Source organism: Chiloscyllium punctatum, chromosome 11 (assembly GCF_047496795.1).
Source record: "Chiloscyllium punctatum isolate Juve2018m chromosome 11, sChiPun1.3, whole genome shotgun sequence".
NCBI classification, from domain to species: domain Eukaryota; kingdom Metazoa; phylum Chordata; class Chondrichthyes; order Orectolobiformes; family Hemiscylliidae; genus Chiloscyllium; species Chiloscyllium punctatum.
The window spans coordinates 2,377,210-2,507,083 of record NC_092749.1 but is presented as its reverse complement, the minus strand read 5'-3'; the positions used below and the strand labels follow the sequence as shown (position 1 = coordinate 2,507,083).

The 129,874-nt window shown below is 46.1% G+C and overlaps 1 protein-coding gene across 1 annotated transcript; it reads right to left on the bottom strand.

The window, feature by feature from the left end:
- Positions 1 to 18,414: 18,414 nt before the first annotated feature.
- On the bottom strand, positions 18,415 to 121,158 carry ncoa1 (nuclear receptor coactivator 1). The gene is made up of 19 exons (XM_072580187.1): positions 121,049 to 121,158; positions 106,206 to 106,326; positions 102,547 to 102,713; positions 98,499 to 98,599; positions 97,890 to 98,067; positions 96,860 to 97,039; positions 94,221 to 94,316; positions 82,968 to 83,108; positions 59,448 to 59,595; positions 55,481 to 56,633; positions 43,669 to 43,840; positions 41,698 to 41,806; positions 37,134 to 37,302; positions 23,160 to 23,453; positions 21,677 to 21,772; positions 20,924 to 21,299; positions 20,463 to 20,637; positions 20,193 to 20,370; positions 18,415 to 20,108 (listed from the first exon to the last, which is right to left on the bottom strand). The coding sequence occupies exons 2-19, from the start codon at positions 106,307 to 106,309 to the stop codon at positions 19,944 to 19,946; spliced, it is 4,002 nt and encodes a 1,333-aa protein (XP_072436288.1). The 5' UTR covers positions 106,310 to 106,326; positions 121,049 to 121,158; the 3' UTR covers positions 18,415 to 19,943.
- Between the last annotated feature and the right edge of the window lie 8,716 nt (positions 121,159 to 129,874).

The following is a 129,874-nucleotide window of genomic DNA, read 5'->3' as shown; positions in this document are numbered from 1 at the left end:
GGAGGAGGGGTGGGTTTGGGAGGGTGGGTGTGGGAGGAGGGGTGGGTTTGTGAGGATGGGTGGGGGGAAGGGATGGGTGTGGGAGGAGGGGTGTGTTTGGAAAGGGTGTGTGTGGGGGGGTGGGGTGGTGGGAGGAGTGGTGTGTGTGGGGGCGGAGGGTGGTGGGAGGAGGTGTGTGTGTGTTGTGGGGGTGGGTGGTGGGAGGAGGGGTATGTGTGGGGGGTGTGGGCGGTGGGAGGCGGTGTGTGTGGGGGGGTTGAGTGGTGGGAGCAGAGGTGTGGGGGGCGGCGGGAGGAGAGATGTGGGGGGGGGTGGCAGGAGGAGAGGTTTGGGGGGGTGGCAGGAGGAGAGGTGTGGGGGGGGTGGCAGGAGCAGAGGTGTGGGGGGGCGGCGGGAGGAGAGGTGTGGGGGGGGCGGCAGGAGGAGAGGTGTGGGGGGGGCGGCAGGAGGAGAGGTGTGGGGGGGGGCGGCAGGAGGAGAGGTGTGGGGGGGGTGGCAGGAGGAGAGGTGTGGGGGGGGTGGCAGGAGCAGAGGTGTGGGGGGGGCGGCAGGAGGAGAGGTGTGGGGGGGGGGCGGCAGGAGGAGAGGTGTGGGGGGGGGCGGCAGGAGGAGAGGTGTGGGGGGGGGCGGCAGGAGGAGAGGTGTGGGGGGGGGCGGCAGGAGGAGAGGTGTGGGGGGGGGGCGGCAGGAGGAGAGGTTGGGAGGAGAGGTGTGGGGGGGGTGGGAGGCAGGTGTGGGTGTTGGGAGGAGGCTTGTGTGTGGAGGTGGGGGGTGGAGGGGTCGGTGTGGGAGGAGGAGTGTGTGTTGAGGGGGTGGGTTGTGTGAGGAGGGGGTGTGTGTGGGTGATGGGAGGAGGGGGGTGTCAGGGGGTGTGTGGGGGTTGGGAGTGGGAGGAAGTGGGTGTGTGTGGGGAGGGGGTGGGGGTAGGAGGAAGTGGGTGGGTGGGGAGGGGGTGGGGGTAGGAGGAAGTGGGTGGGTGGGGGAGGGGGTGGGGGGTAGGAGGAAGTGGGTGGGTGGGGAGGGGGTGGGGGTAGGAGGAAGTGGGTGGGTGTGTGTGGGGGTGGGTGTGGGGGTAGGAGGAAGGGTGTGTGTGGGGGAGGGGGTGGGGGGTAGGAGGAAGGGTGTGTGTGGGGAGGGGGGTGGGGGTAGGAGGAAGGGTGTGTGTGGGGAGGGGGTGGGGGTAGGAGGAAGGGTGTGTGTGGGGAGGGGGGTGGGGGGTAGGAGGAAGGGTGTGTGTGGGGAGGGGGTGGGGGTAGGAGGAAGGGTGTGTGTGGGGAGGGGGGTGGGGGTAGGAGGAAGGGTGTGTGTGGGGAGGGGGGTGGGGGTAGGAGGAAGGGTGTGTGTGGGGAGGGGGTGGGGGTAGGAGGAAGGGTGTGTGTGGGGAGGGGGTGGGGGTAGGAGGAAGGGGTGTGTGTGGGGAGGGGGTGGGGGGTAGGAGGAAGGGTGTGTGTGGGGAGGGGGTCGGGGTAGGAGGAAGGGTGTGTGTGGGGAGGGGGTGGGGGGTAGGAGGAAGGGTGTGTGTGGGGAGGGGGTGGGGGTAGGAGGAAGGGTGTGTGTGGGGGGCGGGAGGGGGTGTGTGTGTGGGGGTTGGGAGTGGGAGGAAGTGGGTGTGTGTGGGGAGGGGGTGGGGGTAGGAGGAAGGGTGTGTGTGGGGAGGGGGTGGGGGTAGGAGGAAGGGTGTGTGTGGGGGGCGGGAGGGGGTGTGTGTGTGGGGGGCGGGAGGGGGAGTGTGTGTGGGAGGGTGGGTGGGGGGGGTGGGGGGCGGGGAGTCGGAGGAGGGATGTGTGGGGGGGTCGAAGGAGGGGTGTGTGTGGGAGTGTGTGTGGGGGGAGGTGGGGGGGCGGGGGTCGGAGGAGGGGGTGTGTGGGGGGGTGGGGCGGGGGTCGGAGGAGGGGGTGTGTGTGGGGGTGTGTGTGTGGAGGGGGTGGGGGTCGGGAGGTCGGAGGTGGGGTGTGTGTGGGGGGGCGGGGGGTCGGGGGGTCAGAGGAGGGGTGTGTGAGGGGGGCGGGGGGTCGGAGGAGGGGTGTGTGTGGGGGGGCGGGGGGTCAGAGGAGGGGTGTGTGTGTGGGGGGGGGTGGGGGGGCGGTGGGTCGGAGGAGGGGTGTGTGTGGGGGGGGCGGTGGGTCGGAGGAGGGGGTGTGTGTGAGGGGGCGGGGGGTTGGAGGAGGGGTGTGTGTGGGGGCGGGGGGTCGGAGGAGGGGTGTCTGGGGGGGGGCGGGGGGTCGGAGGAGGGGAGTGTGTGGGGCGGGCGGGGGGTCGGAGGAGGGGAGTGTGTGTGGGTGTGTGTGTGGGGTGGCGGGGGGTCGGAGGAGGGGTGTGTGTGGGGGCGGGGGGTCGGAGGAGGGGTGTCTGGGGGGGGGCGGGGGGGGTCGGAGGAGGGGAGTGTGTGGGGCGGGCGGGGGGTCGGAGGAGGGGAGTGTGTGGGGCGGGCGGGGGGTCGGAGGAGGGGTGTGTGTGGGGGGAGCGGGGGGGCGGAGGAGGGGTGTGTGTGGGGGGGGGCGGAGGAGGGGTGTGTGTGGGGGGGCGGGGGTCGGAGGAGGGGTGTGTGGGGGGTGGGGTCGGAGGAGGGGTGTGTGTGGGGGGGCGGGGGGTCATGGGGGGGGTGGGGGGGTCGTGGGGCGGGGGCGCGTGGGGGTGGGTGGGGGGGGCGGGGCGTCGTGGGGGGGGTGTCGGAGGAGGGGTGTGTGGGGGGGGTCGGAGGGGCGGGGGGTCGGAGGAGGGGTGTGGGGGGGTCCGAGGAGGGGTGTGTGTGGGGGGGCGGGGGGTCGGAGGTGGGGTGTGGGGGGGGGTCGGAGGGGCGGGGGGTCAGAAGAGGGGTGTGCGGGGGGGCGGAGGAGGGTTGTGTGGGGGGGGCGGGGGGTCGGAGGAGGGGTGTGGGGGGGCGGGGGGGCGGAGGAGGGGTGTGTGGGGGGGCGGGGGGGCGGAGGAGGGGTGTGTGGGGGGGGCGGGGAGTCGGAGGAGGGGTGTGTGGGGGGGGCGTGGGATCAGAGGAGGGGTGTGTGTGGGGGGGCGGGGGGTCGGAGGAGGGGTGTGTGTGGGGGTGTGTGTGTGGGGTGGCGGGGGGTCGGAGGAGGGGTGTGTGTGGGTGTGTGTGTGTGGAGGGGGTCGGGGGGCGGGGGGTCGGAGGAGGGGTGTGTGTGTGGGGGGTGGGGGGCTGGGGGTTGGAGGAGGGGTGTGTGTGGGGGAAAGATTGGGTGTAGGAGGAGGGATGTGTGTGAGAGGGTGGATGTGGGAGGAGGGGTGGGTTTGGGAGGGTGGGTGTGGGAGGAGGGGTGGGTTTGGGAGGGTGGGAGTGGGAGGAGGGGTGGGTTTGGGAGGGTGGGAGTGGGAGGAGGGGTGGGTTTGGGAAGGTGGGTGTGGGAGGAGGGGTGGGTTTGGGAGGGTGGGAGTGGGAGGAGGGGTGGGTGTGGGAGGAGGGGTGGGTTTGGGAGGGTGGGAGTGGGAGGAGGGGTGGGTTTGGGAGGGTGGGAGTGGGAGGAGGGGTGGGTTTGGGAAGGTGGGTGTGGGAGGAGGGGTTGGTTTGGGTGGGTAGGTGTGGGAGGAGGGGTGGGTTTGGGTGGGTGGGTGTGGGAGGAGGGGTGGGTGGGGGGGAAGGGGTGGGTGTGGGAGGAGGGGTGGGTGTTGGAGGTGGGGTGTGTTTGGAAAGGGTAGGTGTGGGAGGAGGGGTGGGTTTGGGATGGTGCGTGTGGGAGGAGGGGTGGTTTTGGGAGGGTGGGTGGGCTGGGGGGGGAGAGGTGGGTGTGGGAGGAGGGGTGTGTGGGAGGAGGGGTGTGTGGGAGGAGGAGTGTGTGTGGGGGGGGTGGGTGGTGGGAGGAGTGGTGTGTGTGGGGGCGGTGGGTGGTGGGAGGAGGTGTGTGTGTGTGGGGGTGTGTGTGTATGGGGGGGTGGGTAGTGGGAGGTGGGAGGAGGGGTATGTGTGGGGGGTGTGGGTGGTGGGAGGCGGTGTGTGTGGGGGGTGTGGGTGGTGGGAGGCGGTGTGTGTGGGGGGTGTGGGTGGTGGGAGGCGGTGTGTGTGGGGGGGTTGGGTGGTGGGAGGAGAGGTGTGGGGGGCGGCAGGAGGAGAGGTGTGGGGGGCGGCAGGAGGAGAGGTGTGGGGGGCGGCAGGAGGAGAGGTGTGGGGGGGTGGCAGGAGAAGAGGTGTGGGGGGGTGGCAGGAGAAGAGGTGTGGGGGGGTGGCAGGAGGAGAGGTGTGGGGGGGTGGCAGGAGGAGAGGTGTGGGGGGGTGGCAGGAAGAGAGGTGTGGGGGGTGCGACAGGAGGAGAGTTGTGGGGGGGCGGCAGGAGGAGAGGTTGGGAGGAGAGGCGTGGGGGGTGGGAGGAGGGTGTGGGTGGAGGGAGGAGGCGTGTGTGTGTGGAGGGGGTGGGTGGGGGTGGAGGGGTTGGTGTGGGAGGAGGAGTGTGTGTGGAGGGGGTGGGTTGTGTGAGGAGTGGGTGTGTGTGGGTGATGGGAGGAGGGGGGTGTGTGGGGGTTGGGGGTGGGAGGAGGGGGGTGTGTGGGGGTTGGGGGTGGGAGGAAGTGGGTGTGTGTGGGGGGGGGCGGGGGTGGGAGGAAAGGTGGGTGTGGGAGGAGGAGTGTGTGTGGGAGGGTGGGTGGGGGAGGAGGAGTGGGGGTGGAGGGGATAGTTGTGGGAGGAGGGGTGGGGGGAGGGGTGTGTGTAGGGGAAGGGGTGGGCGTAGGAGGAGGGATGTGTGTGGGAGGGTGGGTGTGGGAGGAGGGGTGGGTTTGGGAAGGAGGGTGTGGGAGGAGGGGTGGGTTTGGGAGGGTGGGTGTAGGAGGGGGGTGGGTTTGGGAGGGAAGGTGTGGGAGGAGGGGTGGGTATTGGAGGAGGAGTGTGTGTGGAAAGGGTGGGTGTGGGAGGATGGGTGTGTGTGGAGGGGGTGGGAGGAGTGGGGTGTGGGAGGAGGTGTGTGTGTGGGGGGTGGTGTGGGTGGTGGGAGGAGGGATGTGTGGGTGGGGGGTGTGGGTGGTGGGAGGAGGGATGTGTGGGTGGGGGGTGTGGGTGGTGGGAGGAGGGGTGGGGGTGTGGGTGGTGGGAGGAGGGATGGGGGTGTGGGTGGTGGGAGGAGGGGTGTGTGTGGGTGTTGGGGTGGGAGGAAGGGTGTATGTGGGGGGGATGGTGGGTGTGGGAGGAGTGGTGTGTGTGGGTGGGTGCGTGTGGGGGAATGGGAGGTGGTGTGGGAGGGGAGTGAAGAGGGGGTGTGCAGATGTGGAGGGTTGGTAGGGGGGCTTTCAGGTGAGGGGGTGGAGAGGTCATCCAGGTGGTGGGGATGGAGTTGCGTTTGCGGGTGGGGGTGAAAGGAGGAGGGAGTGTTCAGGTCAGGAGAGGGGGTTGTGCAGGTAGGGTGGAGAAAATGGTGAGTGTGCCGGTATGAGGAAGGGTGGATGCAGGTAACGGGGAGGGAAGGGAATGAGCGGGTGGGGGTAGGAGGTGAGGGGGGTGGGTGCTGTGTGGATGAGGCAGAGAGCTTGGAGTGAGATGAGGAGGAACATTGTACTTGGATCGTTGTAAGGATTTGGATTGCACTGCCTACGAGAGTGTTGGAGACTGGGTTTGGAAACTGGGATTGAAGGGTGACAATTTCCCAAGGTGGATAATGTACATCCCAGAGTACTTAAGAAAATGGCCCTAGAAATAACAGATACAACGATAGTCATGTTTCAAGATTCTATAGACTCATGACACATCAACTAGATTTTTTCAAGGATGTAACTAGTAGAGATGTTGACCCAGCATCATAAAAGAAATGTTGACATATTTCCAAGTCAGGCTTGGAGAGGAACTTGCAGATGGTCATACTTCAGCGTAACTGCTGTCCTTATCCATACAAATGACAGCAGTCTTGAATTTAGAAGTTTTGATCAATGGAACCTTGTTGAATTTTGCTATGCATCTATAGATACAATACACAGCTACCCCCAGGATTTTGATCATGGGGATTCAGTGATAGTTTTTCTACAAGTTCCTCTCTTGAAAGTGGTCATTGCCTGTGTCAGCCCAAACATAGATGTTGGCTGGATCTTTCTGCATTTAACGTGGACGTTTCGGTGTGTGAAGAATTGCAAATGGTGCTTAATATTGTGCAATAATCAGAAAGCATCCCCACTTCTGATCTTATAACGGAGGGAACTCATGCAGGGACGTTCTGGAGCTGAGATTACTGACCTCCAACAATGACATCACTCCTGGCATGACTCTAACCAGCAGAGGGTTACCCAAACACACACATATATACTTGGTCCCCACTCACAGCCCACACCACATCTGATTTCCATGGGTTTTAACAGTCCTCGATGCCACCGTTTGTCCAATGTGGAGGACTGTCATGATCAATTCACGTCTTGAGTCAACTCTTTGGTCTGTGTTTGAACTAAGGCTTTAATGAGTTAAGGAGTTGAGTGCCCCTGGCAGAACCTAACTGATTTTCAGACAGCAGGTAATAGCCAAACAAGTGCTGCTTGATAGCACTGATGATGATACTTTACTGATGATCAAAAGTAGACTAATGGGTTTAAAGGCTGAGAGTTCAACAGGGCCTGATAATCTATATTTCAGAATACTAAAAGAAGTGGACCTAGAAATATTTGATGCACTGGTCATCTTCCAAAGTTCTATCAAATCTGGAGCAGTACCTACAGATTGCAGTGTGGCAAAGATAACCTCACCACTTACAAAGGGAGGGAGAGAGAAAAGACTGAGAATTACAGACCAGTTAGCCTAACATCAGTTGTGGGGAAAATGCTAGAGTCTCTTATAAAAGATGCAATTACTAAACATTTACTTGACCAAATCTATCAAGTTTTTTTAAAGGATGTAACCAGTAGCACACAAGGGAGACCTAGTAGATATGATGTATTTGGGTTTTCAGAAGATTTTTGATAAGGTCCCTTTTAAGCGGTTAGTGGGAAAACTTAAAGCACAGAGAGAAGGTGTAATATATCAAGATTTGTATGCAAGTTAGCTCGCTGAGCTAGGAGGTTTGTTTTCAGACATTTCATCACCATACTATGTAACATCATCGGTGAGAGTCTCTGGTGAAGCACTGGTGGTATGTCCTGCCTCTCTCTTTATAGGTCTTGGTTTCTTCAGGTGAGTGATGTCTTTTCCAGTTTTTTTTCAAGGGAAGTTAGATAGGATGTAAATCGATGTGTTTATTGATGGAGTTCTGGTTAGAATGCGTGTCTTTGTTTTGCCTGTCCTAGGATGTGTGTTGTCCCAGTCAAAGTGGTGTCCTTCTTTGTCTGTATGTATAGAAACTAGTGTTAGTGGGTCGTGGCTTCTGGTGGCCAGTTGGCATTCATACATCCTGGTGGCAAGTTTCCTGATAATTTGTTTGATGTAGTGTTTTTCACGGTTCTTGCATGGTATCTTATAAATGACCTTAGTTCTGCTGGTTGTTTCTATTGGATTCTTTAGGTTTATTAGTCGCTGTTTAAGTGAGTTGGTAGGTTTGTGAGCTACCATGATGCCAAGGGGTCTGAGCAGTCTGGAAGTCATTTTTGATATGTCTTTGATGTAAGGTAATGTGACTATAGTTTTTGGTTGTGTTGTGTCTGCTTGTTTGGGTTTGTTTCTGAGGAATCAATGGATTGTGTTTATTGGATACCTGTTTTTCTTGAAAACATATATTGTTCCACTTTTTGTAGTTCTTGGGTGCTGCAGTGTGATGTAGCTCGTTGTAACAATGTCTTGATTGCTTCTGAAGTTAAGGGTTTGGTCCGTGTGTATTGTTTTTCTGTAGACGCCGGTTTCAAGCTCTCCATTAACTGTACATTCAACTGTCACATCTAGGAATGGGAGTGTTTTGTTGTTCTCCTCCTCTTTTGCGAATTGTATGCCTGTCAGGATCACCAGTATCAGGGCTCTTGGTGGAAGGAGACTTGAACAAGCTGCCCTCCCATCTCTCCAACTTTGGGTCCGCTAGGTAGATGACACCTTTGTCATCACAAAACAGAACAAATTAGAGGAAGCATACAACACAATCAACAATATCCTGACAGGCATAAAATTCACAAAAGAGGAGGGGAATGACGACAGACTCCCGTTCCTAGTCGTGACAGTTGAACGTACCGTTAACGGAGAGCTTCAACGAGCATCTACAGAAAAATAACACAATGGACCAAATTCTTCAGAAGCAATCATCCCAACACCCACAAACAGAGCTACAATAAGCTGTGATATAATATCTTGAGCTAACTCACATATTTACCATCATCCTGAGCTCCAAATCTTCTCAAAAATTGCTAATATCAAGATTTGCTTGACAGACAGGAAACAGTGTGGCTTTCAATATGACCTTTTTCCATTGGCAGGCAGTGACTAGTAGGGTATCACAAGGATCAGTGCTTGGGTCCCAGCTGTTCATGACATATGTACATTGTCTGGATGAGGAAAGTTAATGTATGATTTCCAAGTCTACTAGCAACACAAAACTGACAGAGCTGAGAGGAGGCTTCAAAGTGATTTAGACAAGTTGAGTGAATGGCCAAACATCTGGCAAATGCAGTACAATTTGGCAGAAGTTCCTCATAGTAGTCGTTTAGGCCCAGCCATCAGCTGCTTCATCACTGACCTTCCTTCAATCATAAAATCAGAAGTAAGATGTTCACTGATGATTGCACAATGTTCAGCACCATATACAACTCGATTGATAGTGAAGCAGTCCGCGTTCACATGCAATAAGACATGGACAGCAACCAGACTTGGGCTGAAAAGTGGCAAGTGAAGTTCATGCCCCAAATGCCAGGCAATGACCATCTTAGGAGAGGATCTGACCACTGTCCTTTGACATTCAACAGCATTACTGTCACTAAATCCAGTAACAACATCCTAAGAGTTACCATTGACCAGAAACTTAATTGGAATCATGATATAAGTATATTCTGGGTCATCCAAGATGGAAGACAGGAAACAATTGTGGGTGTAAGAGTTGCTCCTTTTTTTGAGGTATTTTATGTGTTGGAGGTGATTTCCTTGAATTCCAGAAGCAGCAATTACTGTTTTATATGATGTTGCATTGTTTTGGAACTTTGGGGGATAAAGGTCAAAACAATGGCACTTTAGGAAGGAAGAAACAGACAAAGGAAGTGACCACATGGTCAGAGAAAGAAACCTACACTACTGTCTGACACAGCAGTGAATCTGTACAGTTTGAGTCCATTTATATCTGGCCATTGGATGGTATCTAGGAAAAATTAACAAACAGCGAAATTCACAGCCGACCTTGGAGGAACCTGAGGGCGAGAGCTCACAGCACAAACAGATAAGTGCATAGTTTTTAAGTGTGACCTTGCTGTCAGTCTCCAATAGTGAGTAGAATGGGTTCTTTCTTGATTATATGTTTTATTGAAATCTGTCTCTTTATTAAATTTTAAAAATATAAACCATCAATACTAAGTTAGCCTGGAGCTGTGATTTTTTTTAACATAAGATGGGCTATTTTCCGGGTCTGAAGATTGTGAAGGAGCAAAGATAGCCTTTAGTAGAGTGATGTGCTCTACCTGTCCATTGAGAGAGTTCCCATATTATTGATAATTATGTCTGTAGGAAGTGTCTTTCGTTGCGAATCCTATCAAATTACATGGATCAGTAGGAACAGCAGTTAGAGACAATAAGGAATTAACAGGAACTAGGGAGTGTAATGGATGGTAGTTATAGAAGGGGAGAAAAGACACAGATACAGTTAGGTAGATGGGTTAACTCCAGGGAGGGTATGAGAGGTAGGCAGGTAATGCAGGAGTCTCCTGTGGCTATTCCCATTTCTAACAAGTATGCTGTTTTGGAAACGTAGGGAGTGTTGGAGTCTCAGGGGAATATAGCACGAACTGCCAAGTTTTTGGTAATGAGATTGGCTGTAATGTAACAAGGAGTCCGTCAGGTTCCAAGTGATCGATTATGATAGGAGACTCTCCAGTCAGAGGCACAGACAGATGTTTCTGTAGCCGACAGTGAGAAATCAGATTGGTGTGTTGCCTCCCTGGTGCCAGGATCAAGGATTTCTCTGAGGTGATGCAGAATGTTCTCAAAGGGGAGAGGGACCAGGTCATTGTACACATTGGAACAAATAAAATAGGAAGGGAAAGGGATGAGATTCTAAAGGGAGAATATAGAAGGTTAGGCAGGAATTTTCAAAAAAAAGGTTCTCCAGCGTAGTAATATCTGTATTACTCCTGGTGTCATGAGCTAGTGAGGATGGAGCAGATGAATGCATGGCTGAGGAGCTGGTGCAGGGGGGAAGTGTTCACATTTTTTAGATAATTGAAGTCTCTTCTGGGGTGGAAGTGACTTGTACAATTAGGCCGGATTGCACCTGAATTGGAAGGGGACTCGTATACTGGCAGAAAGATTTGCCAGAGTCATAGAGACGTACAGCATGGAAACAGACCCTTCGGTCCAACCCGTCCATGCCGACCAGATATCCCAACCCAATCTAGTCCCACCTGCCAGTACCCAGCCCATATCCCTCCAAACCCTTCCTATTCATATACCCATCCAAATGCCTCTAAAATGTTGCAATTGTACCAGCCTCCACCACATCCTCTGGCAGCTCATTCCATACACGTACCGGTCTCTGTGTGAAAAAGTTGCCCCTTAGGTCTCTCTTATATCTTTCCTCTCTCACCCTAAACCGATGCCCTCTAGTTGTGGACTCCACGACCCCAGGGAAAAGACTTTGCCTATTTATCCTATCCATGCCCCTCATAATTTTGTAAGCCTCTAAAAGGTCACCCCTCAGCCTCTGACACTCCAGGGAAAACAGCCCCAGCCTGTTCAGCCTCTCCTTATAGCTCAAAACCTCTAACCCTGGCAACATCCTTGTAAATCTTTTCTGAACCCTTTCAAGTTTCACAACATCTTTCTGATAGGAAGGAGACTAGAATTGCACGCAATATTCCAACGGTGGCCTAACCAATGTCCTGTACAGCCGCAACATGGCCTCCCAACTCCTGTAATCAATACTCTGATCAATAAAGGAAAGCATACCAAACACCACTTTTACTATCCTATCTACCTGCGACTCCACTTTCAAGGAGCTATGAACCTTCACTCCAAGCTCTCTTTGTTCAGCAACACTCCCTAGGACCTTACCATTAAGTGTATAAGTCCTGCTAAGATTTGCTTTTCCAAAATGCAGCACCTTGCATTTATCTGAATTAATCTCCATCTGCCACTTCTCAGTCCATTGGCCCATCTGGTCCAGATCCTGTTGTAATCTGAGGTAACCCTCTTCGCTGTCCACTACACCTCCAACTTTGGTGTCATCTGCAAACTTACTAACTTGTATCTTTTATGCTCACATCCAAATCATTTACGTAAATAACAAAAAGTAGAGGACTCAGCACTGATCCTTGTGGCACTCCACTGGTCACAGGCCTCCAGTTTAAAAAACCCTCCACCATCACCCTCTGTCTTCTACCTCTTAGCCAGTTCTGTATTCAAATGGCTAGTTCTCCCTGTATTCCGTGAGATCTAACCTTGCTAATCAGTCTCCCATGGGGAACCTTGTCGAACGCCTTACTGAAGTCCATATAGATCACATCTACTGCTCTGCCCTCATCAATCTTCTTTGTTACTTCCTCAAAAAACTCAATCAAGTTTGTGAGACATGATTTCCCACGCACAAAGCCATGTTGACTATCCCTAATCAGTCCTTGCCTTTCCAAATACATATACATCCTGTCCCTCAGGATTCCCTCCAACAACTTGCCCACCACCAAGGTCAGGCTCACCGGTCTATAGTTCCCTGGTTTGTCTTTACCACCCTTCTTAAACAGTGGCACCATGTTAGCCAACCTCCAGTCTTCCGGCACCTCACCTGTGACTATCGATGATACAAATATCTCAGCAAGAGGCCCAGCAATCACTTCTCTAGCTTCCCATAGAGTTTAGTGTACACCTGATCAGGTCCTGAGGATTTATCCACCTTTACCCGTTTCAAGACATCCAGCACTACCTCCTCTGTAATATGGACATTTTGCAAGATGTCACCATCTATTTCCCTACAGTCGATATCTTCCATATCCTTTTCCACAGTAAATACTGATGGAAAATACTCGTTTAGTATCTCCCCCCATTTTCTGCAGCTCCACACAAAGGCTGCCTTGCTGATCTTTGAGGGCCCTATTCTCTCCCTAGTTACTTTTTTGTCCTTAATGTATTTATAAAAACTCTTTGGATTCTCCTTAATTCTATTTGCCAACGCTGTCTCATGTCCCTGTTTTGCCCTCCTGATTTCCTGATTTTGAATCTAATAGAATTATGGTCGCTGGCCCCAAAGTGCTCCCCCACTGACACCTCAGTCACCTGCCCTGCCTTATTTCCCAAGAGTAGGTCAAGTTTTGCACCTTCTCTAGTCGGTACATCCACATGTTGAATCAAAAAATTGTCTTGCACACACTTAACAAATTCCTCTCCATCTAAGCCCTTCACATGATGGCAGTCCCAGTCTGTGTGTGGAAAGTTAAAACCCCCTACCATAACCACCCTATTATTCTTACAGATCGCTGAGATCTCCTTACAAGTTGGTTTCTCAATTTCCCTCTGACTATTCAGGGGTCTATAATACAATCCCAATAAGGTGATCATCCCTTTTTTATTTCTCAGTTCCACCCAAATAACTTCCCTGGATGTATTTCCGGGAATATCCTCCATCAGCACAGCTGTAATGCTATCCCTTATCAAAAGTGCCACTCCCCCTCCTCTCTTGCCTCCCTTTCTATCCTTCCTGTAGCATTTGTATCCTGGAATGTTAAGCTGCCAGTCTTGCCCATCCCTGAGCCATGTTTCTGTAATTGCTATGATATCCCAGTCCCATGTTCCTAACCATGCCCTGAGTTCATCTGCCTTCCCTGTTAGGCTAATTGCATTGAAATAAATGCAGTTTAATTTATTATTCCTACCTTGTCCCTGCCTGCCCGGACTGTTTGACTCGCTTCTGTTCTCAACTGTACCAGTCTCAGATTGATCTCTTTCCTCACTATCTCCCTGGGTCCCACCTCCCCCCCCTCCCCCACCTTACTACTTTAAATCCTCCTGAGCAGTTCTCACAAATTTCCCTACCAGTATATTAGTCGCCTTCCAATTTAGGTGCAATCCATCCTTCTTGTACAGGTCACTTCTACCCTAAAAGAGATTCCAATGATCCAAAAATGTGAATCCTTCTCCCATACACCAGCTCCTCAGCCATGCATTCATCTGCTCTATCCTCCTATTCCTGCCCTCACTAGCTTGTAGCACTGGGAGTAATCCAGATATTACTACTCTCGAGGACCTCCTTTTTTAAATTTCTACCTAACTGTCTGTAATTTCCGTTCAGAATCTCAACCTTTTTGTCTTCCTATGTTGTTGGTTCCAATATGGACAATGACCTCTTGCTGGCCCCTCCCCCGTGAGAGTATTCTGCACCCTCTCTGAGACATCCTTGATCCTGGCACCAGGGAACCAACACACCATTCTGCTTTTTTGTTGCCAGCCACAGAAAAGTCTGTCTGTACCTCGAACTGGATAATCCCCTAACACAATTGATCTCTTGGAACCCGACATACTCCTCGTTGCATTAGAGCCAGTCTCCATAGTAGAAACTTGGCTGTTCGTGCTACGTTCCCCTGAGAATCCATTACCCCCTACATTTTCCGAAACAGCATACCTGTTTGAAATGGGTATAGCCACAAAAGACTCCTGCACTTGCTGCCTACCCCTCTCTTGCCTTTCCTGGAGTTAACCCATCTATGTGACTGTATCTGAGACTTTCCTCCCCTTCCTATCACTGCCATCCATCACATACTGTTGCTGTTGTAATTTCCTCATTACTTCTAACCGTCTCTCCAACCGGTTCATTCGATCTGTTAAGATTCGCAGCCAACAGTATTTATGGCAGATATAATCTGCAGTAACCCTTAACTCTCTTTAAACTACCACATCTGACAAGAAGTACATATCTCTCTATTAAAGGCCATTTTGGCTCCTTCACAATCTACAGAGTCCGATTCCACAAAAACATATTCTTCTACAAACACTGCCCCAGGTTAAATTAATAGTTATTGCTTATATTTTAAATTTAATCAAGAGACATATCTCCAAAAACATACAATCGAGAAAGAACCCACTCTACTCACTACTGCAGATTCTCTGTAGGCCCCACTTAAAACAACGATTAACTAATCTGATTCTGTCCTGTGAACCTCACCCAACAGTTCCTCCAAGATCAATTGTGAATTTCACTGTTTGTTAATTTTCCCAGACGCACTCTGATGTCCAGCGATACGTGAATTCAAGCAGCAAAGGCAGTAACTGTGCAGGTTTTCTCTCTCTCTCTCTCTCTCTCCTGCAATGACTTCACCATGTGCTTCCTTTGTCTGTTCTTCTCCTTTTTAAAGCTGCTGTTGTTTTGATTTTTTTTCCAAAGTTCCAAAACAATGCAACAGCATATAAAACAGTAGTTGCTACTCCTTGAATTCAAAGAACTCACAGGAGAATTTAAACTAGTAAGGTGGTGGGGTGGGACCCAGGGCAATTGTGAGGAAAGAGATCAATCTGAGACTGGTACAATTGGGAAAAGGAGTGAGTCAAACAGTCAGGACAGGCAGGAACAAAGCAGAGAACAAGATAGGACTGACAAATTAAACTGCATTTCTATCAATGCAGGAGGTCTAAACAAGGAACAAAGAACAAAGAAAATTTACAACCCAGGAACAGGCTCTTCGGGCCTCCAAGCCTGAGCCAAACTAAATCCACTGTCCAAACCTATCGCCCAATTCCTAAGCATCTGTATCCCTCTGCTCCCCACCTACTCGTGCATCTGTCCAGATGCACCTTAAATGAATCTACTGTGATTGCCTCTACCACCTCTGCTGGCAACGTGTTCCAGGCACCTGGCACCCTCTGTGTAAAGTACTTTACGTGTGTAAACCTTTCACCTCTCGCCTTGAAAGCGTGACATCTCGTTATTGAATCCTTCACCCTGTGAAAACGCTTATTTCTATCCGCCCCTCCTATACCCTTCATGATTTTGTAGGTTCCCCCCTCAATCTCCTTTTTTCGAATGAAAACAATCCTAACCTACTCAACCTCACTTCATAGCTAGCACCTTCCATACCAGGCAACATCCTCGTAAACCTTCTGCAGCCTCTCCAAAGCATCCACATCCTTTTGGTAATGTGGCGACCAGACCTGTACACAGTATTCTAAATGCAGCTGAACCAAAGTCTTGTATGGTTTTAACATGACATGCCAGCTCTTGTACTCAATACCCTGTCTGATGAAGGCAAGCATACCATATGCCTTCTTGACCACTCTATCCACCTGTGCAGCCACCTTCAGGGTGCAATGGATCTGAACTCCCAATCTCTCTGCTCATCAACTTTTCCCAAGGCTCTTCTGTTTACGGTATAGTTTGCTCTAGAATTAGATTTTCCAAAATGCATCACCTCACATTTGTCTGGATTGAACTCTGTCTGCCACTTCTCTGCCCAACTCTCCAGTCTATCTATATTCTTCTGTATTCTTTGACAGTCTGCTATGCTTTCTGCTACACCTCCAATCTTCGTGTTATCTGCAAACTTACTAATCAGACCACCAATGCCCTCCTCCAGATCATTTATGTATATTACAAACAACAGTGGCTCCAGCACTGATCACTGGAAACCACGTAAATGCGTTCTCACTTACCTATGCCCTCTAGTTCTGGAGTGGTTAGTGTGTGGAATGAGGAATTGGTAAATGTAGGTACACTTACAAGATTTAAGACATTTGGCTAGGTATATGAAAAGGAAAGGTTTAGAGGGGTATAGGTCAAATGCAGTCAAGTTGGACGGATTTAGTTTGGGGAAACTGGGTCAGCATGAACAAGTTGCACAGAAGGGTCTGTTTGATGTGGTATTACTCAATATAGATTACAATTGATTTCATGTTTCAATGCAGGCAGCAGATGAACAGGCGCTGATCAAACTTGCTGAGACACTGAGAAATGCCAACATTGATCACAAGTTATGGATTGAACAACCAGAGAATATTGCCACTTGCTTGGCCCTGAAGCCCTATCCCAAGGACAAGGTGCAAAACATTATGAAAAAACTGAAGCTGTTGAAGTGACTGGCTATTAAAAGAGTCATCTTCATCGAACTGCACATTGTCACAGGGAACCATGTCAGTGTTTCTGCATCCATTACATCAAACTAATTTATCCTGACTGATCTGGGACTATTGCCCTGAAATCTAAACTCGTCCAAAACAAGCTGAAATATGTTATAAAACTTGGATCATGTAAGTTGCAGTGTTGTGTGTCTGTTCCTTTCATGCGATCAGTTCTGTCTAAATATCATGCTTGTCCCCACACATACCAAATTTCACTCCTGACTTTGGGCCTGGAGCATTCATTTAGGACTCACAGGAGGAGGATTAACACACTTCTCCACCAGGGGTCAAATTCGAGGGTTAGCACAACTTCCTGTGTACTCTAGTCCCTACAGAACAGAAACAGGCTATTTGGCCCATCAACTCTGCACCAACGCATCATCTTATCCCTGTAACTCTGCATTTCCCATGGCTAATCTATCTAACATGGACAATTTAGCAACCACTAAACCACCTGAACTGTACATCTTTGGATTGTGGGAGGAAACTGGTGCACCCAACCAAAACTCATGCAGACACAGAGAGAACATGCAAATTCCACACACTCTCTTCCAAGGCTGGAATCAAACTTTGGTCCCTGATGCTGACGCCTAACAGTACTAACCACTGTGCCACCATAATCTCAACCTTTATAAGGATAGACCAGATCTAAAAGTTGAAGTTCTAAATTGGAGGAAGGCCAATTTTGATGGTATTAGGCAAGAACTTTCAAAAGCTAACTAGGTGCAGATGTTTGCAGGTAAAGGGACAGATGGAAAATGGGAAGCCTTCAGAAGTGAGATAATGAGGGTTCAGAGAAAGTATATTCCTGTTAGGGTGAAAGCAAGGGCTGGTAGGTATAGGGATTGCTGGATGACATAAGAAATTGAAGTTTTGGTTAAGAAAAAGAAGGTATCATATGTCAGGTATAGACAGGATAGATCGATAGAGTGTAAAAGCAGTAGGAGTATCCTTAAGAGAGAAATCAGGAGAGCAAAAGGGGGACATGAGATAGCTTTGGCAAATAAAGTTAAGGAGAATCCAAAGGGCTTTTACAAATACACTAAGGACAAAAGGGTAACTAGGGGGAGAATAGGGCCCCCCAAGGATCAGCAAGGTTGCCTTTGTGTGGAGCCGCAGGAGATGGGGGATATACTAAACGAGCATTTTGCATCAGTATTTAATGTGGGATAGGATATGGAAGATATAGACTGTAGGGAAATAGATGGTGACATCTTGAAAAATGTCCATATTACAGAGGAGGAAGTGCTGGATGTCTTGAAACTCACTCAAAGATGGATAACTCCCCAGGACCTGATCAGGTGTACCCTATAACTTTGTGGGAAGCTAGAGAAGTCATTGCTGGGCCTCTTATTGAGATATTTGTATCATCAATAGTCACAGGTGAGGTGCCGGAAGACTGGAGGTTGGTTAACGTGGTGCTGCTGTTTAAGAAGGGTGGTTAAGACAAGCCAGGGAACAATGGACTAGTGAGCCTGACGTTGGTGGTGGGCAAGTTGTTGGAGGGAATCCTGAGGGACAGGATGTACATGTATTTGGAAAGGCAAGGACTGGTTAGGGACAGTCAACATGGCTTTGTGCGTGGGAAATCAGTCTCACAAACTTGATTGAGTTTTTTGAGGAAGTAACAAAGAGGATTGATGAGGGCAGAGGGGTGGACATGATCTGTATGGACTTCAGTAAGGCATTTGACAAGGTTTCCCATGGGAGACTAGTTAGCAAGGTTAGATCTCATGGAATACAAAGAGAACTAGTCATTTGGATACAGGAATGAGCTGGAGGAAGTGGTGGAGGCTGGTACAATTGCAACATTTAAAAGGCATCTGGATGGGTATATGAATAGGAAGAGTTTGGAGGGATATGGGCTGGGTGCTCGCAGGTGGGACTAGATTGGGTTGGGATATCTGGTCAGCATGTACGGTTTGGACCGAAGGGTCTGTTTCCATGCTGTACATCTCTATGACTCTATTTATAAATTCTGACACTACATTTTATTAAATCCTTTCTTGACTCTCCTCCTACCTTCCAATATTTGGGACGTCGATTCCATTAGCTATATAAAATGTTAGTATATCCAGTAAGGGTGTTTCAACTGAGTTTAGGTGTACTTGGCAAATTCACTGGCAAAAGGTTGATGAAACGTTCATTGTCTTGGTTTATATATTGCCTCACGTTGAGAAAAAGTGTGATCTAATAAAGCTGTTTAGATGTTGAAAGGAATGGATTGTGCTGATCTTTCTCTTTCTCCTCTACTGAGGATCAATAAATAGATGCAAATCCACAAAAAGACTTATTCTGAGATTTTATTCACAGCTTGGTAATTAAATGTTTGATAAACAGTAATACAAGAGAAGCAAATGTTAGTTAAATGCCTCTGGTTAGTGTTTTCAGAGGATTCATCTTAAATACAGCAAAATACTTTGTATTAAACTCTCATAATTTGAAGACATCTGGGCAGAGAAGCAGATTTCTTGCACCATTGATATATATATATATATATATAAAAAATTAATTTTACCCACTAATAATCCTGGTTCTGCTCTCTCTATACACTGAGCGAAGTGCCTTATTTAAAAGACCTTTTAATTAGTTATAGATTAGTGAACAGGGAAAAATCCCAAACCAGGAATCTTGGAGGAAATAAAACTGAAAGAACCAATCAGGTGGGACTTACTGCAAGTATCATGCTATCCAAACTGGATTTATTAATTCACAGGAATTAGATGTCACAGATGAGACCATTCCTAATTCTCCTTGTGAAGGTGCTGAGGAGTTACCATGTTGACCACCATGATTTGCAGGTACACCCACAGTGCTGTTAGCGAGCCAGTTCCAAAAACAATAATACATTTATGGGTCAGGGTGATATCAACCTCTGACCAATTGGGAAGGGTCTTAAGAGGAAGGTTGACCCAGTAGTGGCATTCAAGAACACTAATAACAGCTTTAATAACAAGTCATATGATAATAGGACTGTCCAGGGCACTGCTTCACTAATGGGCAACAACATTTCCTCAAAGGCCAGTGCAGTCAATTGAAACACTACTTGCTAATAGAGTCAGTCCTCGCCTCCTCCCCCCTTTCCCCGACCCCAAACACCCAAGTTACCCAAAGATCCCAAACTGTCTGCACGCAAGAAAGGAAGGTCAGTGTGTTAGCTGCCTGAGGACCACGAATGAAACTGACTGTTTCCACAACAGAGAAACATCCCAGAAATATTTACAGTGAGAACTCATCTCTGGACCATAGATTCTTAAATACAATGCTGTGCTTTACACAGCTGGGAATATTCTAAGCATTTGCAAGATTAAGAATGTTCACCTACAAATACTTAAAACCCCACCCGCTAATTATTGCTTTCTCATTTTTGTCTTTCTCGCCGATGAACTATACGAAGCCAGGTCTGTATTACTGAAGAGGTTGGATGTAAACCGCAGCCAGATGCAATATCAGATGGTTGGTTTTATGCTGAAGCTGCATTTGTTTAAGTGCAGTGTTGTGGACCTGTCCTGCACGCACAGTCTACTCTGATATGAGAACCTCTCTCCTTCCCTGTGTCACAGCCAACGCTCGCCGCCATCCTGGTGGTCTGATGTTGCTTAGCTAGATTCTTCATCTCATCCTCTGCCTGAGAGTTGCTGAGCAACTGGTGAGGGCTTCTGTACAGATCTGAGACCGTCTATGTCCCAACAAGAGGCAGACAGGAAATGTGAACCAGTTTTCAATAGGTGTCTGACACTACTGCAGAACCTGTTTACTGTATGAATCAGTGAGATGTGCAGTTTGATTTTTCCTCCTCACCACCATCCATCACTCACTCTGTCAGTAGTTGTTGGAGAAGGCTTTTCTGCTGGCTCTGTGGTGCCTGCCCACCAGGTTGGCCTTTCTGGGATGCCATACCTGACTGGTTCAAATAACTGTCTCCACCAACCACATTCACCGTACACTGAACATCAGCAAACACCTGGACTTGTTGCACCTGTTAGAGAAGGAAATCCAGTAAGGACTTGAACATCACTGTCCAAATGAAACCTGATGTGACAAAACTTGCTGAACTGCTTACCTGTTCTGGGCATATTGAACGGATTGAAGGTAGTTGCATGGTCCCCATGTGCATCTGTCCTGACACTTGATTGAGGTTACTGACAGAGGCAGGCCCATTGTCCATAGAGACAGTGATACTCACGTTGTTGTACATCCCCAGACTGCCTGGCTGCTGCTGTCCGGCCTGTGTGTACACGCTAGAAAATAAGAGTATGTCACACACACATACAAAAACATAGAGGCACAACATGGATAGCGATGTTAATTGATCACTGGGTGAGTGCAATACCTGTTGTTTTCTGGGGGTTCGTGCTGCCACACCTTTCCTTCTGGTGTCTCAAATCCAGGTGTTGCTGCAGTCTGTTGCATCATGGAACTCTGAGATGGCTGCACCAGTGTAGACAATGTTGGGCTGTCACGACTTGGATTTGGAGCCACAGGTGGGTCTCCCTGTTGGGGTAAAGCTGGAAAATAACCAGCATCTGTTATACATGAGCACTGGGAAGGCAAGATATCTTGCAGAGAAATCACAGAATAGGAGCCCTGACTGATATCCACTGATTCACACCAAGAGATCACGGGCATCAATATCTGATGTATTATTGCAATCTAGGGAAAATGATAGAGATACAATATGCCTTGGTTTATAGGAATGAATTGTCCAAATCTGTTAATTCAGAGCAAACACCATCATATAGCACAGGAAGCCATCCCCTCAGACCCTTGGATTTCACAGCAGCTATTTCTTACCTGAGGTGAGATACTGTGAAATATTCTGCTGAATCTGAGGCATCAGACCTGCTCTGGGCTCTGACCCTGTCTGGCCCAATATCCCTGTGCTCAAAGTCCCTGATCCATGGAGAGAGCTGAATGGGTTTGGCTGTGGGTCAGCACTGGACACCAGTGATGGGAAGGGGCTGGCAGATGAAGACGTGTTTCCTGATGTGCTGTAACTGGGTGAGAAGTGGATTTGTGAAGGAGGAGGGCGTGTAAGATGGGATCCAGTGCTGGCTGGGATATGCTGTCTTGTCAGCAAGGCGTGCTGTTGCATCATCTGCCACTGTCTGTGCTGCTGGCTAATGTATTCACGTTGTCGCTGAGCAACCATCTGAGCATTGAGGGGGCCCTGGAGAGAGAAGGGAGAGATATGAGAGACTGAACCATCACTGCTGCTAAACTTCTTCCAAGTCTTTACTTCCAGCATCTGTGCTTTGGCATAAATGTGGAAAGATCACTTTGGATGTCCAGCATGGAGAAGGACTATTTAAGTGTCAGGTGCTTACATTAAGATCTCCATGTGTGCCACAGCATACTTTAGGCGTAATCAAAACCTATAACATCTTCAAGCATGCTGCAGTTACTACAGTTTCCCAGTCATCAGCTCTCCCTTGCTCAGCACCCGAGTCTTCAAGCATGTGGTTACAAAGTGACCTACATCATCTTCCCCCAAGCCTCCAACCTGTTAAGTAACCATGAAAACAGAGATCTCCACTGGATTCATACCTGGGCAGTGATTTGCTGCATGCCAGCACGCAGTCCAATTCCCATCAAGCCTGCTGCACCCAAATGACTCATCGTAGCCTGTCGATTCTGGTGCATCTGCAGAGAGACAGCAGAATGATCTGTGTCATCGCTCTGTATACAATTCGAGAAGGCATTTGCAAAGGTGCTGCACAAAAGGTGAATATACAAGGTAAGATCACATGTTGTTGGGGTAATTTTATTAGTTGGGTCGAGGTTTGGCTAACCAACAGAAGGCAGAGGGGATAATCTTTTTTCCAGTTGGCATATTTAACTAGTGAGGTGCCACCGAACTTGGTCCTCAGGCCCCTGCTATTTACAATCAGTATTAATGACATTGATGCAGGGAAAGAAAGTACTATAGACACACTTGTAGATGACACTAAAATAGATAAAGTATTTTGCAATGAATAAATTAGAAATTTACAAATGGATGTGGATAGGTTAGGTGAATAAGCCAAAATTTGGCAGATGGAGTTTAATGTGGTAAGTGGGAGATTATCCATTTTGGTCAGAGGAATAAAAAGGCAACATCACCTAAATGGAGCGAAACCAGAGGAATATGGGGAATCTTGTGCATGAATCAGGGAAAACTAGTACGCTGGTACAGCAGGTAATAAGGCAAGTGGAATGTTGCTAAAGGGATAGTTTATGAAAGTAGCGTACAAGGCATCTGGAGTACTGTATACAGTTTTGGTCCCCTTCTTTGAGGAGGGATTTAGTTGTATTGGAGGCAGTTCACTAGATTGATTCCAGAAATAAGGTGTTTGTCTTATGAAGAGAGATTGAGCAGTTCTAAACACTCTCTGTCGTGTTTAGAAGAATGAGGGATCCAATTAAGGTATACAAGATGCTAAAGGGTATTGACAAAGTAGAGTCTGAAAGGATGCATCCCCATGTCAGGCCATCTAGAACGAGAGGTTATAATTTTCAGATAAAAGGGAGCAGGTTTAAAATAGAGATGAGGAAAACATACTTCTCAAAGGATTGCAAATCTGTGGAATTCACTACCCCAAAGTACGGTGAATGCTGGGACAATGAGTAAATCTAAGGAGACTGTGGGTTGAAGGGTTATTGAGGGGGCAGAAAAGTGGAGGGGAGCCAAGATGAGATCAGCCATGGTCATATCAAAAGGTGGAGCAGACTCCAAAGGCTGATTATACCTGTTCCTACTCCGAGTCGTTATGTACTGATCACCTCAAGCTGTTCCCATTGCTATGTACAGACTGAGTACACTCCTCACACATACTCTGCACACATGTTATATACCACAGCTCACCATACCCTCTCCTCCACCCTCTGATTTAATTCTGGGCAGGTGGACAGGTGCATTTCTGAGAAGGAGGATTTCTCTAGGAGATTGTGATTAGCCATGGGTGTGGTGATTTCCCCACATAGGACAGTTATACAGGGTGGCAGGAGGTATGTACACTAGGTACAAGGTGAGTGAATAGAATGCACTGACCTGTTGTCCCTGTAGCCTCTGCTGTAGCTGTAGTCGGAGCTGGTTGGTCACAGTGGGTAATCGAACCAAGCCCTGCCGTGGATGATGCCCCATGCTGCTGGGGTAAGCTCCTCGGGCTGCTAGTTCAATGGAGACTGGACTACAAGTATACTGCTGCTGAGCCAGGCCAGATGATTGGTTCGGTATGTTGCAGCCAGGAGAGCCAGAAACTTGCTGGCATATGGCAGACTTTGGCTCCATTAAATCACAGGGCTGTGACATGGCTCGATTCTGCAGTCGGTCAAGTTCCCCACTCTATATTAGAGGGTGTGAAAAGCAATGAACAACACATGCAAGAAGTCTGTAAAAGCTCTCACATTTATATTGCTGACTGGAGTAATCTGCATTCAATATTCCTAAAGCAAATTAAAGAAAATTAGCTACAGAGAAAAACTTTTAAAACACTCCCAAGACAAAAACAGCACAAGTTTAGATATAAAGTACCTTCTCCAGCAATGATTTTCAACCAGTGTGATGCGATAAAGTGAGGGTGGCGAATCTATGGAACTGATTACGACTTGTGCATTTACAATTAATGGGGGTGCCTGTTGTCAGCACGTTCTGTCTTCACTAATAGACATTGGGAGCACAGATACGGCCTTGAAGTTCAGATAAAACAGCACTGCTTGTAGATTTGCCCTATCCCTTCCCCTCATGATTTTACAAACCTCTATAAGACCACCCCTTAGCTGCCAACGCTCCAGGGAAAACAGCCCCAGCCTATTCAGCCACTCCTTACAGCTCAAATCCTCCAACCCTGGCAACATCCTTGTAAATCTTTTCTGAACCCCTTCAAGTTTTACAACATCCTTCCTATAGCAGGGACACCAGAATTGCACACAATATTCCGAAAGTGGCCTAACCAATGTCCTGTTTAGCTGCAATGTGACCTCCCAACTCATAGACCATCGAACATTACAGCTCAGTACAGGCCCTTCGGCCCTCGATGTTGTGCCGACCTCTCATACCAATCTGTAGCCCATCTAACCTACACTATTCCATGTACGTCCATATGCTTGTCCAATGACGACTTAAATGTACTTAAAAGTTGGCGAATCTACTACCATTGCAGGCAAAGCATTCCACACCCTTACTACTCTCTGAGTAAAGAAACTACCTCTGACATCTGTCCTATATCTATCACCCCTCAATTTAAAGCTATGCCCCCTCGTGCTCGCCGTCACCACACTTGGAAAAAGGCTCTCCCTGTCCACCCTATCTAACCCTCTGATTATCTTATATGTCTCTATTAAGTCACCTCTCAACCTTCTTCTCTCTAACAAAAACAGCCTCAAGTCCCTCAGCCTTTCCTCATAAGACCTTCCCTCCAGACCAGGCAACATCCTAGTAAATCACCTCTGCACCCTTTCCAAAGCTTCCACATCCTTCTTATAATGCAGTGACCACAACTGTACACAATACTCCAAGTGCGGCCGCATAAAAGTTTTGTACAGATGTAGCATAACCTCATGGTTCTGGAACCCGATCCGTCTATTAATAAAAGCTAAAACACTGTATGCCTTCTTAACAACCCTGTCAACCTGGGTGGCAACTTTCAAGGATCTGTGTACCTGGACACCGAGATCTCTCTGCTCATCTGCACTACCAAGAATCTTACCATCAGCCCAGTATTTTGCATTCTGGTTACTCCGACCAAAGTGAATCACCTCACACTTGTCTGCATTAAACTCCATTTGCCACCTCTCAGTCCAGCTCTGCAGCTTACCTATGTCTCTCTGTAACCTACAACATCCTTTGTCACTGTCCACCACTCCACCGACCTTAGTGTCGTCTGCAAATTTACTAACCCACCCTTCTATGCCCTCATCCAGGTCGTTTATAAAGATGACGAACAGCAGTGGACCCAACACTGATCCTTGAGGTACACCACTGGTAACTGGACTCCAGGATGAACATTTCCCATCAACCACCACCCTCTGTCTTCTTTCAGCAAGCCAATTACTGATCCAAACTGCTATATCTCCCACAATCCCATTCCTCCACATTTTGTACAATAGCCTACTGTGGGGAACCTTATCGAATGCCTTGCTGAAATCCATATACACCACATCAACCAGTTTACTCTCATCTACCTGTTTTGGTCACCTTCTCAAAGAACTCTTACACTCAATGCTCTAACCAATAAAGGAAAGTTACCAAACACTTCCTTCACAATCCTGTCTACCTGCAACTCCTTTTCAAGGAACTATGAACCTGCACTCCAGTAACACTTCCAGGACCTTAACATTAAGTGTATAAGTCCTGCCCTGATTTACCTTTCCAAAATGCAGCAACTCACAGTTATCTATATTAAGCTCCATCTCCCATTCCTCAGCCCACTGGCCCATCTGATTAAGGTCCCGGTGTACTCTGAGGTAACCTTCTTCAATGTCCACTGCAGTTTCAATTTTGTTTAATCTGCAAACTTACTAACCATACCTCCCATGTTCACACCCAAATCATTTATATAAATGACAAAAAGCAGTGGACCCACACCGATTCTTGTGGCACTCCACTGGTCACTAGTCACAGGCCTCCAGTCTTCGAGCCAGTTCTGTATCCAAATGCCTTGTTCTCCCTGTATTCCATGTGAACTAATCTTGCCAAACACGCTCCCATGCAGACCCTTGTCAAACGCCTTACTAAAGTCTGTATAGTTCAGGTCCACCGCTTTGACATCATTAATCCCCTTCATTACTTCTTCAAAAAAACTCAAGTTAGTGAGACATGATTTCCCACGCGTAATTACATTTTTGTGGAAACGGACTCAGATGTTTTTTATCAGATTGTAAATTTTAACTGTGCTTATTTAGGACAAGAAGGCAATTCCAGAAAAATGTGTCAGAATTATATAAAATATATTTTTGGAATTCAGCTGGTAAAATTAAAACAATCCAGAAATTCCACGTTTGATCCTCAGTCTCCACAAAACTAGGTAAAATTGGTCAGAAAGGCAGCAGGGACATTTCAGTGACAATGGTCCAGAGGAAGAAATCAGTCTGTGTCACAGGAAGGGACATTGACACAGATGAGAATTTAAAATGTAAGGTGTTTCTGGCCAAGAAACCAGTGCAGATTAGTGAGAGCAGGGATGAAATGAGAATGGGGATTTGAGATGAGTTAGAATGTTCGACATTAGATACCAACAAGAATGGAAGAGAGAAAACAGAGGAGGAGGGTCATGAGAGACATCTACTGCACTTATGGGAAAAGTGGGTATTTTATGTCGGACAAAGAATATAATAAGAAGACCAATTAATGGTCTCATGCTGGAGTGAAAAGACTTTATCCACTGCTAGCTGGTCCAGCTGTTTCTATTTGTAAGTAAACAGCAGCTACTGACGATTCCGTGATTACAGTATACACATTCAAGGTTTGTGTAAAGATTTGTAGCTCAGGTGCACACAGATGACAGGCACCACAAATTCGACTGGGCCAACACAACGATCATAGGAGAAGCTAAACAGAGGACAGCCAGAGAATTCCTAGAAGCATGGCACTCATCCATGGACTCCATCAACAAGCACATTGACCTGGACCCAATATACTGGCCGCTACAGTAAACAACCAGAACCAAGCAACTGAAGCAGCAGCAACAGAATCAAATAAATTCCAGCAGACACAGTACAGCAGCACTTCACAGGAGGCTTCACTACTGAAGATGTTGCCTAGACAGGGGACAAAGCATCTGCAAATCAACTTCCCAACTCAGCGGACATACCCACACCATGAATGAATTTTTTTTTTCTCTATAAAAGCGCACAGGCGAGGAACCCGAGGCACTACAGGGGTAGAGCCTCCCACCCGCCCTCCTCCTCTAACCTAATAATAAGACCCGTTGTGGTAAGCAGGTAAGTGCTGCATTTTGCTTGTTTGTTTCTTTAGATCCAGTTTTCTTTTTAAAGTTTCTCTTTTAGAGGGATGGCAGCGAAGGCAGTGCAATGTTCCTCTTGCAAGATGTTTGAGGTGAGGGAAGCCATTAGCGTCCCTCCTGATTACACTTGCAAGAAGTGCACCCATCTGCAGCTCCTCCAAGACCGTGTTAGGGAACTGGAGCTGGAGTTGGATGAACTGCGGATCATTCGGGAGGCAGAGGGGGTCATAGGTCGGAGCTTTAGGGAAGTAGTTACTCCGAAAGTTGCAGACAGATGGGTGACAGTGAGGGGGACTGGGAGGAAGCAGCCAGTGCAGGGACCCCCTGCGGTCGTTCCCCTCAATAACAAGTATACCGTTTTGGATACTTGTGGGGGGGGGATGACTGACCAGGGGTAAGCAACGAGGTTCAGGCCGCTGGCACGGAGCCTGTCCCCGTTGCTCAGAAGGGAAGGGTGGAGAAAGGTAGAGCGATTGTTATTGGGGACTCAATAGTGAGGGGCACAGATAGGCGGTTTTGCGGGGGCGACAGAGACTCACGTTTGGTATGTTGCCTCCCAGGTGCAAGGGTACGTGATGTCTCTGATCGTGTTCTCCGGGTCCTTAAGGGGGAGGGGGAGCAGCCCCAGGTCGTGGTCCACGTTGGCACCAATGACATAGGTAGGAAGAGGGGTGAGGATGTTAGGCAGGCTTTCAGGGAGCTAGGTTGGAAGCTCAGAGCTAGAACGAAAAGAGTTGTTGTCTCTGGTTTGTTACCCGTGCCACGTGATAGAGAGTCGAGGAATAGGGAGAGAGAACAGTTAAATGCGTGGCTACAGGGATGGTGCAGGAGGGAGGGATTCCGGTTTCTGGATAACTGGGGTTCTTTCTGGGGAAGGTGGGACCTCTATAAACAGGATGGTCTCCACCTGAACCTGAGGGGCACCAGCATCCTTGGGGGGAGGTTTGTTAGTGCTCTTTGGGAGGGTTTAAACTAACTCTGCAGGGGCATGGGAACCTGGACTGTAGCTTTAGGGTACAGGACCTTGAGTGGAGGGAGGTTAGGAACATGGCATCGATCTCGAAGGAGGGTGCCTGTAAACAGGAAGGTGGCTTGAAGTGTGTATACTTCAATGCCAGAAGTATAAGAAATAAGGTAGGTGAACTTGCAGCATGGGTTGGTACCTGGGATTTCGATGTTGTGGCCATTACAGAGACTTGGGTAGAACAGGGACAGGAATGGCTATTGCAGGTTCCAGGGTTTAAATGTTTTAGTAGGGTCAGAGGTGGAGGTAAAAGAGGGGGAGATGTGGCATTGCTTGTCAAGGATAGTATTACAGTGGTGGAAAAGACGATGGAGGAAGACTTGCCAACTGAGGTAGTTTGGGCTGAGGTTAGAAATAGGAAAGGTGAGGTCACCCTGTTAGGAGTTTTCTACAGGCCTCCTAATAGTCCGAGAAACGTTGAGGAAAGTATTGCGAGGATGATTCAGGAGAAGAGTGAAAGTAATAGGGTGGTTGTTATGGGGGACTTTAACTTCCCAGATATTGACTGGGAAAGCTATAGCTCGAATTCGTTAAATGGGTCGGTGTTTGTCCAATGTGTGCAGGAGGGTTTCCTGACACAATATGTAGACAGGCCAACAAGAGGTGAAGCCATACTGGATTTGGTTCTAGGTAATGAACCAGGCCAGGTGTTAGACTTGGAGGGAGGTGAGCACTTCGGGGACAGTGACCACAACTCGGTGACTTTTACTCTAGTGATGGAGAGGGATAAGTGTGCACTGCAGGGCAACAGTTATAGCTGGGGGCAGGGAAATTATGATGCAGTGAGGCATGACTTAGGATGCGTGGATTGGAAAAATAGGCTTCAAGGGAAGAACACAAATGATATGTGGAGATTGTTCAAGGAACAGCTAATAGGTGTCCTTGATAAGTATGTACCAGTCAGGCAGGGAGTAAAGGGTCTTGTGAGGGAGCCGTGGTTTAACAAGGTATTGGAATCCCTTGTGAAAGGGAAGAGGGCGGCCTATGTAAAGATGAGGCATGAAGGTTCAATTGGGGCGATTGAGAGTTATAAGGTAGCCAGGAAGGATCTGAAGAGAGAGCTAAGAGCAGCGAGAAGGGGACATGAAAAGTCCTTAGTTGGTAGGATTAGGGAAAACCCTAAGGCTTTCTATAGGTATGTCAGGAATAAAAGGATGACTAGGGTAGGTATCGGTCCAGTCAAGGATAGTAGTGGGAAGTTGTGCGTGGAGGCAGAGGAGATTGGGGAGACACTGAATGAATACTTTTCGTCAGTATTCACGCAGGAACAGGATGTTGTTGCTGATGTGAATATTGAGTCACAAGTGCTTAGAATGGATGGCTTTGAGGTATGTAGGGAAGAGGTCCGGGGAATACTGGAAAGGGTGAAAATAGATAAGTCTCCTCGGCCTGATGGCATTTATCCTAGGATTCTCTGGGAAGCTAGGGAGGAGATAGCGGAGCCATTGGCCTTGATTTTTATGTCGTCGTTGTCTACAGGGATAGTGCCAGAAGACTGGAGGATAGCGAATGTGGTCCCCTTATTCAAGAAGGGGAGTAGGGACAGCCCTAGTAACTATAGGCCAGTGAGTCTCACTTCTGTTGTGGGCAAAGTCTTAGAGAGAATTGTAAGGGATAGGATTTATGAACATCTGGATAGGAATAATGTGATCAAGGATAGTCAGCATGGTTTTGTGAAGGGCAGGTCGTGCCTCACAAACCTTATTGAGTTCTTTGAGAAGGTGACCAAGGAAGTGGACGAGGGTAAAGCAGTAGATGTGGTGTATATGGATTTTAGTAAGGCGTTCGATAAGGTACCCCATGGCAGGCTAATGCAAAAACTACAGAGGTATGGCATTGAGGGTGCATTAGAGGTTTGGATTAGGAATTGGCTGGCTGGAAGGAGACAGAGGGTAGTAGCTGATGGTAAAGGTTCATCTTGGAGTGCAGTTACTAGCGGCGTTCCACAAGGATCTGTTTTGGGACCATTGCTGTTTGTCACTTTTATAAATGACCTGGAGGAGGGGCTTGAAGGCTGGGTGAGCAAGTTTGTGGATGATACAAAAGTCGGTGAAGGATGTGGCAGGTTACAGCGGGATATAGATAAGCTGCAGAGCTGGGCAGAAAGGTGGCAAATGGACTTCAATGTAGCTAAGTGTGAAGTCATTCACTTTGGTATGAGTAACAAGAAGATGGATTACTGGGCTAATGGTAGGCTACTTGGTAGTGTGGATGAGCAGAGGGATCTTGGTGTCCATGTACACAGATCTCTGAAAGTTGCCACCCAGGTAAATAGTGCTGTGAAGAAGGCATATGGTATACTGGGCTTTATTGGTAGAGGAATTGAGTTCCGGAGTCCTGAGGTCATGTTGCAGTTGTATAAGACTCTGGTGCGGCCTCATCTGGAGTATTGTGTGCAGTTTTGGTCGCCATACTATAGGAAGGATGTGGAGGCACTGGAACGGGTGCAGAGGAGGTTTACCAGGATGTTGCCTGGTATGGTAGGAAGATCGTATGAGGAAAGGCTGAGGCACTTGGGGCTGTTCTCATTGGAGAAAAGAAGGTTTAGGGGAGATTTATTAGAGGTGTACAAGATGATTAGGGGTTTAGATAGGGTTGACAGTGAGAACCTTTTTCCGCGTATGGAGTCAGCTATTACGAGGGGGCATAGCTTTAAATTAAGGGGTGGTAGGTATAGGACAGATGTTAGGGGTAGATTCTTTACTCAGCGGGTTGTGAGTTCATGGAATGCCCTGCCAGTAGCAGTGGTGGACTCTCCCTCTTTATGGTCATTCAAGCGGGCATTGGATAAGCATATGGAGGTTATTGGGCTAGTGTAGGTTAGGTAGGCTTCGGTTGGCGCAACATCGAGGGCCGAAGGGCCTGTACTGCGCTGTATTTTTCTATGTTCTATGACAGTACACAGATTTCATACAGAATCCTCCAGACATTACAGCAGCCCTAAATCATTATATATATATATTTTAAAAAACAGGTTCTACTACATAAAAACTGGTCTATCTGCCACATTCTAACAAGTGACCCAAAATAAACCACATCATACATGGTTACTGCATCACTCTGCGCAGCCTGGAAATGGAAAAGCAATCTCAATTGCATTTCTCTTCTGGCAAAGTCGTCTTAATTTTCACATATTCAAAACTTCAAATTCAGATACAGACAGATTGTGCCTTCAAGTACAAACTCCCTTTATGGATTCGTAGCTTCCACTTGTTCTGAGGAAGGGTCACTGGACCCAAAACATTAACTCTTGATTTCTCTTCACAGATGCTGCCAAGATCTGCTGAGATCTTCCATTAATTTCTGTTTTAGTTTCTGATTTACAGCACCTGCAATTCTTTTCTTTTTTATGAAGCTTCCAACTGCTCATCTAAGGTTTTTGAACAAGGGTGGGAGGGAGAAGTTCCCCTTCATCTGTGACTGTCCCACTTAAGTGACTTTTCCAGCTTCAATAGCAGAAGGCAAATTGATCCCCAAGTTGTGAATGACCAACTCATGGGCTTTCACCCACCAACCTGGTCAATGTTGGGGGGGTAGCTGGCAGAGTTCTGCAGTTGGCACAATCCTTACAGAATCAATGGGGTCACAACTCAGTCATTTCTGTATGCCTGGAGATTATCATCTCTCAGAGAAATTAGAGATTTACTTTAAAGAAAAGGAAGAATAATTAGATCGGTTTCCAATACAGGGTTCAAATGGCACCAACAGGATTTTTCTTAAAGTCTACTGAAACTTAACCTGTCAAATAAATAAGAACTGCACCAAGTTGCACAGGGAGCAATGCTTGCTCTGCCGAATAAGCAACAATGCCACACAGTTACATAGTGCAAGACCCCTTAGTCTGCTGGATAAATTCCATGCCAAATCTGACCTTTTCAATATTCTCCATGGTCATTCAGGAGTTCAATTGCTGGAATGTCTTTTCTCATTTGGATTCTATTCCCATCTCTTCAACATTACCTGGAAACTCCACCTATTTTTGTGTCATCTGCAAACTAAAAACTGAAAGTAATGCTCCTTCTCTGTTCCATTTAAACACTCCCAGGACAGGAACAGCACAGGGTTAGATACAGAATAAAGCTTCCTGTAGTCTTTTAAGCTGAAGTCAAAGCTCCCTCCACAATGTCCCCATCATACACTCCCAGGGCATAGATTGCACAGGGTTAGATACAGACTAAACTACAATCTATTCTTAAATTGAACATAAAACTCCCTGTACACTGTCCCCCATTAAACACACCCACAACAGGGACAGCACAGCATTAGATAGAGTGTAATGGTTCCATTATTCTTTTACACTGAAAGTGAAGTACACTTAATACTGTCCCCATCAAACACTCCCAGGACTGTAACAGCACAGAGTTAGATACAGAGTACAGCTATCTCTCCTCTTTTAAACTGAAAGTAAAGATCCCTCTACACGACCTCCATCAAACACTCCTACGATCCTTGAGAGCATTGAGATCTTAGGGTCCAAGTCCATAGCTCTCTGAAAGTGCAATGACAAGTGGAAAAGGCAGGAAATGTGGCATTCAGCATGCTTACCTTCACTGGTAGGGGCACTGAGTATCAAAGCTCACAAGTCATTTACAGCTGAATAACACTTTGGTTAGGCCACATTTGAAATACTGTGTGCAGCTCTGGTCATCAGAAGGTTATGGAGGTTTTGGAAAGGACACAGATGAGGTTTACCAGGATGTTGCCTGGACTGAAAGTGTATTACCTACAAGGAGAGGTTGGACAAAGCTGAATTGTTTTCAACCGAAGAGAAGTATATAAAGTTATGAAAAGAATGGATACGGTGGGTAGTCAGAAGCTTTCTCCCAGGGTGGAAACATTAAACATAGGGGGCAGAGGTTTAAGACGAAAGGGTCAAGAGTGTAGTGCTGGAAAAGCACAAAAGGTCAGGTTGCATCTGAGGAGCAGGAGAATCGAAATTTCAGGCATAAACCCTTCATCAGGAATGAGAGATTCCTAATGAAAGTCTTATATCCGAAACATTCATTCTCCTGCTCCTCAGATGCTGCCTGACCAGCACACACTCTCAAATCCCTCACCCTCCCACCCCCCACAAAGAGTGGTAGATGCCTGGAACGTGCTGCCAAGAGAAGTGGCAGACAAACAGGAGGCTGGGGGAACACAGCAAGGCAGGCAGCATCAGGAGGGAGGGGGAACACAGCAAGGCAGGCAGCATCAGGAGGGAGGGGAACACAGCAAGGCAGGCAGCATCAGGAGGGAGAGGTACACAGCAAGGCAGGCAGTATCAGGAGGGAGAGGGACACAGCAAGGCAGGCAGTATCAGGAGGGAGGGGGACACAGCAAGGCAGGCAGCATCAGGAGGGAGAGGGACACAGCAAGGCAGGCAGTATCAGGAGGGAGAGGGAACACAGCAAGGCAGGCAGTATCAGGAGGGAGAGGGAACACAGCAAGGCAGGCAGTATCAGGAGGGAGAGGGACACAGCAAGGCAGGCAGCATCAGGACGGAGGGGGAACACAGCAAGGCAGGCAGCATCAGGAGGGAGGGGGAACACAGCAACGCAGGCAGTATCAGGAGGGAGAGGGAACACAGCAAGGCAGGCAGCATCAGGGGGGAGAGGGAACACAGCAAGGCAGGCAGCATCAGGAGGGAGGGGAACACAGCAAGGCAGGCAGTATCAGGAGGGAGAGGGAACACAGCAAGGCAGGCAGCATCAGGGGGGAGAGGGAACACAGCAAGGCAGGCAGCATCAGGAGGGAGAGGGACACAGCAAGGCAGGCAGTATCAGGAGGGAGGGGGAACACAGCAAGGCAGGAGGCATCACGAGGGAGGGGAACACAGCAAGGCAGGCAGCATCAGGAGGGAGGGGTACACAGCAAGGCAGGCAGTATCAGGAGGGAGAGGGACACAGCAAGGCAGGCAGTATCAGGAGGGAGGGGGACACAGCAAGGCAGGCAGCATCAGGAGGGAGAGGGACACAGCAAGGCAGGCAGTATCAGGAGGGAGAGGGACACAGCAAGGCAGGCAGTATCAGGAGGGAGGGGGAACACAGCAAGGCAGGAGGCATCAGGAGGGAGGGGAACACAGCAAGGCAGGCAGCATCAGGAGGGAGGGGAACACAGCAAGGCAGGCAGTATCAGGAGGGAGAGGGACACAGCAAGGCAGGCAGTATCAGGAGGGAGGGGGACACAGCAAGGCAGGCAGCATCAGGAGGGAGAGGGACACAGCAAGGCAGGCAGTATCAGGAGGGAGAGGGAACACAGCAAGGCAGGCAGTATCAGGAGGGAGAGGGAACACAGCAAGGCAGGCAGTATCAGGAGGGAGAGGGACACAGCAAGGCAGGCAGCATCAGGAGGGAGGGGGAACACAGCAAGGCAGGCAGCATCAGGAGGGAGGGGGAACACAGCAATGCAGGCAGTATCAGGAGGGAGAGGGAACACAGCAAGGCAGGCAGTATCAGGAGGGAGAGGGACACAGCAAGGCAGGCAGCATCAGGAGGGAGAGGGACACAGCAAGGCAGGCAGTATCAGGAGGGAGGGGAACACAGCAAGGCAGGCAGTATCAGGAGGGAGAGGGAACACAGCAAGGCAGGCAGTATCAGGAGGGAGAGGGACACAGCAAGGCAGGCAGTATCAGGAGGGAGAGGGACACAGCAAGGCAGGCAGTATCAGGAGGGAGAGGGACACAGCAAGGCAGGCAGTATCAGGAGGGAGAGGGAACACAGCAAGGCAGGCAGTATCAGGAGGGAGAGGGAACACAGCAAGGCAGGCAGCATCAGGAGGGAGAGGGACACAGCAAGGCAAGCAGTATCAGGAGGGAGGGGGACCACAGCAAGGCAGGAGGCATCAGGAGGGAGAGGGAACACAGCAAGGCAGGCAGTATCAGGAGGGAGGGGGACACAGCAAGGCAGGCAGTATCAGGAGGGAGGGGGACACAGCAAGGCAGGCAGTATCAGGAGGGAGGGGGACACAGCAAGGCAGGCAGCATCAGGAGGGAGAGGGACACAGCAAGGCAGGCAGTATCAGGAGGGAGAGGGAACACAGCAAGGCAGGCAGCGTCAGGAGGGAGGGGGAACACAGCAAGGCAGGCAGCATCAGGAGGGAGGGGAACACAGCAAGGCAGGCAGCGTCAGAGAGAGGGGGAACACAGCAAGGCAGGCAGCATCAGGAGGGAGAGGGAACACAGCAAGGCAGGCAGCATCAGGAGGGAGAGGGGACACAGCAATGCAGGCAGCATCAGGAGGGAGAGGGATCACAGCAAGGCAGGCAGCATCAGGAGGGAGAGGAACACAGCAAGGCAGGCAGCATCAGGAGGGAGAGGGATCACAGCAATGCAGGCAGCATCAGGAGGGAGAGGAACACAGCAAGGCAGGCAGTATCAGGAGGGAGGGGAACACAGCAAGGAAGGCAGTATCAGGAGGGAGGGGGAACACAGCAATGCAGGCAGCATCAGGAGGGAGAGGGATCACAGCAAGGCAGGCAGCATCAGGAGGGAGAGGAACACAGCAAGGCAGGCAGCATCAGGAGGGAAAGGGAACACAGTAAGGCAGGCAGCATCAGGAGGGAGAGGGATCACAGCAAGGCAGGCAGTATCAGGAGGGAGGGGGGACACAGCAATGCAGGCAGCATCAGGAGGGAGAGGGATCACAGCAAGGCAGGCAGCATCAGGAGGGAGAGGAACACAGCAAGGCAGGCAGCATCAGGAGGGAGAGGAACACAGCAAGGCAGGCAGTATCAGGAGGGAGGGGAACACAGCAAGGCAGGCAGTATCAGGAGGTGGAGAAGTCAACGTTTTGTATGTAACCCTTCTTCAGGACTGGGGGTGGGTGTGGGGGGGAGCTGCAGATAAAGGGGGAGGCGGGGGCAGGGTGGTGAGGTGGGGATACGTAGTGGCAAGTAGAGGGTTGCCACTGGTTGGTCAATGGAAGATTGGATCCAGTAGGTGGCAGGGTGGAATGGAAGGGAGGGGGAGGGGCTGGGAAGGGAGTCGGGGAAGGGAAGGGAGTTTATTTGAAATGGGAGAACTCAAATGTTGAGTCCTCTGGCCTGTAGGCTGCACAGACAAAAGATGAAGTGTTGTTCCTCAATTTGCAGTTTGGTTCGTTGTGGCAGTGGAGGAGGCCAAGGATGGTCATATCGGAAAGGGAGTGGGAAAGGGAATTGAAATGGGTGGTGACTGGGAGATCCGGTTGGCCCCTGCAGGTTTGGCTGTGACGCTCGATGGACCTTTCCCTAAGTTTACGTTCGGTCGTCCCGTTGTAGAGAAGACCACCTTGGGAGCACCTGATATAATAAACTCGGTTGGAGGAGAGGCAGGTGAACCTCTGTCTCACCTGGAAGGACTCTTTGGGGCCCTGATGGAGGTGAGGGGATGGTGTGCCACCATGTTTTGCATCTTTTCCGGTCGCAGAGGAAGGTACCTGGGGGTTCAGGGGTGTTGGTGGGGAGGATCGTGCAAACCGAGGATTGTCGAAGGGAATGATCTTTGCGGAAGGCAGAAAAGGCTGGAGAGGGGAAGATGATCTTTGTGGTAGGGTCTAGTTGGAGTTGGCGGAAGTGTTTAAGGATGATGTGTTGAATGTGGAGACTGGTGGGGTGGTAGTGGAGGACTTTATTGCATTTGTTGTGGGTGAGGGTTTAGAGCAGTGGAACGGGGAATGGAGGTGGTGTGGTGGATGATAGGTGTCAGAAGCAGACAGGAGAGCAACATTTAAGAGGCTTTTTAACACGAACAGTCAGGGAATAGAGGGATATGAACCATATACAGGCAGATGGGATTAGTTTAGAAATAGCATCACTTTTGGCGTAGTCATGGTGGGCTGAAAGGCCTGTTTCATGTTCTTGTTCTAAGACAGGAATAGCATGCAGTTGGATACAGAGTAAGCCTCCCTCTACGCTGTTTCCCATCGAACACTCCCAGGACAGGTCATACACAGGATTAGATACAGGATAATGCTTCCTCACTTCTAAAGAAATGTTAATTCCGTTTCTCTTTCTACAGATGCTGCCAGACCAGCTGAGTTTCTCCAGCACTTTGATTTTACTTGAGAGATTGACTTGCCTGAACGAGTTTGTCAATTCCAAGAGCCTTGTCAATTTCCACGAGCTCCACTTCATCTTTGGCGCTGAGGAATGACACAAGTTGGTCAAGGAGTGCTTTCTCATCATTCCGTCCTTCAGTACTTGTTGGAGGAGACAGCAGCTCGTCCATTTGGGAGCTGAAGCCAAAGCTGAGAAAGCAGCAGGAGTGCCTATTAGTGCCATTACACTGCAACATGCAGCACTACTTGACAAAAGGGGTCAACAAGGTCACATCACAGCCAGGTATTGCCAGGTTCTCACTATCACCGGTCACATCACAGCCAGGTATTGCCAGGTTCTCACTATCACCGGTCACATCACAGCCAGGTATTGCCAGGTTCTCACTATCACAGGTCACATCACAGCCAGGTATTGCCAGGTTCTCACTATCACAGGTCACATCACAGCCAGGTATTGCCAGGTTCTCACTATCACCGGTCACATCACAGCCAGGTATTGCCAGGTTCTCACTATCACCGGTCACATCACAGCCAGGTATTGCCAGGTTCTCACTATCACCGGTCACATCACAGCCAGGTATTGCCAGGTTCTCACTATCACCGGTCACATCACAGCCAGGTATTGCCAGGTTCTCACTATCACCGGTCACATCACAGCCAGGTATTGCCAGGTTCTCACTATCACAGGTCACATCACAGCCAGGTATTGCCAGGTTCTCACTATCACAGGTCACATCACGGCCAGGTATTGCCAGGTTCTCACTATCACCGGTCACATCACAGCCAGGTATTGCCAGGTTCTCACTATCACAGGTCACATCACGGCCAGGTATTGCCAGGTTCTCACTATCACCGGTCACATCACAGCCAGGTATTGCCAGGTTCTCACTATCACCGGTCACATCACAGCCAGGTATTGCCAGGTTCTCACTATCACAGGTCACATCACAGCCAGGTATTGCCAGGTTCTCACTATCACCGGTCACATCACAGCCAGGTATTGCCAGGTTCTCACTATCACAGGTCACATCACAGCCAGGTATTGCCAGGTTCTCACTATCACAGGTCACATCACAGCCAGGTATTGCCAGGTTCTCACTATCACAGGTCACATCACAGCCAGGTATTGCCAGGTTCTCACTATCACCGGTCACATCACAGCCAGGTATTGCCAGGTTCTCACTATCACAGGTCACATCACAGCCAGGTATTGCCAGGTTCTCACTATCACCGGTCACATCACAGCCAGGTATTGCCAGGTTCTCACTATCACAGGTCACATCACAGCCAGGTATTGCCAGGTTCTCACTATCACCGGTCACATCACAGCCAGGTATTGCCAGGTTCTCACTATCACCGGTCACATCACAGCCAGGTATTGCCAGGTTCTCACTATCACCGGTCACATCACAGCCAGGTATTGCCAGGTTCTCACTATCACAGGTCACATCACAGCCAGGTATTGCCAGGTTCTCACTATCACCGGTCACATCACAGCCAGGTATTGCCAGGTTCTCACTATCACCGGTCACATCACAGCCAGGTATTGCCAGGTTCTCACTATCACCGGTCACATCACAGCCAGGTATTGCCAGGTTCTCACTATCACAGGTCACATCACAGCCAGGTATTGCCAGGTTCTCACTATCACCGGTCACATCACAGCCAGGTATTGCCAGGTTCTCACTATCACCGGTCACATCACAGCCAGGTATTGCCAGGTTCTCACTATCACAGGTCACATCACAGCCAGGTATTGCCAGGTTCTCACTATCACAGGTCACATCACAGCCAGGTATTGCCAGGTTCTCACTATCACAGGTCACATCACAGCCAGGTATTGCCAGGTTCTCACTATCACCGGTCACATCACAGCCAGGTATTGCCAGGTTCTCACTATCACCGGTCACATCACAGCCAGGTATTGCCAGGTTCTCACTATCACCGGTCACATCACAGCCAGGTATTGCCAGGTTCTCACTGTCACCGGTCACATCACAGCCAGGTATTGCCAGGTTCTCACTATCACAGGTCACATCACAGCCAGGTATTGCCAGGTTCTCACTATCACAGGTCACATCACAGCCAGGTATTGCCAGGTTCTCACTATCACCGGTCACATCACAGCCAGGTATTGCCAGGTTCTCACTATCACAGGTCACATCACAGCCAGGTATTGCCAGGTTCTCACTATCACAGGTCACATCACAGCCAGGTATTGCCAGGTTCTCACTATCGCAGCCAGGTATTGCCAGGTTCTCACTATCACAGCCAGGTATTGCCAGGTTCTCACTATCACAGCCAGGTATTGCCAGGTTCTCACTATCACAGGTCACATCACAGCCAGGTATTGCCAGGTTCTCACTATCACAGCCAGGTATTGCCAGGTTCTCACTATCACAGCCAGGTATTGCCAGGTTCTCACTATCAAAGCCAGGTATTGCCAGGTTCTCACTATCACAGCCAGGTATTCCAGGTTCTCACTATCACAGCCAGGTATTGCCAGGTTCTCACTATCACAGCCAGGTATTGCCAGGTTCTCACTATCACAGCCAGGTATTCCAGGTTCTCACTATCACAGCCAGGTATTGCCAGGTTCTCACTATCACAGCCAGGTATTGCCAGGTTCTCACTATCACAGCCAGGTATTCCAGGTTCTCACTATCACAGCCAGGTATTCCAGGTTCTCACTATCACAGCCAGGTATTCCAGGTTCTCACTATCACGGCCAGGTATTCCAGGTTCTCACTATCACGGCCAGGTATTGCCAGGTTCTCACTATCACGGCCAGGTATTCCAGGTTCTCACCATCACAGCCAGGTATTCCAGGTTCTCACTATCACAGCCAGGTATTCCAGGTTCTCACCATCACAGCCAGGTATTCCAGGTTCTCACTATCACAGCCAGGTATTCCAGGTTCTCACTATCACAGCCAGGTATTCCAGGTTCTCACTATCACAGGTATTGCCAGGTTCTCACTATCACAGCCAGGTATTGCCAGGTTCTCACTATCACAGCCAGGTATTCCAGGTTCTCACTATCACAGGTATTGCCAGGTTCTCACTATCACAGCCAGGTATTGCCAGGTTCTCACTATCACAGCCAGGTATTCCAGGTTCTCACTATCACAGCCAGGTATTCCAGGTTCTCACCATAACAGCCAGGTATTCCAGGTTCTCACTATCACAGCCAGGTATTCCAGGTTCTCACTATCACAGGTATTGCCAGGTTCTCACTATCACAGCCAGGTATTGCCAGGTTCTCACTATCACAGCCAGGTATTCCAGGTTCTCACTATCACAGCCAGGTATTCCAGTTCTCACCATAACAGCCAGGTATTCCAGGTTCTCACCATCACAGCCAGGTATTCCAGGTTCTCACTATCACAGCCAGGTATTCCAGGTTCTCACTATCACAGCCAGGTATTCCAGTTCTCACTATCACAGCCAGGTATTGCCAGGTTCTCACCATCACAGCCAGGTATTCCAGGTTCTCACTATCACAGCCAGGTATTCCAGTTCTCACTATCACAGCCAGGTATTCCAGGTTCTCACCATCACAGCCAGGTATTCCAGGTTCTCACTATCACAGCCAGGTATTCCAGGTTCTCACTATCACAGCCAGGTCTTGCCAGGTTCTCACTATCACAGCCAGGTATTCCAGGTTCTCACCATCACAGCCAGGTATTCCAGGTTCTCACTATCACAGCCAGGTATTCCAGGTTCTCACCATCACAGCCAGGTATTCCAGGTTCTCACTATCACAGCCAGGTATTCCAGGTTCTCACTATCACCGGAGCTGAAGAGCCTTAAAATGGTCAAGGTCAGGAATCCCAACAAGTCAATCACAATAAACCACAGTCAGTTTTCTTTTGCCATTCACCAGATTTGGGTATTGTTGGCAGTGACCATCTCAAAGAAGAGTCACCCGACTCAGTACACTAACTGTTTTCCCTCCAGAGATGCTGCAGGAACTTCTGTGTTTCTCCAGCAATTTCTGCTTTTGCTCCCAAGAACCTTATCTGGATGAATGATCTAGTGATAATACCACTAGGCCATTGTCTGCCCCACTTGCTTGGACACTCAGTGAGAACCTGACACACTGTCACAGCAATAAGTACCCACAAACTCCATTAGCAGGAGTGTGTGTATAGGGAGCTTTACAGCAGATGATCAAACATCTCTGAAGAATAGTCAGGAGATTTTTCTATTTGTTTGTGGAAATGCTGACATCACTAGCTAAGCCAACATTTCTTACCAGAGTCCCCAGTTAATTTATCTCTCCTCAGCTCAGGGACTTCAAGTTTAGCTTCCACTGCTACAGTTATCCAAGTTCAAATCAGTAATCAGACAGAGCAAGGAAAGAGCTCAGGGCCATTCAGTCTCTGGGAAATTCAACAACTCTCAATTAAAGTACTTTCTTATCATCCAAAAAGCACATGAAATATTCAAAGTCATTTACTTTTGCCAAAACTACAGCACTACAAATCATCCTATCCCTCAGTTCACCATTTCAGCTTCCCTGCTATAACCGTCACAATTGGTGCTCCCTGAACATAGTTCCAGGTTGACAATCTCTGCTTACCCCTCCTCATTGCTGCCTGTCCTGCCTGTGTTGCTCCAGGATTGCTGGTCTTCTGTCCTCGGCACGGAGAACTGCTGGCCCCTGAGTCCCGAGTCCAGCTCTGGTATACCTTCCAACAAGGAGAGAAACTGAGTTTAACAAAGGAGCAAATCGATCATAGACAACACTTGTTTTTAGACACAGAAATATAAAAACAGAGGCAATTAAAACAAGCCACATTTGTCTCCAGTAAGACTAATCCAAAATATTTCCCCCATAAAGACAGAGATTTGAAATGCAAGGGAGGGGATTGAGAAAGTTATGATGGTGCCAGGAGTGTGGGGATCAAATGCAGCTACACTGGCACCACCCCCCCACCTTTTCCTCCACTACATCGATGACTGTATCGGTGCTGCCTCGTGCTCCCACGAGGAGGGTGAACAGTTCATCCACTTTACCAACACCTTCCACCCTGACCTCAAATTTACCTGGACCGTCTCAGACTCCTCCCTCCCCTTCCTAGACCTCTCCATTTCTATCTCGGGCGACCGATTCAACACGGACATTTACTATAAACCGACAGACTCCCACAGCTACCTAGACTACACCTCCTCCCACCCTGCCCCCTGTAAAAACGCCATCCCATATTCCTAATTCCTTCGTGTCCGCTGCATCTGCTCCCAGGAGGACCAGTTCCAATACCGAACAACCCAGGTGGCCTCCTTCTTCAAAGACCGCAATTTCCCCCCAGACGTGATCGACGATACTCTCACCACATCTCCTCCACTTCCCGCTCCTCCGCCCTTGAGCCCCACCCCTCCAACCACCACCAGGACAAAACCCCACTGGTCCTCACCTACCACCCCACCAACCTCCAGATACATCGTATCATCCGTCGTCATTTCCGCCACCTCCAAACAGACCCCACCAGGGATATATTTTCCTTCCCTCCCCTATCAGCGTTCCGAAAAGACCACTCCCTCCGCGACTCCCTCGTCAGGTCCACAGCCCCCACCAACCCAACCTCCACTCCCAGCACCTTCCCCTGCAACCGCAAGAAATGCAAAACTTGCGCCCGCACCTCCCCCCTTACTTCCCTCCAAGGCCCCAAGGGATCCTTCCATATCCACCACAAATTCACCTGCACCTCCACACACATCATTTATTGCATCCGCTGCACCTGATGTGGCCTCCTCTATATTGGGGAGACAGGCCGCCTACTTGCGGAACGTTTCAGAGAACACCTCTGGGACACCCGGACCAACCAACCCAACCACCCCGTGGCTCAACACTTCAACTCCCCCTCCCACTCCACCAAGGACATGCAGGTCCTTGGACTCCTCCATCGCCAGACCATAGCATCATGACGGTTGGAGGAAGAACGCCTCATCTTCCGCCTGGGAACCCTCCAACCACAAGGGATGAACTCAGATTTCTCCAGTTTCCTCATTTCCCCTCCCCCCACCTTGTCTCAGTCAAATCCCTCGGACTCAGCACCACCTTCCTAACCTGCAATCTTCTTTCTGACTCCTCCGCCCCCACCCCCACTCTGGCCTATCACCCTCACCTTGACCTCCTTCCACCTATCGCATTTCCAACGCCCCTCCCCCAAGTCCCTCCTCCCTACCTTTTATCTTAGCCTGCTGGACACACCTTCCTCATTCCTGAAGAAGGGCTTATGCCCAAAACGTCGATTCTCCTGCTCCTTGGATGCTGCCTGACCTGCTACGCTTTTCCAGCAACACATTTTCAGCTGATCTCTGAAAGTAAGTGGACTCTCCCTCTTTATGGGTATTTAAGCGGGCATTGGATAGGTATATGGAGGATAGTGGGTTAGTGTAGGTTAGGTGGGCTTTGATCGGCGCAACATCGAGGGCTGAAGGGCCTGTACTGCGCTGTATTCTTCTATGTTCTATGTTCTATCTGCAGTCCTCACTTTCTCATCAAACTTACAGGATTTGAGTTAGCAGGAGAACAGCATTAGTGACATACCCTTGAGGCGCTGAAGTGTCCTGGTGACGCTGTTGGAGTGAAGTGGGTCCAAAAGCTGCTCCCTCTTCCCACCTCGTGACGCCAGGCCGTTATTAGCTGCACTGGACTGGCAGTTGCTTTGTAACTGGGCTGCTTCCTCCAAAGTGGGTAACAGGTGATCAAGCTCTGTGAACTGAAGAAGGTGGCAGGGGTTTAAAGAGCATCTCATTCCATGAGATCAGCCAGCAAATCCCTCAGGGTTTTGTACACTTCTAAAGACTGTACCTTCAGCAAGCAAAAAGCTCTTACAAACTATTTGATTTCATTATGCCTCTACGATGAAGGAGAAAGGAATATAAGCCTTTGCTGATAGGTTTAATGAGGTTACCATGAAGGACCTTCCTTCTCAACCTCTCCTCTCTTGGGGCATGGTGATCCTCAGGTTAAACCACCTCCAGATCCCCCCTCTCTCTCGAATGAGAAGACTATGGCAACTTAACCTTTAATGAAATAAGGTGGGACATGGCTCATGAGGAGTACAACAGAAGCACTGATATGTTGGCCCAGAAGGCCTGTTTCTGAGCTGTAGAAAGTTTGTAAGGTACTCCTTGAAGTCAATCTCTACTGAAGGAAATGTAGCTTTTCATGCTTCACTCAGCTCATTCCTCCAGCAATTAAAAGGACAGGAGTCAATACTTCAAATTTGGGAAATGAAAACAAAGTGCTGGAAAAACTTAGCAGGTCTGACAGCACCATTGCAGCTAGGTTAGAAAAGGAGAAAACAGGTCAGCTCTGCTGAGAGCAAAGTCAACAAGTCACAAATTAAATCATGTCAGGGATGGCTGGGTGGGGATGTAATCAATTGTTGGACAGAGGTCATGCTCTGAAATTGTTTAATGTTGAGTCCTAGAAGCTGTAAAATGCTGAAGGAGAAAATGAGGTGGTATTTCTACAGTTTACATTCAGCTTCCTTGGAACAACTGTAGCTGGCTCAGCTTGGATTTATTACCATGGCAGCAAGACAATTTACTGAAATGGCAAGCAATGGGAAGCTCAGGATCATTCTTGTGCGCAGAGTGGAGGTGTTCCACAAAACAGCTGTTACCAGGACTGTCACTGACCTCATCTACCTCATCTACCTTTCACAATCTTCCCTTCACAGCTTCCCACCTCAGTTACCCCAGGCCTGCACACCCCACTACCTTGTTCCCAAAATCCAAAACCAGGACAGCTCTGGCAGACCCATTGTTTCAACCTGTCCATGCCCCAGTGATTTTATTTCTCTGCATCTTGACTCTTCCTTTTTCCCCACTCTTGTTCAGTCTCTTCCCACTTTCACAACAATCTTCAGTCAGAAGTGCCAAGTGGATGATTGGTGTCAGCCTCCTCCAGTGGTCCCCAGCATTACAGACACCAGTCTTCAGCCAATTCGATTCACTCCCCGTAAGATCAAGAAACAGTTGGAAGCTCTGGGATACTGCAAAGGCAATGGGCTCTGAAAATTATCTGGCAATAGTACTGAAGACTTGTGCTCCAGAACTTGCCACTCCCCTACTAAGCTGTTGCAGTACAGCTACAACACTGGCATCTACCCAACAATGTGGAAAATTGCCCAGGTATGGCCAGTATATAAAAAGCAGGACAAATCCAACCTGGCCAATTACTGCCCCATAAGTCTATTCACGTCATCAATAAAGTGATGGAAGGTGTCACCAACAGTAGCATCAAGCAGCACCTGCTCAGCAATAACCTGCTCAGTGATGCCCAGTTTGGGTTCCCCCAGGGTCACTCAGCTCCTGACCTCATTACAGCATTGGGTCAAACATGGACAAAAGGAGCTGAATTCCAGAGGGGAGGGGAGGGGAGAGGGACAGCCCTTGACATCAAGACTGCATTCGACTGAGGAGCCCTAGTTAAACTGGAATCAATGGGTATCAGGGGGCAAACTCTCCACTGGTTAGAGTCATACCTGACACATCAGAAGATGGCTGTGGTTGTTGAAGGTCAGTCATCTCAGCTCCAGGACATCTCTGCAGGAGCTCCTCAGGGGAGTGTCCTAGGCCCAACCATCTTCAGCTGTTTCATCAGTGACCTTCCCTCCATCATCAGGTCAAAAATGGGATTGTTCACCGATGGTTGCATGATGTTCAGTACCATTCACAACTTCTCAGATACTGAGGCAGTCCATGTTCAAATGCAACAAGAACTGGGTAATATCCAGGCTTGGGCTGACAAGTGGCAAGTAACATTTGTGCCATACAAATGCCAGGCTATGACTATCACCAATAAAAGAGAATCTAACCACTGTCCCTTGACATTCAATGGTATTATCATCACTCAATCCCCTACTATCAACACCCTGGGAGTTATCATTGATCAGAAACTGAACTGGACTCACCATATAAACACAGTGGCTCCTAAAGCAAGTCAGAGACTAGGGATACTGCAATGAGTAACTGACCTCCTGAAAGCCTGTCCACCATCTAAAGGCACAAGTCAGGAGTGTGATGGAATAGTCCCCACTTGCCTGGATAGGTGCAGCTCCAACAACACTCAGGAAGCTTGACACCATGCAGGACAAAGCAACCACTTGAATAGCACTGCATCCACAAACATCCACTCCTTCTATGACTGACTGTCAATAACAGCAGTGTGTACTATCTACAAGATACACTGCAGAAATTCAAAGATCCTCAGACAGCACCTTCCAAACCCACAACCACTTCCATCTAGAAGGACAAGGGCAGCAGGTACATGGGAACACCACCCACTGCAAGTTCCCTCCAAGCCACTCACCATCCTGACTTGGAAATATATTGTCGTTCCTTCACTGTCACTGTGTCAAAATTCTGGAATTCCCTCCCTAATGGCATTGTGGGTCAACCCACAGCACATGGACTGCAGTGGTTTAATACGGCAGCTCACCCTCAACTTCTCAAGGGCAACTAGGGACAGGTAATAAATGCTGACCAGCCAGCAATGCCCACATCTCACAAAAATGAATAAATAAAAATAAACTTACATTAGTGTTTCTTTCTGATGCTTTTTTCCAATTATCTGGCTGTAGCTGCCTCACCTTCATCATGGATAAGCAATCCTCCTCCATATCCACCCCCGAGCAGCATTGTCTGAAGGCTTTCTGCTTCTTCCTTGAAAAGAGGGCTGAACAAGCCCCTTCCACCACCCTCCTTCACTTGACTGAACTCATTCTCACTTCAGCAGACTCTCCTTTAACTCACGTCACTTTGTGTAGATCAAAGCTGTAGCTGTGGCCAACCACACGGGTCTGAACTATGATGGGTTTGCAAAATACTCCTTGTTCCAATCCTACTTGGGCACCCACCAATAATTCCTACTCCAATACATTCATGATCTCTTCAGTGTTTCTTCCCACTCTCATCTGGAATTGGGAAAACTTCACGTTTCGCTTCCTACCTTTTCTCACTATCGCCTGGTCCATGTCTGACCCTTCCCTTCCTTTCCATGATTCCACTGCTTCCATTTCTGAGGATAGGCTGTCCACCAATATCTATCACAAGCCCACTGACTCCCAAAGTTATCTCACACCCCGTTTTCTGTTGGGACTCCATTCCAATCTCCTAGTTTCTCTGTCAATAGACAATAGGTGCAGAAGTAGGCCATTCTGCCCTTCGAGCCTGCACCACCATTCAATATGATCATGGCTGATCATCCTTAATCAGTATCCTGTTCCTGCCTTATCTCCATAACCCTTGATTCCACTATCCTTGAGAGCTCTATCCAACTCTTTCTTAAATGAATCCAGAGACTGGGCCTCCACTGCCCTCTGGGGAAGAGCATTCCACATACCCACCACTCTCTGGGTGAAGAAGTTTCTCCTCATCTCTGTCCTAAATGGTCTACCCCGTATTTTTAAGCTGTGTCCTCTGGTTCGTCACTCACCCATCAGCGGAAACATGTTTCCTGCCTCCAGAGTGTCCAATCCTTTAATAATCTTATATGTCTCAATCAGATCCTCTCTCAGTCTTCTAAACTCAAGAGTATACAAGCCCAGTCACTTCAGTCTTTCAGCATAAGGTAATCCCGCCATTCCAGGAATTGACCTCGTGAACCTACGCTGCACTCCCTCAATAGCCAGAATGTCTTTCCTCAAATTTGGAGACCAGAACTGTACACAGTACTCCAGGTGTGGTCTCACCGAAGCCCTGTACAGCTGCAGAAGAACCTCTTTGCTTCTATACTCAATCCCTCTTGTTATGAAGGCCAGCATGCTATTAGCCTTCTTCACTACCTGCTGTACCTGCATGCTTACCTTCATTGACTGGTGCACAAGAACACCCAGATCTCTTTGTACTGTCCCCATCACATCTGTTCCAATGATGCCAACTATCATTGGGCTGTCTCCAATATGTCCTGCCTTTTCCTCAACCAAGGGCTTCCACCTCCCCCCATCAGGTTTGACACGTGTCTTAGCTATGTATCACCCCAATCCTGCACTAAGAGTCATAGAGTTGTCTCACACTGAAAGAGACCTTTTGTTCCAACTCTTCCATGCCGACCAAATATCCTCTCTGTTCATGTACCCATCCAGACGCCTTTTAAATGTTGTATTTCTACCAGCCTCCACCACCTCCTCTGGCAGCTCATTCCATACACACACCATCTTCTACGTGAAAACGTTGCCCCTTACCTCCCTTTTATATCTTTCCCCTCTCACCTTAAACCTATAGCCCCTAGTTTTGAACTTCCCTACCCTGGGAAAAAGACCTTGTCTGTTTATACTATCCATGCCCCTCATGATTTTATAAACCTCTAAGGTCAGCCCTCAACCTCCAACACTCTAGGGAGAACAGCCCCAGCCTCTTCAGCCTCTGCCTATAGCTCAAACCCTCCAACTGTGACAACATCCTTGTAAACCTTTTCTAAACCCTTTCAAGTTGGATAACTCCTTTCCTGTAGCAGGGAGACCAGAACTGAATGCAGTACTCCAAAGGTGGCCGAACCAATGTCTCGTCCAGCTGCAACATGATATCCAAACTCTTACTCAATGCACTGACCAATAAAGGCAAGTGTACCAAACACTTTCTTTACTATCCTGTCCAACTCTTACTCCACCTTCGAGGAAATATGAACCTGTACCCCTAGGTGTCTTTGTTGGGCAACACACCCCAGGTCCCTGCCATTAACTGCATACATCCTGATTTGCCTTACCAAAATGTGATATCTCATATCTATCTAAATTAAACTCTATCCACCACTCCTCAGCCCATTTAGACCATAAGACCATAAGACATAGGAGTGGAAGAAAGGCCATTCGGCCCATCGAGTCCACTCCGCCATTCAATCATGGCTGATGGGCATTTCAATTCCACTTACCCCCATTCTCCCCGTAGCCTTTAATTCCTCGAGACAACAAGAATTTATCAATCTCTGCCTTGAAGACATTTAGCGTCCCGGCCTCCAGTGCACTCTGCGGCAATGAATTCCACAGGCCCACCACTCTCTGGCTGAAGAAATGTCTCCGCATTTCTGTTCTGAATTTACCCCCTCTAATTCTAAGGCTGTGGCTACGGGTCCTAGTCTCCTCGCCTAACGGAAACAATTTCCTAGCGTCCACCCTTTCCAAGCCATGTATTATCTTGTACGTCGCTGTTAAGTGTCCCCTTAATCTTCTAAACTCCAATTAATACAATCCCAGGATCCTCAGCCGTTCCTCATATGTTAGACCAACCATTCCAGGGATCATCCGTGTGAATCTCCGCTGGACACGTTCCAGTGCCAGTATGTCCTTCCTGAGGTGTGGGGACCAAAACTGGACACAGTACTCCAAATGGGGCCTAACCAGAGCTTTATAAAGTCTCAGTAGCACAATGGTGCTTTTATATTCCAACCCTCTTGAGATAAATGACAACATTGCATTCGCTTTCTTAATCACGGACTCAACCTGCATGTTGACCTTTAGAGAATCCTCGACTAGCACTCCCAGATCCCTCTGTACTTTGGCTTTACGAATTTTCTCACCGTTTAGAAAGTAGTCTGTGCTTTTATTCTTTTTGCCAAAGTGCAAGACCTCGCATTTGTTCATGTTGAATTCCATCAGCCATTTCCTGGACCATTCTCCCAAACTGTCTAGATCCTTCTGTAGCCTCCCCACTTCCTCAGTACTACCTGCCTGTCCACCTATCTTCGTATCATCTGCAAACTTCGCTAGAATGCCCCCAGTCCCTTCATCCAGATCATTACTATATAACGTGAACAGCTGTGGCCCCAACACTGAATCCTGCGGGACACCGCTCGTCACCGGCTGCCATTCCGAAAAAGAACCTTTTATCCCAACTCTCTGCCTTCTGTCAGACAGCCAATCCTCAATCCATCCTGGTAGCTCACCTCGAACACCATGGGCCCTCACTTTGCTCAGCAGCCTCCCATGTGGCACCTTATCAAAGGCCTTTTGGAAGATCAAGGTCCCTCTGTACTCTTAGATAACCTTCTTCACTGTCCACTATACCACCAATTTTGATGTCATCTATAAACTTACTAACCATATTTCCTATATTCGCATCCAAATCATTTATATAAATGACAAAAAGCAGTGAACCCAAAGCAAAACCTTGCAGCACACTGCTAGTCATAGGCATCCAGTCGGGAAAAAAACCCCTCCATTTCCATCTAGTCTCCTATTTCAAGCCAAATCTCTACCCAAAAATGGCTACCTCTCCCTGGATTCCACATGATCTCACCTTGCTAACTATTCTATCATGCAGAACCTTACTGAACATCTTACTGAAGTCCACACAGATAATGTCCACTCCTGCCTTCATCAATCTTTACTGTCACTTGTTCAAAAACATTAATCAAGTTAGTGAGACATGTTTTCTCACTCATGAAGCCGTGTTGACAATCCTAATTACTCCTTGTCTTTCCAAATACATGTAGACCCTGTCCCTTAGAATCCCCTCCAACAACTTGCCCACCACTGATGTCAGGCTCATCGGTCTATAGTTCCCTGGCTTTTCCATACCACCTGTCTTAAATAATGGCATCACATTAGCCATCTCTAGTCTTCTGGCACCTCACTAACAGCTATCAATGATAAAAATAACTCAACAAGGGTCCCAGAAATCACTTCCCTAGCTTGCCATAGAGTTCTAGGATATGCCTGATCAGATCCTGGGCATTTGTCCACCTTTGTGTTTTAAGACATTGAGCTGCTCCTCCTCTGTAATATGGACAAGATATCACTATTTCTTTCTCCAAATTCTCTACCTTCCATATCCTTCTCCACACCAAATACCAATGCAAAATACTCATTTAGTATCTCATCTATCTCCTGTGGTTCTACACACAGACAGCCTTGTTGATCTTTAAGGGGCCGTATTCTCTCCCTAGTTACTCTCTCGTCCTGGATGTACTTGTATAATCTCTTTGGATTCTCCTTAACCCTATTTTCCAAAGCTCTTTCATGTTCCCTTTTTGTCGTCCTGATTTCCCTCGAGTATATTCCTACAGCACGTATACTCCTCAATCCTCTGCCCTCACTCCTTCCAAGATCAGTTATATGATTACCTTTGTCCTCAATTTCCACCCCATTAGACTCTGCATTGAAAGGATCATCTTCTGCCTTTTCCTCCACTTCCGGCAAGATGGTACTTCCAAACGCATCATCTCCTCACTCCAACGTCAGTTTCCTTTGGTGACATCTGGTTCACTCTGGCATCACTTCTAACACTTCCTCACCCTGTCATGGCATCTTCCCATGCAATTGCAGATGATGTAACACTTGTCCATTTACATGCTCCCTCTTCAATGTCACATCTTCCAGGTGAAGCAGCATTGTACTTGTATTTCTTTCAATCTGGTCTCCTGCATTCACCACTCAAATGCAGTCTGCTTTACATTGGCGAGATCAGATACAGACTAGGTGACCACTTTGCAGAATACATCTGCAATATCTGCAAGAACTACCCTGACTTTCCAGTTGTTTGACATTTCAATACACCACTTCATTGGAATACTGTAGCAGGCCCAATGTAGGAGTGTTAGGCGGGGACTGAAGTTTGATGCAAGCTATTGGAATAGCACCTCATTTTCCACTTACGCATTCTTGAAATTCATTTTGATGACAAAGCCCCAATCCATCCCCACCCAAATGTGTCAGGTTTATCTCTTGTTGACTTTGCTTTCAACAGGGTGAGACCATTTTTTCCCTTTTCATATCCATTGCTGAGCACCCCCCATCTTTTTCACATTCCCCACTTCTCTCCTTCTGATAACAGATTTAAAAACCAGTTCTGATGAAAGGTCACTTGATCCAAAACATTAACTTTGCTTTCCCTCCTCAAATGCTGGAAAACCTGTTGAGTTTTTCCAGCAATTTCTGATTTTTTTTTCCAGCATCCACAGTTCTTTGGTTTTCTGTTTTGACTGAAACCACAATCTTCACTTCCCATTCAGTGACAGTCATCATCTGATTTGAAATGTAAACTCTGTTTTTCTCTCTCCACAGATGGTGCCAGACCTGATAAGTTTCTCTAGCATTCTCTATTTTTGTTTCAGATTTCAAGCAGCTGCAATATTTTGTTTTCCTTTAAAATCTGTGTGTCTGGTTATCAACCTTTTGCCCATTGGAAACAGTTTCTTTTCATTATTCTAAATCCTCCATGATTTGAAACACCTCTCTCAAATATTCTTAGTTTTCACCACCTGTGGAGAATATTGCAATTTTTCCACTCCAACTGTGCAGCTGTAATCCTTCATACTGGAACTATTCTAGTAAAACCTCCTCTACGCCCTATGCAAAGCCTTTCCATCCTTCCAAAAATCTAGTGCCCAAAATAGATTATTGCAGCCAGGGCCTATCTATTGCTTTATAAAGGTTTAGCAGGTACTCTAATTCCTCCATATACAAATCCCAGGATCCATCTGCTTGATTAACTTATCCTGATATCTTGACAGATTAGTTCATTGCCGAGTCCCCCTCTTCTTGCATTCTCTTTTCAAATAATGTCATTTAACTATACTCACTCCCCTCCTCTTCTTACTGAAATGTACCTCTTATTCTTCATGGGAAAAGCTATCGACTGCACAGGGACTGCAGCGGTTCAAAAAAGCAACTCACCATCACCTTCTCCAAGGCAACTAGGGATGGGCAATAAATCATCCAGCCAGCAAGACCCACATCCCATGACTGAATTAACAAAACAGCAAGTTTCTGACATCACCCTGAAAGGTGCTGGCTACAATTTTAAGATTCTATGCTCCCAGAATTTGACTCCTTCAAAAGGAATAATTTCTTGCTGTCAATGCGATAGATTTCCTTTATCACCTTGAACAAAGCAATTCAATCAACTTTCAAAACTTAAGTTTTAGGATCACTAGTTCAGCAGTCTCTTCCCCAGAAAGTAAGAGTTAGATTTTCAACAGATATAAGACTCAAGAGTTTTGAGGGTACACGAAATTGGAATTGTGTCCTAAACCAGATTCTGCTGTGATCTTATCAAATGGAGAATAAGGGTCAAACCACTGAAGAGCCACTCTTATTCCTAATCCTAATTTTGAATTGCAGTCGCAATAAGCCTTACTCATGATTTAACACTTTTCGTCCTGGCATCACTAGCATTCAACTGGGTGAATGCATGTTGCACTTCTTCCAAGGCCAAAAGATTCCTAGATGTCACTAAACCTCATGGACAGCATAATTAATGAGACCATTGTGATAAAGGAGCTGAAGTTCAGAGGAAATGGAAGTTCGGTTTTGGCTCTTGAGAATTCTAGTTGGACGTATGAGATACTGCACTGAATTCTGGGTATTGTCCCTTTGGATGGAGAAAGTGAAAATGCAGAACTCCTTCCCCAAAGGTGATGTGGAGGCTGGGCATCAATCCAGATTTCAAAGCTTTTCGTGCACAAATATTACAAATATAAAGAAATAAGCTGAGAGATGAGGCTAAGTTGCCATGTATACTCAAACTGAATGTAGTCTTCACATAGGGTATCATCAGACTTGCGAAGAAACATAAGGTTCCCCATGGTAGGCTAATTCAGAAGGTAAGGAGGCATGGGATACAGGGAAATCTGACTGTCTGCATACAGAATTGGCTGATCCATAGAAGAGGGTGGTGGTAGATGGTAAGTATTCAGCCTGGAGTTCAGTGACCAGTGGTGTTCCATAGGGATCCATTCTGGAACCTCTGCTCTTTATGATTTTTATAAATGACTTGGGTGAGGAAGTGGAAGGATGGGTTAGTTTGCCAATGACACAAAGGTTGGAGGAGTGGTGGATAGTGTGGAGGCTGTTGTAGGTTGCAATGGGACATTAAAAGGATGCAGAAGAACTGTGTGGAAGGTCGAATTTGAATGCAGATTACAGGGTTAAAAGCAGGATTCTTGGCAATGTGGAGGAACAGAGGGTACTTGGGGTCCATGTCCATAGATTCAAAGTTGCTACCCAAGCTGACAGGGTTATTAAGAAAGCATATGGGGTACTGGCTTCATTAGCAGGGGAATTGAATTTAAGAGCTGTGAGGTTATACTGCAGCTCTATAAAGACCTGGTTCGACAACAATTGGAACATTGAGTCTAATTCTGGTTGCCTCATCATACCAAGGATGTGGAAGCTTCAGAGAAGGTGCAGAGAAGATTTACCAGGATGCTGTCTGGACTGGAGGGCATGTCTTATGAAGAAAGGTTGAGGGAGCTAAGGCTTTTCTCACTAGAGAGAAGAAGGATGAAAAGTGACTGAACAGAGGTGTACAAGATGATGAGAGGCATAGTGGATGATGAGTGGATAGCCAGAGATGTTTTCCCAGGGCAGAAATGGCTATCACAAGGGGACATAATATTAAGGTAATTGGAGGAAGGTTTAGGAGAGATGTCAGACATAGATTCTTTCCACAGAGAATGATGGATGCATGGAATACACTGCAGCAGTGGTAGTAGAGTCAGATCCATTCAGGACATCTAAGCAACTCTTGGATAGGCACATAGATGATAGTAAAATGTGGGGTGTGTAGGTTAGTTTGATCTTAGAGTAGGATAAAAGGTCAGCATAACATGAGGACTGAAGGCCTGCACTGTGCTGTACTGTTCTATGTTCTAACTCCTTTCTCTATGTCTTCCAGGCCACCTGAGATCAAGGCCAGCATTCTATTAGCCTTACCCTGGAATCAAATAGCTCACCGGGTAGTCATTTAATCATTGCTCCTATGATACCTCTTGAAGGTCCAGTCTATGTTCCTGGGTCTTGAAAAGGGTTATCATAACTTCCTTGCTTTTTGGTCTATGCTTCTGTTTATAAAGGCAAGGATACCACATGCTTTTAACAGCTTTCTCTATTTGTTTTGCCACATTCAAAAATTTGTGACCATGTACCCTCAGATCTCTGTTCCTACAGCTATTTTAAACTGCGACATTTAGTACATTCTTGATTAGTAAGGGAGAAGGCAAGAAAAAAAATCAGCCCACGATTAAATGGTGGAATAGACTCAATGGGCCAAATGGCTTAATTCTGCTCCTATATTTTGTATTTTCTCTCCTCAATCTTCCTACCAAAATGAATCATTCATACACTGCACTAAATCATAGCCATCCTGCCTGTTCATTCAACCACTATGTCTCCTGAGTACAGAACCTTACTTGTGTGCTCTGCCATTTTCCAGATAACTGCCCTCAAGTCACTGGCTCTTGCTTTAACCTCTTATGTAACCACCTCCTCTCTGTAAAACCACAAACCTCAACTCCAATTGCAGCTCTTCACATGCCCATCACTCTCACAGCAAACCTATCACCAGACCACACGTCCCAGAGTCACCCTAGTCCCACCACCAGCCCCGCTCTCCCACATCCCTCAGCTCGCCTGCTCCAGCTTGTCCTGAGGGCCTTTCTTGAGGCCAAGTGCACAATCTCCGAAACCACTGGGACGCTCCGACTTCAGTGTCACATCGTCCAGACTGAGGCCGGGAGTTGTGGGCTCATCCTTGTCCAGCAGGTAACGCAGCAACTGGTGATCCTTCACATCCTTTCTCCTGGGCCCTTCCCCCTCCTGACCACACCGAGCAACCTCCTTCCTATCTTGAGGAAGCAGCATTGCTGGGATGTCAGAGGGTGATCCCTCCTGCTGCAGAAGGCGGTGCAGGATTTTGTGGCGTTCTGTCAAGGAGCTAGTGTGTAACGTGTGGCACGGAGCACTTGTTGTGGGAAGAGAGAGGTTACCCTTGCTCCCTGTGTCTAGCTCACATGGTCTGGTTTGTTCCTGGCTGCTGGTCAACAGTTCCACCAGTTTTACATTGTTGTCCTGGAGAGTTTTGCTGTCAGTGTCAGTTGGCCTCTCACTCACACATGCAGGTGCTGAGCTGTTCCCCAAATGTTCAAAGCTCAGGTTGTCCCCACCTTTCCCTGGGAGCACAGTCTTGGAGTCCAATGCTGTCACTTTTGTCACAGCAGGCAAAGATTGATACACTGATGCACTCTGTGCACTTGAAGTGCCAGGGAAACTTACAGGCACCCTGTTGCCCTCACTCAGTATCTGGAGAGACTGAAGGGAAAGATTGGAGTTGGGATTTGGTTTAGAGTTGGAACTGGGGAAAGGGCAAGGGTAGGCATTGCAACTGGAGTTAGGGTAGGGGTGCCTACCTGTTGATGGGACATGTGCTGCACTCGGGGGAAAAGATTGCCTAGAACTGCCCAGTGCTCTGGGCGCTATAAAGCCTGGGACTGGTGGGGTAATCCCTGAACTGCTGTGTTTGGGGATCTGAGAGATTGATGAGTCCTGATTCACAGGACCAGAAGCTCCCACTTGCACTCCGGACAAGAAGCCCAGGTTCAAGGGATTGCTGGCACCATTGATGTCTAGACGGGAGCCAGGTGACAAGCTGAAATCAAGTTCAGAAATGCTGCTGATTGTGCTGTGGGAGGGAGATGCCAGCATTGGCTTGACAGTGCTGTTCTCTGCCTGTGTTAATGAAGACCCAGAGACGAGGTTTTGCTGAGAAGTGACCAGGTTCTGATTCCTAGGGAGAGAAGCACATTGTCAACAATTGCACTGCAAATGCATCTCATCTCAAACCAAACGATAAGAAAGGAGTGTTGGCAAGGGGTGAAAGAGAGAGAGATAGGAGTGCAAGTTGGGTAGAAGGCAAGAGCGTAGCAGAGAGAGAAAGAGAGAGAGCACTGCAGTGAGAACAAAGTTAGGCAGAGACTGGAGCATGCAAGAGAGGGCATAGAGTACATGAGAGAGGCAGACAGTAAGCCAAAGCAAGAGATAAAGCATGAGCAAAAGTTTGTCGAAGACAGGGTTATAAATGGAGAAAAACAGACAGAACATTGGAAAAGATTAGAGTGGTGCTGGAAAAGCACAGCAGGTCAGGAGCAGGGAAACAAAAATCGACAGTTTGGGCAAAAGCCCTTCCTCAGGAATGATGAAGACTTTTCCAGTACCACTCTAATCTTGATTCTGATCTCCAGCATCTGCAGTACCCACTTCTGCCTAGAACATTGGAAAATCCTAGTTATTAATCTTCACACTGGTAAATATACATGACCACCCTCCATTCTCAGATCTCCTTCCTGAGGTGTGCTGAGGTGTAAATATACATGACCACCCTCCATTCTCAGATCTCCTTCCTGAGGTGTGCTGAGGTGTAAATATACATGACCACCCTCCATTCTCAGATCTCCTTCCTGAGGTGTGCTGAGGTGTAAATATACATGACCACCCTCCATTCTCAGATCTCCTTCCTGAGGTGTGCTGAGGTGTAAATATACATGACCACCCTCCATTCTCAGATCTCCTTCCTGAGGTGTGCTGAGGTGTAAATATACATGACCACCCTCCATTCTCAGATCTCCTTCCTGAGGTGTGCTGAGGTGTAAATATACATGACCACCCTCCATTCTCAGATCTCCTTCCTGAGGTGTGCTGAGGTGTAAATATACATGACCACCCTCCATTCTCAGATCTCCTTCCTGAGGTGTGCTGAGGTGTAAATATACATGACCACCCTCCATTCTCAGATCTCCTTCCTGAGGTGTGCTGAGGTGTAAATATACATGACCACCCTCCATTCTCAGATCTCCTTCCTGAGGTGTGCTGAGGTGTAAATATACATGACCACCCTCCATTCTCAGATCTCCTTCCTGAGGTGTGCTGAGGTGTAAATATACATGACCACCCTCCATTCTCAGATCTCCTTCCTGAGGTGTGCTGAGGTGTAAATATACATGACCACCCTCCATTCTCAGATCTCCTTCCTGAGGTGTGCTGAGGTGTAAATATACATGACCACCCTCCATTCTCAGATCTCCTTCCTGAGGTGTGCTGAGGTGTAAATATACATGACCACCCTCCATTCTCAGATCTCCTTCCTGAGGTGTGCTGAGGTGTAAATATACATGACCACCCTCCATTCTCAGATCTCCTTCCTGAGGTGTGCTGAGGTGTAAATATACATGACCACCCTCCATTCTCAGATCTCCTTCCTGAGGTGTGCTGAGGTGTAAATATACATGACCACCCTCCATTCTCAGATCTCCTTCCTGAGGTGTGCTGAGGTGTAAATATACATGACCACCCTCCATTCTCAGATCTCCTTCCTGAGGTGTGCTGAGGTGTAAATATACATGACCACCCTCCATTCTCAGATCTCCTTCCTGAGGTGTGCTGAGGTGTAAATATACATGACCACCCTCCATTCTCAGATCTCCTTCCTGAGGTGTGCTGAGGTGTAAATATACATGACCACCCTCCATTCTCAGATCTCCTTCCTGAGGTGTGCTGAGGTGTAAATATACATGACCACCCTCCATTCTCAGATCTCCTTCCTGAGGTGTGCTGAGGTGTAAATATACATGACCACCCTCCATTCTCAGATCTCCTTCCTGAGGTGTGCTGAGGTGTAAATATACATGACCACCCTCCATTCTCAGATCTCCTTCCTGAGGTGTGCTGAGGTGTAAATATACATGACCACCCTCCATTCTCAGATCTCCTTCCTGAGGTGTGCTGACCACCTCCAGTTGTGGTCTAACCAGGACTTTGTATGGATGAAACATACCCCCCTTGTATTTCAGTCCTTGAAACAAAATTACCAGCATTCTATAAGTCTTTTTGATTCTTTGTCTGTATTTGTTCATTACATTGTAATGATCAGTGCATCCGGCCAACTCTTTCGACTTCCACTGTTTCCAATTTCTCACTGTTTAGAATGTATCCTGTTCTTTCCTGTCTGTCTAAAGTGAATGACTTCACATTTTCCTATAAGGAACCCCACTTATCTCCGTTCTGTCCATTCCCATTTATTTGTCATCTGCTTTCTATCCCATCAACAATTTTTAAAATAAATACAAGTCTATTCCCACAATCCCCTCTCTGTCACCTATCCTTCCCTCACTCTCATGTTCACTGTTTGCATGTGGGTCTGAAAGGGTTAAAGGGATTGTGCGCGGTAAGCACTGCCCACTGTGATGATGTCACAAGGACTTGGTGAGAGACTAAAACAGGATTTTATGGGAGAAGAGACCTTCGGATGGGTCTTCCCAAGTCATTACGATAATGTAAAGAGAATCTGTAAATAGTTGCAAAGATCAATTAAGTACACCTTGTTTGCTCTTCAACACTTTTCCTGTTGACCACAAGATGGCCATTCTTCCACACATTAATCCAGTTAAGTCCGTAAAGAACCTCAGACCTAGAAGATACAGATGCATCCCCCCACCTCCCGCCCCCACCACTGCCCATTCTGCTTAGCTCTGAGGTATCTCCTCAACTTGTCCTTTGCCTGAAACACAAACCTGCGCAGGAAAGGTGGCAAGTACACACTGCCCACCTGTATATGCTGTACATGCTTATGATGATGGGTGATGTGTCCACGTTGGCAGGGTAACACAGCTTACACTTGGTCTGAGCTCCCAGGACTGTACCATCACTCAGAGAGAATTGGTAAAACCCACTCACTGCTGTTCCATTTCTCAGGACTGTGGAGGAATTAAAACAAGGTATCAGAACCAGAAACATGATACAGCCAGTATAAAGACCATGTGGACTGAAATGGGAAAAGGACTGTTTTAAAAACCAAAGAATTTCTTTTTTAAATTCACTCATGTGAAATGGGTGTCATTGGTTGGCCAGCATTTCTTGCCCATCCATAGATGCCCTTGAGAGGATGGTAGTTAGCTGCCTTCTTGAATCGCTGCAGATGTTGTAGACAGCCTCACCATGTCATTAGGGAGGGAGTTCTAGGATTTTGACCCAATGACAGTGAAGAAATGACGATATATTTCTAATTTAGATGGTGAATGGCTTGGAGGGGAACTTGCAGGTGTGGAGGAAGGCATTGTTGTACTTTTTCAAAACAGATTACTCACTCAATTATAAAACAAAGGACTGTGGATGCTGGAAATCTGCAACAGAAAAATGGAAAATGCTGGAGAAACACACCAAGTATAGCACCAACTGTGGACAGAAAGCAGTATTATCACTGTCCTTTAAAACCTCAAAATTTGGGGCAGAATTAGGCCACTCTGCTCATCAAGTCTGCTCTGGCATTCAATTACAGCTGATAAAGTTCTCAATCCCATTCTCTTGCCTTCTCTCATAATCCTTGATCCCCTTATTCATCAAGAACCTATCAAACTCCATCTTAAATCTCAATGACTTAGTCTTCATAGTCTTCTGTGATAATGAGTTCTACAAATTCACAACTCTCTAGCTGAAGAAATTCCTCATCTCAGTTCCAAAAGGTCATCTCTTCACTCTGAGGCTGTGCCCTCAGGTCCTAGTCTCTCCTAATAATGGAAACATTTTCTCCACATCCACTCTATCCAGGCCTCTCAGTATTGTCAGTTTCAATCAATCAATCAGATCGCCCGTCATCATTCTAAATTCCGAGTACAGATCCAGTGACCTCAACCACTCCTCATAATGACAAGTCTTTCAGCCCCACAATCATTCTTCTAAACATCCTCCAGACCCTCTCCCACGCGAGCACATTTTTCAAGATGGTGGCAGCACGGTAGAAAGTGTTGGGACTTTTTACATGAATGCTCCAGCTCCTCCAGCTGCCCGCATTCAACTTTGCTTTTTTTTGTTTTGCTTCTTTATTTCTCTTTTGCATCAAGGTTCACCTTTTCTTCTTTTCTGCAGCTGTGGTGAAGAAAGGTGTTTGCTCAGGTCTGTTGCAGCAGCAGCAGCCTGCTGGATCCAGGTGTCCATTCCTCATGGCCATAATGGCTGCAGAAGGTTCAGCGTCGGTGGGTCTGCTACATCCCCCTTGGCAGTGGCTTCAGTGTTGGTGACTCGGTAGGTCAGGTCTGTCCCTCCTTGCTATGGCAGCGATGCAATGGCGTCGGTGTCAACTTCGGCGATGGCAGCATGTTGGCTTGGTCTGGAAATCCTCGCTTTGGCAACTTCAGGGACAGCTTTGCCAATAGTGTCCTGTAGCCACTCCATTAACCCAGGAGCCATCGAGGGAACAAAAGATGAACTTTGTCCTAACGTTGGCTCAATTATTTCTTTTTATAATTTCTGTAGTTAAATGCCACTGAATCGTTGCAACCTTTACACATCTCACTGTATGTTCATAAATGTGAGTGACAATAAATTGTCATACTATCTTTCCTTAGATACGGGGCCCAAAACTGCTCATAGTATTCTAAATGTGGTCTGAACAGAGCATTGTACAGCCTCAGCAGGACATCTCTGCTCATTTATTCACACCCTATTGAAATGAATGATAACATTGCATTTGCCTTTTTCACTGCCAAGCGACCCTGCATGTTAACCATGAGAATCCTGAAGTAGGACTCCCAAGTCCATGTGCACTACATATTTCTGAAGCTGTTCCCGGTTTAGAAAAGAGTCTATGCCTCTATTCTTCCTACCCAAGTGTATAACCTCACACGTTGACACATAGTATTCCATTAGCCATTTCTTTGCTTACTTTCCTAAGACTGTCCAAGTCATTCTGTAGCCTTCCTCAACACTACAGGCCTCTGTCTTTATGTCATCTGTAAACTTATCAACATGCTCTCAGTTTCTTCACCAAGTCATTAATGTTTAAAATGGATAGGTCTTTTCTCTGCAAGGAAAGACAGCTGAAGCCTGAACAGACCAGGATTACCTCTCTTCAGCGGGATACCTCCCTACTGCGAGTTTACCTCCCTACAGCGGGAGTACCTCCCTACAGTGGGAGTACCTCCCTACATCAGTTGCTGTAAGTTATGGCTTTGAACCCAATAACTCAGACTGCATGTGTCAAAATCACCCTTTACCTTCCAACGTGGAGAAGGAAGATTGAGGAGCAGGAGAACCTAGAATATAGAACAGTAAAGCACAGTGCAGGCCCTTCGGCCCTTGATGTTGTGCCAACCTTTTATCCTGCTCTAAGATCAAACTAACCTACATACCCTACATTTTACTATCATCCATGTGCTTATCCAAGAGTCCACTTAATGTCCCAAATGTACCTGACTCGATTACCACGCTGGCAATGCAGTCCACACACCCACCACTCTGTGTAAAGAACCTACCTCTGATAACTCTCCTAAATCTTCCTCCAATCCCCTTAAATTTATGCCCTCTTGTGATAGCCGTTGCTGCCCTGGAAACAAGTCTCTGATTATTTGCTCTATCTGTGTCTCTCATGATCTTATACATCTCTATCAAGTCACCTCTTATCCTTCTTCGCTCCAATGAGAAAGCCCTAGCTCCCTCAACCTTTCTTAAGACACACCCTCCAGTCCAGGCAGCATCCTGGTAAATCTCCTCTGCACCCTCTCTACAGCTTCCATATCGTGCCTACAATGAGGCAACCAGAAGTGAACACAATATTCCAAGTGTAGACTGACCAGGGCATTATAGAGCTACAGCATAGCCTCGTGGCTCTTAAACTCAATCCCTCTGCTAATGAAAGCCAACAAAACACACACCTTTCTAACAACCCGATCAACTTGGGTGGCAACTTTGAGGGATCTATGGACATGGACCCCAAGATCTCTCTGTTCCTCCGCACTACCACGAATCCTGCCTTTAACCCTATATTCTGCATTTAAATTTGATCTTCCAAAACTCGACCTTTACACTTTTCCAGGTTGAATTCCATCTGCCACTTCTCAGCCCAATCCTGCACCTGTCAAGTCCTGGTGCAACCTACAATAGCCCTCCACACTACCCACCACTCTACCAACCTTCCTGTCAACGGCAAACCTACTAACCTATCCTTCCGCTTCTTCATCCAAGTCATTTATAAAAATCACAAAGAGCAGAGGTCCCAGAACAGATCCCTGCAGAACACCACTCATCACCAAGCTCCAGACTGAATACTTTCCATCTACTACCACACTTTGTCTTCTATGGTCCATCCAATTCTGTATCCAGACAGTCAGATTTTCCTGTATCCCATGCCTCCTTACTTTCAGAATGAACCGACCATGGGGAACCTCGTCAAACACCTTGATAAAATTCACATACACCACATCCATCACTCTACCTTCATCAATGTGTTTTGTCACATCCTCAAAGAATTCAATAAGGCTTGCGAAACATGACCTGCCCCTCACAAAACCATGTTGACTATCTCTAATCAAACTATGCTTTTCCAAATAAGCATAAATCCTGCCTCTTAGAATCCTCTCCAATAATTTGCCCACCACAAAAGTAAGTCTGACTGGGATGTAATTCCCAGGATTATCCCTATTCCCTTTCTGGAACAAGGGAATAATCTTTGCCACCCTCCAATCATCTGGCAGTACTCCAGTGGACATTGAGGATGCAAAGATCATCACCAAAGACGCAGCAACCTCTTCCCTCGCTTCCTGTAGTAACCTTGGGTATATCCCGTCTGGCCCAGGGTTTATTTATCTACCCTTATGTTTTTCAAAATTTTCTGCATATTCTCCTTCTTAACATCAACCTGTTTGAGCATAACAGCCTGTTTCACGCTGTCCTCACAAATAACAAGGTCCCTCTCACTAGTCAATACTGAAGCAAAGAATTCATTAAGAACCTCCCCTACCTCCTCCTACTCCAGGTACAAGTTCCCTCCACTACCCCTGATTGGCCCTACCTTCACTCTGGCCATCCTCTTGTTCCTCACAAAAGTGTAGAACACCTTAGGGCTTTCCTTAATCCTACCCCCAAAGCTTTTTTATGCCCCCTTCTAGCTCTTCTCAGTCCATTCTTCAGTTCCTTCCTGGCTACTTTGTAACCCGCTAGAGCCCTATCTGATCCTTGCCTCCTCAACCTTAAGTAAGCTTCCTTCTTCCTCTTGACGAGATGTTCTACACCCAAGGTTCCTTCACCCTACCATCCCTTCCTTGCCTCAGTGGGACAAATGTCCAGCCCTATCAGCAAGTGCTCCCTAAACAGCCTCCACATTTCTGTCATTCATTTCCTTGACAATATCTGTTCCCAATTTAGGCGCCCCAGTTCCTGCCCAATAACATTGTAATTCCCCCTCCTTCAATTAAATTTCCCGTACTATCTGCTCCTATCCCTCTCCATGACTGCAGTAAAAGTCATGGAGTTGTGATCACTATCACCGAAATGTTCTCCCAATGAGAGATCTGACAGCTGGCATGGTTCGTTGCCAAGCACCATATCCAATCTGGCTTCCCCTCTAATTGGCCTATCTACAGATTGAGTCAGGAATCCTTCCTGGACACACCTGACAAAGTCTGCTCCATTCAAACTATTTGAACAAAGGAGGCTTCAAATCAATATTGATGAAGTTAAAGTCACCCATGACAACAACCCTGTTATTTCTGCACCTTTCCAAAATCTGCTTCTCTGTGTCTCTGTTGCTGTTGGGGGGCCTGTAGAAACCTCCCAATAAAGTGACTGCTCCTTTCCTGTTTCTGCCTTCCACCCACACTAACTCTGTAGACAAACCCTCCTCAACAATCTCCCTTTCTGCAGCTGGGATACTATCCCTGATTAGCAATGCCACTCCCCAAACTCTTTTACACCCCACCCCCCTGAATTCCTTTTGAAACATCTAAACCCCAGAACATCCAACAACCATTCCTGCTCCTGTGATATCCAAGCCTCTGTAATGGCTACATCATCATCGTCCCAAGTACTGATCCATGCTCTAAGTTCATCACCCTTATTCCTGATATTGCTTGCGTTACAATACACACATTTCAACCCATCACACTGACTGCACCTTTGCCCTATCAACTGTTTATCCTTCCTGACGGACCCCCCGCACGCTGAATCTGGTTGTACACTACCTACTCCATCCTCAGATCTGTAGCTTCAGTTTCCATCCCCCTGCCAATCTCATTAAACCCTCCTGAAGAGCTCTAGCAAATCTCCCATCCAGGATATTGGTACCCCTCCGGTTCAGGCGCAATCTGTCTCTCTTGTACAAGTCCCACCTTCCCCAGAAGGTATCCCAATGATTCACATGTCTATAGCCCTCCCTCCTATACCAACCCTGCAGCCAATTGTTCATCTAAACTCCCCCTCTATTCCTAGCCTCACTAGCTCATGGCACTGGTAACAATCCAGAGATTACTACTCTGTTCGTCCTGCCTTCTAGCTTCCAACCTAACTCTATATATTGTCTTTCCAGGTGTTCATCCCTTTTCCCTACCTATGTCATTGGTACCAATATGTACCATGACTTCTGGCTTCTCTCTCTTCTCCTTAAGAATCCTATAGACTCTATCAGAGACATCCCTGACCCTGGCACTTGAGAGGCAATGTACTATCCGGGACAAGTCAAAAGCAAATCTGTGAACAAGGTGCATTGAACTGAGTTGTATCTATACCACTATTTTTTGTGTCTGTATGTATGTATAGGGGGATTTAGCTTAGAGTCACAGAGTCATGGAGATGTACAGCATGGAAACAGACCCCTTGGTCCAACCCGTTCATGCCGACCAGATATCCCAACCCCATCTAGTCCCACCTGCCAGCACCTGGACCATATTCGTCCAAACCCTTGCTATTCATATACCCATCCAAATGCCTTTTAAATGTTGCAATTGTACCAGCCTCTACCACTTCCTCTAGGAGAAAGTGAGGACTGCAGATGCTGGAGATCAGAGCTGAAAATGTGTTGCTGGACCTGCTGCGCTTTTCCAGCAACACATTTTCAGCTCTACCACGTACCACCCTCTGTGTGAAAAAGTTGACTCTTTGGTCTCTTTTATATCTTTCCCCTCTCACCCTAAACCTATGCCCTCTAGTTCTGGACCCCCCCACCCCAGGGAAAAGACTTTGTCTATTTACCCTATCCATGCATCTCATGATTTTATAAACCTCTATAAGGTCACCCCTCAGCCTCTGATGCTCCAGGGAAAACAGCCCCAACCTGTTCAATCTCTCCCTAAAACTCAAATCCTCCAACCCTGGCAACATCCTTGTAAATCTTTTCTGAACCCTTTCAAGTTTCACAACATCTTTCCAATAGGAAGGAGACCAGAATTGCACGCAATATTCCAACAGTGGCCTAACCAATGTCCTGTACAGCTGCAACATGACCTCCCAACTCCTGTACTCAATACTCTGACCGATAAAAGAAAGTATACTAAAAGACTTCTTTACTATCCTATCGACTCCACTTTCAAGGAGCTATGAACCTGCACTCCAAGGTCTCTTTGTTCAGCAACACTCCCTAGGACCTTACTATTAAGTGTATAAATCCTGCTAAGATTTGCTTTCCCAAAATGCAGCACCTCGCATTTATCTGAATTAAACTCCATCTGCCACTTCTCAGCCCATTGGCCCATCTGGTCAAGATCCTGTTGTAATCTGAGGTAACCCTCTTCTCTGTCCACTACACCTCCAATTTTGGTGTCATCTGCAAACTTACTAACTGTACCTCTTATGCTCATATCCAAATCATTTATATAAATGATGAAAAGTAGAGGACCCAGCACCGATCCTTGTGGCATTCCACTGGTCACAGGCCTCCAGTCTGAAAAACAACCCTCCACCACCACCCTCTGTCTTCTACCTTTGAGCCAGTTCTGTATCCAAATGGCTAGTTCTCCCTGTATTCCATGAGATCTAACCTTGCTAATCAGTCTCCCATTGGGTACCTTGTCGAACGCCTTTCTGAAGTCCATATAGATCACATCTTCCACCCACCACAGGCCCACTGGTCTACAGTTCCCTGGCTTGTCCTTACCACCCTTCTAAAACAGTGGAACCACGTTAACCAATTTCCAGTCTTCTGGCACCTCACCTATGACTATCGATGATAGATATCTCAGCTTGGGGCCCAGCAATCACTTCTCTAGCTTCCCACAGAGTTGTAGGGTACACCTGATCAGGTCCTGGTGACTTATTGACTTTCATGCTTTTCAAGACATCTAGCACTTCCTCCTCTGTTATCTGGACATTGTGCAAGATGCCACCATCTATTTCCCTACATTCTATATCTTCCATGTCCTTTTCCACAGTAAATACTGATGCAAAATACTCATTTAGTATCTCCTCCATTTTCTGCGGTTCCACACAATCAGCTCCTTGCTGATCTTTGAGGGGCCCTATTCTCTCCCTAGTTATCCTTTAGTCCTTAATGCATTTGTAAAAACCTTTTGGATTCTCCTTAATTCTATTTGCCAAAGCTATCTCATGTCCCAGTTTTGCCCTCCTGATTTCCCTCTTAAGTATACTCCTACTGCCTTTATACTCTTCTAAGTATTCACTCGATCTATCCTTTCTGTACCTGACATATGCTTCCTTCTTTTTCTTAACCAAATCCTCAATTTCTTTAATCATCCAGCATTCCCAATACCTACCAACCTTTCCTTTCACCCTAACAGGAATATACTGCCTTTGGACTTTCTTTATCTCATTTCTGAACGCTTCCCATTTTCCAGCCGTCCCTTTACTGTGAACATCTGACCCCAATCAGCTTTTCAAAGTTCTTGCCTAATACCATCAAAATTGGCCTTTCTCCAATTTAGAACTTCAACTTATTCTTAGTCTTATTCCTCTACAAAACACTGCTCCAGATTAAATTAATACTTATGCTTATATTTTAAGTTTAATCAAGAGACATATCTCAATAAAACATAATCAAGAAAGAACCCACTTTACTCACTACTGCAGGCTCACTGTAAGGCCATGCTTAAAATATTCACTTATTCTCTTGTCTGTTTCTGTGCTGTGACCTCTCCCAAACAGGTTCCCCCAAGATTAGCTGTGAATTTCACTGTTTGTTAATTTTCCCAGACACAAACTGATTCTGGATTAGTGGTGCTGGAAGAGCACAGCAGTTCAGGCAGCATCCGAGGAGCAGTAAAATTGAAGTTTCGGGCAAAAGCCCTTCATCAGGAATGAAGCAAACTGATGTCAAGCGATACATGAATACAAACAGCAAAGGCAATAATTGCGCAGGTTCACTGCTGTATCAGTTAGCAGTGTGGGTTTCTTTCTCTCTCTCTCTATCTCTCTCTTTTCTGCACTGACCTCACCATATCCTTCCTTTGTCTGTTCCTCTCCCTTTTAAAAGTGCTGTTTTTTTTACTTTTTTTCTCTCCAAAGTTCCAAAACAATGCAACAGCATATAAAATAGTAATTGCTGCTCCCGGAATTTGAGGAAATCACCTCCAAAACCTAAAATACCTCAGAAAAGGAGCAGCTGTTACAGCCAGAAGCTTTTCCTGTCCTCCATCTTGGAATACCCAGAATCCTCAGTTAAATGTCAAAATTGTTTCCTTGTAGTTGGAATCTATTTATTTGTAATGAACAGGAATTCCTGTTGAGTACAGAAACCTGGTCCATGTTCGATCAGTTATTAATTTTAAATCTGAGACAGATACATTTTTCAGCAAGTTTTTAAGGGATATGAGCCAAAGGCAGGTATATGGAATTCAGCCACAGATTGGCCATGATCTCATTGGGTGGCAGTGCAAGCTCAAGGGGCTGAATGGTTTAAACACTCTCAACTACTCCTATGTTCTAGGCAAAAGTGAGGGCTGCAGATGCTGGAAATCAGAATTTAGAACAGAGTGGTGCTGGAAAAGCACAGCAGGTCAGGCAGCATCCGAGGAGCAGGAAAATCAACGTTTCGGGCAAAAGCCCTTCATTAGGAATAGAGGCAGGAAGCCTCCAGGGTGGAGAGATAAATGGGGGATGTGGGGCTGGGGAGAAGATAGCAAAGAGCACAATAGGTGAATGGGTGTGGGGATAGAGATGATAGGTCAGAGAGGAGGGTGTGGGAAGGTAACCGCCCCGTGGCCCAACATTTCAACTCCGCCTCCCACTTTGCCGAGGACATGGAGGCCCTGGGCCTCCTTCACTGCCGCTCCCTCACCACCAGACGCCTGGAGAAAGAACGCCTCATCTTTCGCCTCGGAACACTTCAACCCCAGGGCATCAATGTGGACTTCAACAGCTTCCTCATTTCCCCTTCCCCCACCTCATCCTAGTTTCAAACTTCCAGCTCAGCACTGTCTCCTTGACTTGTCCGGACTTGTCCGACCTGCCTATCTCCTTTTCCACCTATCCACTCCACCCTCTCCTCCTTGACCTATCACCTTCATCCCCTCCCCCACACACCCATTGTACTCTGTGCTACTCTCTCCCCACCCCCACCCTCCTCTAGCTTATCTCTCCACGCTTCAGGCTCACTGCCTTTATTCCTGATGAAGGGCTTTTGCCCGAAACATCAATTTCGTTGGATGCCTGAACTGCTGTGCTCTTCCAGCACCACTAATCCAGTATTTGGTTTTCAGCATCTGCAGTCATTGTTTTTACTTTACTCCTATGTCCTGTCAACCTGGATCTAAAACATATGTAAACTGGGGAATTTTGTGGACTTCTGTAAAATCCTGAATTTTTGTGATGAATCTGGGGGAATTGTGGGTCTTGATTTCCAACATGCTCCTATTTTCCAGTGAAGCATAACAGCGCAAAATTATTACAGGAAAGACCACAGAATGATACAATGGAGACACACCTCTCACACTGTGGACATAATCCCTTCAACCTTCTTTTAGAACTCAATTTGTTTGAAATAAAATGGTGCCAAAAACTGGTATCATGCTAAGAAGCGATAATGACCTAGTGTTATTCTCACTAAACTATTAATCTCGAGATCTCGGTAATATCCTGGGGACCTGAGCTCAAATCTCTCTATGGCAGGTGGTGGAATTTGGACAAATAATTTTTTTTAAAATTCTGAAATAATATGGAATTAAGAGTTTAACAATACCATTGTCAACTGTTGGAAAAACCCATCTGGTTCACTAAGGTCCTTTAAGGAGGAAATGGGACTCCAGACCCACAGCAATGTGGGTGATTCAAGCTGCCCTCTGGGCAATTACAGATGGACAATAAATGCTGACCTAGCCATCAATGAATTTTAAAAAATCATAACCTTTTCAGTTCACTAACTCCTTTCAGGAAAGAAAACTTACCAACATGCAGTCTAGCCTACACACATCGTAACAAAGTCATTAAAGAAAAGGTAGCTACAGTGAGAGACCACAAAGGCAATTTTTGGGCGGCGGGGGGTGGGGTGGGTGTTTCAGCTAAAGATAAATCAGTAGTTTGCAGTTAGTTTCACCGGAGAGGACACTGAATGAGGATTTGATAGAGAATTCCTTAGGATAAAAATCAAACACGAGGAGTTTACAGAATAGTTACAGCACCAAAGGAGGCCATTCGTACCCATGCATCTGTGCTGGCTCACTAAAAGGAGCCACTTCCCCACCTTCTCCCTGTGATCCTGTAGTCTTCCTTTTCAATTAATTAACCAACACTCTCTTGAATGCCTCAACTAAGCCTGCCTACATTACATTCTCAGGCAGTGTATTCCAGACCTGATTCATTCAACACGAGGAAGTTTTCTAATTCTGCACCCTCTCACTCTCCATCTTTCCACCAATAGGAACAGCTTGTTCCAAATTACTCTGTCTGGATTCTTATGGGGTTTGAACACCTCTGTAAAACCTTCTCTAAGAGTACAAGCTTCTCAAATATAGCCTTAAAACTGAAGTTCTTCATCTCTGGAATGATTCTTGAGAATTTTTTTTCCCAACAGTCCATCTTAAGCATTCACATCTTCCTAAACTATGATGCAGAGAACTGGACACACACTATCGCTGAGGTCTAACTGAAATTTCACATACTTTCTTTTAGAGACATTAATTTGTGACAAAATAAATTTTCACTTGGAAAATGGAAAACTTGGAAAAGGGGAGGTGATGGCCTAGTAGTCTTATTGCTGAACTGTTAATCCAGAGACCCTCAATGATGTTCTGGAGACCCAGGTTCAAATCCCACCATGGCAGATGGTGCAGTTTTAATTCAATAAAAATCTAGAACTACGAGTTTTAAGATGACCATGAAACCACTGTCAGTTATCAGAAAAAGCCATCTGGATTACATTGTCCTTTAGGTAAGGAGTTACCTCGTCTGGCTTATATGTGACTCCAGCACCACAGCAATGTGGTTGATTCTTAACTGCTCTCTGGGATGAGCAATAAATGCTGGCCTAGCCAGTGTTGCCCTCATCCCATTAATGAATAGAAAAAATGGCCAGTAACAATAAAGTGCCAATGTGTATCTGTTAATGGATCATGGAACCAGACATCGAGAGGATGTTTTCCCATGTGGAACAATCTAGAACGAGTGGTTATTGTTTTAGGCTAAGGAGGCAGCAGATTTAAAACAGAGATGAGGAGGAATTACTTCTTTCAAAGGGTTATGAATCTGTGGAATTCACTGCGCCAGACTGCAGCGGACACTGTCCCACCGTATAAAAAGGACAAGATAGATTTTTAATTAGTAAGGGATTGAAGAGTTATGCAGGGCAGTAAGAAAAATGCAGTTGAGGCTGATAGGAGATCAGTCACGATCATGGGACAGAATTCCTGCTCCTAGTTCTTCTATTCTGAAAGGCAAATTATGCTGAACTAACTTGACGGATTTTTTTTTGATTCACTTCTGGAACATAAGCCAGCATTTATTGACCAACCCTAGTTGCCCTTGAGAAGGTGGTAGTGAGCTGTCTTCTTGAACTGCTACAGTCCAGTCCTTAGGGAAGGAATTCCAGAACTTTGACCGAGTGACAGAAAAGGTATGGCAACATATTTCCAAGTCAGGATGGTGACTGCCTTAAATGGGACTTGCAGGTGGTGGTATTTCTAGGTACCTGCTGCCCTTGTGCTTCTGGACGGAAGTAGTTGAGGGTTTGGGAGGTGCTGTCTCAGAACAAAGAATAAAGAACATTGCAGCACAGGAACAGGCCCTTCGGCCCTCCAAGCCTGCGCTGATCCAGATCCTATATCTAAACCTGTCTCCTAGTTTCTAAGGGTCTGTAACCCTCTGCTCCCTACCCATTCATGTATCTGTCTAGATACATCTTAATTGATGCTTTCGTGCCCGTCTCTACCACCTCTGCTAGCAACATTTTCCAGGCATCCACCACCCTCTGTATAAAGAACTTTCCCTAAACTTTTCCCCGCTCACTGTGAACTCGTGATCCCTAGTAATGGAGTCCCCCACTCCGGGAAAAAGCTTCTTGCTAACCATCCTGTCTATACCTCTCCTGACTTTATAGACCTCAATCAGGTCCGCCCTCAATCTCCATCCTTCGAATGAAAATAACCCTAATCTACTCAACCTCTCTTCATAGCTAGCATCCTCCATACCAGGTAACATCCTGGTGAACCTCCTGTGCACCCTCTCAAAAGCATCCACACCCTTTTAGTAATGTGGCAACCAGAACTGTACACAGAATTCCAAATGTGGCTGAAACAAAGTCTGATACAACTGTAACATGACCTGCCAACTCTTGTACTCCACACCTGTCCGATGAAAGAAAGTATGCCATATGCCTTCTTGACCACTCTATCGAGCGACGTTGCCACCTTCAAGGAACAATGGACTTGAACACCCAGATCTCTCTGTACATCAGTTTTCCTCAGGACTCTTCCATTTATCATATAGTTCACTCTAGAATCAGATCTTTCAAAATGTATCAATTCGCATTTTCCCAGATGGAACTCCATCTGCCATTTCTCTGCCCAACTCCGAATAGTTCCAGAGATGTAGAGGAAAGGATAGCAAAAATGATTCTCGATAGGAGTGAGAGAGACAGGGTAGTTGTCATGGGGGACTTCAACTTTTCAAATATTGACTGGGAACACTATAGTGCAATAGATGGGTCAGATTTTGTTCAGTGTGTGCAGGAGGGCTTCCTGACACAGTATATAGACAGGCCAACAAGGGGCAAAGCCACATTATATGAAGTATACGAAGTATACGAAATAAGGTAGGTGAACTTGCAGCGTGGGTTGGTACCTGGGATTTCGATGTTGTGGCTATTACGGAGACATGGGTAGAACAGGGACAGAAATGGCTGTTGCAGGTTCCAGGGTTTAAATATTTTAGTAGGGTCAGAGGTGAGGGTAAAAGAGGGGGAGGTGTGGCATTGCTTGTCAAAGATAGTATTACAGCGGTGGAAAGGACGATGGATGAAGACTCGCCATCTGAGGTTAGTTTGGGCTGAGGTTAGGAATAGGAAAGGTGAGGTCACCCTGTTAGGAGTTTTCTACAGGCCTCCTAATAGTCCTACAGACGTAGAAGAAAGGATTGCGAGGATGATTCAGGAGAAGAGTGAAAATAATAAGGTGGTTGTTATGGGGGACTTTAACTTTCCTGATATTGACTGGGAAAGCTATACCTTGAGTACATTAGATGGGTCGGTGTTTGTCCAATGTGTGCAGGAGGGTTTCCTGATACAATATGTAAACAGGCCAACAAGAGGTGAGGCCATACTGGATTTGGTTCTGGGTAACGAACCAGGCCAGGTGTTAGAATTGGAGGTAGGTGAGCAGTTTGAGGACAGTGACCACAATTCGGTGACTTTTACTCTAGGGATGGAGAGGGATAAGTGTGCACTGCAGGGCAAGAGTTATAGCTGGGGGCAGGGAAATTATGATGCGGTGAGGCACGACTTAGGATGCGTGGCTTGGAAAAGTAGGCTTCAAGACAAGGGCATAATTGATATGTGGAGCTTGTTCAAGGAGCAACTATTGAGTGTCCTTGATAAGTATGTACCTGTTAGGCAGGGAGGAAAGGGTCGTGTGAGGGAGCCGTGGTTTAATAAGGAATTGGAATCCCTTGTTAAAGGGAAGAGGGCGGCCTATGTAAAGATGAGGCGTGAAGGTTCAATTGGGGCGATTGAGAGTTATAAGGTAGCCAGGAAGGATCTGAAGAGAGAACTGAGAGCAGCAAGGAGGGGACATGAAAAGTCCTTAGTTGGTAGGATTAGGGAAAACCCAAAGGCTTTCTATAGGTATGTCAGGAATAAAAGAATGACTAGGGTATGTCTAGGTCCAGTCAAGGATAGTAGTGGGAAGTTGCATGTGGAGGCTGAAGAGGTTGGAGAGACACTGAATGAATACTTTTCATCAGTATTCACTCAGGAACAGGACATTGTTGCCGATGTGAATACTGAGTCACAATTAATTAGAATGGACGGCTTTGAGGTATGTAGGGAAGAGGTGTTGGAAATTCTGGAAGGATGAAAATAGATAAGTCCCCTGGGCCTGATGGCATTTATCCTAGGATTCTCTGGGAAGCAAGGGAGGAGATTGCAGAGCCATTGGCCTTGATTTTTATGTCCTCGCTGTCTACAGGAATAGTGCCAGAAGACTGGAGGATAGCAAATGTGGTCCCCTTGTTCAAGACGGGGAGTAGGGATAACCCGAGTAACTATAGGCCGGTGAGTCTCACTTCTGTTGTGGGCAAAGTCTTAGAGATATTTGTAAGGAATAGGATTTATGAACATCTGGATAAGAATAATGTGATCAAGGATAGTCAGCATGGTTTTGTGAAGGGCAGGTCGTACCTCACAAACCTTATTGACTTCTTTGAGAAGGTGACTAAGGAGGTAGACGAGGGTAAAGCTGTAGATGTGGTGTATATGGATTTTAGTAAGGCATTTGATAAGGTTCCCCATGGTATGCTACTGCAAAAAATACAGAGGTATGGCATTGAGGGTGAGTTGGAGGTTTGGATTAGGAAATGGCTGGCTGGAAGAAGACAGAGGGTAGTAGTTGATGGTAAAGGTTCATCTTGGAGTGCAGTTACTAGCGGTGTTCCACAAGGATCTGTTTTGGGACCATTGCTGTTTGTCATTTTTATAAATGACCTGGAGGACGGGCTAGAAGGTTGGGTGAGCAAGTTTGCGGATGATATGAAAGTCGGGGGAGTTGTTGACAGTGAGGAAGGATGTGTCAGGTTACAGCTGGATATAGATAAGCTGCAGAGCTGGGCAGAAAGGTGGCAAATGGACTTCAATGTGGGTAAGTGTGAGGTGATTCACTTTGGTATGAGTAACAAAAAGATGGGGTACTGGGCTAATGGTCGGATACTTGGTAGTGTGGATGAGCAGAGGGATCTTGGTGTCCATGTACACAGATCTCTGAAAGTTGCCACCCAGGTAAATAGTGCGGTGAAGAAGGGATATGGCGTACTGGCTTTTATTGGTAGAGGAATTGAGTTCCGGAGTCCTGAGGTCATGTTGCGGTTGTATAAGACTCTGGTGCGGCCTCATCTGGAATATTGTGTGCAGTTTTGGTCGCCATACTATAGGAAGGATGTGGAGGCACTGGAACGGGTGCAGAGGCGGTTTACCAGGATGTTGCCTGGTATGGTAGGAAGATCGTATGAGGAAAGGCTGAGGCACTTGGGGCTGTTTTCATTGGAGAAAAGAAGGTTTAGGGGTGACTTGATAGAGGTGTACAAGATGATTAGGGGTTTAGATAGGGTTGACAGTGAGAACCTTTTTCCGCGTATGGAGTCAGCTATTACGAGGGGGCATAGCTTTAAATTAAGGGGTGGTCGGTATAGGACAGATGTTAGGGGTAGATTCTTTACTCAGCGAGTCGTGAGTTCATGGAATGCCCTGCCAGTAGCAGTGGTGGACTCTCCCTCTTTATGGGCATTTAAATGGGCATTGGATAGACATATGGAGGATAGTGGGCTAGTGTAGGTTAGGTGGGCCAAAGGGCCTGTACTGCACTGTATTTTTCTATGTTCTATGAGATTTGATATTGGGTAATGAGCCCAGCCAGGTGTTAGACTTGGAAGTAGGTGAGCACTTTGGTGATGGCGACCACAATTCTGTTATGTTTACTTGAGTGATAGAAAGGGATAGGTGTATACCACTGGGCAAGAGTTACAGCTGGGGGAAAGGCAATTACGATGCGATTAGGCAAGATTTAGGAAGCATAGGATGGAGAAGGAAACTGCAGGAGATGGGCACATTAGAAATGTGGAGCTTATTCAAGGAAAAGCTCCTGTGTGTCCTAGGTAAGTATGTACCTGTCAGGCAGGGAGGAAGCTGTAGAGCGTGGGAGCCGTGGTTTACGAAGGAAGTGGAATCTCTGGTCAAGAGGAAGAAGAAGGCTTATGTTAGGATGAGATGTGAAGGCTCAGTTAGGGCGCTTGAGGGTTACAAGGTAGCCAGGAAAGACCTAAAGAGAGAGGTCAGAAGAGCCAGGAGGAGACATGAGAAGTTGTTGGTGGATAGGATCAGGGTAAACCCTAAGGCTTTCTATAGGTATTTAAGGAATAAAAGAACGATAAGAGTAAGATTAGGGCCAATCAAGGATAGTAGTGGGAAGTTGTGTGTGGAGTCAGAGGAGATAGGGGAAGCATTAAATGAATAATTTTTTGACAGTATTCACTCTAGAAAACGACAATGTTGTCGAGGAGATTACTGAGATACAGGCTACTAGACTAGGTGTGGTTGAGGTTCACAAGGAAGAGGTATTAGAAACACATCGACCTAGACCCAATATACCGGCCACTGCAGTGGACAGCTCAAACTGACAACCGGGAGCGGCAGAGACAGGCCACTATAAATACCGGAGAAAACAGCACAGAAGCGCTTCACAGGAGGCTCCCAAGCACTGAGGATGTCACCTAGACAGGGGACGAAACGTTTGCAAGACAAATTCCCAGCTCGGCGAACAGAACCACAACAATGAGCACCCGAGCTACAAATCTTCTACCAAACTTTGAGGTGTTAGAAATCCTGCAGAGTGTGAAAATAGTTAAGTCCTCTGGGCCAGATGGGATTTATCCTCGGATCCTCTTGGAAGCCAGGGAGGAGATTGCCGAGCCTTTGGCATTGATCTTTAAATCATCATTGTCTACAGGAATAGTGCCAGAAGACTGGAGGATGGCAAATGTGGTTCCCCTGTTCAAGAAGGGGAGGACAGACAACCCAGGTAATTATAGACCAGTGAGCCTTACTTCAGTTGTTGGTAAAGTGTTGGAAAAGGTTATAAGAGATAGGATTTATAATCATCTAGAAAATAATAATTTGATTAGGGATAGTCAGCACGGTTTTGTGATGGGCAGGTCGTGCCTCACAAACCTTATTGAGTTCTTTGAGAAGGTGACCAAAACAGGTAGATGAGAATAAACCGGTTGATGTGGTGTACATGGATTTCAGCAAGGTGTTCGATAAGGTTCCCCACAGTAGGCTATTGTACAAAATATGGATGAATGGGATTGTGGGAGATATAGCAGTTTGGATCAGTAATTGGCTTGCTGAAAAAAGACAGAGGGTGGTGGTTGATGGGAAATGTTCATCCTGGAGTCCAGTTACTAGTGGTGTACCTCAAGGATCAGTGTTGGGTCCACTGCTGTTCGTCATTTTTATAAACGACCTGGATGAGGGCATAGAAGGGTGGGTTAGTAAATTTGCAGACGACACTAAGGTCAGTGGAGTTGTGGATAGTGACGAAGGATGTTGTAGGTTACAGAGAGACATAGATAAGCTGCAGAGTTGGACTGAGAGATGGCAAATGGAGTTTAATTCAGACAAGTGTGAGGTGATTCGGAGTAACCGAAATGCAAAGTACTGGGCTAATGGTAAGATTCTTGGTAGTGCAGATGAGCAGAGAGATCTCGGTGTCCAGGTACACAGATCCTTGAAAGTTGCCACCCAGGTTGACAGGGTTGTTAAGAAGGCATACAGTGTTTTTTTAGCTTTTATTAATATAGGGATTGAGTTCCGGAACCATGAGGTTATACTGCAGCTGTACAAAACTCTGGTGCGGCCGCACTTGGAGTATTGTGTACAGTTGTGGTCACTGCATTAGAAGGAGGTTGTGGAAGCTTTGGGAAGGGTGAGAGGAGATTTACTAGGATGTTGCCTGGTCTGGAGGGAAGGTCTTACGAGGAAAGGCTAAGGGACTTGAGGCTGTTTTCGTTAGAGAGAAGAAGGTTGAGAGGTGACTTAATAGAGACATAAAAGATAATCAGAAGGTTAGATAGGGTGGACAGGGAGAGCCTTTTTCCAAGTGTGGTGACAGCGAGCACGAGAGGGTATAGCTTTAAATTGAGGGGTGATAGATATCAGACAGATGTCAGAGGTAGTTTCTTTACTCAGAGAGTAGTAAGGGTATGGAATGCTTTGCCTGCAACGATAGTAGATTCACCAACTTTAAGTACATTTAAGTCATCATTGGACAAGCATATGGACGTACATGGAATAGTGTGGGTTAGATGGGCTTCAGATTGGTATGAGAGGTCGGCGCAACATCAAGGGCCGAAGGGCCTGTACTGCGCTGTAATGTTCTATGTTCTAACTCTCCAATCTATCTATATTCTGCTGCATTCTCTGACAGTCTCCTACACTATCTGCTACTCCACCAATCTTCATATCATCTGCAAAGTTACTAATCAGACCACCTATACCTTCCTCCAGATCATTATTTATATCATAAACAACACAGATCCTTGTGGAACACCACTGATTGCAGTTCGACACTTTGAGAAACTCCCTTCCACTACTACTCTGTCTCCTGTTGCCCAGTCAGTTCTTTATCCATCTAGCTAGTACAACCTGGACCCCATGCGACTTCACTTTCTCCATAAGCCTACCATGGGGAATCTTATCAGACGCTTTACTGAAATCCATGTAAGTGACATCTACAGCCCTTCCCTCATCAATCACTTTGCCACTTCCTCAAAGAATTCTATTAAGTTGGTAAGACATGACCTTCCCTGTACAAGACCATGCTGCGTATCACTGATTACACTATTTTCTTCCAAATGTAAATAGATTCTTTTCCTCAGTATCTTCTCCAGTGACTTTCCTACCACTGGCGTCAGGCTCTCCAGTCTATAATTATCTGGATTATCCTCGCTACCCTTCTTAAACAAGGGAACATTAGCAATTCTCCAGTCCTCCGGGACATCACCCGTGTTCAAGGATGCTGCAAAGGTATCTGTTAAGGCCCAACCATTTCCTCTCTCACTTCCCTCAGTAACCTGGGATAGATCCCATCCGGACCTGGGGACTTGCCCACCTTAATGCCTTTTAGATTACCTAACACTCATGCCGGCCTGATTTCGAGTAATGAAACATCTATCCCTGACCTCAACATTTGTCACGTCCCTCTCCTCGGTGAATACACATGCCAAGTACTAAGAATCTCACCTATTTTCTCTGACTCCACGCATAACTTTCCTCCTTTGTCCTTGAGTGGCCCCTATTTCTAGTTACCCTCTTTCTCCTTATATATGAATAAAAGGCTTTGGGACTTTTCGTAACCCTGTTTGCCAAAGATGTTTGATGACCCCTTTTAGCCCTCTTCATCACTTGTTTCAGATTAGTCCTACTTTCCAGGTATTCTTCCAAAGCTTTATCGGTCTTCAGTCACCTCGACATTATGTATGCTTCTTTTTCCCTCTTAACAAGTCCGACAATTTCACCTGTCATCCATGGTTCCCTAATCTTGCCATTCCTATCCCTCATTTTCACAGGGCCATGTCTGTCCTGTATTCTAATCAACCTCTCTTTAAAAGCCTCCCACATAGCAAATATGGATTTACCCTCAAACAGCTGCTCCCAATCCACATTCCCCAGCTCCTGCCAAATTTTGCTACAGTCAGCCTTCCCCCAATTTAGCACTCTTCCTTTAGGACCACTCTCCTCTTTGCCCATGAGTATTCTAAAATTTACGGAATTGTGATCAGTATTCCCAAAGTAATCTCCTACTGAAACTTCAACCACCTGGCCAGGCTCATTCCCCAACACCAGGTCCAGTATGGCCCCTTCCCGAGTTGGACTATTTACAGATTGCTCTAGGAAACCCTCCTAGAGGCTCCTTACAAATTTTGTTCCCCCTAGACCTCGAACATTAAGTGATTCCCAGTCAATGTTGGGAAAATTCAAATCTCCTATCACCACCACCCTGTTGCTCCTACATCTTTCCATAACCTGTTTACATATTTGTACCTCTATCTCACGCTTGCTGTTGGGAGGCCTGTAATATAGACCCAAAATTGTTACCGTACCCTTCCTATTTCTGAGCTCTGCCCATATTGTCTCACTGCTCGAGTCCTCCATAGTGCCCTCCTTCAGCACAGCTGCGATATCCACTCTGACCAGTAATGCAAATCCTCGAACCCTTTTACCTCCCTCTCTATCCGGCCTGAAGCACCGATATCCTGGGATATTTAGTTGCCAATCATGCCCTTCCCTCAACCAAGTCTCAGTAATAGCAATAACATCATACTCTCAAGTACTAATCCAAGCCCTAAGTTCATCTCCCTTAGCCACTACAGTACACTTTTTGCCTAAAATCAAATGCATCTCAGATCACAAGAGCCTTTGCGTTCATCATCTCCTTAGTCATGCTGACTTAATTATTGAGTTCCTTACTGTCCACTAACCTCTTTATTTGGTTCCCATCCCCCTGCCACATTACTTCAAACCCTCCCCAACAGGGAGACCGTTAATAAATTTCTGCAATACATCTTGTGTTTGCATACACTGCCGCTCCTGAACATTAGTGGTAGATGGAGTGAATGTTTGTGAATGTAGTGCCAATCAAGTGAGCTGCTTTGTCCTGAGTGGTGTCAAGCTTTGTGATTACTGTTGGAGCTGCACCCATCATAGCAAATGTAGAATATTCCATCACCCCAGCACCACCCCCCCCCCCTCCGACTTATGCTATGTAGACTTTGGGGTGTTATGAGGTGAGTTATGCACCACAGTATTCCTAGCCTCTGACCTGCTCTTGTAGCCATGGCCTGTGTTGATATGGTGAGTCCAAAGGAGTTTCTGGACAATGATAATATTAAGGATGTTGACAGTGGGGCACTGTTTGGTGAAATAACAAAGGACTGGTGAGGGAAGAGGATTCAGTCATGAAAGGAGGTTGGAAAACACAGGCCATGAAAGTTGAGAGGAGATTTGAATGAAAAGATTAGATAAAGTAAGGAGAAACTGTTTTTAATGACAAAAGGATCTTTGACAAGGGAATACAGGTGGAAAGTAATCACCATAAGAATCAGAGGTGACATAACAAAAAGGGAATTTAATGGAGAATTGCTGTGATTTGAATCAAAAAGTGTGGTGCTGGAAAAGCACAGCCAGTCAGGCAGCATCTGAGGAGCAGGAGAGTCAACATTTCAAGCAAAAGCTTTTCATCAGGAATGTGGGAGAACCACAAGAGGGCTGAGAGATAAATGGCTGGGAATGCAAGTGTTTGGCCACAGGGCGATGGGTTAGTTTAGTGCGTGTGTCCCAGAGATGTTTTCTGAAGCATTCCACAAATTGGTGTCCTGTGTCCTCAACATAGAGTTGACCACATTGAGAGCAATGGACACAGTAATGAGGTGTTTGGAGGTACAGAAAATCTCGGTTGGATATGGAAGGATCCTTTGGAGCCTTGAATAGAGATGGGGGAGGGGGGAGGCAGATTTTACACTTGTTGCGGTGGCAAGGGAATGGTGGGTTGGTAGGGGACCATGGACCTAACGAAGGAGTCACGGAGGGAATAGTCTCTGCGGAATGTTTAAAGGCGTGGGGAGGGAAATATATCTCTGGTGCTGGGATCTGACTGTAGATGGCAGAAATGGCGAAGAATGAAGCGTTGTATCCAGAGATTGTAGGGTGAAAGGTGTCCTTGCTGCGACTGGAAAGAGGGAGGGGGGATGGTGTAGTCCAGATAGCTGTGGAAGTCAGTGGGTTTGAAGTAGATGCCCGTGTTGAGTCAGTCACTAGAAATAGTGATGCAGAGGTCCAGGAAAGAGAGGGAGGTTATTCAAGATGGTCCAGATGAAATTGAGGTCAGGGTGAAAGGTGTTTGAGAAGTTGATCAACTACACAGCGGAGACAGGACATCAACTTGCGGAATGTTTCAGAGAACATCGCCAGAACACACTGTTATGGATCAGGCCTGACCCCTCAAAACATTTTAAGCTGAGAGTCCAGACCCTAGCTTTGCTATTCGATTTACTTAAATGTATAGTGGATTTTCCTGCCGAGAATTAGCTGGTCAGCTGACTTAGTTTTTAAACAAAACAGAATTTATTCACAAGATTACAGAATGAAACACAAAGACCAGAAAATAGAAAACTTATCCTATCCGAACATTGAGGCTATTCAGACTTAATGCTGTTCCAAAATACATGCAACAATCCCAATAAACACCCCTTGGCACAAAAAGTAAAAACCAACAAGGGCTTACACACTTGAAGTTAGAGTAAGCAAGAGCGAGAGAGCAAGAACCAGGCTAGATTGCTTCCGACAGCCTTCCTTCAAACATGCTGCTGCTGAACTGGCCACTCCCCTTTCATTACACAAGTTTTTTTTTAACTTGAAAGTCTTCTGTCTGAGGCAGTATCTGTTAGCTGTAAAAAAATGGGCCCTAAAATCTATCCAAACTCTCAAACTTTTCAGAGTCTGGGCCGTTAACAACCTCAAGCAAAAATCAAGGATGACATCACCTTGCCGGAATGATCAGACTCGTCACAACACGCAACAAACAACCTCACTACCCTGTGGCTGAACATTTCAACTCCCCCTCCCACTCCACCAAGGACATGCAAGACCCGAGGTCCTCCACTGCCCAATCCTAGCGATCCAACAACTGGAGGAAGAACACCTCATCTTCCACCTTGCAGCCCTTCAACTCCCATGGAATCAGTGTTGATTCACTAGCTTCCTCATTTCCCCTCCCCCACCTTATCTCAGATCTGACCCTCCAACTCGGCACCGCCCTCTTGAACTGTCCCACCTGTCCATCTTCCTTCCCACCGATCCACTCCACCCTCCTCTCTGATCGATCACTATCACCTCTCACCTTCATCCACCTATCGCATTCCCAGTTACCTTCTCGCCACCCCATCCACCTCCCATTTATCTCTCAGCCCCCTTCGGCCAGCCCCACATTCCTGACAAAATGCTTATGCTCGAAATATGGACTCTCCTGCTCCTCAGATGCTGCCTGTGCTTTTCCAGCGCCACACTTTTTAACTCTGATCTCCAGCATCTGCAGTCCTCATTTTCTCCCTGCTGTCCAGATCACTGTCCAGTAGTTAAGAACAAACAATGATTACCTACCTTCCTGGAGCAGCTGTTTAGCATACGAGGATCCACGTTGCTGAGGTTGGAAAAAAGCATAGATACATTTCCTGACCAGATCCTCCCAGCCCACTCTTGCTGAGGCCCGTAGAGTGCTTGCATCAATGGAAATAATCTTTCCTAAAACAAAATAAGAGAGTTAAATACAATCAAACCTTAACCTCAACTTGAACCCCAAATACAACCATGCATAATAATTAAAAGGGAGATTTTAACTGTGCCCATCACCTGAAGGGAGCTGGAATAGACAGAACTGCAAGTGTCCAGATTAACAAGAGCTCTGGTGAAATACCATCTGGTGACCCATATTCAGTACTGCTCACTGTACCACAGAAAGGGCATTGTGATGTTCAAGATGGTGCTATGACTCCCCTCTGGGACAAGTGGGACATGGACTTTCTGGCTTGAATTATGTTTACTGTCAAATGTCCTCACATGAGAATCGTGAATGTTTAAAAATCACCACTTACAGCATGATCCTAGATACAAATGGATCTAGGTACAGAATTTTGGTACAAAACAGAAAAAGCAAAGAAAACAAAGTCAAAAAGTTAAACATTACAGACCTTCTTACTAAAAAGTAGAAAAACTAAACAACCACAGTTAACAGTAAACACCATAGTCGATAAGCGCCTAGCAATATTACCAGTGCACCACAAGAACCCCTCATCAGAATGGAAAGAAGGATGAAAGATTCGATTATGAGGACTGTTATGAAGTTGAAGCCATGTACTGTACCTTTAAGAGATAGAATGCTGTTCTGTACTCAGGGCTTACAAGCAGCTATGTATATGACTAGATGGCAGTCCCAAAGTTTACTGGAAAATTTTAATTAATATAACATTTGGCTGTGAAATGGATACTTGAGTTTTGGCTGCTGTTTTGACAACAATTCAAATTTAACCAATCAGTTTAAATTATGTCCCAGGATACTAAGACCCTATTGAGTTTAGATTTATTGTTTTGCCAGCATCAAACCAATAGGTAGATCCGATGCGGGGGGTAAGAAAGCGCACATTTTGAAAACTGGCCAGAGAACTGCCATAGAAAAAGAGAAAAACTCCTGGAGAGCTCACTACCCATCTAACACCTTGCTCTCAAAGAAATAAGAAAATATTCTCTATCAAAGGTACTGTTTCATGTGAAACACACTGAGAGTAAAAACAAAGAGGGGAACCCAAGGAGGTCAGCAGCTGGAAGAGTGAAAACACAGAAGACAACAGAGATTAGTTTGAAATTAAGTTGATGTAATTTTAATAAGTATCTTATTGGAACAGCATTTTGTTATAGAGTTCAAGGCAGACAGTCAGCAGTTCAGAGAAAGGAGGGCTTAGATTTGTGAATAGTTTTTGTTTGATGTTCACTTTCAGAGTTAGAAAATAAGTTGACATTATTTTCGTTAAATAGTGGAATTTGGCAGTTCTCTGTCCCTCATATTTAAACAGATTATGAGGTGAGGCCAGCTTTTCTGGGCACCCCTTGGATTATTTCAGAGAGGGTTCCGCCTCCGTGTCGTAACAGGACCGATTAATTGAAGAATCTAGCCTTGAACTTTCTTTTGCATAGAAGTTATAAGAGCTATTTCAGATCTTGTATTTATTTGGGGGAAAAGAGAAATGATTTCTTCTGGGTGTCCAAAATAGGGAGGTACCATCTTAATATTGAAACTAAGCCCTCTAGAAGTGGAACACCAACTGCTTCTCGATTAACAGAAACAGAATCTTCCCAAAGGGCTCTGGTTGCTGGGGGCCAGATGCAAATTTCAAAACTGAAGCTGAATGGTTATTTTTGGACAAGGGTATTAAGGGAAACCAACTAAAAATGGTTAGAGAGAATTAACAAAGATCAACCATGAAAAGCAGAACAGACTCTAGGTTGGAACAAAGACTGGGAAGTGTGTCCCACAGACAGCATTGCAGCAGAGGAGAAAGAAGGGATTGATTAACAGGGGCAAATGGGGTTAGAGAGAAAGCTTGATGAAAAAAGACAATCAGGGTTCCATGGTTATGTGAATAGAAAATGATTAATGAAGAGAAACTGGAAAGTTATCACGGGATCGAAAGAGGAGGCAGACCAAGCACATAACGCATTTTGGTTCAGTATTCACAAACAAAGACACAAGTTATGTTCCAAAACTGTTGGTGTACTCATGGCCAAGTGAGAGAGAGAAAATAAAGGAAATCAGTATGAGCAGGGGAAAAGCTGTTGGGAAATTGACGGGATTAAAGACCAACACTTGAACTCTGAGCATTAATCAGCACATAGAAGTATGATATTGTTGGAATTACTGAAAGAAGGACAAGAATCGTAGCTCAACATTCCAATTTTCTAAAGTTTCTATCACCTTAAACCTATGCCCCTCGTATCTGACATTTCAACACGAGGAAAGATACTCTGACTATCCCTCTTATCCATGTCCCTCATAACTTTATATACTTCTATCAAGTGGTCTCTCAACCTCCAACACTATTGCAAAACAATCCAATGTATCCAAACTCTGCTTATTGTTAATACACTCCAATCTAGGCAACATCCTGGTAAACCTCTTTTGCACCCTCTTCAAGGCACTGTTATGAAGTGGAGGGAGAGTGAAAGCTGGACTAGCAAGCACAGAGTGTGCAGAAAAATTTCAAAATGTAACATTTGGCTGTGAAACAAATACTGAGCTGAGCTGCTATGTCCCACAACAATTCAAATTTAGCCAGTTTAAATTATGCCCCAAGATACTAAAACCAAATTAATTTGAATTTAACTGTTTTGACATCAAACCAATGAGACGATCCAATATTCTGGAGAATAAAACTCAGGTATTTTGAACAGTTAGCCAGAGAGGCAAAGAGCACCAATACAGTCTGCCCACAGACCCACTCTCTGAAAGGTGCCTTTATCAATGAAAGACCTGTGCAACAGAAGACTAAAGAAAAAACACCAGAAAATCTACACAGGAAGATTGTAAGCTGGCTGGTTTTGAAATTTGATTTTTTTTTGTAATCTTAATTGAGGTTTTTATCAAATCAGTATATTGCTGGAGAGTGGGAGGTCGATAAATCGATCAGACAAACAAGTCCTACAGTATACACAATTATTGTTTAATGTTCTCTTCATGGAGTTAAAGAATAAACTGTTATTTTTTCTTTAAATAGTGGAATTTGGAGTTCATTGTCACTCATACTTTAACAGATTACAAGGTGAGGTGAGCGTTTCTATGTGTCTGGTTTAAATTAGCAGAGAGGTTTACCCAGTGTCAAAACAGTTTGGGAACTCGGGACCGTGATTTGGAGATGTTTAGACAGATTCAGTCTGAGATGTGGACAGATTCTGCAGATTTAGACACTTGCTAGCTCATGTCCTTGATCTTTATATAAACAAAGATGAGACAATTTGGTTAATTTCGGTTACTTGTGGTTGGTGAAATTAAAAGTGAGAGAAATGGCTCTGAAAATTGCTAAAGAGGTTCTGGGTTTAGAAGATGATTCCTAAATGTGCCAAGAAAGTTTAGAAAGAAAAAAAAAACTTACTTTTCGAATTAGCAAAGAGGTTAGAATTAGGTTTAACCAAGGACAAAAGTAAAGCTGAAATTACTCAAAACACTTAGGTGTGTCAGAGAAACAGGGGTCTGGATTAAAGTGGTGCTGGAAAAGCACAGCAGGTTAGGCAGCATCCAAGGAGCACAAAAATCGATGTTTCAGGCAAAAGGCCTTTATCAGGAACAGACAAGTGCGGTAGAGTTAGAAAAATTTAAATTACAATTGAGGAAAATGGAGTGAGAAGATAAATAAAGGGGTAGAGAGAGAGAGAGAGAAGAAAGAGAAAGAGGAAAAATAAAGAGACAAGGTTCTTAGCTGAGCAGAGAGAGAAGAAGAGGAGAGAGAAAAAGAGATAAGACAAAGAGAAATGGTGAGAGAGTTGGAACTTCAGAAATTGCACTTAGTCAGCAAAGTTAACAGGATGGAAATGAAGAGAGAGGTAGTGACATATACAATATGTTAAAACTCTAAAGATGTTGAAGCCTTCTTTATTTCATTTGAAAAATTGGCGAGGCAGATGGAGTGGTCTGAGGATTTGTGCAAGGCTAGTTTAGACTAAATTGGTAGGCAGAGGTAATTAGGTATTTGCAGTGTTGACAGACGAGGGGGTCAAGAGATTATGAAGAAGGTAAACAGGCTATTTTAAGTACATATGAATTGGTACCAGAAGCATATAGGCAGCAGTTCAGAAACACAAAAAAGGAACCAGGTCAGATTTCTGTTGAATTGGAAAGAATTTAACATAGTCATTTTGATTGATGGATCTGTGCTTTGAAAATAGATAGGATATTTGAGGCTCTAAGAGAGATGATTCTGCTGGAGCAGTTTAAAAACTCACTTCCGGAGATACTAAGAATTCATATGGATCTACAGAAAGTTCAGGAAGTGAGAAGAGCAACAATTAGCAGATGAATACATGTTGATGCATAAGACAAGCTTCCGGCCGGAATTTCATCCTGTGGAGGGCTGGAAGTTGGGAGAAGGGGAGAACCCATGTTATGAAACAAAGAGTAGAGAAAACTGGTTAAGTGTTTACCACAGGTCAAAAAAGAAGCCCAACAGGGTAGAAAGGTGGTGAAAGGCCTCAGGGGTTTTCACTATAATGGAGTGGGACACAGAAAATCACCGTGACGGTGGTTTCAGCAGGGCACTGGGAAAAGGTGTTCTCACTGCCAGAAAGTGAGAGACATGAAGTCACAGTGATGGCCGTTAAAGAAAGGCACTGTGGGAAAAGATGTGGTAAAAGAAGCTAAGCCAGTGGCATTAGTGAAAGTAGTGAAGGAGACCCCAAGAAAAGTTGAGGAGCTGCAGGAGAGTGTACAGCCTAGACAGGGATTGGGCATGGAGCTAGTGCCTGACCTCCATAAAGAATTCACCTCTGTGGGTAAAGTTTACTCAGAAAGCACAGGGGGAGAAGGGCAGAAAGTTATAATTTTGAGAGATGCAGAATCTAACCAGTCTCTAACAGTAAGAGCTGAACATATTTGCACACTTTCTGACCTGTTACCCGACAGAGTGGTAATTTTCAGGATAGATGGACAGAAATGTAGCGTTTCCCTATGTAAGATCAGGTTGGATTGCCAACTCAAGACTGGGGAAGAACAGTGGGAGTGATTAACAGTGTCAGTTCCAGGAATCCAGTTAGTATTTGGGAACAATTTAGCAGGGTCCAAGGTGGGAGTGACAGTATTTACTCCTGAAAGGCTGAGGGTCATGCAACAGAAAGACAAGACAATAAAACATACATATGTTGATGGTACTCAGAAAAGGAGGCAGAGACTATTCCTGAGGGTTATTACCTCAAAAATAGAATTCTAAGATGAAACTGGAGGTTAGTGTAGAGGAGAAATGGGCCGAAGTGCCCCAGATTGTGTGGCCGGTAGCATACAGACAGTAAGTGTTATAGGTAGCACATGAACTAATGTAGGAGGTTACCTAGGTATACGAAAGACTCAAGACTAAGATACAAAAACTAAGATATAGGCCTGAAATGCACAAGGATGTGGCTAACTTTTGTTGTACATGTCATACATGCCAAATGGTAGGTAAGCCACAGGCAGTTGCACATTTGTTGCCAATTCCAGCATTCGAAGAACCTTTCACGTGGGTTATAATTGATTGTATAGGTCCCTTCCTGAGAACTAAAGCTGAGAACCAGTACTTGTTAACCATAATGGATGTGTTTACCAGATTTCCGGAGGCAATTCCATTATGGAGTATGAAGACAAAAAAGGTGGTAGAGGAGTTAGTAACTTTCTTCACACGGTATGGGCTACCCAGAGAGATTCGGTCAGACCAAGGGTCAAATTTTACCGCTAGGCTGTTTCAGGAAGTCATGGATAGCTTAGGTATATAGCACTTGATTTAAAGTGCACATCATGCTGAATCCCAGGGAGCTTTGGAAAGTTGGCATCAGACCCTGAAGACCATATTAAGAGCGTACTGTCAGGATTAACAGAATGATGGGGATAAAGTTATCTCAGTCATACTGTTTACCATTAGAGATGCCCCAAACGAATCTACTCAGTTCACTCTTCTGAGTTAATATTCGGACATGAAGTGAGAGGCCCTTTGAAATTAATTAAAGAAAAATTGACAGGACCAAAGTCGGAGGTCTCACACTTGGATTATGTATCTAAAGTGAGATTAAACAGCATCTAACGAGCACAGCATAGAATGAAGCAGGTGGCAGATAAAGACTCTGCAATTTGGAAGTTTTCCCGTGGAAATGACACATTAGTATTGCTACCAGTGATAGGAGATCCCTTCAAAGCTAGATTTAGTGGCCCCTATCAAATTGAAAAAACATCGAGACAAGTGAAATATCCAGTTAAGAATCAGATAGGAAAAAACTGCATCAGGTATGTCATGTGAATATTTTGAAACCTTATTATACTAGAGAGAAAGAATTGGAGAAACAGGTGTTAGTTACTGCCCTGCAGAGTGAGGAATCAAATCCAGATGTTATGGAGTTTGATGTACCTCAAAATATGTTAAACAATAAGGAAGCCCTTGAGGAATGGGATAGCTTAGTTTACTATCTGTCTCAGAAGCAAAGAATGCAGCTGAAAGGTTTATTACAGCAGTATGAGGACATATGCAGGAATAAGATGGGGAGGAGTAATCCTATTGTGTATGAGGTAGACATAGGGAATGCTGTTCCAATAAAACTACACCCCGATCGGCTTAATCCTTTCAAAGCCAGACAGGTCTAGAAGGAAGTGGAGGCCATGCTCAACAAAGATAACATCGAACCAAGTCAGAGCGAGTGGAGTTCACTGATCATCTTAGTTCCAAAACCTGACAGGACTCAACGATTTTGTGCGGACTATCGGAAGGTCAATGCCGTAACAAAATCAGACTCATACCCAATATCGAGATTAGAGGACTGTATCGAGAAAGTTGGATAAGCCAGTTACATTTCGAAGTTGGACAATGCCAAAGAAATTTCTGCATTTGTAACCCCAAATGGGCTATATCAATTCAAAGTGATGCCTTTTGCAATGAAGAACACATCTGTCACATTCCAAAGACTCATGAACAGAGTTGTGACTGAGTTAACAAACTGTGCAGGCTATGTGGACGATGTCGTGACCTTAGTGAATCCTGGGAAGGTCACATGGTACAGCTGGCATAGCTCTTTGACTGATTATGAGAAACAAACTGAATTTGCGAAAGCAGAGGTGACGTTCTTGGGACAGAACATCGGTCATGGAAGGTTGACCCCACGGGACGCAAAGACGAAGGCCATCGAGGAATTTCCATGACCAACCTCAAAGAAGGAGATACTCAGTGGATTCTTCCGGAAAGTTGTTCCAAACTTCAGTAGCGTAATGGTGCCACCATTAACAGATTTGCTAAAGAAGAACACAATATTTCGGTGGACAGAACAATGCCCTCATTCCTGATTAAGGTTTTTGCCCGAAATGTCGATTTTCGTGCTCCTCAAATGCTGCCTGACCTGCTTTTCCAGCACTACTCTAATCTTGACTCTAATCTCCAGCAACTGCAGTACCCACTTTCGCCTAGAACAATACCAGAAGGCAGTTGACAATTTAAAAGCAGTACTAGCCACTGCACCAGTTTTAGCTACATCAAACTTTTTGAAACCCTTCAAAGTTGCAATTGATGCTGGTGACATAGGAATTGCAGCTATACTGCTACAGGAAGATGATGATATAATTATGTACCAGTTGGTTATTTCTCAAAGAAACTCAACACCCACCAGAGAAAATACCCTCCAATCGAAAAAGAATTTCACGAGGTATGTGTCAGAGTCAGTTCTGTACACAGATCACAATCCACTTACATTCTTGGAATAATTTAAAGACAAGAACATGAGATTATTTCATTGGAGTCTTATGTTACAGACTTTTAATTTACAATTCATACATATTGCAGGTTGTAAGAATGCAATAGCAGATGTGTTATCATAGATTTTACTGATAAAATATAGATGAGACTGAATAGATACCAACGTTATATATATGTGGGCAGAAGTTAATATGAACTTAGATTAAAGTCCTGTGTATGTCATGGTAACATGGTTAAGAAATAGAAAAAAAATGAAACCATCTTTTCATTATGATGGTTCACGTTTTTCTTAAGGGGGGAGGTAGGCATGGGAGAATGAAGGGTTAAGGGAGAGTGAAAGCTGGCAAGGACCTAGCAAGCAGAGTGCGCTGAAAAATTGAAAAGTGCAACATTTAGCTCTGAAACAAATAACTGAGCTGAGGTGCTATGTCCCACCACAATTCGAATTTCGCCAATCGGTTTATGCCCCGAGGTACTAAAACCCAATTGAATTTGAATTTTACTGTTTTGACAACATCAAACCAATGAGGCAATCTGATGTTTTGGGGAATAAAAATCAGGTATTTTGAACAGTTATCCAGAGAGGTAAAGAGCACCAATACAGTCTGCCCACAGACCCACTCTCTGAAAGGTACCTTTATCAATGAAAGTCCTGTGCAACAGAAGACCAAAGAAAAGACACCAAAAACTCTACAGAGGAAGATTGACAGCTGGCTGGTTTTGAAACTTGAATTTTGTAATCATAATCGAGATTCTTATCGAATCAGTATATTGTTGTACAGTGGGAGGTAGATAAATCGATCAGACAAACGAGGCCTACAGTATACACAGTTGTTGGTTAATGTCCTCTTCTTGGAGTTAAAGAATAAACTGTTTTTCTTTACGTCGTGGAATTTAGGTAGTCCTTTGTCACTCACACTTTAACAGATTACAAGGCAAGATGAGATTTTCTGTTGTGTGTCTGGTATAAATTAGCAGAATGGTTTCCCCTGTGTCATAACAACCTCTACATCCAGAACAAAACTCCAAATGTGGCCTTAATAAATCCTTATAAAATTGCTGCATGACTTGCCAAATGTTATACTCAATGCCATGACTGTGCCATATGCCTAATTTACCACCTTATCCACTTGTGTTGCCACTTTCAGGAAACTATGGACTTGGATTCCAAGGTCCCTCCGAACATCAATGCTCCTGAGGACCCAGCCATTTCCTATATACTTTCCTCCTGCATTTGACCTCCCAAAATGCATCGTCTCGCTCTTGTTTCTCTGCTCAACTTTCCAGCTGATCTATATCCCACTGCATCCTCTGATATCCTTCCTCACCATCCACAAGTCTACCAACCTTCATGTCATCTCCAAACTTACTAATCAGACCATCGACATTTCTAACCAAACCATTTATAAATATGACAAACAATAGTAGTTTCTGTACTAATCCTTGCAAACACCACTGGTCGCAGACCTCCAGTCAGAAAAACACCTCTTTGGAGCTACACCAAAGACTAAAACAATAGTAGAAGACTCACGCCACTCCATCCACTCCACCCAAGAATTCCTGAAGACCAAAGACACCAAGATAGAAGAGGGCAAAATAATGGTCTCCTTTGATGTAACAGCCCTGTTCACATCCATCAACATCAACCTGGCCAAGGAAACACTGACTACATTATTAGAACTACCAAAGACACATACACCAAACACCACCAACTTCATCAGCAAGGACGGTATCGTCAAGCTAGTGGACCTATGCCTTACCATCCACTTCACCTTCAACAATAAAACCTACAGACAAACCAACGGAACACCCATGGGATCTCCAATATCAGGGTTCTTAGCAGAGGCAGTTATACAGAGACTCAAACAAACAGCTCTGCCAACCATCCAACCCAAACTCTGGGTCCACTACGTGGATGACGCCTTTGTCATCACTAAACGAAACAAATGAGAGGAAACCTTCAAGACCATCAATAATAGCCTTACTGGTATAAAATTCACTAAAGAGGAGGAAAACAACAACAAACTGCCATTCCTAGATGTCACAATAGAGCAAACAGCCAATGGGGAACTTCAAACCAACATCTACAGGAAAACAACATATACAGACCAAATATTGAACTGCAGACGCAATCATCCTAACATCCATAAATGAAGCTACATCAGAACATTATTTCAACAAGCCACCACACACTACAGCACAGAGGAACTACATAGAGCAGAGGAAAATCAGCTATACAGTGTATTCAAAAAGAAAGGGTACCCAATGAACACAGTCCACAGATTTCTCAGCAACAAACCCAAACAAGCAGACAAAACACATCCAGAAACCCTAACCACTCTCCCCGACATCAAAGACATCTCAGAAATGACTGTCAGACTACTCAGACCCCTTGGCATTATGATCGCCCACAAACCCACCAACACACTAAAACAGCAGCTAATGAACTTGAAAGACCCTATACAGACAACAAGCAAAACTAATGTCATTTACAAAATACCTTGCGAGAACTGTAACAAACACTACATTGGACAAACAGGCAGAAAACTAACCACCAGGATACATAAACATCAACTAGCCACAAAACAACATGACCCATTCTCACAAGTATCCTTACATACGGGTGAGGAAGGACATCACTTCAACTGGGACAACACATCCATCCTAGGACAAGCCAAACAGAGTCACACATGAGAATTCCTAGAAGCATAGCATTCCAACTGGAACTCTACCAATAAACACATTGACTTGGATCCCATTTACCACCCCTAAGAAAAAGAACAGGAAATGACATCACCATAGGAAATGGTGTCACCACAGGAAGTGATGTCACCAACCCAAGGAAACCCAAACACAAATAGAAAGCAGGCTACACCACCAGTGCTTCATCTGGAGGTTCACTTAAGATGTTACCTAGTATGGTGATGAAATGTCTGAAACTGAACCTTCCAGCTCAGCGAGCAAACCCACATCCAGGGTCATTAGTGTTTAGAATTTTCTGCCTTGAGAGCGCAATGGAAGCAAGGCAATTGAAATACTCAAGGCTGCATTGGACAGATTTCTGATTGGCAAGGGGTTTGAAGTTTGTGAGGGATGGACAGGAATGTAAAGTTGAGGCCACAATCAGATCAGTCATAATCTAACTGGAGAGCAAGCTTGAGGCCCACTCCTGCTCCCATTTCTCAAGTTCTTCCATTATTAAACTTCCTTCCCTTCTTTTCTTTGCATTTGACACAATCTATTGCAAGGATTCCCCAATAACACTGCATACTCATTCTCCTTTCCCCCTTATTCCTAATGCCTAGGTTCTGTTCTCCCCACTTCAGCATTCTACATATTCACTTCAGATCAAAGGATTGCACCAACCCTTTGTCAGAGTGACTGTCCTTACCTGTTGTGTCCTGTTTAGTGATGAATGTCTCAGGCACAGGAGCAAGCTGGGGTTTCGGCAATTTCCGGGCTATGCAAATCAAACAGGACTGCAGATCTGTTGACCAATGCAAACAAACAGCCTTTAGAATCAGATGGATGCCCAACAATTACCAGCAAAAAGTACGAGACTATAGCTGGTTCTCCCCAAAGAATGAGTTATCCCCTCACTGTCAAAGAATAACAGTGGTACATATGTACTGCAGGTACGGTTCTCCTGCAGATCTCTGGCTCTCTGTTAATGCTAGCTTTACCTTAGGCTTCCTAAAGCAGCGTTTTTTGTTCCATTTTTTCATTCTTGAGAGTTGGGCATCAGTGACTGGGGCAGCATTTGCTGTAGATCTCTTGTTGCTCCTGAAAAGGTGGTGATGAGCTGCCTGCTTGAACTGCTGCAGTCCATGTGCTAAGGTAGCCCCACAGTGTCATTATGGAGGAAATTAAACAATGCACTAAAGGAGAAGGTACACTGGCACCACTCCCCACCTTTTCCTCCGATACATTGATGATTGCATCGGTGCAACCTTGTGCTCCCACGAGGAGGTTGACCAGTTCATCAACTTCACCAAAACATTTCACCCCGACCTTAAATTCATCTGGACCATCTCTGACACCTCTCTCCCCTTCCTGGACCTCTCCATCTCCATCAACGATGACTGACTCAACACTGATATTTTCTACAAACCCACTAACTCCCACAGTTACCTGGATGACACCTCTTCCCACCCTACCTTCTGCAAAAATTCTATTCCGTATTCCCAATTCCTTCGCCTCTGCTGCATCTACTCGCTGGAGAACCAGTTTCATCACAGATCACAGCAGATGGCCTCCTTCTTTTGAGACAGCAATTTCCCTTCCCATGTGGTTGAAGATGCCCTTCAGCGCATCTCATCCACTTCCCGCACCTCCGCCCTCAAACCCCACCCCTCCAACCGCAACAAGGACAGAACCCCCCCCCATCCTCACATTCCACCCCACCAACCTCCTTATACAACACATCATCCTCCACCATTTCTGCCACCTACAAACAGACCCCACCACCAGAAATATAGTTTCCTCCCCTCCCCTTTCCACTTTCTGTAAAGACCATTCAAATGAGTGTGACATCAAGGCGCCCTAGTTAAACTGGAGTTGGGGCAAACTCTCTGGTGGTTGGAGTCATACCTGGCACATAGGAAGGTGGTTACGGTTGCTGGAGGTCACTCAGCTCAGCTCCAGGACATTGCTGCAGGAGTCCCTCAGGGTAATGTCCTAGGCCCAACCATCTTCAGCTGCTTCACCATTGGCCTTCCTTCCATCATAAGGTCAGATGTGGGGATGTTCGCCGATGGTTGCACAATATTCTGCATCATTCACAACTACTGAAGCAGTGCATGTTCAAGTGCCAACAAGATCTACACAATTTCAAGGATAGGGCTGACAAGTGGCAAGTAAATTCACACTACACACTTGCCAGGCAATGATCATTTCCAGTAAGAAATAATCTAACTACCAGCCCTTGACATTCAGTGGTTTTACCATCACTTAAATACCTAACTACCGACATTCTTAGATTTACCATTGACCAGAAACTCAACTAGAGTCGCCACATAAACACAGTGGCTACAAGAACAGGTCAGACACTAGGGATACTGCAGGGAGTAACTCACCTCCTGACTCTGCAAAGTCTGTCCATCACCTACAAGGCACAAATCAGGAGTGTGATGGAATACTTCCCAGTTGCCTAGGTGGGTATAGCTCCAACAACACTCAAGAAACTTGACACTATCCAGGACAAAGCAACCCACTTGACTGGCACCATATCCACAAACATCCACTCCATCCACCACTAACACTCAGTAACAGTAGTGTGTATTATCATAGAATCATAGAATGCCTGCAGTGTTGAAACAGGCCATTTGGCTCAACAAGTCCATACCGATCCTCCGAAAAATATTCCATCCAGACCCATTCCCCTACCCTATTACTCTACATTTCCCAAAACTAATGTACTCAACCTACACATCCCTGAACACATCAGGCAATTTAGCATAGCCAATTCACCTAACCTACAGATCTTTAGACTGAGGGGGGAAACTGGAACACCCAGAGGAAACCCACGCAGGCACAGGGAGAATGTGCAAACTCGACAAAGACAGTTGCCCGAGGGTGGAAGCAACTACAAGGTGCACTGCAGAAATACACCAAATAAAGATCTATAGATAGCACCTTCCAAACGGAGAAGGGCAGCAGATATAAGGGATCATCACCCCCTGAAAGTTCCCCTCCAAGCCAGTCAACATCCTGAAATGGAAATATATCATGATTATTTCACTGTGGCTGAGTCAAAATCCTGGAATTCCTTCCCTAAGGGCTCATCATATGGACTGCAGTAGTTCAAGAAGGCAGCTCACTACAACAAGGGATGGGCAATAAATGCTAGCGATACCATGTCCTTGATGAAGTACAACAAAAAGGGAGGGAATTCTAGGATTTTGACCCAGCAACATCTGATCAGCTGGCAGACAGGGAATATGGCGAGAAATGGGTGAAAAGGTGAATTCCACCAAATTCCCAACCATCCAACCAACATCATGTCCATCCTGTTCTCCAAAATCTACTTACCGTTGCCTTCCTCCTTAATGGACTTAGGCTGAGAGACAGTAAAACACTGCATCATTTCATATTGCTGCCTCTTCTCCTGACTGTCTGCATTTGCCTCCTCAGGTCCTCGCACCAACATCCGGCAGTTGAAAGTGTGGCTGTTCCGCCTGGAGCTCTCCTTCAACCAAGGGACACTATTCACTAAAAAAAAACGGGTTGGAGGACAATCAGATAACTGAACCATTGGCTTGGGGGATGAGGGGAATATGGAGGTGGCAGCATTGGAGCAACCTGGAGGAATGGGAGAACTTCTGGAGAAAGTATAAACTAACGCCTTCAGTGACCTTCATCATTCACACATCTGGGACACAGCAATATTCAACACATGAGGAGGAGTCAAAGAGCTGTTTACCAGCTTTAACCTATTTTGAGGGAAGGGTACTGGCCAGGCCATCAGGAGACTTTCAGTTCCTCCACGGAGACCTCGGCATTCAAGAGGGAATTGGGTGCTGATTTGGGCAGAAAAGGTGTTCAGGGATATGCAGAAATGGCAAGAGATTGGCACTGGGAAATAGAACTGGTACTGGCACAATGAGCCGAATGGCCTCCTTCTGCACCATAATAATTCTGATTCTATAAACAGCCAATTGAAACAATGCAGCTCATCTCTACCATTGAACCTCTGACAATGCGGCGCTCCCTCAGCACTGACCCTCCGACAGTGTGGCGCTCCCTCAGCGTTGACCCTCTGACAGTGCGGTGCTCCCTCAGCGCTGACCCTCCGACAATGCAGCCATAATCTTGGGCATAACCTCCCCTAGTCCATTTGGTAACATGAATTGTGGTGCTGCCACACTCGCAACTTACTTGTTTGCCATGCCCAACAATTAGTACAGATTATCAAGTTAAAAATCACACAACACCAGGTTATATTCCAACAGGTTTAACCTGTTGGATGACAATCTGATGTTGTGTGATTTTTAACTTTGTACACCGCAGTCCAGTACTGGCGTCTCCAAATACAGATTATAAATGGAGTATAATCTCTTACCCATGGACTTGGGCAGTAGGTTGCGAACAAACTCGGTGTGATCCCCCAGATGCAGGATGCTGTAGACACTGGTATTCATCAGCTCCTCTTGTTTGTAGCCCAGGTAACTGGTGACATTTTCTGAGACAAACATGATGCGGCCCTCACCATTCACCACAAAGAAAAACCCATCCAGAGCCTGCACAGAACACAAACCGTTCAATCAGCAGGAGGATTGGGCTTGCCCACACCCCGAACCACTACCTCAAAGGTTTGGTATGGAGGAACAATGGCTGCACCTTCATCCCATTCCTTCCCAACACTCCAAATAGTTCAGTAAACAGGAAGGTTCAGATGCAACCTACCAACAATCGTATCATCTGCCCTGATCCCATCAATGCCGTTAACCCCAACGCTGCACCCATCCAACTAATGATGAGGAACTGTCAACCCCCACACACACTGCCTCCTCCAGCACACTGAAGACTGGGCTAACTGACTGTCCATCGGGGCAGAGATACAAGCTGTAAATCCCCAGCCCAATCTGATTCTGTAATCCACTGTAATCCAGTCGAGTTCAGCAGCACAGTGCATTCACTCCCCTTCTGCATATCGATAATCTGCCCATACCTCAAGGAGTAGAGGTCCCAGGGAGTCTTTTTCAATAAGTGATTGACTGCTGGATGAGATGTCAGACTGCTGAACCTCATTTTCTGCTTGTGCTGCCTTCTCTGTGGAGTAGAAACAAAACATATAATAAATTAGAAAGTACTGCAGATTACCCAGATTGCACTGAGTGACCAGTGTCTCAACGCTCATGGTACAGGCCCCTGCAAGTGCAGCCAAAACCACTTCTTCCAAACACACTATCTCTGACAAACAGACACCCACCCACCCCCAAAACACACAGTGCATTACCTCGGGGGGCAGCACGGTGGTTAGCACAGCTGCCTCACAGCACCGGGAACCTGGGTTCGATTCCATCTTTGGCTAATGTCTGTGTGAAGTTTGCACATTCTCCCAGTGTCTGTGTGGGTTTCCTCCAGGTGCTCTGGTTTCCTGCCACAACCCACAGATGGTGGATTTGCCTTGCTAAGTTGTCCATAGTATCCAGGGATATGTAGGCTAGGTGGATTAGTCATGGGATATATAGGACAGGAGGTCGGTCTGTGTGGGATGCTCTTCAGAGGGCCAGTTTGGACTCAATGGGATGAATGGCCTGTTTCCACTATATTTAAAAAGGATTTTATATTTAAAAGGATTCTATGATTGTCTGACACACACACAGTATACTGCCTCTCCCTCATACACAGACACACACACTCACAATACTGCCTCTTAAGACACACATACAGGCACACAATACGCTGCCTCTCCTTCACACACACAGTGCACTATCTTTGACACACACTGTCACATACATGCCCGACCCTACATCTCTAGTAAACCGTCTCTGACACATACATACACACACACAGTTTACATGGAAAAGGGATGGGGAGGTAAGGCAGAAATTCAGGGAGTTAGGGTGGAAGCTTAGAGCTAGGACGAACAGAGTTGTTGTTTCTGGTTTGTTGCCCGTGCCACGTGCAAGCGAGGCAAGGAATAAGGAGAGAGACAAGTTGAACATGTGGCTACAGGAGGAAGGGATTAGGTTACCTGGATAATTGGGGTTCATTCTGGGGTAGGTGGGACCTCTACAAATGGGATGGTCTACACCTGAGTCAGAGTGTACCAATATCCCGTGGGGGGGAGATTTGTTAATGGTCTTTGGGAGGGTTTAAACAAATTCAGCAGGGGGATGGGAACTTGAACTGTAGCTCCAGTGTACAGGAGGTTGAGAGTGGTGAGGTCATAAATAAGGGTTCAAGCTTGTAAGAGTGTCCCAGCAGGCAAGAAGGTGGTTTGAAGTGTCTCTACTTCAACGCCAGGAGCACCCAGAATAAGGTGGGTGAACTTGCAGCATGGGTTGGTACCTGGGACTTTGATGTTGTGGTTATTTCGGAGACATGGATAGAGCAGGGACAGGAATGGCTGTTGCAGGTTCCAGGGTTTACATATTTCAGTAAGATCAGGGAAGGAGTAAAAGAGGGGGAGGTGTGACATTGTGAGTCAAGGACAGTATTATGGTGGCAGAAAAGACGTTTTTGAGGACACATCCACTGAGGTAGTATGGCTGAGGTTAGGAACAGGAAAGGAGAGTTCACCCTGCTGGGAGTTTTCTATAGGCCTCCAAATAATTCCAGAGATGTAGAAGAAAGGATAGCAAAGATAATTCTGGGGATACAAGCAAGGGACTTTAACTTTCCAAATATTGACAGGAAACACTATAGTTCGAGCACTTTAGATAGGTCAGTTTTTGTCCAATATGTGCAGGATGGTTTCCTGACACAGTACGTGGATGGGCCAACAAGGGGCGAGGCCACACTGGGTAAAGAATCTGACCAGGTGTTAGATTTGGAGATAGGTGTGCACTTTGGTGATAGTGACCACAATTCAGTTATGTTTACTTTCATGATGGAAAGGAATAAGTACATACCGCAGGGCAAGAGTTATTGCGGGGTGAAAGGCAATTATGATGCAATTAGACAAGATTTAGGATGCACAGGATGGGGAAGGAAACTGCAGCGGATGGGCACAATTGAAATGTGGAGCTTTTTCAAGGAACAGTTACTGCGGGTCCTTGACAAGTATGTACCTGTCAGGCAGGGAGGAAATGGTTGACCGAGGGAGCTGTGGTATATTAAAGAAGTTGAATCTCTTGTTAACAGGAAGAAGGAGGCTTATGTTAGGATGGGACATGAAGGCTCAGTTCGGGCACTTGAGAGTTACAACTTTGCCAGGAAAGACCTAAAGAGAGAGCTAAGAAGAGCCAGGAGGGGACATGAGAAGTCATTGGCAGATAGAATCAAGGAAAACCCTAAAGCTTTCTATAAGTATGTCAGGAATAAAAGAATAACTAGAGTAAGATTAGGGCCAGCCAAGGACAGTATTGGGATGTTGTGCGTGTAGTCCGAGGAGATAGGAGAGTGGTAAATGAATATTTTTCATTAGTATTTACACAGGAAAACACAATGTTGTTGAGGAGAATACTGAGCTACAGGCTATTAGACTAGATGAGATTGAAGTTGATGAGGAAGAGGTGCTAGCAACTTTGGAAAGTGCAAAAACAGATAAGTCCCCTTGGCAGATGTTATTTACCTGAGGATTCTCTGGGAAACCAGGGAGGAGATTGCAGATCCTTTGGTTTTGATCTTTATGTTGTCATTGTCTATAGGAATAGTGCCAAAAGACTGGAGGATAGCAAATGTTGTACCCTTGTTCAAGAAGGGGAGTAGAGACAACCCTGGAAATTATACACCAGTGAGCCTTACTTCGATTGTCCGTTAAGTGTTGGAAAAGGTTATAAAGAGATGGGATTTATAACCATCTAGAAAGGAATAATTTGATTAGGGATAATCAATACAGTTTTATGAATGGTATGTCATACCTCACAAACCTTATTGAGTTCTTTGAGAAGGTGACCAAACAGGTGGATGAGGGTAAAGCAGTTGATGTGATATAAACGGACTTCAGTAAGGCATTTGATAAGGTCCCCCATGGTAGGCTATTGCATAAAATACGGAGGCATGGGATTGAGGGTGATTGAGCATTTTGGATCAGAAATTGACAGAAGGTGGTGGTTGATGGGAAATGTTCATCTTTGGAGTTCAGGTGCTAGTGGTGTACCACAAGGATCTGTTTCGGGGCCAAATGACCTGGATGAGGGTATAGAAGGATGGGTTAGTAAATTTACAGTTGACACTAAGGTCAGTGGAGATATGGACAGTGCAGAAGGATGTTGGAGGTTACAGAGGGACATAGATAAGCTGCAGAGCTGGGCTGAGAGGTGGCAAATGGAGTTTAATGAGGAAAAGTGTGAGGTAATTCACTTTGGAAGGAGTAACAGGAATACAGAGTATTGGACTAATGGTAAGATTCTTGGTCGTGTGGATGAGCAGAGAGATCTTGGTATCTATGTGCATAAATCCTTGAAAGTTGCCACTCAGGTTGATAGGGTTGCTAAGAAAGTGTGTTAGCTTTTATTGGTACAGGAATTGAGTTTCAGAGCCATGAGGTTATGTTGCAGCTGTACAAAATGCTGGTGCAGCTGCACTTGGAGTATTGCGTACAGTTCTGGTTGCCGTATTATAGGAAGGACATGGAAGCTTTGAAAAGGTTGCAGAGGAGATCTATCACAATGGAGGGAAGGTCTTATGAGAAAAGGCTGAGGGACTTGAGGCTGTTTTCGTTAGAGAGAAGGTTAAGAGGTGACTTAATTGAGACACATAAGATAATCAGAGAGTTAGATAGGGTGAACAGTGAGAGCCTTTTTCCTCAGATGGTGATGGCGAGCACGAGGGGACATAGCTTTAAATTGAGGGATGATAGATATAGGACAGATGTCAGAGGAAGGTTCTTTACTCAGAGAGTAGCAGGGGTGTGGAATGTTTTGCCTGCAACAGTAGTAGATTCGCCAACTTAAAGGGCATTTAAATGATCATTGGATAAACATTTGGATGATAATGGAATAATGTAGGTTAGATGGGCTTCAGATTGGTTTCACAGGTTGGCGCAACATTGAGGGCCAAATGGTCTGTACTGATCTGTAATGTTCAATGTCCTATGTTTTATTTACCTTGTTCCATCCTTTTCATGAGCTGAATCTGCTGGACAGTTTTGCGGAGGATTCGGCATTTGTCAGGTTTCACACTCAGACTGTCAATGTGACTCAGATTGGCAGACAGTAACTCTGCCAGATCTTCAATATACTTGCTCTCCTGTTCCCGTCGACGCTTGTCTGCACTGGAGAGGGTAGGGTAAATAATTAGCTCCCCCTGGCATAAGCACACAGGTTACAGAATCAACAATAAGCCTCCTGCCCACCGTCGAAAGGTAGCACCTGTCTGACCTCAATGGGCAGGATTCTATCTGGGCTGGGGCTCAGTCCAGGTAGGGCCCTGCCAGAGGTACAGATTTATCATGCTGAGTCTGGATAGTGCTTTGTCTGGAAGGTGTGATCCTGCCATCCAAGACTATCCTGGCCAAATAGATTCCTCCATCATAGTCCAATGGCAACAAATACCTACATCAGTTCAGGTCAGTAGAGCCAGGACTGGCCAGAACGGAGGTGTAATAAACATACTGTGTAGCCATGGACCTCAACATAATTTTATGTCATAAATGTCTACCAGTTTATTCATCTGCCTTAACACGCTTGTCTTTAATCTGTTAGGTGTGTCCCCAGAAACTTTCAATAGCATGGAAACAAGGATCTTTATGTCCCCATATTCTGTCCAATCACACTATGTCACTGAAAATGCTTTGTTCTGATTAAAACCATCCTGACTTTTCAGTACTTTATCTTCTAATACCAGGTGAATCTCAGTCATTGTGTTTTTTCCCTCTTGCACCCATTGTGTGGAGTTCAAAGTTGCACAAAGGCTCTCATTGTGGACTGGACAATGATTTGTACAAAGTAAACATTGCAGTTCCATTGATCCCAACATTCCTTTTGCCTTTACTCAGCCTTGTCCAGGTGAGTTGTTAATACTGTTCTGTGAATTACTGTCTCTCTCTCTCTCTCTTCTCCAACATTACCCAGCCATTCATTCATCCCACCATCTCATAGAGATGTACAGAATGGAAACAGACCCTTCGATCTAACTCATCCACACCGACCAGATACTCTAAATTAATCTAGTTCCATTTGCCAGCACTTGGCCCATATCCCTCTAACCTCTTCCTATTCATATACCCATTCAGATGCCTTTTAAATTTTGTCATTGTACCAGCATCCACCACTTCCTCTGGCTGCTCATTATTCCTGATGAAGGGCTTTTATCCGAAACGTCGATTTCGCTGCCTGAACTGCTGTGCTCTTCCAGCACCACTAATCCAGTATATGCTCATTCCATGCATATACCACGCTCTGCCAAAATAAGTTGCCTCTTAGGTCCCTTTTATATCCTTCCCCTCTCACCATAAACCTATGCCATCTAGTGCTGGACTGTGCTACTCGAGAGAAAAGACTTGACTATTCACCTTGTCCGTGTCCCTCAAGATTTTATAAACTTCTCTAAGGTCACCCCTCAGCCTCTGACTATCTAGGGAAAATAGTCCCAGCCTATTCAGCTCCTCGTGATAGCTCAAACCCTCCAACTCTGACAACATTCTTGTAAATCTTTTCTGAACCCTTTCAAGTTTCACAACATCCTTCCTATAGCAGAGAGACCAGATTTGAACACAATATTCCAACAGTGGCCTAACCAATGTCCTGTACAGCTACAACATGACCTCCCAACTCCTGTACTCAATACTTTGATCAATAAAGCAAAGCATACCGAACGCCTTCTTCACTATCCTATCTACCTGCGACTCCACTTTCAAGGAGCTATGAACCTGCACTCCAAGCTCTCTTTGTTCAGCAACACTCCCCAGGACTGAAGGCGAGTATAAACCGCCCCGTGTTTACCGTGGAGCAAGGCCCACATCGGGAAAACCAGCAGTAACCATTTTAAAGCAAACAGTATTCATTTTAAGACAGCAGCTGCCAGCCCGACCACGTGATCGGGAGAAGGGGGCCCAAAAACAGATCCGAATACACACCGGACCAGACACTAGTCAGGACTCCAGACAATGGTCAGGACTCACAGATGGAAACTCACTTTATAATCTCGTCAAGGTTCCAACTGACACACACCCATAACCTGATCATGCAAAACAGCCCTACACAAAAGGCAAACACCAAACAAACAGGATGAATCTAACAGACACTTTGGAAGTAACAAAGGGGGGTGCTAGCCTCCAGCCCTCACGGAGAGACAAGCAGATAGCACCCGGACCCATTTACGTAAAGATAAACAGCACACCTTTTGTGTATGCTGCCGACTCTCTGAGGACGGCAGGAAGCTTGACATTCACACATACTCCAGCCATGATTGCCACCATTCACACTCATTCATACCCAATCTCCTACATCCTGACTCATGAAGTATATAACTTGTAACATCGCGCGGGAAACGTTACAGCGATCGAGATTCGGACCTTGGTTGGTCTCCGCCCGCGTTAAATACTTCAATAAAGTTACCGATTGTCGAACCGCACTCTGGGCTCGGACTGAGATCATTTCATCCGCGCTAACAGGACCTTATCATTAAGTGTGTAAAACCTGCCCACTCCTCGGCCCACCAGTCCAACTGATCAAGATCCCGTTATACACGAAGGTAACCTTCTTCACTGTCCACTACATCTCCACTTTTGGTGTCATCGGTACAATTACTAACCATACCTCCTATGTTCAAGTCCAAAGTTCAAGTGGTGGGCGGCACGGTGGCACAGTGGTTAGCACTGCTGCCTCACAGCACCAGAGACCCGGGTTCATTTCCCACCTCAGGCGACTGACTGTGTGGAGTTTGCACATTCTCCCCGTGTCTGTGTGGGTTTCCTCCGGGTGCTCCGGTTTCCTCCCACAGTCCAAAGATGTGCAGGTCAGGTGAATTGGCCATGCTAAATTGCCTGTAGTGTTAGGTAAGGGGTAGATGTAGGGGTATGGGTGGGTTGCGCTTCGGCGGGGCGGTGTGGACTTGTTGGGCCGAAGGGCCTGTTTCCACACTGTAAGTAATCTAATCTAATCTAATCAAATCATTTAAATAAATGATAAGTAGTAGTGGACCTAGCATCAATCCTTGTGGCACTCCAGTGGTCACAGGCCTCCAGTCTGGAAAGCAATCCTCCGCCACACCCTCTGTCTCCTACCTTCAAGCCAATTGAGTATCCAAATTGCTGGTTCTCCCTGTATTCCATGAGATCTAACCTTGCTAACCAGCCTACTTTGTAAAGCTTTGTCAAACACCTTACTGAAGTCCATGTAGACCACATCCACCACTCTGCCTTCATCGATCCTCTTTGTTACTTCTTCAAAAAGATCAATTAAGTTAGTGAGACATGATTTCCCAGACACAAAGCCAGTTAACTGACCCTGATCAATCCTTGCCTTTCCAAGTACATCCTGCCCCTCAGGATTCCTTCCAACAACTTGCCCAACACTGATTTTCAGGCTCAACTGTCTACAGTTACCTGACTTTTCCTGACTACCTTTCATAAATAGTGCCATCAAGTTACCCAATGTCAAGTCTTCTGGCACCTCACCTGTGCCTATTGATGATACAATATCTAGCAAGGGGCTCAGAAATCACTTCTCTAGCTTCCCACAAAGATCTAGGGTAGACCTCACAAAGCATGCCAGCAGTTTCCCACAATTTTCAGAATAATTACCATTGTGTCTTGGATCCATACCTGTGTCCCATAGTGTCAAACGGAGGTAGCCTCCGCTTACGAGCATCAGAGTTTGCAGGGTTGGAGGTTGCAGGCTCTGCAGTTCCATTCCCGGGAGCACTCATTTTCAATGATCTCCCACCTGAAAGCATACAGCAGGTAGGAAATATTATAACAAACAGGATCATGCCTAACTCAGCTTTACTACTCAATCGTCAGCTCCAGCATCTATTCACAATCCATCACATCCACCTGAGGCACAGGTCAGATCACATATGAAAGGCAGGTTACAGCAGAACTGAGCCATCAGTGACACACTGAGCACATCAGATACTTTTTTGAACTGCAACACAATCCTCGTTATTCATGTAAGCACTAGACAGCACTGTAGTGTGAGTCAGTATGTCCTAGTGAGAGTTAGCAAGGTGTTTCATAAGGTTCCCCATGGTAGGCTCATTCAAAAAGTATGGAGGCATGGATACAGGGAACTTTGGCCGTCTGGATACAGAATTGGCTGGCCCATAGAAGTCAGAGGATAGTGGTAGGTAGAAAGTATTCAGTCTGGAGCTTGGTGACCAGTGGTGTTCCACAGGGATCAGTTCTGGGATCTCTGCTCCTTGTGATTTTTATAAATGACTTCGATGAGGAAGTGGAAGGATGGGTTAGTAAGCTTGCCGATGATACAAAGGTTGGTGGAGTGGTGAATAGTGTGGAGGGCAGTTGCAGGTTGCAATGGGACATTGACAGGAGGCAGAACTGGGTAAATGGCATTCAAACTGGAAAAGTATGAAGTCATTCACTTTGGAAGGTTGAATTTGAATGCAGAATACAGAATTAAAGGCAGAATTATTGGCAAAAACAGAGAGCTCTTGAGCTCCATGTCCATAGATCCCTCAAAATTGCTACCCAAGTTGATCAAATTGTTAAAAAGGCGTATGGTGTGTTGGCTTTCATTAACAGGGCGATTGAGTTTAAGAGCATGAGGTTATGCTGCAGCTCTACAGAGCCCTGGTTAGTCCATACTGGAAAAGCGTGTTCAGTTCTGGTCGCCTCATTATAGGAAATACGTGGAAGCTTTAAAGAGGGTGCAGAAGAGATTTACCAGGGTGCTGCCTGGACTGGAGGGCATGTCTTAGGAAGGGCTTTTCTCACTGGAGCGAAGAATATCGAGAGGTGATTTGGTAGAGGTATACAAGATATTGAGAGGCAGAGATAAAGTGGATAGCCAGAGACTTTTTCCCAGGGTGGAAATGTTTATTACAAGGGGGCATAATTTTAAGGTGATTGGAGGAAGGTGAGGGAGATGTCAGAGACATGTTCTTTACACAGGGTGGTGAGTGCATGGAATGGACTGCCAGTGGTGGGAGTAAAGTCTTTTAAGCAGTAGGGACATTGAAGCAACTCTTGGATAGGCACATGGATGATAGTAAAATGAAGGGTATGTAAGTTTGTTTGATCATAGAGTAGGATAAAAGGCTGGCACAACATAGAGGGCTTAAGGGTCTGATTTGTGCTGTACTGTTCTATGTTCTATTTTTAGTATGTGATCCATACACAGTGACAGTCAGTTTGTACGGATCCCATAACCCAGAAAGAGCCAGTGTTTGTGCAGGTCTATGTCCCAGTGCGAGTCACTAGATGTGGGACCCCCAACACCAGTGAGAGTTAGTGTGTAGGACTGTACCCCAAAGAGGAGAAAGAGAGGAATGCAAATGCGAGAGATCAGAGTGCACAAGTGTGGTGCTGGAAAAGCACAGCCAGTCAGGCAGCATCCGAGGAGCAGGACAGTTGATGCTTCCAGCATAAGCCCTTCATCTGGAATGTTGGATGGGGGGGTTGCGCAAGGAGGCTGAGAGATAAATGGGTGGAGGGGGGGGTTGGGCCTGAGGGGAAGATAGCTGGGAATGCGCTAAGTAGATGAAGGTGGGGGCATGATAGTGATACGTCAGAGTAGAGGGTGGAGAGGATAGGTGGGAAGGATAATGGACAGGTAGGACAGTTCAAGAGGGCAGTGCCGATTTGGAGGGTTGGATCTGAGATGGGGCAGGTGGAGGGAAGGGGAGAGGAGATGAGGAAACTGGTGAAATCAACATTGATGTCATGTGGTTGGAGGGTCCCAAGCTGGAAGATGAGGCGTTCTTCCTGCAGATGTCAGATGGCTAGAAGTTGGTGGTGAAGGCTCCCCAGGACTTGCACACTCTTGGTGGTTTGGGAATTTTCTTGAACTGTAAGTTTGCAGATGACACCAAAACTGGAAGTGTTGTGGACAGGTTACCTCAGGAGTAAAATGGGATCTTGACCAGATGGGCCAATGGGCTGAGGAGTGGCAGATGGAGTTTAATTCAGCTAAATGCAAGGTGCTGCATTTTGGAAAAACAAATCTTTGCAGGACTTATACACTTAATGGTAAGGTACTAGGGAGTGTTGCTGAACAAAGAAACCTTGGAGTGCAGGTTCCTAGTTCCTTGAAAGTGGAGTCACAGGTAGATAGGATAGTGAAAATGGTGTTTGGTATGCTTTCCTTTATTGGTCAGGGCACTGAATATAGGAGTTGGAAGGTCATTTGCGGCTGTACAGAGTATTGTTTAGGCCACTTTTGGAATATTACGCGCAATTCTAGTCTCCTTCATATCAGAAGGATGTTGTGAAAAGGTTCAGAAAAGATTTACAAGGTTGTTGCCAGAGTTGGAGGATTTGAGCTTTAGAGAGAGGTTGAATAGTCTTGGGCTGTTTTCCCTCCAGTGTCAGAGGCTGAGGGGTACCCTTATAGAGTTTTATAAAATCATGAGGAGCATGGATAAGATAAATAGGCAAAGTCTTTTCCCTGTGGTGGGGGAGTCCAGAACTTGACAGCATAGGTTTAGGGTGAGAGAGGAAAGATATAAAAGGGACCTAAGGGGCAACCTTTTCATACAGAGGGTGGTACGTGTATGGAATGAGCTGCCAGAGGATGTGGTGGAGGCTGGTACAATTGCAACATTTAAAAGGCACCTGGATGGGTACATGAATAGGAAGAGTTTAGAGGGATATGGGCTGGGTGCTGGCAAATGGGACTCGATTAAGTTGGGCTATCTGGTTGGCATGGACGAGTTGGACCAAAGAATCTATTTCCGAGCTATACATCTCTATGACTCTGCAGCCCTCACTTTCTCCTCGACTGGAAGGTGGACACAAAGGTCCAGGTGCAGTCTTACCAACGCCAATATAATTTTAACATTACTTTTATAATCCAGTCCTTTTACAACAAATGCTAGGATTGCATTTGTCTTTCTTATTATATTTTGAGCAGAGCAGCAAGGAGAGAGGGTGGAGAGAAGCCAGGGCTGCCAGGAAGGTTTGAAGTGGGTGAGATCTAAACCCAAGGTCCCACACAGTAGGGCCTCCCTCCCACCCACCTCCTCTAACCTTACTAAGTGTCTGTAAACCCGGTAATTTTTCAGGTGTTCTAATTTTTTTCTTTTATTCTCTTCCTTGTTTAGTCCTGTGTGGGCTTTCAGATTAGTGGGGTATGGCTAACAGGGCAGCTGCATGTTCCTCCTGCAGAATGTGGCAGGTCAGGGACATTACACATGTCTCTGCCGACCATATCTGCAGGAAGTGCACCCAACTCCAGCACCTCGAAAACCAAGTTAGGGAACTGGAGCTGGATCAACTACGGATCATCCCGGAGGTTGAGGGAGAAATTGAGAGGATGTACAGGAACGTGGTCACTCCTCAGACACAGGATAAAGACAGCTGGGTTACAGTCAGGGGGAGGAAAGGGAACTGACAGACAGCAGGAATCCCATGTGGCCGTTCCCCTCAGCAATAAGTATACCGTTTTTGATACTGCTGGTGGGGACAGCCTCCCAGGGGAAAGGAGGAAATGGGGACTGCAGATGTTGGAGATCAGAGTCAAGAGTGTGGTACTGGAAAGGCACAGCAGGAGAATCGACGTTTCGGGCATAAGCCTTACTGATGAAGGGCTTATGCCTGAAACATCAATTCTCCTGCTCATCGGATGCTGCCTGACCGGCTGTGTTTTTCCAGTACTACACTCTCGGACTACCAGGGAAAAGCCATGGTTGTCAGGTCTCTGGCACTGAGGCTCAGAAGGGAAGTGAGAGGAGAATACAAAAATGCTAGTGGCAGGGGACTCAACAGTTAGACGGATTGACAGGAGATTTTGTGGTCAGGAACGGGACTCCCAGAAGGTATGTTGCCTCCCTGGTGCCAGGCTCTGGGATGTCGCCGATCAGGTTTACAGGATTCTGAACGGGGAGGGGGAGCAGCCAGAAATCGTGGTACATATTGGTACCAATGATATAGCCAGGAAAGGGATTGAGGATCTGAAAAGTGACTACAGAGAATTAGGTTGGAAGCTGAAAAGCAGGATGAGTAGTGATCTCAGGTTTACTACCGTGACAATGAGGAGAGAAAGAGTCAGCGAGTGCAGCTTTACACGTGGCTGCGAGGCTGATGCAGGAGTGAGGGCTTCACATACTTAGACCATTGGGATACCTTCTGGGGAAGGTAAGACTATACACGAAGGACGGGTTGCACCATGACTGGAGGAGCACAAATGTCCTGGGTAAGAGATTTGCTTGTGTGGTTGGGGAGGGTCAAAACTTGTTTGGCAGGGGGGCTGGGAACCAGAGCTCCATATCTGAGAGGGCGGTAGTTGTATATGGGGCTGTGACAGGATGTAGCGAATAGAACGGAAAGATTTTCATGTGATGAAACAAAGAGATGGGGTTAAAGTGTGTCTGCTTTAACACACAGAGTGTCAGAAATTAGAGTGATGAACTTAGAGCATGGATCATTCTTGGGACTATTACATTGTGGCTATAATGGAGATGTGGGCTTCACAGGGGCAGGAATGGTTGCTAGATGTTCCAGGGTTTTGAACATTTAAAAAGAACAGGGAGGATGGAAAAAGAGGAGGGGGTGTAGCATTGCTAATTAGAGAGTGCGCCACAGCTACAGAAACAAAGGTTGTTGAGGAAGGTTTGTCTACTGAGACAGTATGGGTGGAAGTTAGGAACAGTAAAGGAACAGCCACCTCATTGGGGATTTTCTACAGACCAATAGCAGTAGGGAGATTGAAGAACTCATAGACCAGCAGATTTTGGAAAAATGCAGATGTAGCAGGGTTGTTGTTACGGGTGATTTCAACTTTCCCAATATCGACTGGAACGTTGTTAGTGCAGATGGTTTGGATGGAGCCGTTTTTGTCAGGTGTGTTCAGGAGGGTTTCCTTACTCAGTATATAGACAGGCCGATGAGGGGAGAGGGCATTTTGGATTTGGTGCTCGGCAATGAACCAGGACAGGTAACAGATCTCTCAGTGGTAGAACACTTTGGTGACAATGACCATAACTGCCTCACATTTACCATAGCCTTGGAAAGGGAAAGGAGCAGTTACCAAAGGAAGATATTTAACTGGGGAAAAGGAATTATGACGCTATCAGACAGGAGTTGGGAAGCACAGATTGGGAGCAATTGTTCCACAGAAAGGGCACAACAGATATGTGGAGACTATTTCAGGAGCGTTGTTGTGAGTGATGCATAAATTTGTTCCTCTGAGACAGGTGAGAAGGGGTAAGATTAAGGAGCCTTGGATGACGAGAACAGAGGAGCTTCTCGTCAAAAGGAAGAAGGCAGCTTACATAAGGTGGAGGAAGGAAAGATCTAGCACAGCTTTAGAGGATTACAGGCTTACTAGAAAGGAGCTCAGAAATGGACTAAGGAGCCAGAGGGGGCACGAGAAAGGCTTGGCAGGAAGGTTTAGGGAGAACCCAAATGCATTTTACTCATACGTGAGGAATAAGAGAATGGTCAGGGAGAAGGTAGGACTAGTCAGAGATAGCGTAGGGAACTTGTGTGTAGAGTCTGAGCAGATAGGGGACGCTCTAAATGAGCTTTTTGCTTCGGTTTTCACTTGGACCTTGTTGTGAATGAGAACTTTGAGGAGCTGAGAAACAGGCTTGAACAGATCGAGATTGATGAAGTTTATGTGCTTGAAATTTTGGCAAACATTAAGATTGATAAGTCCCCAGGGCCAGACCTGATTTATCCGAGGCTGCTCCAGGAAGCGAGAAAGGAGGTTGCTAAGCTGCTGGCAAAGATCTTTGCCTCCTCACTCTCCACGGGAGTTGTAACAGAGGGTTGGAAAGAAGCAAATGTTGTTCCTCTTTTCAGGAAGGGGAATAGGGAAATCCCTGGCAATTACAGACCAGTCAGTCTTACGTCTGTGGTCAGCAAAGTTTTCGAAAGACTTTTGAGGGATAGGATTTATGACTATTTGGCAAAGCATAATGTGATTAAAGGCAGTCAGCATGGCTTTGTGAGGGGCAGGTCATGCCTCACAAATCTTATTGAGTTCTCTGAGAAGGTGACAAGGCAGGTTGATGAAGGTCAAGCAGTGGATGTGGTGTACATGGACTTCAGCAAGGCGTTTGATAAGGTTCCCCATGGTAGGCTTATTCATAAAGCCAGGAACTATGGGATACAGGGAGCTCTGGCTATCTGGATTTGGAATTGGTTGTCTGACAGAAGGCAGAGTGCGGTCATAGATGGAAAGTATTCTGTCTGGAGGTCAGTGGTGAGTAGTGTCCCGCAGAGCTCTGTTCTTGGGCCTCTGTTCTTTGGAGTTTTTATAAATGACTTGGATGAGGAGGTTGAGGGGTGGGTGAGTAAATTTGCCGATGACACAAAGGTTGGAGGTGCTATTGATAGTATCGAGGGCTACTGCAGGCTGCAGCGTGACATAGACAGGATGCAGAGCTGGGTGGAGAAATGGCAGATGGAGCTTAACTTGGATAAATGTGAAGTGATGCATTTTGGAAGGTCAAACTTGAATGCTGAATATAGGATTAAAGACAGGATTCTTGGCAGTGTTGAGGAACAGCAGGATCTTGGTGTTCAAGTGCATAGATCCCTAAAAGTTGCCACCCAAGTGGATAGGGTTGTTAAGAAACCTTATGGTGTTTTGGCTTTCGTTAACAGGAGGATCAAGTTTAAGAGCCACAAGGTTTTGCTGCAGCTCTACAAGTCCCTGGTGAGACCACACTTGGAATATTGTGTCCAGTTCTGGTCGCCCTATTAAAGGAAAGATATGGAGGCTTTGGAGAGGGTGCAAAGAAGGTCTACCAGGATGCTGCCTGGACTGGAAGACTTGTCTTATGAAGAGAGGTTGACTAAGCTTGGACTTTTCTCTCTGGAGAGAAGGAGGAAGACAGGTGACCTGATCGAGACATACGAGGTAATGAGAGGAATGGATAGAGTCAAAAGCCAGAGACTTTTCCCCAGGGCAGGATTGACTAGCACATGGGGGCATAGTCTTCAGGAGTTAGGAGGAATGTATGGAAGAGACATCAGAGGTAGGTTCTTTACACAGAGAGTTGTGAATGCATGGAATGCATTGCCAGTGGCGTGGTGGAAGCAGAATCATTAGAAACATTTAAGCGACTGCTGGACATGCACATGGACAGCAGTGAGGTGAGGGGTGTGTGGGTTAGGTTATTTTATTCAAAGTTTGTGAGAAGATTTGTAGCTCGGGTGCTCGTTATTGTGGTTCTGTTCGCTGAGCTGGGAATTTGTGTTGCAGACGTTTCGTCCCCTGTCTAGGTCACATCCTCAGTGCTTGGGAGCCTCCTGTGAAGCGCTTCTGTGATCTTTCCTCCGGCATTTATAGTGGTTTGTCTCTGCCGCTTCTGGTTGTCAGTTCCAGCTGTCCGCTGCAGTGGCCGGTATATTGGGTCCAGGTTGATGTGCTTATTGATTGAATCTGTGGATGAGTGCCATGCCTCTAGGAATTCCCTGGCTGTTCTGTGTTTGGCTTGTCCTATAATAGTAGTGTTGTCCCAGTCGAACTCACATTGCTTGTCATCTGAGTGTGTGGCTACTAAGGATAGCTGGTCGTGTCGTTTCGTGGCTAGTTGGTGTTCATGGATGCGGATCGTTAGCTGTCTTCCTGTTTGTCCTATGTCGTGTTTTGTCCTTGCATGGGATTTTGTACACTACGTTGGTTTTGCTCATGCTGGGTATCAGGTCCTTCGTCCTGGTGAGCCATGAAACAGCACAACCAGCTATCCTTAGTAGCCACACACGTAGATGACAAGCAAGTGAGTTCGACTGGGTCAACACTACTATTGTAGAGGTAAAAACAATGACTGCAGACGCTGAAAACCAAATACTGGTTTAGTGGTGCTGGAAGAGCACAGCAGTTCAGGCAGCATCCAACGAACAGCGAAATCGACGTTTCGGGCAAAAGCCCTTCATCAGGAATAAAGGCAGTGAGCCTGAAGCATGGAGAGATAAGCTAGAGGAGGGTGAGGGTGGGGAGAGAGTAGCATAGAGTACAATGGGTGAGTGGGGGAGGGGATGAAGGTGATAGGTAAGAGCTTCAGAACAGAGGAAATGACCTGGGAGTTGCAGTGGGAGAGGGACTCCCTGAGATTCTTGTAGAGAGAGGAGGAAAACTTCTTCAAGGCAGGCATCCTTGCAAGAGGATTCGCAGAAGGGTTAAAATCAACAAGGTAAAAACAATGACTGCAGATGCTGAAAACCAAATACTGGATTAGTGGTGCTGGAAGAGCCCCAAACAGAGAACAGCCAGGGAATTCCTAGAGGCATGGCACTCATCCACAGATTCAATCAATAAGCACATCAACCTGGACCCAATACACCGACCACTGCAACGGACAGCTGGAACTGACAACCGGAAGCAGCAGGTATAAATCACTACAAATGCCGGAGGAAAGATCACAGAAGCGCTTCACAGGAAGCTCCCAAGCACTGAGGATGTCACCTAGACAGGGGACGAAACGTCTGCAACACAAATTCCCAGCTCGGCGAACAGAACCACAACAACAGGTTATTTTATTTCAGATTAGGAATAATCCTTGGCACAACCTTGTTCTGTGCCGTACTTTTCTATGTTCTATGTTGCCACTTTCAGTAATTCATGCACAAAGACTCCCAGATCCAGGTGCACTGATGCACCTTAAATCCCATTTAAATAATGACTTGCCCTTTTATTGTTCCTGCCAAAATGGATGACCTCACACTTAACCAGATTGAACTCCATCTGCCAGATTCTGGCCCTTTCTCCTAGCCTGTCAATATCCAACTGTAAACTCTTTACCTCCTCATCACTGCCTGCTTTCCCACCTGTTTTAGTATCATCCACAAATTTTGTAATGTTAAACTCTGTCCCTGCTTGCATACAGATTGTAAATAGTTGAGGTCTGAGAACTGAACCCTACAGCACCCCACTCGTTACAGCTGGCCATCTAGAGAAGGACCCATTTATTCCGACTGTCTGCTTCCTACCAGTCAGCCAATCCTCTATCCAAGCCAATGCTCTACCATTCACTCTCTGGGATCCAACCTTCTGGGTCAGTCTTTAATGTGGCACCTTATCAAATGCCATCTGAAAGTCTAGGTGTACCACATCTACCATATCCCCAATATCCACCTTTCCCAAGTGTTCAGTTATCTCCTCCTTTTTTAATTGACTCCAGCAACTTCCCACGACAAAAGGTCAAACTAACTGGTCTACAGTTCCCCCCTTCTTGTCCATCATCTTTTTTGAATAGAGAGTCACATTAGCATGCTTCTAATCCACTAGCACCTTTCCAGAATCCAGGGAATTTTGGAAGATCATAACCAATGTTCCCACTATCTCTACTGCCACTTCTTTTAATACCCTTGGGTGCAGGCCATCAGGCCCCATGGACTTAACTGCCTTCAACCCCATGAGCTTTTTTATGACCTTCTCCCTCATTGTCGTTATCACCAAGTACGTCTGTAGTAACTGCAGAATATGCGAACAAAATATTATATTTCACTGTGAAAATAGAGACAAAATATTGGTTCGCATCTCTGCCATTTCTGAATTTCCCAGTATTACCTCACGACTTTCATCCTGTAAAGAGTCAACAGTTACTTTCATTATTCTCTTCCTTTTTATATACTTATAGAAGCTTTCGGTATTGGTGCTTATGCTTTCTATTGTTTCCTTTTGTAGTTCATCTTAGCTCTTTTGATTTTGTTTTTCGTAACCCTTTGCTGATGTTCAAAGTTCTCCAAATCCTCCTGATTTGCCAATAATGTCTGCAGTATAATATGCCCTAATCTTTGCCTTGATATTCTCCCTGACTTCCTTGTAAAGCCATGGATGATTTTTCAACTTTTTATAATTCCTCTATCTCTCATGAATTGAGAGGTATTTAATGTTTCCCTAAACATCTGCCATTGTTTTTCAACTGTCCAATCCTTTAATATTTTTACCCAATTGGGCCAACTCCTTCCTCAGGCCAGTACAATCATCTTTGCCCAACACTAAAACTCTTGTCTGTTACTGTCCTCACTCTTTCAATCTGAATTTGAAACCCTAGCACGTTGTGGTCACTCCTTCCAAGACAATCCTAAATTACAAGACCATTTATTAATCCTTCCTCATTACATAATACCAAATCTAAAGTAGCCAGTTCTCTGGTTGGCTCCATAGCATGTTGTCCTAAGAAACAGCCACAATTACCATTGTGACCTTCTTGTAAGCCCACATTATTTCCTGGTTTATACCATGTTCTACTTCAGAAGTATTGATCAGGAGCCTGTAGATTACCCCTACCAAGAGGTTTCTTCCCTTTTTATTTCCACCCAGACTGATTCAATATATTAGTCCCTATTAAATCATACCTTCATACAGCCTTGATATCATCCTTAACCAATAAAGCAACTCCACCTCCATCTCCTTAGCTATCCTTTTAGAACACGGAGATCCGTTTGATACTGAACTTTCCAGTCCTGGTTTTCCTGTAGCCATGTTTCAGCAACCCCTAACAGGTCGTACCCATTTGTCACTAATTGTGCTGTCAGCTCATCAACTTTATACCGAATACTGAGGGCACCTAGATACAAGGTTTTTAAATAAGTTTGACTGGTTTATCTTTAGCTGTTAACTTTTTCTTGTGCACCAGGCTTCCCACACACTCCATCCTTATTTATTAATCCCTAATAACACTTATCCTCACCTTTATCATTTACTCCAACATTCAACTCACATTTTGATCTTTTATAATTCCTTCCCTCAACATGGTCATTAGACTGGTTGTGCCTGTTTATTTTATTAACTTCTAACTTCTGTTCAATTTCTGTCTTGCTGCTTTGGTTCCCAACCCCCACTTTGCTAGTTTAAATCCACTCAAGTTGCTCTAGCAAACCTCCCCACCTAGATGTTGATGTCCCTTCAGTTAAAACACAACTCATCCTTTTAGTACATCTCAATCACTTGAAAGAGATCGCAATTATCCAAAACTCTGAAGCCAGCCCCCTCCCCCCCTCCCACCTCCACCCCCCCCACCACCGCACCAACTCTTTATTCCAACTCTGCTTCCTGTCTCTCAATCAATTTCCTTTCCATGTCCATAATTTGCCCTCAATCCCGTTGGATTCCACCTTACCAAACAGTGTCTTGTGTGGGACTTTATTAAAAGCCTCTCAAACTCCACATCAACAATATCCATTGACTTTTTCTGTCCGCTACCTTTGTAACCTCTTCAAAAAAATCTCAATAAAGCATGACCTACCCTTCGTGGATCTTTGCTGACTGATTACTTGAAATTTTTCCAGCTGTTCAATTACCCAATCCTTGATTATAGACTCCAACAATAACCTATCTCTAACTGGTCTATAATTCCTTGAATTCCCTCTGTCATCCTTCTTTAAAGCAGAATGACACGAGCAAATTTCCAATCGAGAGGTACAATTCCTGAATCCGGGGGACTCTGAAAGGTGTAGAAAGAGACCAAGGTGTCTTGTTAACGAGTCACTGAAAACTAACATGCAAGTGTAGAAAGCTATTGAGAAGGCTAATGCAATGTTGGCCTTTTAACCAAGAGGATTAGAGTACAGGAATAGTGAAGACTTGCTTCAATTCTACAGGAACTTGGTTAGAGTGCAGCTGGTGTAGTGCATGCAGTTTTGGTCTCCTTTTCTAAGGAAAGATATTATTGCTAACAGGTTGAGAAGGTTTGTAGCTCAGGTTGAGGATCTGGATGTAGGTTTGCTCACTGAGCTGGACGGTTTATTTTCAGATGTATCATCATCATACTGGGTAACATCGTCAGTGAGCCTCCAGCTCTGCTGGTGTCTCCTGCTTTCTATTTGGGCTTCCTTGGGTTAGTGGTGTCATTTCCTGTAGTGATGTCATTTCCTGTGGTGATATCATTTCCTGTTTTTTTCCTCGGGGCATGATAAATGGGGTCCAAGTCAATGTGTTTGTTGATAGGCTTCGGGTTGGAATGCCATGCTTCTAGAAATTCTTGTGCGTGTCTCTGTTTGGCTTGTCCTAGGATGGATGTGTTGTCCCAGTCGAAGTGGTGTCCTTCCTCATCTATATGTGAGGACACTAGTGAGAGAGGGTCATGTCTTTTTGTGGCTAGTTTTCTGCCTGTTTGTCCAAAGTAGTGTTTGTTACAGTTCTTGCACAGTATTTTGTAAATGACCTTAGTTTTACTTGTTTTGCTAGTAATGCAGAACATTATTTCAACGAGCCACCACACACTGCAGCACAGAGGAACTACATAGAGCAGAGGAAAATCACCTATACTGTGTATTCAAAAAGAACGGGTACCCAATGAACACAGTCCACTGATTTCTCAGCAACAAACCCAAACAAGCTGACAAAACACATCCAGAAACCCTAACCACTCTCCCCGACATCAAAGACATCTCGGAAATGACCGCCAGACTACTCAGACCCCTTGGCATCATGGTAGCCCACAAGCCACCAACACACTAAAACAGCAGCTAATGAACTTGAAAGACCCTATACAGGCAACAAGCAAAACTAATATCATTTACAAAATACCGTGCAAGAACTGTAACAAACACTACATTGGACAAACAGCCATCCTAGGACAAGCCAAACAGAGACACGCGCAAGAATTCCTAGAAGTATAGCATTCCAACCGGAACTCTATCAACAAACACATTGACTTGGATCCCATTTACCACCCCCTGAGAAAAAACACAGGAAATGACCTCACCATAGGAAGTGACATCACCAACCCAAGGAAATCCTAACATATAAATCGAAAGCAGGAAACACCAGCAGTGCTTCATCTGGAGGCTCACTGAAGATGTTACCCAGTATGATGACGATACGTCTGAAAATAAACCTTCCAGCTCAGCGAGCAAACCTACATCCAGAGACACTATTGTCATAGAGGGAGTGCAATGAAGGTTGACCAGACTTGTCCCTGTGATGGTGGGACTGTCCTATGGAGAGAGCTCAGGCAAACTGGGCCTGTATTCTCCAGAGTTTCAAAGAATGAGAGGTGATTCAATTGAAACCAGAAGATAAAGGGATACACTGGGTAGATGCAGGTAGGATGCTTTCCTTGGTTGGGGAGAGTCGAACCATGGGCATAATTTTAAAAACAAATGCCACTTCGGTCCGAGAGGAGGAGATTTTTTTTACACACAAAGGGTTGTGAACCTTTGGAATTTCCTGTGACTTTGGGCATGTTTAAAGGCAGAAATTGATATACATCTGATTGTCAATACCATTAAGGGCTACAGCAACAGGGTAGGTAAAAGGTATGAAGTGTTCCATCAGCCACAATGTGAACAACAGAATGGCAGATCAGGCTCAAGAGGCTGAATTACCTACTTCTGATCCTAGATCTTATGTTCTGATATTGCTGTTAAAGAGCTGATGTGTTTGTCAGTGTGTGAAAAAGTGGCAGTCTGCAAACACAGAGTTCTGAGATTCATTCGGTAATGCAGAGACTCATTTCAATGTTGAACCTAGCAGTTCATAAAATCAAAATCAAAGATCTTCAATTCCCTACAGTGTGCAGGTAGGCCATTCGGCCCATTGAGCTCACACTGACGCTCTGAAGAGCATTCCACCCATAGTCATCCCACTGACCCAATCCCTGTAACCCTGTATTTCCCATGGACACACTGGGTAATTTAGCATGTGCTATTCATCTAACCTGCACATCTTTGGACTGTGGGAGGAAACCACAGCACCCAACAAAAATCTATGGAGACATGGGAAGAATGTGCAAGCTCCACAGAGAGTTGCCCGAAGCTGGAATCAAACCTGGGTCCCTGGCAATATGAGGCAGCAGTGCTCACCACAGAGCAACTGTGTCACCCCAGTGGCATTTTCTTTTCAATATACTGATAATTAATGAAGGAACAATTTCAAATCGCACTGTGTTTAAGTGGAAGGCTATCAGTTTGCTGCTTGAGCACTTGAGTGGACTTATCCTGGGATCAAGAACCCTAGAGGTGCAAATTCCACCAACCAAGACTGGCCAATCAGAGGCCATCCCCTCTTTTGCTCAGCAGTGCCACTGGAATACCATGGCTGTTGTCAGAATGACATCGATCAGAATCCCAGGATGAAGTGGTGCCACAGGAAGGGATTACTAGGAGGGGTTGGTGAGGTTGCAGTGATTGGGTGAGGGAGCCAGTGGGATAGTCCCTCAATCAGTTACTGAACACCATTGACTAAGGGGCCTCACCCCTAACCAGCACTGACATGTGGCCACATAGTTTGTTGTTGCATGGCAACATTGCAGTTAATTCTATTAGCAGCGGGATGAGGTCCTTAGCGGTTATTATAAGGGAAGTCCAATCATGGGCCTTCCTCTCCGTGATATAATCCAGGTGGAGGTGTGATAGCAGTGAGGTTCAGCTCCACCACCAATACACCCATTTCCACCTGTAGCAAACATCACAAGGGACAGCCAGTGGGCATGTACATGGACCGACAAACACTATACGAGGAAGCATAAACAAATGCACACTGACACAATGACCAACACATGCACAGAGACACAAAACTGAGGCACACTTACCCCATCACAATTACTGCTCTCCAGTAGCTGGTGTGTGTGCATTTGTGTACATTTCTCTTTCTCTGCCCGTTTGATTTTAAACCCCACCCTGTTGTTCAGTGCTCATACTAGGATAAGGTATGCAGTCCTGCTATCTTCATGCAGCCCAGCTCAGAGTTTCTGAGCAGGCAATGGAGTGCAGTCACACTGAGGCCCTAATCTCTATACTCCAGGAACAGCAACCAGAGTAGGGAGATCAAATCACACAACACGCCAGCTAATGCAGCTGCAAATTGGATTCTAGCACTTTTCAAAGCTCTCCTACTCATAACTAAAGCACCCCTTTTGCCAAGTCTCTCTCTCTCTCTCTCTCCCTCCCTCCATCCACCCACACAGAATGATTCAGCTCTGTGACATTGTACAGTTGTAAAAGGTTCAAGATTTTAACCATGATTTGGAGATGCTGGTGTTGGACTGGGGTGTACAAAGTTAAAAATCACACAACACCAGGTTTAATTGGAAGCACACTAGCTTTCAGAGCGACGCTCCTTCATCAGGTGATTGTGGAGGGCTCGATCGTAACACAGAATTTATAGCAAGAATTTACAGTGTGATGTAACTAAAATTATACATTGAAAAATTGATTGTCTGTTAAGCCTTTCATCTATTAGAATACAGTGATAGTTTCACTTCTTTCATGTGTAAATCACATGAAAGAACATGGCATAATTTTTCAGCCCCTGGGAAGTACTGAACAACGAAGGGTACCCTGTAGGTTGCAGCACGTGTCTGTCTCCTGAGGAGGTCATTACGGTTCCTTGCTGTGGCACGTCGGAACCGGCGGTAGATGAGTTGAGCATCGTACCCCGTTCTTGTGAGGGCATCCTTGACACCTGGAAGTACTCAGGGATGCCCTCACAGAACGGGGTACGACACTCAACTCATTGACTGCCAGTTCCGACGTGCCACAGCAAGGAATCGTAATGACCTCCTCAGGAGACAAGACACGAGCTGCAACTGACAGGGGACCCTTCGTTGTTCAGTACTTCCCAGGGGCTGAAAATTTACGCCATGTTCTTCGTGACCTGCAACACATTATCAATGAGGATGAGCACCTCACCAAGACCTTCCCCACACCTCCACTACTTGTCTTTAAACAACCTCCAAACCTCAAACAGATCATTGTTCGTAGCAAACTGCCCGGCTCTCAGGACAACTCCATACAACCCTGTCACGGTGGACGCTGCAAGACGTGTCAGAGTGTGGACATAGATACCACTATTACACGTGGGAACACCTCCCACCTTGTACATGACAGGTACTCATGTGACTCAGCCAACGTTGTCTATCTTATACGTTGCAGGCAAGGATGCCCTGAGGCATGGTACATTGGGGAAACCGAGCAACGGCTCCGACAACGGATGAATGGGCACCGCACAACAATCAACAGACAGGAGGGTTCCCTCCCAGTTGGGGAACACTTCAGTGGTCCAGGACATTCAGCCTCGGATCTTCAGGTGACCATCCTCCAAGGTGGACTTCGGGACAGGCAGCAGAGGAAAGTGGCCGAGCAGAGGCTGATAGCTAAGTTCGGTACACATAGGGAGGGCATCAACCGGGACCTTGGGTTCATGTCACATTACAGGGATCACCATTGGACTACACACACACACACACACACACACAGATACTCCTACACACACTCTCACATACACACGGACACAGGTACACACAGACACCCACACACACCCTTATAGACACACACACTCCCACACATGCACCCCCTCACAGACTTAAGACACTCTGCACTCACTACACACACACACACTTTCTCACACTCACAACCCCCACCCCAGACACATACACACAGACAGACAAAGACCCACATGCACACATATATTTTGTGGGGTGAATTTGTACTTGCAGAGTTACATTGCATTTTGCTCAAAAACTGCATGCATTCATGTAGAACTCTGAGCTCAAAAACTGCATGAATTTATGTAAAATTCTGTTGTCTCACTTTTTAGATTAGAATCAATCTAAACATCAGGTCATAGACAGAGAACACGGTGGGCTAACACCTTCAACATATTGGTAAAAACAATGACTGCAGATGCTGAAAACCAAATACTGGATTAGTGGTGCTGGAAGAGCACAGCAGTTCAGGCAGCATCCAACAAGCAGCGAAATCGACGTTTCGGGCAAAAGCCCTTCATCAGGAATAAAGGCAGTGAGCCTGAAGCGTGGAGAGATAAGCTAGAGGAGGGTGGGGGTGGGGAGAGAGTAGCATAGAGTACAATGGGTGACTGGGGGAGGAGATGAAGGTGATAGGTCAAGGAGGAGAGGGTGGAGTGGATAGGTGGAAAAGAAGATAGGCAGGTCGGACAAGTCCGGACAAGTCAAGGAGACAGTGCTGAGCTGGAAGTTTGAAACTAGGATGAGGTGGGGGAAGGGGAAATAAGGAAGCTGTTGAAGTCCACATTGATGCCCTGGGGTTGAAGTGTTCCGAGGCGGAAGATCAGGCGTTCTTCCTCCAGGCGTCTGGTGGTGAGGGAGCGGCGGTGAAGGAGGCCCAGGACCTCCATGTCCTCGGCAGAGTGGGAGGGGGAGTTGAAATGTTGGGCCACGGGGTGGTTTGGTTGATTGGTGCGGGTGTCTTGGAGATGTTTCCTAAAGCGCTCTGCTAGGGGGCCCCCAGTCTCCCCAATGTAGAGGAGACCGCATCGGGAGCAACGGATAAAATAAATGATATTAGTGGATGTGCAGGTGAAACTTTGATGGATGTGGAAGGCTCCTTTAGGGCCTTGGATAGAGGTGAGGGAGGAGGTGTGGGCGCAGGTTTTACAGTTCCTTGTCTAGCTATCACCATTGTTAACAGCTAACCCAAGAATGCAACCTTAAAAAAAAAAGATTTTTTGATTTACACATGAAAGAAGTGAAACTATCACTGTATTCTAACAGATGAAAGGTTTAACAATCAATTTTTCAATGTATAATTTCAGTTACATCACACTGCAAATTTTTGTTATAAATTCTGTGTTACGATCGAGCCCTCCACAATCACCTGATGAAGGAGCATCGCTCCGAAGCTAGTGTGCTTCCAATTAAACCTGTTGGACTATAACCTGGTGTTGTGTGATTTTTAACCAAGATTTTAACAACAACTTGGATTAATATAGCACCTCTAATGTAATAAAACATCCCATTGTTTCAAAGACCATTATGAAAGCTAGTTAAACAGCAACCTATATAAGGACGTGTGAGTGAGCTGTCACAGGACTGCAGAGTAGCTAATGCTGTGCCTTTATTTAAGGAGAAGCCTGGGAACTATAGACTGATGAGTCTGGTATCATTTGGAGAGGCAAGGACTGATTAGATATTCAGCATGGGAAATCGTGTCTCACAAACTTGACTAAGTTCCTTTTTTGAGGATGTAATCAAAAAGATTGATGAGGATAGGGTGGTAGAAGTTGTCTACGTGGACTTGATAAAGCCATTGACAAAGTTCCGCATGGTAGACTGATGAGTAAAGTTAGATTACATGGGATTCAGGTGGAGGTTACCAAGTGGATATAAAATTGGTTTGACAGTAGGAACCACAAGGTGGTGGTGAAGGGTTGTTTTTCTGACTGGAGGCCTGTAACCAGGGATCGGTGCTGGATCCACTGTTGTTTGTCATTTACATAAACAATTTGGATGATAATTTAGGAGGCATGGTTCGTAGGTTTGCAGATGACACCAAAATTGGTGATATAGTCGACAGTGAAGGAGGTTATCTAAGATTAGAAAGGGATCTTGATCAATTGGGCCAATGGCCTTAGAGGGGTTTAACCTACATAATTGCAAGGTACTGTATTTCAGTAAAACAAACAAGGGCAGTGTTGATGAACAGCGAGACTGAGGAGTTCAGGTACATAGTTCGTTGAAAATTGTGTTAAGAAGGCGTTTAGCATGCTTGCCTTAATTGCTCAGACCATTGTGTATAGTAAAATCGCCTCGGAACACTTCAACCCCAGGGCATCAATGTGGACTTCAACAGCTTCCTCATCTCCCCTTCCCCCACCTCATCCTAGTTTCAAACTTCCAGCTCAGTTACTGTCTCCTTGACTTGTCCGACCTGCCTATCTTCTTTTCCACCTATCCACTCCACCCTCTCCTCCTTGACCTATCACCTTCATCTCCTCCCCCACTCACCCATTGTACTCTATGCTACTCTCTCCCCACCCCCACCCTCCTCTAGCTTATCTCTCCACGCTTCAGGCTCACTGCCTTTATTCCTGATGAAGGGCTTTTGCCCGAAACGTCGATTTCGCTGCTCGTTAGATGCTGCCTGAACTGCTGTGCTCTTCCAGCACCACTAATCCAGTATTGTGTATTGTAGTTGGGATGCCATGTTAAAACTGTAGAGGACATTGGTTAGGCTTATTCTGGAGTATGGTGAACAGTTCTGGTCATCCTGCTATAGGGAGATTATTATTAAATTGGTGAGGGTTCAGAAAAGATTTACCAGGACTAGAGGGATTGAGTTCTAAGGAGGGGCTGGATACGCTGGGATCTTTTCCATTGGAGCATAGAAGGTTGAGGGGTGACCTTAGAGATTTATAAAATCATGAGGGAAATAGATAACATGAATAGCAAAAGCCATTTCCCTCGGGTGGGTGAGTTCAGACCTAAGGGGCATATTTTTAAGGTGAGAGGAGAAAGATTTAAAAGGGACCTGAGGGGCAACATTTTCACACAGAGGGTAGTCCATATGTAGAATGAACTGCCAGAGGAAGTGATACGATGCACATACAGTTACAACACTTTAAAGAGATTTGAACATGTACGTTATGAGGAAAGATTTAGAGGGATGTGGGCCAAATGCAGGTAAAATTGGGACTGGTTTAGTTTGGGAAACTTGGTTGGCATGGACAGAAGGGTGGGTTTCCATGCTGTATGATTCTATGACTTGGTCAAAGAGGTGGGTTTGACACATGCCTTAAAGAAAGAGAGAAAGAGACAGAGATACAAGGGTTTAAGGTAATTTCTATAGCTTAAAACCCCAGCAGCAGAAGGCACAAGTGCCAGTCGACAATTACAACCGAGGATGCCCAAGAGGCCAGAGTTAGAGAAGACTGCAACACTCTATCCTGTTTAGACCTGTGAACGTTTGGGAGAAGCAAATAAACTTCCAAAAGGTACTGCGTTTCTGCTCTGCAATAAAAGGCATCTCAAGCCTGAGACTGCCAGTTTATTTTGCTCTCAGTAGTTGCTGTAATTTTTAAAATTCATTCACAAGGTGAAGGCATCACTGGCTGGGCCAGCATTAACTGACCATCCTTAATTGCCCAGAGGCTAGTTAAAAGTAAACCACATTGCAGTGCAGCTGGACTCACATCGAGCTCAGACCAGGTAAGGATGACAGTTTCCTTCCCTAAAAGGACATTTGTGAACCGATGTAACCAAATGTAAGCTTTGCTATTAACTGGTGGGGGTAACTATGACTATCACGGATGGGTGTCCCATGGGAGACAGATCTGACTGGTTACCACTGTGGGAGTTCTGCCATGATTTTGTCTGCCACTGCAGTAGACGTGCCTCCTCATTGGCCCTGATGGAAACAGTAGTGCCCTAGCCACTGGCTAGCCAAACAACATAGTGAGAAAAATCATGAGGGGGTCATGGATCCATGTGGATCAGGACACTAAGATGTCTGGCCCAAACACAGCATTAAAATGGAGCATTTGAATGAGCCACATCAGTCAGAATGGGATGTGATCCAGAAAACCAACCTCCCCACGAGGGTTCGTGCCTGCAACCTGGTGTCAATCAGCCTCAGCTCTACTTTCACCAATGCTGGAACAAAGTATATACTAAATCACATCTAGAATTTTCAACATGAACAAAGAAAATTACATTGGTTGAGGGAAAGAGCTGGTAATAAACAGTAGAAAACATTTCAGTAAAATTTTGAAATATGTGTGGAATAATATATTCTACTGAAAAGAGAAACTCAGCAATCAACATCCATCCATGACTTACTAAGGATTTACAAAATTGTACAGGATTAGTATTAAGCAATTCAGCCAGTGTAGCCTGTTCGGCCATTTCATATGATCATACTGGACTGGTTGCTTATAAACGTTGCAAAGAATATTCAGAAGTGTTAGGAATGGGAGGCTTTTAGAAACTACTAAAGGACCATCAAAAAGCTGATGAGAAAAAGAGGTAGAGAGCAACTGGTGAGATCAAAGGTCTCTTTGAAGCAGAGCATGAGAAAATATGATTGGAAAAGAGGAAACGGCAGAGGCTGCGCACCAATAGATTGTGTTTGCCTTCAGGTTCATCCAAAATCAATGGAAGCCTGAGTTAGAGAGAGTGAGGAAATTACATTAATATCAGTAGGGATAAAATACTGGAGAAATTTAACACCTAACATCTGACAAATTTACAGGATCTGATGGGCCAAATGGCCTCTTTCCACACTGTAGATATTTTATGATTATATGTAGACCAGATAAATTAGTGAGCAACAGGTATTAGGTGGAATAAAACATGGGGGCGAAGTGTGAGCTCATTCACTTTGGCCAGAACAGGCACAGTGGTACATGTCACTGGAATCAAAGTCTAGAACTCCAGGCTAATGTTTTGAGAACTGTAGTTCAAATCTCATCGTGGCAGATGCTGAGATTTGTATTCAATTAAAAATTGGAATCATGTGTGCCACTCTAATGGCAATCATACAACCACTGTTGATGGAGTCTTATGGTGTGTCATTAAAACCCATCTGGTTCACTTTAGAACGTAGAACAATCCAGCGCAGAACAGGCCCTTCGGCCCTCAATGTTGCACTGACCTGTGAACTATTCTCAGCCCATCCCCCTACACTATCCCATCATCATCCATGTGCTTATCTAAGGATTGTTTAAATCTCCCTAATGTGGCTGAGTTGACTACATTAGCAGGTAGGGCATTCTACACCCTTACCACTCTCTGCGTAAAGAACCTGCCTCTGACATCTGTCTTAAATCTATCACCCCTCAATTTGTAGTTATGTCCCCCTCGTACAAGCTGACGTCATCATCCTCGGAAAAAGACTCTCACTGTCTACACTATCTAATCCTCTGATCATCTTGTATGTTTCTATCAAATCCCCTTTTAGCCTTCTTCTCTCCAATGAGAACAGACCCAAGTCTCTCAACCTTTCCTCATAAGACCTTCCCTCCAGACCAGGCAACTTCCTGATAAATCTCCTCTGCATCTTTTCCAATGCTTCCACATCCTTCCTGAAATATGGGGATCAGCACTGTACACAATATTCCAAGTGTGGCCGCACCAGCGTTTTGTATAGTTGCAGCATGATATTGCGGTTCCAGAACTCAATCCCTCTATGAATGAAACCTAACACACAGTATGCCCTTCTTAACAGCACTATCCACCTGGGTGGCAACTATCAGGGATCAATGTACATGGACTCCAAGATCCCTCTGCACATCCACATTACCAAGAATCTTTCATTTGACCCAGTACTCTGCCTTCCTGTTATTCTTCCCAAAGTGCACCACCTCACATTTAGCTGCATTGAACACCTCTCAGTCCAATTCTGCAGTTTACCCAAGTCGCCCTGCAACCTGTGACATTGTTCCACATTATCCACTACTCCACCGACTTTAGTGTCATTAACTTTAGAGAGTTAAATCTGCCGACCTTAACTGCTCTGGCCTATAGGTAACTCGAGTCCACAGCAACGTGGTTGACTCTGATTTCTAAGATTGTTGAGCAAGCCACTTAGTTCAGGGAAACTAGAGATGGACAAGAAATATTTGCAATGCCTATATCCCATACAACCATTTTAAAAAAGCAGAGTAGTATTAAAGTGCATGAAACTTGTAAGCAATGGTGACAGTCTTGGGTGCAGTGACAGATAGAACACAGATTTAGCACACAGGTACAGGAAAAAATTAGGTAGGCAAGCAGCATGTTGACCTTTATTTCAAAGAAATTGCACTAAAAAAAAAATGCACACAGTACTCAAGTTGTGGCCCATCTAACATTGTATACAGCACCAAAATAACCTCCTTGCTTTAATATTCAATGCCTTGAATAATAAAGGCAAGTATCCCATAATACCTCATCTAAATGATGCAGTGTCTTCAATGACTGATAGACACGCACACCAGTTTCTCGCTGATCATCTGTACTTCCTAGGATTCTACCATTCAACGTTTACGCCCTTGCCTTGTTAGTCCTCCCAAAATGCATCACCCCACACTTGACAGAATTAAATTTCATTTGCCACAGACCAGCCGATTTAGATCATCTTGTAGTCTAATGATTTCCTCCTTGTTATCCAGCTGGTTAATCTGGTTGCTCGCTTTGAGCAGAATTTCAGCGGAGAGGTAACACCTATTCCGACAAGTTCTGAGAACCTATCTCAACAGACACTGCATCAAAGGTCAGGTCAGTTTTCCTTCATGTGAATCCAAGGAAAGTGATGGGACCAGACTGAGTACCAGGCTGTGCACTCAGAGCATGTGCAGATCAACTGGCAGAGGTCTCCTCGGACATCTTCAACCTCTCCCTGCAGCAGGCCATTGACCCTGCCTGTTTCAAGAGGGCCAACATCATCTCTGTGACTAAGGTGGCTCATGCAGCATGTTTCAATGACTATCGCCCAGTGCTTTGAAAGGTTGGTCATGACATTAATCAACTCCAGCCTCCACACTACTCTTGACCCACTCCAATTTGCCTATCGGACCAACAGACCCATGTCAGATGCCATATCACTTGCCCTTCACTCCTCCCTAGAACATCTTGACACCAAGAACAGCTACGTAAGAATCCTACTCATTGACTACAGTTCGG

What these genes read in the sequence shown, in the direction of transcription:
- ncoa1 (XM_072580187.1), bottom strand. Translation starts at nt 106,309, where the DNA reads ATGAGTGCTCCCGGGAATGGAACTGCAGAGCCTGCAACCTCCAACCCT. An exon ending in CTCAGGACAAGCTGGAGCAG is followed by an intron (nt 43,841 to 55,480) that starts GCGAGCTGAGGG and finishes CACCTTCTTCAG; the next exon opens with TTCACAGAGCTTGATCACCT. An exon ending in TGCAGCAAATCACTGCCCAG is followed by an intron (nt 21,300 to 21,676) that starts GTATGAATCCAG and finishes TTCTCTCTCCAG; the next exon opens with GGCCCCCTCAATGCTCAGAT.